The sequence below is a fragment of the Malania oleifera genome, chromosome 1 (assembly GCF_029873635.1).
Source record: "Malania oleifera isolate guangnan ecotype guangnan chromosome 1, ASM2987363v1, whole genome shotgun sequence".
NCBI classification, from domain to species: domain Eukaryota; kingdom Viridiplantae; phylum Streptophyta; class Magnoliopsida; order Santalales; family Ximeniaceae; genus Malania; species Malania oleifera.
This window is the reverse complement of record NC_080417.1, coordinates 60396300-60540478: the sequence shown is the minus strand read 5'-3', so window position 1 is coordinate 60540478 and position 144179 is coordinate 60396300. Positions and strand designations below refer to the sequence as shown.

General features: G+C 36.3%; 1 protein-coding gene across 13 annotated transcripts; it reads right to left on the bottom strand.

The window, feature by feature from the left end:
• Nucleotides 1-31731: 31731 nt before the first annotated feature.
• On the bottom strand, nt 31732-90347 carry LOC131167019 (uncharacterized). 13 transcript variants are annotated; one of them, XR_009139952.1, is made up of 10 exons: nt 90242-90347; nt 89557-89777; nt 89151-89259; nt 75916-76077; nt 53179-53225; nt 43526-43673; nt 33247-33282; nt 32671-32737; nt 32437-32602; nt 31732-32077 (listed from the first exon to the last, which is right to left on the bottom strand). XR_009139952.1 is itself a non-coding variant. In XM_058125773.1 (8 exons), the coding sequence occupies exons 1-8, from the start codon at nt 89746-89748 to the stop codon at nt 32548-32550; spliced, it is 816 nt and encodes a 271-aa protein (XP_057981756.1). In that variant the 5' UTR covers nt 89749-89904; the 3' UTR covers nt 32230-32547. The 13 variants fall into 13 exon arrangements, 1 of the variants encoding a protein (XP_057981756.1); XR_009139956.1 differs by having other exon boundaries at nt 89557-89773; nt 90242-90317; XR_009139955.1 differs by lacking the exon at nt 90242-90347 and adding an exon at nt 89960-90195.
• Nucleotides 90348-144179: the final 53832 nt, after the last annotated feature.

The window sequence follows — 144179 nt, the reverse complement described above, 5'->3', positions numbered from 1 at the left end:
TGCTAGAGACTAGCAAAACGTTAGTTCGGGGATGTGATTACGTGTCAAAGTTGCGTAATTAGGCATTTAAATTCATGCATTAAAGATTATAATTGTAATTAAAGGCCTAATTATGTTTAATATTTTAACATTGCGCTCAATTTATAATATTTGGCTTTTTATTCAATACTTTATGATTTGTGGTATATAATCATTGCAGGATAAATTTTGGACATTAATGTTGATATTAAAATGCATGTGGATCGTGCTTATGGGAATCCATGTGAAGCCATGTATGACCTGACCATGAGTGTACAAAGACTAGTGCGAAGAGTGAACAAAGTCGGCCCTTGTACAAGTTCAAAAGAGAGGTGAGCTAGGCCTAACCCATGGTGATGTGACCCACACATGCATACCACAAGCAAGAAGCCGTGTTGGGCGTTGGGCCATGGAATGGACTGTGGAGCTTCATGTTGAGGAGCTCGGCCTTGAATTCAAGCAAGAGCCAACCATGCTGTGAGACATGCACGTGGACTGCATTCACATACAAGAAGCCACAGGGCCGAGCTATGCAAAATAGAAGAGAAGTCGTGAACAAGGGCTGAGTTTCAGGTCACATGCACATAAGGTCCATGAAGAGGGGCGCGGGAGTCCCCTAGCAGCCAAAGTTCATATATGAAAAAGGGAGTTAGGTTACTTTAAGGGAGATAAGCTTTTGTAGCTTTTAGAGTCGGGTTTTAAAATAGTTTTTTATGAGTCTTTCTCTTCTTCCCTTGGAGGTTATGCGCAGCAGGAGATAGCAAGTGCTTCTCTATGTCTCACAGCTTGTTCATCTTCTCTCTCACACAGCCAACGCTCTCTCTCTCTCTCTCTCTCTCTCTCTCTCTCTCTCTCTCTCTCTCTCTCTCTCTCTCTCTCTCTCTCTCTCATTACTTTGCTTTATTTTATTTTTATTTTTATTTTTACTTCTTCTTTTGAAGTATTGTTAAAGTTTATTTTTTTTTTTTAGCAATAGCAAGTTTTAATTTGTTTTTTTTTTTTTGCTTGAATTAATTATTGTTACTTTAAGTTTGTTTGGGATTATTTAATTTAGCTTGTCTTCATCTTATTTAAATACCTTGTTTTAGGATTCAAACAACTTCTTTGGACATTCTATTAATAAAGGTCGCATTTTTATCTGGTATTTCTGCGAGAGTTTAATTTTTCTTGATCTCAACATTAAATCTAGTATTTTTATTTAGTTGAATTTTATTATTTTGCATAGTTGGTTTTTATTCAATTGAATGATTGCAGGGTTTATTTCTTTCGTTATCCAGGTATCGAGTTTGGCATTTATTTAGTTATTCCATGTGTGTTTAATTTTTAATTAGGGTTTAAGATTCATTGCAAAAATCCTAAAAATTCTAGAAACCGAATCTAAACCATGTTCAATAAAATTTTTACACAAATTTGGAATTAAACACATTCTATGTGGAGATGATCTGGCCCTTGTGCTAATTATTACACGACTGAACTCCTATATTTGGGATAGCCTTCGCTTTGCTCATTTTTAGAGTGAGTCAATGAACCTGGATGAAACTATCACTAATATGTACACTAGGTTCACCCATATAACAAACTCTCTAAATGCCTTAGGAAAAAACTACTCTACATATGAGATGATCCGGAAAATCCATAGAGGACTTCCACCAATTTGGGAACCTAAAGCCACAGCAATTACAGAAGGAAGAAATCTCAAGAATACCTCCCTAGATGAATTAATAGGATCGCTTCTCACCTATCAGAATAACAAACAAAATAAATCTATAGCCCTTAGAGCTAAAGAAAGCTCTAGTGAAGAAGAACATGATAATGAATTTGATGATGATGAAATAGTATTGCTCACTAGGAGACTCAGAAAATTCTTCAAGAAAAATAAGAAATTTTCTAGAAAGTTTAGAGGTTTAAAATCTGAAAAAGGAGAAACAAGCAAAAAGGAAACTAAGAATGAACCTCCTACATGTTACAATTGCAAAAAGGTTGGACATATTAAACTTGATTATCTACAGCTCAAAAAAAACAAAAAAGAAGAAGAAGAAGAAGAAGAAGAAGAAGAAGAAGAAGAAGAAAAAGAAAGCAATGAAAACTACTACATGGCATGACACAAGCTCAAGTGAATTGGAGAATGAATCAAGTAAACAAGAAGTAGCGAACATTTTCTTCATGGCAAAAAAATGTTGAGGTAAATTACTATTCTAGCTCATTGAAGAATCTAGTGATGAATCATGTAGTGACTCATGTGAAAGTATGTCATCATATAAAGAAATTCAGGTTGAGTTGTTTGCATTACATAATAGATTTATAAAAGTAACAAAAAGAAGCATAGCTTTAAAAGAACTAAATGAAGCACTCAAAAATCAACTAGAAACTTCAAAATCAGTTAAAAAAAAATGAATCACACATTGATGAACTCATGAAGAAAATACACAAGATGTCTCAAGATTTGGTAAGACTTCAAGTAAATGATGAAAGCGAGAAAGAATTAGAAATAAAATATCTTAAAAAGTAAGATTGAGGATAAAGATAAAATCATCTACAATTTTACAAAAGGAAGAGAGAACTTTGAAAAGATAATTGGAACCCAAAGAAAGTCATTAGAAAAAGAAGGAATTGGATATAATGGAATTGAAAACAAAAAGAAAAAGAATCTCTATATGGGATACTTTGTAAAGGAATCAAAGTATTATGCAAGCACATATTCCACAAAATATCTATGAACACACTACGTGCTTCTTGTGTAAAAAAAGGGGACATGTAAAATTTGATTGCCCATTTAAAAGAAAAAATGTTAAAGTCAAAAAGGTATGGAAAGTCAAAGAAAATAAATCTGAAATAAAAAAACCTAAAAAGGTTTGGGTACCTAAAATAACACATTGAACCCTTCTTTGGTTTGCTTTAGGACAACCTCATCAAAAGACAAATGGTACTTGGACAGCTAGTGTTCAAGGCACATGACCGGAGATAAATCTAAATTCACCACACTAATGGAAAAAAGATGGTGGATACGTCACGTTCAGTGATAATGCTAAAGGTAAAATCATTGGAATTGAAAAAATAGGTAAAGAACCTTCTTTGACCATTGATGATGTCTTGTTGGTGTATGGGTTGAAACATAATCTTTTAAGTATAAGCCAATTAAGTGATAAAGGATTTGGCATAATTTTCAAACAATACAAATGCGTTGTTGAAAATAAAGAAAAACATAATGTCCTATTCACTGCTAAAAGAATTGATAACGTGTATTGCATAAATTTTGAAGATCTAAAATCTCAAGACATCACATGTTTAGCAGCCATGAATGAAGGAAGTTGGCTACAACATAGAAGACTAGGACACGCTAGTATGGATTTACTATCAAAATTAGTTAAAAATAACTTAGTTAGATGACTACCAAGCACTAAGTTTGTAAAGGATAAAATATGTGATGCTTATCAACTAGGAAAGCAAACTAAGTCCAGTTTTATGAAGAAGAAACATATTTTCACTAGTAGGCCCTTAGAGCTTATCCACTTAGATTTATTTGGCCCTACTAGAACACAAAGTCTAGGAGGAAAGTAATATGCTTTTGTCATCATTCATGACTACTCCAGGTTTACCCGAGTACTCTTCTTAGCTTCAAAAGATGAAGCTTGCAATATGTTGATAAAACATAATTTTTGAACACCTTGAACTCAACAACAAAATGGAGTTATTGAAAGAAAGAATATATCTCTTCAAGAAATGGCTAGGACCATGTTAAATGAACACAAATTAGCTAAGTACTTTTGGGCTGAACCAGTTAATACCGCATGCAATGAATAAAGTTTCTATAAGATCAACCTTAAATAAAACTCCCTATAAACTATGGAAAGGAAGAAGGCCTAACATAGCTTACTTTCATGCATTTGGATGTAAGTTTTTTGTACTAAATGATAAAGATAAATTAGGGAAATTTGATGCAAAATCAGATGAAGGAATTTTTTTTTAGGGTATGTGTTGAATAGCAAAGCATTTAGAATCTATAATAAAAGAACACTCACAATTATAGAGTAAATTCATGTAACCTTTGATGAAGTAAATCCATTTACACAATCAATTGATATTGAAGAAGTTAAAACTGATGCTACACAAAAACTAGAAGACTTGGAAATCATAGAAGTGAAAGAAGAGAAAAATGAAGAAACTCCAAATAATGATTCTATTGAAAATTTTGAATTACCTAAAGAATGGAAATTAGTAAGAAATCATCCAATAGATCAAATCATAGGAGAACTATCACGAGGAGTATTAACTAGATCTTCATTGAAAAACCTATGTAATCATTATGCATTTCTATCCCAAGAAGAACATAAGAACATTAAAGAAGTGTTAAGTGATGATTCATGGATAATAGCAATGCAAGAAGAATTAAATCGATTTGAAAGAAATAGAGTATGGAAATTAGTTCCTAGACCCAATGATCATTCAATAATTGGAACAAGATGGGTATTTAGGAATAAAAAGGATGAAAATGGTATGGTAGTAAGAAATAAGGCGAGACTCATAGTTCAAGGATATAATCAAGAAGAAGGAATAGACTACGATGGGACTTTTGCCCCCGCAGCAAGAATGTAAGCCATAAGAATGTTATTAGCATATGTATCTCACAAAGAATTAAAACTTTATCAAAAGAGTGCATTTTTAAATGGATTTATAAATGAAGAAGTCTATGTAGCACAACCTCTTGATTTAGAGGATATAAATAACCCTGATCCTATTTTTACATTAACAAAAGCATTATATAGGTTAAAGCAAGCTCCTAGAGCTTGGTATGAGAGGATGAGTGACTTCCTACTAGAAAATGGTTTTTCAAGAGGAAAGGCAGACATCACTTTGTTCATTAAATCTAAGAATAAAGATATGCTTCTCATACAAATTTATGTTGGTAATATCATATTTGGTGCTACAAATGATAATTTATGTAAGGAATTTGAAAAATGTATGCAAAATGAGTTTGAAATGAGTATGATGGGATAGTTAAATTACTTCCTAGGACTACAAATCAAGCAAGCAAAAAATGAAACATTTATAAATCAATCAAAATATATAAGGGACATGCTTAAGAAGTTTGACATGGAAGGTAGCAAGCATATAAGAACACTAATGAGTACTTCCATAAGTCTTGATAAGGATGAAAAAGGAAAACCAGTTGACATGAAATACTATTGAGGTATTAAAGGTAGTTTGCTATACTTGATAGCTAGTAGACTAGATATAATATTTAGTGTATGCATGTGCGCCCTGTTGACTTTTTGAGTCCAATCCCTATTTTGATTATGACAAACCACAGTATCTCATCTATGTGCTAAGTGTACGAACATGTTTACTTTTCTAAGTATGGATGATACATGAGAAATGGAAGCCGAGAAACAAAGCAGCAGAGCATGAAGTTCTTTTGATTTTCTTTCAAGTTATATTGTAACTGTAATAATTTTTTTATGGTCTGTAATAACTACATCTCATGTATAATAGGGTTTAATGCTCAAGACCATAGATTTATCTCAAGGATCACCTTCAGTCAACTGAAGTTCGACTGACGCTGAATTTTTTGGGTTAGCTCAAATGACCATAGATCGACTATTAAGTCCCTAAAACATCACCAACAAAATCCCCTTAAACTCACAAGTTATATCTATGCAAACAGGGGTGAATTTTAATCAAAATCAAGACCTATCCTTAATTTTGAAAAGGCTTCGGCCGACCAAACTTAGGGCTCTAAAAATGCCTCGGTCGACCGAATAGGTAAGAGTCAACAAAGTTAACTAAGGCCCAGGCGATCGAACTTAAATTAAACTAACTGTCCCTGGTTGACCGAATGTTTAAAAGCTACTTTTCTACTGTCCCTGAGCGATCGAACGTTTAGTTCGGGGGACTGAATTATGAGGTTCGGCAAACTAAACTACTCACGGGGTGACTAAACCTCGATTGTTTGGAAAATCGCCTTGGCTTCAGCCAACCAGACTCACCCTCGAGCACCCGAACCCAAAATCTTACCTTTTCTCTATGTATCTGTTCGAGTGACCGACCCTAAGGACCGAGTGACCGAAACTCTCAAGTTGCCACATTTTTACTGTGGTAATTGGGATTAAAACTTATTTAAATATTTTTAAAATACCAAATAAGTCTCTAGTGACTATAATTTGCAGAGTAACAATAAATACTTATTCATTTGCTTTAATTAGCAACAAGATTAGAAAATAGATTAGAAAAAAATTCTCTCAAATTTTTACACTCCTATTTGCTCATAGTCCATAATATTTTCAAGCAAATATTGTTTATACTCTCTCAAACTCTTATTTGCAAAAACCATCTTTGATAAGAGAGTGTTTATTGCATTCTCTTCATTTGCATTATTGTTGCAACTTGAAGAATGAATATATTTGTGTGCTTCATACATTATCTTAGAGCTATTATACTCTCTCATTCATTATTGGTGCAATTATTTTTAGAGAGCTAGCTTGTGTTGATCCCAAATTATTTCATTGATAAATATTATCTTGAGATAACTTCTTTCAGCTTAAGCATCTTTGCATCTCTGTTGTAAGATTCAAAGGCTAGATTTTGTACTTAATGCAAAATATTTTTGAGAATCTAATCTTGACTATCTCCTGATATTATTGCTGAAAATATTTTGTAGAGATAAAGCTATTAGAATTATAGATCTTTGAAATACCATTGTTGTCTTACATCTATATGATTCAAAGATCAATCTTAACATCATCTCTTATATTAATTGATTGACCAAATCTCACTTGAGCATTAATTCCTTATCATACTTGAGTGCTTTGATCATACTGTGTTTATTACTAGTACATATTTGCTTAGTTAAGAAGCATTTGAATTGTACGCAAACTTTATATTCAATGTTGTATTCCAAGCGTGGCATGAGATGGGTATTCTCCGCCCCATAAGGAGAGCTTGTAAAGGTTAAGGTCATTCCTGGTAATTTGACCTGTGTTGTAAACGATGTCGCTCCACCCGGCAAGCGAGCATTAGTGGAATGCTCTTAGTTGTGAGCTTGAAGCGGGGACGTAGGCAGTATTGGCCGAACCCCAATAACATATCATGTCTACTTTAATTTCCAACACTTTATATTCCTGCACATGTATATTATATTTGATATATTGTGGATGCTACACATGATTTAATTTTCGCATATTATTTTTATCTGCTCAATTGGTATATGCTTAGAAAGACCTTAGGTTGTGTGTTACTGATATCTGGTTTAATCTAGGAAGAAGTTTTCAAATTCCAATTCACCCCCTTTTTGGGAATATACCAATTCCAACACGCCCATTTTCAATCAACCCCTAAGGAATCTCATTAGATAGATGTAAAAAGTGTCATGCTCCGAACCCGAAAATGGGACCCAAGGGCAAAAATGTAATCTAACATGTCCCTATATCCAACAAATCATCCAAAGATACAGTACAATGAATGAGGGTCCAACCCCTTGGGGTTCCCAGGCACCCTATACACCTCCATACACAACAGAATATACGCAGCGAAAAAAGGTCATTCTATACATACATGGTGCCATACCAAAGTCTATAAAAAAAGGAAATCCAGGTCCATAGAACAAAACACAACCTGGGTGTCAACCCAAAACCACAAAAGACAACCCGGCACAGTCCTAGTACTTACCCAAGAACCGTTCACAGTTCACCGACCACTATGCTCCTACACAAGGATGCTAGTTCCGGTTACTCGAAGGACCTGAAAAATATGTACATACAGTAGGGGTGAGACACCTATCAGTAAGGAAGAATACAGGTTATATCGGTGTGTGGCATATGAGCGTTATCATGACATACTAACATGCATAGTTCAATAGTCAAAAAAATCATAGTATTTTCACAAAACAAGCAATACAATCTGGTGTCGTCATACCCTTCGGCTTGAAGTCGGGCTGTCTAGTGGTATTTCACACTCTTCGATAAAAAATGGCAATCTGGTGATATTTCACACCCTTCGGTAAAAATCAAAAATCTGGTGATATTTCACACCCTTCGGCACGAAGCTGGACTATCTGCTGGTATCTCACAACCTTCGGAAAACGCTGGTGCCTCCAGTAACCTGGCATAGCATCAATGTTGAACCAGTGCAGATCTGGTGTTCGCACACCCTTCATCTCAAAAGCCGGCCGATCTAGTGGTATTGCACACTCTTCGGCAAAATCCAGATTTTCAAACCTATAACAATTCGAAACCCCATTCCTATTTTACCAAAAATACAACACATGCACGCTCATATAACCAAACAAAACCACACTCATTTGGTAATCTAAAATCATGATTTTCCAACTATAAACAGTTCAAACAAATCAAGGCACGGCTATCCCTATTACACAGTATAAATCATCATATACACACGATTTTCCAACAAAACCAGGGATACAGCCTGTCGCCCCCTTTTCCCAAAATTGTAATCATGAAAAACCCATAATTCCATTAGATCCCCCCAAATGAGTAACCAAAACGCACACAGGATCATGGACCATAGTTCCACCGAGTTCGATTTCGAAAATAACCGACTTAAAATGAATCCCCTTACCTATTCCTCAAATGGCAAAACCCAAACTCCAAAGCCCCTAAACATAGAACTGAGTTCAAAAACCTATAACATACAGTACAGAATGTACTCACGACTCCATTCTCAACAAAACTACTGGAACAAAAATGAAAACCAAGTCTTGCCTCGATTTTTCATCAAAACTCGAAAATGCTCGAACCAAAAATCTAATCCGTAGAACTTGTAGAGAATCCTTCCACGATCCTCATGGTAACCTCGAATTAACGATTCTCTTGATGAACGGCAAAGAAATCTAGAGAGATGGAGAGCAGGTTGAGTTTCTAGAGAGATAGAGAAAGAAAATGAGATTTCTTAGCTGAGAAGTAATGAAAATATCTATTTATAGTACCCTTGACTTAGCCGTTCTCGTTGACGAATTGTGTCCTCGTCGACGAGGCCTTATATTCTTCTCGTTGACAAGACCATGACCTCATCAACGAGCCTGGGTTTTTTGGATTTTTAAAACCCCTTGGCTTCTCCTCGTCGACGAGCCCCTAAAACTCATCATCAAGTATCCTTAAGACTTCGTCAACGAATCCAAAGTTTGTCGACGAGGCCTACTTAATTTACCTTCTTGCCCCTTATTTAATTAATTAAACCCACCTATCATTCGGGTTCTTATAAAAAGAATCTTAAGATATTTGATAGGCACTATTGACTTAGGTCTATGGTATCCTAAGGACACTTGTTTTGAGATGATTAGTTGTTCAGATGCAGATTATGTTGGATGTAAGATTGATAGAAAGAGCACTAGTCAAACTTGTCTTTTTCTAGGATGGTTTCTTGCCTGTTGGTTCTCCAAGAAACAAATTTTCGTAGCCTTATCTACTGTTGAAGTTGAAAATGTGGCAACAGGTAGTTTTTGTGCACAAACACTCCATAGAAAGCAACAGTTAAAAGACTTTAATTTAGAGTACTCTGCTATACCTATAAAGTGTGATAATACAAGCGCTATAAATATTTCCAAAAATCCAATATCTCATTCAAGAACCAAGCATATTGATATTAGACATCATTTCTTGAGAGATCATGTACAAAAAAAGGATAAAATTCTTGAATTTGCTAATATAAATTATCAACGGGTAGATATCTTTACTAAACCACTTTTAGATGATCAATTTATCTCTATTAGACGTGAATTAGGATTGTTACGTACTAGAGAAGTAGTTTAAAGAAGAAAATAGGAAGTATGAAGGTCAGGCGACTAACCATGTGAAGGTCAGGCGACTGACTCACTATTGCCTGACAAATTAAACTTCATTAGGCGCTTGACTCTTCAACTGTTAGGCGACTGACCAGCGGCGCGTTATGTACTTATATACGTAAAACCCTCATTTCTGAAACCCTCAACCGCCTGACTCAGCAACTTCACTCTTCCAAAAGTCCCTCTCCTTCACACACCAGCCTCTAACTTCTCAAAATCCTTCAATTCTCACTTGAATCACCTTCCCCTACTTCATCTCCATTAAAATTCCTAGGGTTTCCACCGAACCATCATGCCACATACAAAGACAACTAGAAACAAAGCTTTATCCTTCAAGCATGTTGATAATGATGAAGCTGAAAAATGGAAAACCTCTCCACATGTGAAGCAACTATATAGAAATCATATTCGTTCCACGGATACTATATTTGGTAAAGTTCTTGATACATCCTTCCTTGACATTGATTTTCCTAAAATATTCTTATGTTTAAAGAATTAGGATGGAAGAAGTTTATCATGTATCAAGCCACTGGATATTATCCAACTTTGATTAAAATACTTTATTCCAATTTGGTTAAAAGAGATTTAGGACTATCTACTGAGGTCATGGGGAGTTCGATTACACTCACCACAATCCTTAGCCACACTTCTCTATATTAAACAAGATGAATTTGAATGTCCTCCAACTAAGAAAACATGGAAAATGGCTCAAGACTTCACTCCAGAAGAATTTCTGCCATTGGTTATGAAAGAAGCACCTATTTATTTTGGAAATCCCCCGCTTTACAAACAACTAAACATACAAACTCTAGTCTTTCAAAACCTAATCATTTACAATATTTTACCACGAGTTGGATCACATGACCATGTTACATTTCTAGATTGTTTTGTCATGTGGTGTTTTCTCAAAGTGAAGAATTTGGATTTCTCAAGCCTCATTCTTAAGTGGATGATCACGAGGGAAGAAGCTCATCGTATTGTTCTTCCGTATGGTGGGATTTTGAACCTAATATTTGTGCAACTTCATATAATCACACCATCCTCCCCGTTTGTTAAAAGAACTCACTATGACATCTTTTCTGCTACTACCCTTAGATGATGGGATATGAAAGGCATGAACAAGAATGGTTTCCCAAAGGAGGTAGGTAACGCTACCAAGCTTCTGAACCCCAACCACCTGTTCAACAACCAGAGTAATAGTTTGCTCCTCAGGAAAAAGATAGTCCTTCATGGTTCCTTCCTTTTCATCGCCAATTCTCCACTTTCAGTAGTGACATGAGGTCTGGACTTAAATCTCTTCAAGAAAATGTTGCATCTCTACAGAAAACTATTCCTCACTTGATCAGAGACTTGGATGTATTGAACTGTAACGACCCTCAATTTCTTAACATAAAATATCACATAATAAATAAAATGGTCAACCCGAACCCGTGGGTAGTGGGGACACCTATCAAATACAGCGGAAAACCTAACAGCAGTAAACATAAAATCTCAAATATCCAATCATAAAACATAATACCAGAGCTTTCTATAACATCAAAATACTGTTATGATATACAACCTCCAAAAGTCAAAAAAACACTAGGATTAAATAACAAAAACTCCCGATCCTAGTTTAATGCTTACCCTTCTAGTAGGGAAGCTTCAATCACTCAATGGCGGCTCTAGCCCGCCAGTCTTACTGGATTTCCTGAAAGTCATTTAATGTTCGGGAGTGAGACACTTCTCAGTAAGGGAAAATAAACTAAATACAGCTGTGTGGCAACATAAATATTTAATGCATTTATACGTATACAGTACATTTCACAATTCTATAAACATCATCATATTGCACTGGGTAAACATATATTTTCACATATATTAATAAATCATAACATACATAAAATCATCTGTTATAACTGTAGTACTGAAAACAAACCCAGGATGAATAGCTAGCTGGTGTCATGTATTACCCCCCATGACAGGTTGTGCAGCCCGAAAGCGGAACCCGACAATGGCTGGCCGACCACTGCCGAATCAAATATGTCTGTAAGTACGATGAGCCCGCCACACCCTAGTCCAGACTGCCAAGTGGACGTCCACACTCTACTGAAAGACACATCGACTATCCATCTCCCATCCCCTCGTGTGATGGTTAGCACTAATCTGTCGTAGATATCTGATCTACACATATAACTACGGTACCGAGCCCCTGAACTGAACTAAACTAACATCCTGGTGGTGATAACATATAATACATGATCATACATAACATCATTACGGCCTCGTGCCAAAAAACATAGATACGGCCTCACGTCGAAATCATACATATGGCCTCGCGCCAAAATCACAGTAAATATGGCCTCGCGCCAATAATATAAATACAACCTCGTGCCGATAGCATAAAATATGGCCTCGTGCCGATAACATACATATGGCCTCACATCAAAACTGTTTCAGGTATATACATTCTGAAAATACATCGTTCATCATACAATCGTCAAAATCATCACAATATAACTCATCGTTTCATAACACCTGAAAACGTGTTTTACTCATAAAAACTTTCATATCTTATCTCATTTCACGTAAAATAATATTCATGCCACACATGCTCTGTTAAAAGTCGTACTAAAATCATGATTTTCTAGCATCTCATATGTACATATACATTTTACTCACAATAGCAGTATTTTCCAAACATACGTTTCATATATGATAAACAAATATAACATAGGCTTTTTCGAAAATAAATGTGCTCATAAATAATAATAACTTGCATGGAAAACATCTACTTTAGTTTATTCCCTTATCTAGCTACTGAGAAATTCCTTAGGACCCAAATCCTACGCCCTTAGCGCCCAAAATTCAACTCCTGAAATTTACATTTCCCCAGATTAATTAATCTATTTCTCCAAAATAATATTCATCTAGCCTTCCCTAGGCTCCATATACCTCAAATTAATATTTAAACTATTATTTAACATCCCTACTTAATTTTCCAAATTTTGCCCGCGGGTCCCAAAATTACACCCGCGGCGCTCACCTGGGCCCTAAATTTGAAAAATCCTACTTCAGTCCCAGATGCTTAATATTTTAACATTTCTAAATTAATACTAATTAATTAAAAATAAACCCCTTAATAATCGCCGCACCCCAAATTTGGGGTTTTGGCTCGACACCCCCACGAGAATTGCGTCCCACTAGACTTGTAGAGAATCATCCCTAGATTCTCGTAGTGGTGTCCGTTCGTCAATTGGGCTTATATTTTGAAAGAAATTAAAGAAAAAGAGGAAAATGGCTTACCATAGGGAATATGCTTACGCCACTCCTACCATCGACCCGCTTCGGTAGAAATGACGACAGCGGCGAATGGAGTCCAGTGGTATCTTTGGATTTTCGATTGGGCGAAAATCCGTCACGAAATCGAGAAGAGAGGGAGAGAGAACGTGAGGAGAGAGAGAGAGAGAGAGAGAGAGTGAGAGAGAGAGAGAGAGAGAGAGAGAGAGTTCAGTGCAAAGAAAAGAATAAAGAAAAGGAAAAGTAAAGACGAAGAAGAAGAAGAAGAAGAAAGGAAGAAGAAGAAGAAGAAAGTAAAATAAAATAAAATAAAAAATTCATTACATATTCAAATCAACCTTCAGGAAACATCCGTTTCCTAAAGGTTTCTCTTCAACTTTACCTATATAATTATATTATATTATTATTATTTTTTTCCTTTTTACTTTAATCCTTATATATATATATATACACACACACACACATATATCTTTAATATTATTTATTTAATCAATTCAATTTAATAATATTTAATTAATATTAATAATATATTTTATTAATAAAAATAGAAATAAATTTTAATTATTATTTTTTTCTTTTTTTTTCTTTTAAATCCGATTAATTAATTAATTAATATATATTTTTAATTTTTGAAATGAATCCACTAATATTTTATATCTCTTTTTGTGGTTTTTACATGAACAGCATCTGGCTAGTTCCTCACACACTATAGATCATATGGACATCAGTTCTGCACCTCATAGTGATGATGCATCTGATGAAGAATCTAAGGAAGATGATGAGAATACTGAAGATGATGCTGCAGCTTATGATGATGCAACTGATGATGATTAATATCAATTTTTGTTGCTTTTTGTATCTTAGTTCTCTATTCGTATTTGCTTTGAATTTCAGTTTTCTGCTTTTGTACTCTGGATTTTTTTTGACACTATGTACACCTCTAGATGAATATGAATATCTTTTGTGTGCTATTCTATGTCTCTACATGCCTTTGTTGTGTTGATGTCAAAAGGGGGAGAATGTTTGAGCAAAAATGAGAAGAAAATTTGATGAGATAAAATGCACTGAGTGAAAGCTTGAGCAATAAAAAATAGAAAAATTGATGAGATAAAATGCACTGAGAGAAATCTTAAGCAATGAAAAATATGAGATTTGATATTGCTAATAATGATATGATGATATGAACTATGATGTACTAATACTTGATTGATATATAGATCTTGAAAATTAATCTTACATGGAATCTAAATTTGAATCTGGAACTATTTGATCATATGAATGATTATTGTTTTCAAAACATTGTTAAAAGTGTGCCTATTGTAAGGGGGAGACCTATCAAGGTTCACTCTCTTTCGCTCCTTATTTGTCATCATAAAAAATGGGGAGATTGTGGCCTAACAAGGCTTACGAATCTTATTTTGATGATAACAAATCAAGGGAATTTAACATGTTTTGGTTAAAGTGATGATGTTTCAGGAATCAAGCATTAGAGTTCAAGATCAAGTGATCGCAAGAGTTATTGAAAGCTTACATTCCAAAGACAAGTAATCAAAAGAAAGCTCAAAAAATCAAAGAAAGACAAATCTTATGAAAGCTTAAAGACTATTGAAGCTCGAGATCAAGATGGACTCAAAGGAAGAGATACATAAAGACTTCACATTTAGAATGTTTAAGTCTTACGAAATTCTTATGTAAGTATCTCAATTAAAAGTCAATACGGATGCTTTGAAGCTCTTTAGGAATAATTATAGACTTAGAGACCCATTTTTAAAACCTTAGAAAATACATTTTTAAAATGTCAAATCAAAGATTCCAAGATTAAAAGCTAAAAGAATTTTCAAAAAAAAAATCTTAAAAACAATAAAATTGCATGCTCAGCGCCTAACTGAGTTTTATCAAGTGACTGACCTTTTATATGTTTTTAAGAAATTTAAATAGAACAATGACTGATGCCTCACAGATCCATATTAGGCGACTGGCAGGTTTCTAACGTTGATTCAGGCAACTAACTAAACACTCTTAGGCGCCTGACACAGCACTGACTTTTGAAATACATTGATTTTTTAAAGTGATAGGTGCCTGACACCTTTTTGACAAGTGACTGACATTTGTAAAATTTAAAATAAAGCAGCATGGGAAACTTTCTAAAAATTATTGCTTGGGCTCCAAACTTTGTATAAACTTGGGAAATACTCCAAGTAAACTTGGGCAACACGAAATTACTTTTAGAACTTATAAATACATGGAAAACCAAATGATTTTTACACAACTACATACAATTAGCAATCAAAGTCTATTCTCATAGTCTTCAAAAGCTCTCTTGCTTACACATCCTTGCTGAAGTTTCACTAAATTTCTCCCGATAAAACCACACGGTTCTTGTGTTCTTACTGAGATTTTTCAATCTAAGAGAAGAACCCGGTAATTAATTTCTTGAGCTTCAAATTCATTCTTTATTGATATTTAAATTGAAGTATATTAGTTGTGCTCTAACTTGTACTAATTAGCTCTATTTTGAGAATGTCTTTGTACACAAGAATTGTTCTTGTTCTTGTTATTTTTTTTTTTTATGGTTCAGGTTGTTGAATCGTTGTATCAAGCGTGGGGTATCGCTTGGAGAGGAGGGCTCTATCCTACTTGAAGGAGTATAAACGGTTTGCTCCACCTGGTTAAAGGAGTGGTTTAGTGCAATCCTTGGGTGGTGTACCTAAGGCGAGGACGTAGGAGGGTATAGCTGAACCTCATAAAAATATCGGTGTCACTCTCTTCCCTATTCTATTTAATTTTCTGTTTATATAAACTGCGTGGTTGTGTACTTAATTTTCTGAAAATTAATTTGTCTTTGGGAATTGCAAAAACCATAAGGGAATACGTTGATTGATCAATATTATTACGAAAACCGCAAAGGAGTACGTTGATTGATTAATGTCGAAGCTCATAAATAAATTGATTGGTTACATACTCAAATTCAAGATACTTATTTGGTATCAATATTTGAGTTTTGGAAGCTTGGTTGAATTTTCTATTTTATTTCATATTGAAGCTCACCTCATTAATTGGATTGATATTGAAAAGCTGGGTTTTGAATATTGAAGTTTTGATTATCATCATCATTCATCAAATACCAAATTTAGGATTGAGTGTTGGTTATTACAAATCAATTGTACTTGTAAAGTTGTTGTGTTATAGAGTGTAATTGCAAATTAACTCAAATTGAAAAAGGGGTTAATACTTAACTAAAAGAATTTGTAAAAGCAAAAATTTACAAATAAAATTTTTAAAAACCCAATTTCACCCCCCCCCCCTTCCTCTTGGGAGTACACCTTACTTTTCAATTGGTACCAGAGTAGGGTTGTAGTAAATCTTAAATTAGAAGCTACATAAAATCTATATGACACACCTAGGCATATCTGCCTTTGCCGAGGGTCAATCCTCAACTAGACCTCCTATCTTTTGTGGTATTAACTACACCTTTCGGAAACAAAGAATGAGAATTTACTTACAAACTATGGATTGAAAAGCATGGAAAGTTGTCATACAAGGTGACCTTATCCCCACTAAAATTGTGGATGGTAAAGAAATACCTAAAGAAGAAAAAGAGATGACCGATAATGACCATAATATGTTGTAAGTAAACTTAAGTGTTATGAATGCATTATATTGTGCTCTTGATGCAAATGAATCCAATAGGGTCATGACATGTAAATCAGCTAAAGAAATAGGGGATAAACTAGAGGTAACCTATGAAAGAAAGGTTGATGTTAGAGACAGTAGAATTAACATGCTCACAAGCGAGTATGAAGCCTTTAGGATGAACCCAGATAAAACGATCACTAATATGTACACTAGGTTCTCCCATATAATAAACTCCCTAATTGCCTTAGGGGAAAACTACTCTACATATGAGATGATCCGAAAAATCCATAGAGGACTTCCACCAATTTGGGAACCTAAAGCCACAGCAATTACGGAAGGTAGAAATCTCAAGAATAACTTCCTAGATGAATTAATAGGATCGCTTCTCACCTATGAGATGGCTATGAATGAAACGAATTCTGAAAATAATAAAAAAAATAAATCAATAGCCCTTAAAGCTAAAGAAAGCTCTTGTGAAAAAGAAGATGATAATGAATTTGATGATGATGAAATAGTATTGCACACCTAAGAAATTTGTTAGAAAGTTTAGAGGTTCAAAATCTGAAAAAGGAGAAACAAGCAAAAAGGAAACTAAGAATGAACCTCCTATATGTTACAATTGCAAAAAGGTTGGAGATATTAAACCTAATTATCCACAGCTCAAGAAAGACTAAAAAAAAAAAAAAAAGAATGCTATGAAAGCTACTACATGGGATGACACAAGCTCAAGTGAATCAGAGAACGAATCAAGTGAACAAGAAGTAGCAAACATCTGCTTCATAGCAAAAAATGCTAAGGTAAATTACTATTGTAACTCATCTGAAGAATCTAGTGATGAATCATGTAGTGACTCATGTGAAAGTATGTCATCATATAAATAAATTCAGGCTGAGTTGTTTGCATTACATAATTGGTTTATAAAAGTTACAAAAAGAAACATAGCTTTAAAAGAACTAAACGAAACACTCAAAAATCAACTATAAACTTCAAAATCAATTGAAAAATAAAATGAATCACACATTGAGGAACTCATGAAGAAAATACACAAGATGTCTCAAGATTTGGTAAGAGTTCAAGTAAATATCTAAGCTTTAATATGCTTCATTGCAAAATATAAATAAATGATTTATTTAAAATGTCTTCTATCTTTTAATATGTTTGAGCTTTACTATTTATTTTAAATTATGCACATTGTAAGGGGGAGCCTTTTTCAGGCTGAACTTTTTTTGCTCTTATGTGTTTGTCATCATCAAAAAGGGGAAGATTGTTGACTTTTTGAGTCCGATCCCTGTTTTGATACTAACAAAGCACTTGTATCTTATATGTGTATTTAGTGCTTGAGCAGGTTTATTATTCAACACACACATAAGGGGACTGAACATGGAAGCCAATGAAGGATTTAAAGCTCATACTCTTGGCATATTCCATGAGAAAATAAATAGCAAAAGAAGAAGAATATTTGTTTTAGTTGTAATTGCATTTATCATGCATGATGTGATTGAAAGCTCAAATGATCATAGACTAACCTTAGGGCACCTTAACTTTCATCAAAAACTTTTTTCATAAAATCATACAAAGGTTTCAGAATAGCTTTAGGGTCAAAATCAGGATAAAATTTGAGGTATTCATTGACCTCGGTCAACCAACAAGTTCATGTTATATAACCCTTAGTCGACAGACCATGCCTTACGCCAGAAGTCAAAGTTTGACAAAACTCAGTCGACTGACCATTTTTTCAATTAAGTTTCCATAGTCAACTGACCTTAGAACTTGGCCAGTTTGCATTCCTCAGTCTACTGACACTTTTAGAACAAAATGGCCCCAGTCGACCGACACTAATCACTCGGTTGATTGGCACTTAAGGCTAGCTGACCGAACATACGAAGGGTGGAAAAATGTCCGAGGTCAGCCGACCAGTGATTCCCTTAATCGACCGAACCCATTTGACTTTTTGAAAATACAGTTTAGGTCATCCGACCGATGAAGTCGTCAGTCGACCGACCCTCACAGGTTGCCCAATTTTTCAGCGCTAAAAACATGTTTAATTTTAATTAAACAAATTTAAAATGCCCTCCGTGTCCACAAACAGTCATATTTTAAGAAACTTTATATATACCCCTTTCATTAGAACAATTACTAAATAGACTAGCCCAAATACTTTCTCAAATAGTTTGTGCTTAAATTACTACTCTCTTTCCCTTTTCCTTGAAAAACCTGTTGAAAGGTAGCATTGTTTACTTCTAACTTTCTTCTTTAGCAAATTCAATGCTCTAGAAGATTGTTGAAGAATCATTCTAGTGGGCATATTTTATAGCATTTGAAGGCATTTACTCTCATTCATATTTTATTTTGAAAATCATTTTTTTGAGAGTAAGCATATAGTTTCTCCCACATATTTTTCTTGATAAATATTTTTAGGGAAACTTCATATAGCTTATGGATCTTTGCACATCTATCGCAAGATTCAAAAGCTCGTATAATATTTATTGCAAAAATATTTTAGAGCATAAATCCCAACTTCTCTAAACACTTTTCATTGCTAAATATTTGTTGGAGAAAATATTAGTGACACTTAGATCTTTGAAGTTCTTATTGCATATTTCACCTCACATCAAAATTATTTTTGCAAAAACCATTTGAAAGCAAACCCTAGGTTCTCTTATACTTCTTATTGAAATATATTTTCGGAGAAATATTTATTTGGGTTAAATCTTTGAAGTATTTTTATTATATACATCATTTTCAAAGATTGCAAAATTATATTGAGAAAAATATCATACTCTACTAACCTTAATCTCATATCATACGAGAGTGCATTGAGCTTCATATTGTATGTCTCTACTTTTGTAGAAGCACTATTTTATACAAAAAATTATTATCTTTGTATTCCATGCATGGCTTGAAGAGGAATACACCGTCTTGTAAGGTGTACCGGTTTGACTTTAGCCCGGCTAGGTGAGCTGAGGAAACGCCACCTCGTAAGGAGAATTGGTTGTGGTTCAGCCCCGTAATTGAGCTGAGGAGACTCTATCTCGTAAGGAGAAACTAGTTTGGCTCAACCTGGTGAATTGAGCTGAGGTAACTCCACCTCGTAAGGAGAACTGATTGTGGCTCAGCCCCATAATTGAGCTAAGGTGACTCCGCCTCATAAGGAGAACTGATTGTGGTTCAGCCCCATAATTAAGCTGAGGAGACTTGGCCTCGTAAGGAGTATTGTAAACGGTGTCGCTCCGCCCAGTTAAGTGAGCAATTAGTAGAATCCTTGGGTTGTTGACCTAAGGTAGGGACGTAGGCTGGTTTGGTTGAACCTTGATAAAAATATTGTGTCCATTTTCTCTTCCCTACACTCTTTACTTTCCGCACTTGTATGCTTATGCTTAAATTGTTTTGAATGATTTACTTGCTTTAAATATCTGCATACATTAATATTTGTGGGAACTGAGATAGCTTAGAAAGACACTAGGTTGTGCAATATTGTTTGTAGTCCAGAAATAGGACATAATTGAACTAGGAATATTTTAAATATCAAATTCGCCCCCCTTAGGAATACACCATTCACAACAATGGACTATGAATTGGATGGTGTACTTGGTTGGATCCCTAAAAACCGTTAACCTCAACATGATGATGTGAATGTGCATATGGAGGAGGAAAAGGAATATGCACGAAGAGACGATCCATCTCATGAGGAGCCACCTGCTCCTGCTGGTACAACTGCTGCTCCTTCTGATTATGCGTCCCTCCTAGGAACTTTCAATGATCTTCATCGACATATGGATTTTTGGTTCAACACAATACAACAGGATATCAACTCCAACTTTCGATCCTTCCACAAGAGACTTGAAAGGCTTGAAAATATAGGAAGTTTTTCCTCGTCTAAAGAGAAAGCACCTATGCAAGAAAGCTCAAGTGAAGAGGACGAAGACGATGATGAGGAGGATAAGATCTCATCCAGTGGAGGTCCTATTGATGAGGATTAGATAAGAGAGTGTTAATTTTTAGGATGAAAACTTATTGTATTTTGATTGTATTTATTTTTTTTATTGTTATTTTGTAAACAGCTTGTATGATTTCAGATGTTAATATATATGCTTGGTTTGCAACTACTGTGAGTTTTGTACTAGAAATGCTAAATTTTTTATGCATGCTGATTGCTAAATGTTGGTTGTGACATAATGCTGATGGTTATATCTTTGTGTCCTGCTACAGTCCTACTGATTGACTATGCGAAATTCTTGATTGAGGAAACTGAAATGACTTATTATATATATTTGGATTTTCAATGGGCTTATGTTGAGCAGAATGTAAAATTGAATTTAGAAAACACAAATGGCCCAAACTTGTCTACAAATTTTTGTTACACCTTTTTGATATTGTCAAAAGGGGGTGAATTTTTTTAGCAAAATGCAAAATTTATTATAAAATACCTTTTTGAATTCTAAGTAAAAAAGGGGAGGATTATGATTATTAATATGGTTATATTTGGGATAAGCAAAATACTTTTTGGAAGATAACCAAAATTGAGCTTAAAGGCATTAAATTAAAAATTCTAAAAATTAATTTCAATATACCTAACTATTGTAGACAGCCTACTTTTTACTGGGACATCACATCCTAACTATGGTTCATCCATTCCAAACATCGTGACACCCTAATCAAATTAGTCTAAATTTTGAAGGTTGGGGTTGTCCATCATTAATTGACCGTTCTTAAGTTCCTAAGTTGACAAGATTGCAATTGATTTACTTAGCCATGTTCATAAGTGTCCCAAACTAATTATTTCAAGATCATATCAAGAAAATTTAAGTGAGGTTAGGAGTTTTTAAAATCATTTGTGTTGTTAAAATTGGTTGATTAATTGAACATTTTTTGAAATTTTTAATTCTTGTTTATGCACCGGTTTGCGCCCCCCCCCCCCCCTTTTTTTATACATGAGTAAGGGGCCGACATGCATAATGAATGGAGGCATTTTATTAAGTGGGCACGTGCCCAAGTCTTGCAGTACAATGAAATACAGTAAGTATAGGAAGATGCTGAAAATACAAAGAAATACCAGAAAATACAAGGAAATGCTCAGATATAGGGAAATATTGTACAATACATACAGAGGAAATACAGGGAAATAAAAATCAAATCAAAATCTTTAATTACGCCTACTACAATATTCTGAAGCATCCTCGGGGGTCCTAGTTAACCAAATTGGAAAGAAGATGTGAGTGAATTAAAAAGAAAATCAAGAGAAATTGAACATGTGCATAGAAGATACTTCAATTAAAAGTCAGTTTGGAAACAAATTCTTAAGAAACATTGCAAAATTTTGAAATGTTCCCTCCTCAGACTTGGTGCCAAAATCTCCATTAATTGGAGAATCAACCCAATCACGAGAATTGGGGAATGGTTGTTGGGAGGAAAGCCAGCAATCGATTGCTACTAGGAAGGAAAGAAGAAAGAAAAATACTGACTTAACCTTGCCTAAGCTAACCTAGGACCAACCCTATAAATAGGGGGTCTTGCACAGAGCAGGAAACAAACAATTAAGCAAGGGACAGAAGGAGTGCATACTAAAAGCAAAGAGTACAGACAGAAGCCGAAGGAAAGAGGCTCTAGAAGAAGTTTGTAAAGTAACAGCAACCTTGCAAGGCTCTCAAGAGTTGAAGCCAACCCCTCAAGAGGCACACCCGCTGGTGCTTGACCACCCCATCTAAAGAAGGCACTCCATAGTGACTGCACTCAGAACTAAGAACCCATCCAAGAAGGAAACTCCAGAAGGACACCCTAGATAGACACTCTATATACTCAAAAGAAGGAAAAGAATACCGGAGGAGAGGAAAATGAGAGGTAAAACTAACCGGCTTTTCCTTCCCGAGTTATATTCTACAATGTATTAGACTGTGAATGAAATTGTTAATGCAAGAACTCAAACCCAAAGTTAGGTTCAAAATTGAACTTGAACTTGAACTAAACCCAAACCAGATCCCTTTGAACCCTACTGAATTGAACCCCAACCAGGTCCTGAACCAAACACCACTAAACCTAAACTTGAACCAAACCAGAAACTAAAGCCCACCTGTTTTAAACCCACGAAGCCCAATTCACTCCAAAGAACCCTGGCCCACATATTTTAAACTCCCAGAGCCCACCTATTTCAACCTCCTAAAGCCCAAACATCTTTAAACCCAGGCCCATCTACTTTTAAAAAGACCAAGCCCACACGTTTTAAAACCGAGCCTATTAAACCCTTTTTAAAACCGAGCCCATTAAACCTTTTTTAAAACCAAGCCCATTGAACCTTTTTTAAATTGAGCCCATTAAACCCTTTTAAAAACTGAGCCCATCAACCTTTTCTAAACACGAACCCATGAGTTGACTCGCACAAGTCAACCCAACAAGAACTCAACGGGTTAAGGTTCGGATGAGTCGACTTGTCCCTGAACCCTAACCCTCTATCCTATGAAACCCTAGACTCAAACCAGCACTCAATCTACATGCAACAAAGAAGGTAAAGCACACACACATTCACACACACAGCATCAATAGTTTTCATAAAGAGCAAAATAAAAAAGGCAAAAGATACTTAGCTTAAGTCAGACCCCTACTGGGCCTCATTGCGAGATTCGCCATCATTTAAATACCTTCGGGTGTTCTACAGATTCGCCATTGTCAAGGTGAACAAATTTGGGAAGTTACAGTATTCCAAAGAGCAAAGAGGTTTAAAGATCTAGATAGTAGAACTTTAGATTGCTCAAAGAGAGGGTTTATGAGAGAAAGGAAGGTGAGGAATCAGCAAAAGCTGAAGTTTCAAAAGATCCAAAGTGGAAAAAACTAAAGAAGATTTGAAACCCTAGGGTTTCAGATCGCTCAAGAGGAAGAGCACAAAGGGACCTTAGAGATAAGACCTGAACCCTAGGGTTTTAGGTTGCTCTAGGAAGAGACAAGGAGTGGAAGGGGGGAAGAAACCAGTCAGGGCTTAGGGGTTTTATGGATCCGGAAAAAAAAAAAAAAAGTAAAGTTAACTTGGCAATGAAGATGATATTTTGTCCAAGGTGACAATGATGTAGCCGTGTTTGTTTGTGTACGTTGGCAAATGTTGTGGGGATGAATATTATGTAAGTTGGCAACAATGTAGCCATGATGTAAGTTAGCCATGTTTGTTTAAGTTAGCCATATTTTGCACAAGTTGGCAATGATATATGTCGTCCCAAAGGCAACCCAAGAGAGGGAGTGAATTGGGATACTTAAAAATTTTAATTTTAATTTTAATTTTAATTTCAAGCAATTAATGCACACAAACAATCAGTGCAAATGCACAAAAATAAAGAGATAGAGAAAATAAAATACAAACTCTTTTCTAGTGGTTCAACTTCCTCATAACTTTGTCCACTCTCTCAAGGTCCAACCAGCCTTGAGGTTCCACTAGATCTAAAATCCTTTACAACCCCTTGCTTTCTCTAAAGGCAAGGATACCAATACAATATGATAAAATGAGTAGGAGAAGAATTCCTAAAAATGAAAGACTTAAAAGTGTGAGCACACAACAAGAAGAACTCTCAAGAAGGTGAGTGATCTTAAGACACACGAGAGTATATTAGGGCATAAAAGAGATTTTGCGAAAGGAGAGCAATTTACCCTTTGGTAAAGGTCTCCTTTTTATTTTTGGGGAAGGTCTCCTTTTTTTTTTTTGGGGGAATATATATATATATATATATATGAAAATATAAAATAAAATAAAAAGCTATCTATTTTATGCTCGTTATAGAAATTTTATAGTCAGGATAGTCAACCGCTTGCAAAGACCGTTGACCTAGCACTAGTTGTTAGGGCAAAAAATTGAGTCATTGAGGCCAAAAATAGGTGAACTAGTAGACCACATTTAGAGGTTGGTCAACCACCTCAAGCTATTGTCTAGTTTGATTGATTGCCCGTTGGGGGCCAATCAACTACCCCTAGTTGCTAGGCCTGGACCGATCTCTTTTTTCTCTCTTTTTCGTGGTTCAAACATTTTGTGCCAAGTCAATAAGATTATTTAGATATTGCATACAGTTATAGCTCAAAATATGCTCAAAATTATAATCAAATATAGAAAAGAAAAGGTCTTAAATATTCTTCGAACTTTTCTATATTCTGAGTCCTTAAAAATTCCTTTAAGCTTGAATTCACTTACACCCTATTTATTACACTTAAGCTCAAAGTAATTAGATGTTAAATAGTTTGTTATCATCAAAATCAGGCCATGAAACATTAGGGCTAACAATATGGTCATGTTTGTTTATGTTAGTCAGAAAGTTGGAAAATTTATAATGTACAACAAAATCGGGTGATGCAAATATAGTAGGGATGAATAAAATAGATAGGAGATAGCATTGCAAACATTTTAATTGCATAAAAATAAAAAAAATTAAAAAAATTAAAAAAATTAAAAAAAAAAAAAAAAGATACAAAGCTATCAAAACTGTTCTCCATAACCAAACACCAAACACCTTGTGCAAAGTTGTTCTTCGTAACCAAACACCAAAGTTGTTCTCTAAGTGAGATCGGGAAAAAAAATGCAAAACAACTCCCCAATGACTTGTTGTCCTCCAAAGTGGGATCAATAAAGAAAAAGAAACACATATGTTGTTCACATCATTACATATTCCATTACAAAGAATTGCTTTTCCAAATCACAAATTCCTCTTTTGTTGTCATGCCACCATGCTACTACCCCCCCAAACCATGTATTTGCCCTTCTACTCTCCAGCTGCTGCTCCTATCTCCCATTCCTTGGCCTTATGCTTACCCTTCTACCCTACTATTGCCGCCTCGCATTTCATATGTTTGCCCTTCTACCCTACTACTACTACTACCTCCCAATCCATGTGCTTGCCCTTTTACCCTCCTACTATTGTTGCCTCCCATGCCTTGGCCTTGTGCTCTCCCTCCTAAAAAAGCATCTTTCCCAACTGTTTGATTAGTGCCCTATGACACGAATTAGAATTGGTGTTAATTAAGTGAAATTAAATTAAATAAAAACTAATGAAAATTGGGGTGCTTCATACATACATTTGGCATCTACGAAACCATAAAACTCCTTATTAGGTTGTTTAAGTGGAAATCGTTGGCATTGGTTGAGTGGAGTGGGTTACTTGTCTCCTTCAACTAGTAGGATGTCCAATAGGTTTTTAAATTTGACCATGGAATCATTTGTTGGGGCATTCTTGTCCACATATGGATCACTTCATTTTATCACCTTTCCTACAATTTTGGTGGGGGTTAGATTTTCTTTATCTCATCAGCATCTCTCCTCATTAATTTCTACCTCCTCCCTTATTTGGACCTAACCCTCTTTGGTGGTGCACTAGTTCCTTCCCACTCTTTTGCCACATCTTAGAACCATTAATGGTATTGATAACATGTCCATATATCCTCAAACTTGTCTAAACTATGTAACATGCACTCACATAAGCTTTAGTTCTTTCATTACTATAGAAAAAAGTTAAGAAACAATATAAGCACATGGTATGCCAGTCAGGTTCCAGTTCCTATATAAGCAAGAATGAGATCCTAAGTCTGCCACATTTTGACTGGTAGAGCAAGAGACTTAAAACTTGGGACCACTAGATCATTGCGGGGTGCATAACAAGTTTTTTGCCTTAGTTTTGTTAACTTTCTTCTACACTTTCGGACATAATGGCCCAACTCACTTCTTCATGGCCTCCTTCTTTAGGTACAACTTCCGCATTAACTTGCACCTAATTTCCTTCATCATTGTCAAAATGCCCTTCTTCTATCCTTAATAATCAAGCTATTGAAACACTTGAATAGATTGATCAAAAGTATATCACGCTTTTGGCAATGTTGAGAAGTGAGATCTAGACCATTGTTGTGCTAGTTTATTGCATAACCACTTATGCACTACAAGGGAAACTTCTTTGATCATAGCTATCCTATTCTCAAATTCAACCATATAGATCACCCTTGCTGCATACCATAAACAATCCTTCAACAGCTTACCTCGATGCTCTTTCCTAAAGTTAGCATACATATGACACACATAGAACCTATGTTCAACTCCTGCAAACTGCTTCTCCAATATTAGCACAATCCTGTGCATTGGAAAAATCAAGTTAGTGCTGCAATGAAGCCAAATGAAACCAAGTGAGGAAAAATCAAAGTACGTACGCTACAATGAAGCAAAATGAAACCAAGTATAGAAAAATAAAAGAAAATGACTACTGTAATGAAGCCAAAGAAAAGCAAGTGGAGTAAAATCAAATAAAGAAGACAGCCTTTTGCCTATTTGACATTAAAGTCCAATAGTGGTTATTTTGCATGTCCAAATCCTCCATTAGAAGTGCTAGAAACCAACCCTGTCTATCCTTGCATTCAAGTTCAACAATTGTATAAGCAATAGGGAATATGCATTCATTAGCATTTATCCAAAGACAACCAATAAATGTCCTAACTGTCCTACCTGACTACCTTTCAGAAAACAACCATCTAAACCAAACACTCTCCTATAGCTGACCAAGAAACCCCTCTTGTAAACATCAAGAGAAATATACATTCTTTGAAATGCACAACTATCTAGCTTCATAATGACTATCTTCCAAAATTTTTCCTCAACAAATCTCTACAGTAGTCATTGAGCAATGAATATTGCTCTTCCTTGGTCCCTTCCAACATACTCATAGTTGTATTCATGGTCCTCTATGCCTTAGTTGCAATCACCTAAATGTTGTAGTTATGCCTCACTCTTTTTTGCAAACCTATCCTTGTCCAATTTAGGTCATCCCTACAATCCTTCAAGTATCTTTTTGCAATTTGTCTAATTGAGGCAAACTTTGTTTTTCTTTGGAGCAGGGTCTTATTCATTGTCTTTATTTTCACTATGGCATAATATCTTATGCATAATCCCCACAAGTTCCATGAATGCCTATCTTTGCAAATAGTTTTAACCCTTGTTGTTTCTTTTAAAGGTTATCAAGAACCTAGTATTGCAAGCATATTGCCTAATAGATTCCTCCAATTCATTGAATGATCTTAATAGCATCCCAACTCTGAATTAGAGTGCTTTTATGTCAACCTTCGTATTGAACTCACTCTACCTTCTAAAATGGTCACTTACTGAGTCAAAATCGAAGTCAGAATCGGATTTAGATGTAGCATAGAGGCCATCTAATCCTTCATAAATTGATTGATTCTGTCTTTGACTCACAGGCACTAATACTAGCACCTTCTTTATCCAAAAGTTTTTTTTTCAACTTAGAAATTGGGTCGACATGAACCTTAAATAGATCCTCATCATCAGTGACATCACAATCACTCTCATGGAAGCCACTTTTTTTTCTTCATTTTCAATATGTTCTCAACAAATTGTTCATCAACTTTCTCATCATATGCACTTTGCCCAACACATTCATATTTCATCATTCTTTACTCAATCAAAGTAATCAATTGTACTAGTAGTATAGATGTTTTCACCATCAACTACTAGTACTTACCACCATAATGAAATCACAAGGTAAAGTATTCATCATAATTGTCTTGCCAAAGTAAACAAACCTTCATGTTTGAAATTTGATTTGGTTTAGCGAAATAGTTATTCTTGGAATAAGACACAATATAGTTTAAAATTTGGGAATCAATGGAATCGTTATTCCCAATATATTTTTAATTATTTGATTCAAGATGTAATATAAAAAGAATAAACATCCCATGATGAAATTTAGAAATAGTTATTCTTTGTCTATTTCTTATTATACTCATAAAAAATTTCATATTATTATTTGTTTTATTAGAATATAAATAGTAATAATATAATTTCTTATATAATTAATTATAACTAATTTATTAGAATAAATCTATTCCTAAAAATAGGCATTTTGCAAACCATACGTAACCTTATGCTACATTGGGAGTGTGAATTTCATATCTTAAATTTGAATTTGGATAGATTTTAATATTATTTTATATTTTTGTCCTAAATTTAAGACATTTTCCAAACATAAAGTTAATTTTTGAACAATATCTTAGCGCCATTCATTAATCAAACACTACAATGTCTGCAGCAGTGTTTGAATAAATACAAAAAGCCAAATTATGGACTCCAATTATCACAAGTGATACCTTTCAACTAAAAATATTTTGCTGGGCAAAATCAAATCTTGCTACTAAATCACATTGTTGAAGTTCAAAGATTAATCTTAAAACCTAAACTAAAATCCCTATTGAAAAGTTGACTATTCAAGTTTAATGCTAAGTGTAACTATTTTGGATCTAATTTCAATGAGATATTATCTATTTTGACCTACCGATTCCACGGATTTGTCCTATAAAAGGCGCCTCACATAATTAAAACTCAAATCATCCTTGTAAGTTTAAGATCTTTCTAGTACACATATGATGTGAGACCACGACATACTCTCACCCTCATTAAAGTGATCTATGTGTAAAATCCACCCACATCATAGTTCACTCAGGATAGTTTTGATGTCAAATGTAACAATCTTAGGTTCAACTCTAAGAAGATATTATCCGTTTTGACCCACTAACCTCATGAATTTGTCTTATAAAAGGTGCATGACATAGTTAGAGCTCAAACAATCTTTATAAGCTCAAGATCTCCTTAATACACATCTAGTGTAAGACCATAACACAGAAAATTTTAAATTTAAAAAAGAAAAAGCTTTCCAACCAAGGAATCACTTGGTATCAATATTAAAAATTATGAAAACGAAAATTAGAAACTTAAAATAAAAATTAAAAACCAAAAATGTTCAATTAATATTTCTAAAAAGTAAAATAAATTAAAATTTAGATTGAATAAATACTCTTTTTTATCCATGAGTCAAATAACAATAAAAAAAATATTATTAAAATAATAAAAATACAAACTAGTGCAAATTTAAAAATTAGAATAAAACTAAAATTTATTAGAATTATTTATTTAATTACTATGAACAATTTTATCATACCTGACAATTCAAAAATAGTAAACATCTTTAAACAAATTCTATTTTTTTAATTTTCTCAAAATTTTATGATATTTTTATTTTAATTATATTTGTAATTTATATGATCATTTTTCTTTTAAATTTACTTAAAAATTACGTATAAAATACATGATTTAACTAAAAATTTACTTCTGAACGTTAAAATATTCTAAAAATAGTTTCCATTAAATTTTATTTTCAATTTTTTTTGGGAAACAGTTGAAAACCAACAATAAAAATGAAAACATTAAAAAAAAAATAGACTCATACTCTGTTACATCACTGTACAATAATAGAAATAGAAAACAAAAAATAAAAATAATACCAAAAAGATCTTTAAGTTGTTGCAAGGCCTAACTGAAAAAAATGAAATAAAATCATAGTTGCATTCTCATTTAAAAATAATAGTCCAAGCCCCGAAGTCATTTCACGAGGACCCCTAACTTATTATAGAAATCTAACTATAAATGTAATATATGATGTTTGTTAAAAATATAAATTATGAATGTGTCAAATGAAAAGATTTCAAATGCTTTGGCGATTATAGAAGAGACTCATCTTGGACGGCACTAAATAGTAAATACTATGGAATTCTTAATTCTTAATCTTGGAGTTAGAAATTATTAATATATATATATATATATATATATATATATACATATTTTCTGTTGGAGATGCATATTTTGAGTTACTAATCAATGCCCTGTAGTTAAAAATGACACAGGACTCGCAAGCTGTATTATGTTAATATAGCCTTCCAGCATTGTGCAAGCATTTTGATGCCAGTTTCCTATTCCAAGAAAAGCAAACAAAGAGATGCATGTTGAAATATTTTATAAGATAATCAATTTTATGAATTTTCAAAGTCTTGCATTTTTGTATTCTCTAAAACATTATGAGAAACATTTAATGTTAAGTACATCTGTCTCACATTGGAAAGAGTGGAAAAGAAAAAGTCATTAATAAATAATAAGGTGAAACTTAAAGAGTCTTAGTATGTACTCTAGTACATCCCAAGACTGTGTTTTTCACCGCCCCACGTGCACGCGTGGCATGAGTTGTGGGGCGTTAGTGGCACATTTAATTGGCGCATAAGCACTTAGCACCCTTGCATCGTTGCAAGATCGTGATCGTTGATCATGATCGGATGACTTAAAATTAATCTTATATTTTTTACAAGATCAAGTGATGCGATCTGAACTGTATAAATAATCTAACGGTTAGATTTTAATCTACCAAATGGCAGTTAATAAAACAGTTATTTAACTAATTGCTTAAATTTGAACAGATGTGACTCTTTATTTAAATAACCACCTTTGTAACTATTGGGAATAGACATCATTATATCTATTTAAAGACAAGTAACTCCAAAAATCCTACGAAAATATTAACCATTCTCTCTTCTATTCCTCTCATAAGGTTTTCACAAATTATATCTTTTCAATTCTAGGTTCTGTTATCTACAGAAACAGAATTTCAAAAATTTGTTCAGATTCTTCTAAGGGTGTTTATGGTCAATTTTTTGTTTGTATATAATGCAAACTAATAACAGATTATATTCTGGACTTCATTGTATCCTGAAAATGTATTTATTGACTTAATACACACCGATCTAGTGGGGGTAAATAACTTTTTAAGGAAAACGACATTGTAACGTGTCTTGAAGCATTTTCTGTTCTACAGCATTTTCTCTATTGGTTTTTACAATAGTTTTTCATGACTGTTCTTGGACAGAATACCAAACTACTATTCTTGCAAGTATAGTTCCCATGGCAAGTTTGAATAGTGAAAAGAGGCTATGCATTAGAAACAGCGGCATAGAAATGACTGAATACCGAACTAGTATTCTTGCGAGTATAATTCTCATAGCAAGTTTGAATAGCAAAAAGAGATCATACATCAGAAACAGCAGCATAGAAATGACTGAATACCGAACTAGTATTCTTGCAAGTATGGTTCCCATAGAAGTTTAAATAGCAAGAAGGAGATCAGGCAACAGAAACAGCAGCATAGAAATTTATGGAGAGCACAAAATAGTAAGGTGCAAAGGCTGGGTTATTTTTGCCTATAAATGGTCGTTCATGAAAGTCTAATAAGTCGCTGTTAACATGAATGATTCCCAATACCAAAATGTTAACAAAGAAGATTAAAAGCACACTAGTACAGAGAGTTAAATCAAATGTGTACCTAAACAAAAAGATGCCAACTTAAAAACACAAGACAGCATTTCATTGTACCCTGAATGGCAGTTGCATCAATCTCCAAACCTACTTGAATAATCAATAATTCTGTAGGTAACAAATTCTTTCCATGAATGCATTCCAGTAAGTAGTGTCTGATTCAAATCCAGTTGCATATTTTAATTTGAACAGGGAAGGACCTGACATATCAATTCTGGGTCAAAATATTCCTTTAAAGAAGCATGACAAGAATTACCAAGTAACAAATCCATATATTCCCATCACCTTTTTTTTCCTCTTGAGAAAATCAGTATACAAATACCCAATGTTCGGTATGCAGGAATAGAATGAATTGAGTCAAACAAAATGAAAAATTATATGATAAAAATATAACCAATTTCATTCTGTTTTTACATACCAAACAACTCATTAAGGTTGATGATACAAGAACCACCCCCCCCCCCCCCCCCAAGGAACAAAAAATGGGAAAAAAACAAATAACAACAAAGGAAAAATATAAATAAAAATAAAAAGATAAATAGTACTTAATCTTTTTTACCTTTAACTGAGCTGTATTTTTTCCATGCTATAATCATTTTAAAGCAAGTCCCAAAACTTCAAGCATTGAATCTTTTCACTTCATGTGACAACAAATTTGTTGTCACACCTTCTAATTATCTCTGTCATTATCAGTATCCTTCAGACGTACTCCTCTTACTTTTGCCCTGGCCAAACTAGAGAAGTTACTAAACTATACAAATAGCATGCAGCAAGTACCAGAGATGCTGATTACCTGCGGAATGCTGGTGCAACACGATTTGTTGCTTTGCTTGAGCATAGATCCCGGGCTGCTAGCTTGTCTGCAGAAGAAAAATTAAACCTACAAATGGATATCCACTTCCAAATAAAATCCCACATATATGGGATCGGCCAATCAGCTAAAAATTTTGCAGTGAAAAGTACAAGGAAGTGCTTGGTCCTAAGAAAAATACATTGGGTTTCACTGGGAACTTCCAGACAATACAGAAACTCACTAAAATATCAACCAGAGAACAAATGAGCATAACAAATCATTAGCAAATTTTTTTGTCGAAGTACTTAATTATATATATTTTTCTTCCAATTGTTAAAAGCAAAATAATTAAGAAAGCGGTGACAATTTATATTATTTGGTATGCAAGATTTGTAGCTGAATTATCTTTTCCATTTTTCAAAATATAAAATAATCCATGAGTATTGACTTTGAATCATGTTAGTAAGAGACAGATTTTGCCATGAATCATTAAGCTAACAGATCAGTCAAGGAAAAACTGCAAGCATTGCACAGTTCAAATTCAAAGCATGGAATCTTGGTTTAGGAGACTGTCACCTGAAATGGAGTGTGTGTACACCTGAGAAACAAAAACTGCAGAGGGAAGTAAGAATGAGGAAACATGAACCAAGAATTGTTTATTAAAAGTGTATAAATTCAAGATTTGTCTTTAAAAAATTCTGAAAGGCGCAAAAATGACATGATAACAAGCATTATGCATAAAACACATGATATATTGCCAGTAAATTACAAAGATTTCACTGAAAGCTCTGAATTATTTTCATCGGAATTGTACAAATATGGGATCAAGAAAACCTTTGTACGCCTCCATTACCTTTTGGGAGGCCTACACCCCATAGAAACTGTCCAGCTGAGACTGGCCCTTGGCCTGTAGGTCCTAACACAAGGTTAGAATTCAAAGTATTTATATCTAATTGTGATTTGTGGCTAGAGAACTAGCATGATCCATTTCCTCAAAAAACATTTGGGTGATTTTTTCGGAGGTATATGATTTAGTAGTATGCGCCAGGCCATCCTCAGCCCTACCATAAATCAAGCATTAATGAAGCACCAATGCAAGAACCTGTCAACTGGTCATCCCAAGGACCCCAACCTAACAGGTGTTTCCATGCATCTGTGTGTCAGCAAGTATCCCTTTTTTTTTCTTCACTTAATGTACTAATCTTTTCACACAAAACTAGTCCCAAGCCCGGGTAAAGGAGAAGAGTTACATTAGGTAGCTGGCAGCTAGCGTAAAACTTGTCAGATCATTATGATATGAATTCTTACCAATTATTCACTAGAGCGTCCTCTATGAGCAATGTGTTGCACTTATACCACCCAGGTGTAGCAAAAAGTGGGCGGTGGTGGGCTAGGTCATCGCCCCAAAGCGACACACTATGTCGACACCCAGGTATGGTGTCAAATTTGTGAGGGTTTCCACATCACTTTGAATGTGGACAGTTGAAGTTAGTTCAAAAGACTAAGACTAGATTAGCAACATGCAATATAGAAACACTTATGGGTAAAAGGATCAAAATTGTAGACACAATTATTAGAAAAAAAAAAAATCTAATCTACTTTCAAGAAACTATGTGGGTGGAAGAGAACGCTAAAGAAGTTGAAAGATCAAGATTTAAATTTTGGCACATTGAGAAATAAAAATATAAGAATGAAGTAGAAATTATTGAAAATAAAAACCTAAAAAATAAGGTTGTAAATGTCAAAAGGGTAGGGGATTAAAAATATAAAAAATTTAAAATCAAGATGGTCTTAGGTCAAGAAATAACAAATGTCATTAGTGCTTATGCTCCTCAAGTAGACTTAGTAAAAAAAATTTAAAAGACAATTTTAGAAAGATATGGATAGTATTATACAATAAATATCAGGGACTGAAAAAATATTCATAGGAGTAAATATGAATGGACACATTAGAAGGGATAATAAAGGTTATGAGAGGATATATGAAGGATACGGATATGTAAACAAAAATGAGCCTAGGGAGATGATCTTAGACTTTGCCATATCATATGATTTATTACAATAAGTATTTGCTTTAAGAAGAGAGCAAAACACTTAATAACCTTCAAAAGTGGACAAATAAAAGTCAATAGATGTTCCCTTAACTAAGAGGGTAGATTGTTTATTGTGCAAGGATTGTAAAATTATCCTAGTTGAAAGCTTAACCACACAATATAGAGTTTTAGTGTTAGATATATGTATTAAAAAATGGAAGAGAAAGAATAAAATAAACTAGTGTAAGAGAACTAGGTGGAGGAATCTAAAGAGAGAAAATATAATAAAATTTAAAGATAAATAATCAAAGATGATGATCGGACTATAAAGGATGGTGCAAACACAAACACTCCTTGGAGTAAGATAGCTAACTCTATTAAAAAAATAGCAAAAGAGATTTTAGGTGAATCAAGAGAAAGATTCTTGAATAGCAAAGACAATTGGTGGTGGGCAAAAGTTATAAAGACAAAAAGAATTTGGTTTAAAACATGGCAAAAATGTAGAAACATGGAAAACGTTGAAATGTATAAAAAAAAAAACGAGAAAAGATGCAAAAAAGGTTATTAGTGAAGTTAAACATAGATCATTTAATAATTTGTATGCTAGATTAGATACAAAAGAAGGAGAAAGAGACATATTTAAACTGCCTAGAGCTAGAGACAGAAAGAGTAAGGACTTAGGTAATGTAAACTATATAAAAAGCAAGGATGATATTATCTTGGTTAAGGAAGAAGATATAAAAGACAGATGGTTAAGTCACCTTAGCAAGCTATTTAATGAAAACCAAGTCGAAGACATAAACTTAGAATTGACAATTGAGAAAAGGACTAAAAATATAAGATTTATTCGCAAAATTTGAGTTAACAAAGTTAAGTTTGCACTAAAAAAATGAAAAATGGAAAAACTATAGGACTGGATAACATCCCAATTGAAGTTTGGAAAGGCTTAGGTGATAACGAAATTAAATGGTTAACTAATTTATTAAAACATTATTACAAAAACTAAGAATTATCAGACGAGTGAAAGAAAAACACTTTAATACCTATATGCAAAAATAAAGGAGATATTCAAAATTGTAATTATTATTATGGAATTAAACTTATGAATCATACAATGAAATTGTAGGAAAGGGTAGTTGAACAAAAATTAGGGTTAGAAACAAAGGTCACAAAAATTCAATTTGATTTTATGCCTAGGAGACATACTACAGAAGCTATATATCTTTTAAGAAGATTAATGGAAAAGTTTAGGGAAAAGAAGAAGGACTTGCATATGGTAATTATTGACTTGGAGAAATATATGATAGGGTACCTAAGGAAGTTCTATGGTGGATTCTAGAAAGAAAGGGTATATATAGTAGGTATACTGGAATCATTAAGGATATGTGTGATGGAGTAATGACTAGTGTTAAGACTATAGGTAAAGAGACTAGAGAATTTCTAATCATATTAGGTGTGCATCAAGGATCTGCTTTGAGCCCTTATCTTTTTGCTCTAGTGATGAATGAATTAACTAGAATTATACAAAATGAGGTTCCATGGTGTATGTTTTTTGTAGATAATATTGTCTTGATTGATGAAACTAAGGGTAGGGTAGAATCTAAGTTAGAATTATGGATAGAATCTTTAGAGTCTAGAGGCTTTAAGATAAGTAGAAATTTTCAAATATTTTGTGAATGGCTGAATGAATTGGCCTTGAGTTCTGTATATTATATAAGAGACTTTACAGGAATGCTATACATGGAAAGTAAATAAGGTCTAGCATGATTCTAGCCCTATACCAGTAAACTATAATCAGTCAAGCCCTATACATGTAAACTAAGTATATGCTAACTGTACAAAATAACAAATTGAAATATAAGGAAATAAATGTGGGCAGAAGTAAGGAAAGAAATCTTTTGCTCATGTGTTTGCTATTCTGTTGATAGCGCCCCTCAAATTGATATAGGTTGATCAACAAGCATCAATTTGCTACTTAGGAAGCAATATCGATGACGAGTGAGAGCCTTGGTGAAGATATACGCAATTTTCAATTCAGTGAAAATGTGAGGAAGAGTGATAGCACGAGCTTCAAATGCTTCACAAATAGAGTGACAATCGACTTCAATATGCTTCGTGCGCTCATGATAGACAGGATTGGCCATGATCTGGATAGCACTTGTATTATCGGCATGTAGAGGTGTGGGATCGATCTCAGAAAAATCTAACTCAGCAAGCAAGCCTCGAAGCCAAATAATTTCAGAACAAGCAAGAGACATCGCCTGGTATTCAGATTCCGTTGATGACTTAGAAACCTTATCTTGCTTCTTACTCTTCCAAGAGATCAATACATCACCTAAGAACACACACCAACCAATGATGGAGTGAAGTGTATCTGCACAACCAGCCCAATCAGCATCGCTATAAGCAGCAAGGCGAGTAGAATTGCCTGCAGGGAAGAATAAACCACGGGCATAAGTGCCCTGAACATAGCGTATGATCCCACGTCCAGCAGCCAAATGAAGACGACGAGGAATTTGAAGAAACTAGCTGACTTGCTGTACAGCAAAAGAAATGTCTGGTCTAGTAATGGTGAGATAGACAATACTACCCACCAACTTCAGGTATAAACTGGGATTAGCAAGTCACCCTCCTCTTTGCGAAGCTTGACATTTAATTCCACGGGAGTATCAACAAAAGTACCCTTCTGAACGCCAGTTGTGGCCGCCAAGTCACTAGCATACTTATGTTGATTGAGTGAAATACCTGAGGGACTACGATTCGCCTCAAGACCAAGAAAATATGTGAAAGATCCAAGATCTTTCATATGAAAGGAATCTGAGAGATGAGTCTTGAGCTGAGCAAGTAAAGCAGAATTGGAATCAGTAATCACAATATTATCAACATAAACCAAAAGAACAACAATACCCATGTCTGATTTCTGAAGAAACAATGAAGTGTCATACTTGCTCTTTTTGAATGAAAATTGTAATAAAGTGGTGCAGAATTTATCAAACCAGACCCTCGGAGCTTGTTTGAGACCATAAATAGAACAACGAAGCTTACACACATGTTAAGTCGGAGAGGGAAACAAGCTCGAGGGTGGCTTCATATAAATATACTCTTTAAGATCCTTGTGAAGAAAAGCATTCTTGACATCCATCTGATGTAGTGGCCACTCACTGGAAGCAGCAATAGCAAGAATCGTACAAATAGTAGTCATCTTAGCCATAAAAGCAAAGGTCTCTTCATAATTGACACCATATTCCTGATAACTCCCAAGTGCAACAAGGCGAGCTTTGTAACAATCCAGACTTCCATGAGATCAACCTTGACTGAGTAAACCCATTTACAACCCAGAGGAACAATGGTGGGAGGACAAGGCTCAATGTCCGAAGTGTGATTGGCCTCTAGAGCGGCAATTTCTTCCTGCATAGCTTGTCGCCAACAATCATGCTTGGCAACGTGTGAGTAGGAAGTGGGAATATCTAAATTGGACAATGCAGTAGTAAAAGCTGAAAAAAAGTTACCAGAACTTGAAGAGGGAAACCCATACCTGTCCGGGGGTACAAACACTCGAGAAGAGCGTCGTACCAAAGGCTCTGGAGGTGCTGCAACTGACTGAATCTGGAGCGTGGTAGGATCAGATATTGGATGAGCTACCGGAAGAGATTGTGGGCGGGGGCGCCGCGCCATGTATACACAATACCCAATTTAAAACGAGAACTGACTGGATGAGGATCCGAAAACTGCTCCTTAAAGGAGGGGAAAATCACAGTAGAAGAGGAGGGTACAGAGGACATAGGAAAGAAATGTTGATTTTCAAAGAAAATATCATTCCTAGAAATGCATGTACGATGTAATGTAGGATCATAGCAAATAAATCCTTTTTGACACACATTGTATCCCAAGAATGCACATCGAACAGATTGAGCTGATAATTTATGTCGCTCATGAGGAGGTAAATGAACAAAACATACACAACCTAAGGTACGTAGGTTATCGTAACTAGGTTGCTTAGCAAATAATGGAAATAGGGAGAACCCATGAGTAGGACTTGAGAAGGTAAACGATTAATCAAGTAAGTAGCAGTTTTTAGAGCCTTAACCCAGAACAAGGATGGAACAGAGGATTCCAACAAGAGAGTACGGACCACATCTAGGAGACAACGATTTTTTCGTTCGGCTACTCCATTCTGTTGGGGAGTAGCAGGACATGAAAGTTGATGAATAATGCCTTTAGAAGCCAAAATGCCTGAAACTTAGTAGACACATATTCACCGCAAGAATATGTGCATAATGTCTTAATAGAAGCAGAAAGTTGATTGTCAACATATGCTAAAAACTCAGTGAAAGTACGAAAAACCTCATATTTAGAGCGAAGAAAGTAAACCCAAGTAAATCTGCTAAGATCATCAATGAAAGTCGCATAGTATTTAAATTTTTCATCTGAACTAACTGGGGAAGGTCCCCAAACATCACTATGGATAAGCTCAAAACACTGAGAAGCTCTACTAGCATGCAAAGGGAAGGGAAGAGTTTTGCTTTTACCAAGTTTGCAAGAGGCACACTCAAGAGAAAAAAGAAGAATGTTCTTTATTATCAAGTAAACCAGAGTTCAATGCATAAGATAAGATCTGAGTATTGGGATGCCCTAAACAACGATGTCACACCATACTAAGATCTGAAACATTATTACAAGCAAAAGACTTAATAGAAGAAACTGGAGAATGTGCTGGAACAGCAAGCGTAGTGGAAACAAGTGCCCCACTATAGGTCCCTTCGCGATCGGCTCCCCCGTTACCTGGTCCTGCACAACACAACCATTACCAAAAAAATTAATAGCACAATTGTTATCAACTAACTGACCAACAAAAATAAGATTTGTGGAAAGCTGAGGAGCAAGAAACACATTAGTGAACTTAGAAGAGGCATCTCCGACAGCAGCTATTGGCAAATAACTGCCATTGGCAGTTTGAATAACAGATTGACCAGCATAGGGCCGAACATAACACAAGGTAGTGGGATTATTCATCATGTGATTAGAGGCACCCGAGTCCACATACCAGAGATTAGTAGAATTGTTACCTTGGAGCACCATTACTGATAATGCCGAAATTAGCATATGTTGCACCATTTCAGGTGTGCAGTAATTCGCTGGAGGAGGTGCAGAAACAGAGAAGTCACCTGGAGAAGAGCCAAAGGCCACAAAAGTCACTATGGGAGGTACACTAACAGAAGTCTGGAATGCCTAGGCCTGACGATTCTGCGGGCAGATATGACATTTTTGATAATGTGACCCTTCTTCTTACAATAAGAGCAGAATTTCTTAGAACAATTAGCAGCTATATGTCCACATTCTTTGCAGCAAAAACACTGCAAAGTACTCGAATGTGTAGGCGGTCCTCGTTGTTGAGCAGCACAAGCCACAGGGACAGACCCAGAACTACCATGAAATTGTGCTAGAGTAACTTGAGTTGTTCTTCACAAAGTAACTCACCAAAACAAACATCCATAGAAGGAACAGGAGAGCAATTTAGCAGAGACGAGCAAACAGATTCATACGCAGGATGGAGTTTCATAAGAAATTGATCACGACGAATAGTCTCGTGAAGACGTTGAATAATGGGAAAAGGACAGGCACCGTTATCTTTATGATATACTGTTTTAAATAAGTACGCGTGGATTGAGCGGTGCAATAAGGTCGCAAGTTGGGGACAATATGTGGCTCAACCGAGCCAAGAAGCCAAGACATAATCCGAATATCAAGCACAGCCCATGAAGGACAAGTTGTGGTCTCCTTAGATTTATCAGGATTGGGTGCACAATTTGTGCCATCAATATGACCCCAAAGATCTTTTCCCTTCAGGAAAAGTTCAAATTGAAAAGCTCATGTAGAATAATTGTTGCCGGTAAACATGGCACACACAGGTGCGGAGTCCATGCTAAATAATGGAGAAAATCGAGAAGCCCAAAAAAACAGACTATGCCGAAAGAAACAGACCACCAGAAAAACTAGAAGCCCAAAATAAATAACGCAGGTACAAAAAAAAACCAAGAACAACCTCCTTTGCACTAAAAAATTAAATCTTGAACCAAAAACTTGCTGTGCCGAGAAGATAAGAGCCAGAAACAGCAACGGAAAGTTGTTGCCTGCTTGCCGAGAGTGACAAACAGCAACAGAAACTAGAGAAATAAGTGGCAAACCAGAAACCTGTTGTGCCTGTTTGTCGAAAGTTACAAGCCTGTTTGCCAATAGTCACAAACAGCAACAGAAATTGGAAAAATAAGTGGCAAACCAAAAACCTGCTGTGCTTGCTTGCCGAAAGTCACAAACAGCAACAGAAAATTGTTGCCTGCTTGCTGAGAATCGCAAGGACATAAACTGGAGAAATAAATGGCACCCAGAAACCTGCTGTGCCGACAGCCACACAGCCATAGAAGTACCGAAAGAACAAAGAAAAATTCCAGAAGAGAAAACAAAACCACAACAGCCACGAAACCGAGAAGACAAAAAATCTAAGGAAAATAAAAAACCTAGCAGTCGGCTGGCTCTAATACGATGTCAAATATTTTGTGAATGGCAGAATGAATTGGCCTTGAGTTCTGTATATTATATAGGGACTTTACAAGAATGCTATACATGGAAAGTAAATAAGGACTAGCATGATTCTAGCCCTATACAAGTAAATTATAATCTATCAAGCTCTATACATGTAAACTGAATATATGCTAACTATACAAAATAATGAATTGAAATATAAGGAAATAAATGTGGGCTAAAGTAAGGAAAGAAATCTTGTGCTTTGCTGTTTGCTGTTCTGTTGATAGAAATAAGACAAAATATAGGAAATGTAATTTCAATAATAGTAGAAGGAATATTGGAGACAAAGTTAAACTTAATTATGAAGAAATCAATGGCACAAGTAAATTTCCATACCTTGGATCTATTATACAAGCTAATAGAGAAATTGAAGAAGATATAATACATAGAGTTAAAGAAGGTTGGGTAAAATGGAGAAGTGCTTCGAGTGTACTTTGTCATCATAGAATACCCTTAAAATTAAAAGGAAAGTTTTATAGGACGACTACAAGACCAGCTAAGCTATATGGATCAGAATGTTGAGTGACTAAGAAACAACATATCCAAAAAGTAAAGGTTGTCAAGATAAGAATTCTTAGATGGATGAGTGAATAATGCTAAAAGATAAATTAAGAAATGAACATATTCGCGGTAAGTTAGGCATAGCTCCTATAGAAGATAAGGAAGGAACGACTCAAATGGTTTAGACACTTGCAATGTAGACCACATAGTGTGTCAATGAGGAAGAGTGATTTAGTTATTGTGAGGGGCAATAGAGGGCGTACGGGTAGACCTAAAGTAACTTGGAATGAGATAGTGAGTAAAGATTTAATAGTCCTGAATTTTTCAAAGAAAATTGTCCATGATCGCATAAATTGGCGGAATACGATTCATGTAGCCAACTCCACCTAGTGGGACTTAAGACTTGGTTTGTTGTTGTTATATTTGAAAGGTATGCTACGAGATCCTAGGAAGTTGGGGTTCACTGATGATTGAAATGGTATAAAAAAAGTAAAGGGAACATGGTTTTAAATCGCGGTAGTGGGTAGGGTAACGTAACGGTAACAGCCGTGAATTTTTTTGAAGCACGCACAACCTTGTGCATATTAGCGTACTTGCATGTTTTAAACTTTTGGCCCTTCATAGAAAGAGTTTTAGTGTACTTTGAATCCTTTAGTTCAGGTAACTAAGTTATTTGGTAAGGGCAACAAGTTTACATTTGTTTTAAACCACCATTGATAGAAAAATTACATGTGTGTGCATATTTATTCTTCTCATTGTTCTTATCTGTAATAAATTCTTATGTGTGCTAAATTAATTAATAATACAAAATACATTATACACTCCATTAATCTATTAGACACATAAGACAGACGAATAATACAAATATAAAATAGCTAGAAAAGAAAGAAGACTAAAGTTGAAAAATATAGAACATAAATATCACATTACTAACATCATCAAAATAAAATATTTTTCTAACAAGTTAGTATTTTCAAATTGTTAATTAATACATCTCTTGCAAGTATTTAAAGAAATAGTAAATTTTGTATCTTTGTCATCCTCATTATAATCTTTTCCCCCTCTCACCACATGGTATATTGAGAATAATTTATGAAAGAGAAGGAAAAAGTGAGAAGATAAAGTAAAAAACTAAAATAATTTTTTTTGGTATAACAGTCCTATAGCGGTTACATAACGGTTGTAGTGGCCTTTATGTAACAGTCGCGGTCCATAACGGCCACTACAGCCGTGATTTTTCTTCCCACCAATTTCGCGGTGTATATCGGTATCGATAACCCAAAAAACTGTTACGTAACGACATTACATAACGGTCGTAGCCATTATTTAAAACCATGAAAGGAAACAACATGGCAAAATTGGTAGATATTGCAAACCTAATTGGCTTTAGTGATTTTTAAAAATCATGCTTGGCAAAATCAAGCAATCCTAAGCTAGATCCTATTGTCTAGAAGCAAAAAAGAGTTCATGGTACATATTACCCAAGTCACAGTGAGATTTTACGCCTCGGGCTTTTTTGCATTCATAATCAGATCTAAATCACATGCACCTTAAATAGAGGCCTTAATGTTCAAATAGAATGGCAATCCAATTACTACTTCGGAAAAATTTGTTCGATTTAAAAGACAACTTTCATCGGTGATGTTAACTGCACTAAGTTTACTACTAATCTAAAACGAGATAAAGTAGTCATTACCAACAAAACAAACATTCTATGCAAAACAAAAATACAACCATACCAGGAGAATTTTGTGAGCCAGAAATTGACAAGGTATCTGAGCTCATTAGATTTGTAGGAACATTTCCTTTGTCCAAGGAATTCATTTTTTGCAACCTCGGCCTCTTTGAGAACAACTCCGGTTGGCTATGGATGCTTTCCTTTTCCTCCTAACAATAGGAACTAGCTTAGCTCATAAAAATTTATTTTGCAAGTACCATGCAATGAGAAAGAAACTATAGAAAATCACTAAATCTAGAAAATATTAGCCATTAGATAGCTTGGCATAATTTGTTGGGCTTAACTACTAGAAGCCTACCTGCATTCAAGCTTAAGCTTTTATTTCATTTCTTTTAGCATTTGAAGGGTTTAGATGTATGCTACAAGTACAATTTTTTTAAGTATGATTTTTACACTCCCACATAATAGACAGTTGGTTTATCTTCAATTAATTTGAGTTCAATTATTCACTATTTGACAGTAAATATGGTGAATATTTTTTTCCTATAAATTATGTTTCAAGTTTCAAAAGCATGAAATGTTTTTTAGAGGTAATAAAATGGCATAAAAAGCTGTTTTAACAGCTTTTCAAAGCATACCATAATGGATGAAACAGATGTCAATCAGAACACTCAGGGATATTGTCCTGCAATAGTGGCAGAAGGCATCCATACTGCTGTGTATCTCTGTTACATGATGGTAAGGTTGATTTCTAAAACCAGGGGAACAACAACTGGGTTCATAATAGACCACCACACTCCATAAAGCCCTGATATTCTTTTTAGGAAGTAAGCTCCATGTATTAAATCAAAAGGGTACAAGTGCAAGATATAAATATGATACAAGATACAAGGGAATTTAACAGGCTGAACACTTCACACCTTCTGAAAGGTTGTATGGAACAAGTTATAGCACTCTTGTTTAACTAGTCAGCCAAAAGTATATTACAATTTCACAACATGAACAAATTCATAACCATCAAATGCAGAGTAAATGAGAAGTCATTCTTCACATCCAACTTGTACAAGGGCCAATCAAAATTAACAGCCAAAGAGATGAATAAACAAACAGAATTTAGTCAAGCAAAAAGATAGAAAGTCTCAAAATAATCAATACCATATGTTGGGTGCACCCCTTGGCCAACAATTGAGCCTTAAGTTGTTCAATAGAGCCGTTAGGAAGATATTTGATTGGGTAGAACCAACATACCTAACCAATTCTTTACCAAGTGGAAGGTCCACCAAGTCCCATGTCCCTCCAGTGGTAAAGGCATCCATTTCTACATCCATTGCATGCTTCCACCTAGGGTTAGCAAGTGCTACAACATGAGAGGAAGGGATAGAAACTTAGGAAATAGACAAGGCAAAAGAACTCATAGGACTAGGAAGGTGAAGAACTGAAACATAATAAGCAATATGATAAGCAACTAAGGACCGTTGAGCATATGTTTGAGTACCTTATTGGTGAGCAATGGGCAAATCCAATTCACATTTGGGTGGATCTCCAAAGCTAGAAGTTGAAACAGTGATGGCAAGAGGAGGTGCCTGTATGGTGGTAGTGATGTCTATGCTAGCTTTTCATTGTTCATAAACCTTCAATTGTTTCTCTAGATCAATAATTAATGGTTTGGAAGAGGAGCAAAAGATTTTTCGAGAGGTATAAGGATGGGAATAGCATCAACACAATAGGGGAGACCATAAATCGTTGATGGAATCAAAATAGATTAATCCAAGGAGGACCCAACACTAGAGAAATAGGGCATCTCCTCAAAAAGGTGACATCAGCACTAACACATTTCATACGAGTGTAGGGATCATAACATCTGTATCCTTTCTGAGTTTATTGAGTTCCCAACAAAGAAACACTTAACAGCATGAGGAGAGAACTTGTGCTAACTAGTATGTCGAACATGAACAAAACATGTACCCCAAAAACACGAGGCACAACAGAGAACATGAATGTTTCTAGGTACACAATGGAGAAGGAAATTTTTCCTCCTAGAACACTTGAGGGCATCCTGTTGAGCACAATACAAGCTTTAAAAAGAGCATTGGTCCAAAAGGTCTTAGGAATATGCATATGAACGAGTAGAGAACATGCTATGTCAAGTAAATGTCAATTTTTTCATTCAGCTACTCCATTCTGCTAAGGGGTATGTATACATGATATTTGATGAATAATCCCTTTGGCCAAGCAAAAAGATTGAAACTTATTTTGAACAAATCCAAGTGCACTACTAGATCAAAAAAATTGAATATCAAGGCCAAATTGAGTTTTTGTTTCCTAGTAGAATGGAGTGAATACACTAAAAAATTTATACCTATCTGTTAACAAATAGATCTAGGTCATATGCAAAAAAAAAATCATCCACGAAGGACACAAAATATTGATCCTAGTAAAATTATTGATTCTACATGGACCCTAAATATATGAATAAATAAGAGAAAACAATAATTTACTACGAGACTCAACTCTAGATGGAAAACATGTCCTAATATGCTTTCCCAACTATCACGTACAACATTCAAAATGAGAGACAGACTTGAACATAGGAAAACCTTGTTATAGTTTTTGACGAGATGGATGACCCAAACGAACGTGACACTAATCAAGAGAAACACCATGAGTAGAAATTGAGTAAGTTGTATGACAAGAATTGGACCCACCATGACCTTTATCCAAAAAGTACAAGCCATCCTTCTCAAACTTTCCACCAATCCTCTTCTACGTCCAAAGATCCTGAATAACACAATGAGAAGGAAAGAAGGTCACAAAACAGTTACAAGGCTTAGTTAATTGACCAACTGATAAAATGTTTGAGGGAAATTTAGGCACATACAACACAAATGAAAGAGGAATTGAAAGAATTGAGAGAAAATAGCCAACAAAAGGAATTGAGAGAAAAAAGCCAAAACCAGAAACCGAACCATCAACTAGAGTTACCTTCGTGCGTAAAGTAGTGGGGTTCAAGGACTAAAACAAATTAGGACTAACATATGGGAGGAGGCATTAGAATCTATAACCCAAAGTGAGGAGGATGAAGAGGATAGAAGCCTGATTGTATCTAAATGGGCCAAAATAGTACTAGATGTAAAATACTAAATTTGGAGTTGTTGAACCATGCAAAAAAAGATCGTTAAACTCCTCTCAAGACACAGTGAATGATGTGCTCAACTCCCTCGTAGAGTGGCTAGGTGTGTTTAAAGTGTTAATAGTAGAATCGCCCCTTGCAAGAGATTTGTTGGCCCAAGTTGGTCTCCCAAGGAGATCCCAACAATGATCAATGGAATGATTTTCTTTGCCACAATGTGTGCAAATGTGAGAACTGCCATGTCGAACTCCTCATCATGATACACAATTACTACCACGACCACAATCCAAACCTCATCCTCATTCTCCAAAACTTTCCTATTACGGTTAGAGGTATTATCCATGGTTGAATTACCATGGGAAGGAGCTTGAGAAGAAGTCAGACAGCACATACTAGCACAAACAGCACTTTCAGAAATTCAAAAACCAGAACTTACAACACTTCATACCCCCCCCCCCCCCCCTCCCCCACAAAAAAAACCCAGAACTTCAAGAGGCAGCTGACAACAGAACTGAACTTACAATATCCTAGGAAGAATTACTTAAACACCAAGAACAGAGCAGATTACAGCAAAGTACTACGAACATTTAATAATCAACCTGCAGCAGCTCTAGGCATTATGGCTGCTAGAAACTCGAAATGAATGCAAAAAAGGCGAGAAATAAGTATTTGAACACCAATCAAAACCAACCATCAATTGCTACAAGATGATAAGCAATCAATCACAAACACGCGGCATCAAAACGACATCATCAGCAAACCACAAACAGAGTGACAGAGGAGGAGGAGCAGCAGCAGCAGCGTACTGGAAACAGAGTATTTCTGGCTTCACATCAGCATCACCAGGAAAACACACAGCTTCCTGCCAAGGATGCTGCACAACCTAACCCAGAGGAAGGGTGTCCTTAAACAACTCTCAAACCAACCACAAAATCAGATTTGAGGACTGATTAGGGGAGGATAAGAAAAAAAAAAATGAAAAACAGAGTATGAAAACCAATTCAGATAAATCAGATTTGAAGGAGATGTTGTAAAGTTAGAGATGGAGGAGAGAAGAAGATAAGGAGAGAAGAGAAGAGGTGAAGAAATAATAATAATAATAAGTCTTAAGGACAAAATAACCCCATTAACTAAAATAACATATTCTCTTCTAATAGAAGCCTTACAAGCAAATGTAGTCCTTGCCACACCCACAGTTGCCCACAGTTGCCACTGATTTGGGTCCCATCATCACCACGAATCTAGCTGCTACTTGTTGGGAGAGAGAGGATAGAGAAGGAAAAAGGCAAATAGGGAGAAGGCAATCGAAGAGTGTGGTCTTTGTGCTAATTAGCGTCAACGCTCCCTCAAATGACATTAAGCAACCAATTTGTTGCTGACAGAATAAGACCCATTTGAAGGACATTTAGAGATACAACCAACCAATCTCTTAATTTGGAGTTTATGAAGTGAACAAGCCCTATTTAGAGCCCATTCACAGCAAATAAACGCCTCTTGAGACTACCCTCACTGCCACTTACCACTTATCAGTAATTTTAGTCTGGCCTATAGATAACCCTTGATGAGGTGTTTCCATGGCTCACATTCATTATAGAGAACCTGCTCTAGTACCAAATGTTATGAAACAAATATGCATCCAACACAAAGGCAAAAACCAATTGACAATGGAAGAATAGCCCATTGCTTCATATAATAGACTTGTATTTCTTTGCTCCCTCAATTTTATTTTCACATGGTACATTTGGGCTTATACACCATCCATTCCCTTTCTTCTCCTTTCTCCTCCACCCCCATCTTGAAACACAACTACAACAAAACCAAGCCTCAATTCCCACTAGGTGGGGTCGGCTATATGAATCCTTTTCTGCCAATTTATACGATCATGAACCATTTCTTTTGACAGATTCAGGGATATTAAATCCTTACTCACTATCTCCTCCCGAGTTATTTTAAGTCTACCCCTACCCCTTCTAATGCCCCCCACGGTAACTAACTCACTCTTCCTCACTAGTGCACTATGTGGCCTACGTTGCAAGTGTCCATACCATCTGAGTCGTCCCTCCCTTATCTTATCTCCTATAGAAGCTACACCTAACTTACCGCAAATATGTTCATTCCTTAATTTATCTTTCAATGTCATATCACTCATCCATCTAAGCATTCTCATCTCGGCAACTTACATTTTGGATATTATGTTTCTTCGTCGCCCAACATTCTGATCCATATAGCATAGCTGGTCTTATAGCTATCCTATAAAACTTTCCTTTTAATTTTAAGGGTATTCTACGTTCATGGGGCGCACTTGAAGCACCTCTCCATTTTACCCAACCTGCTTTAACTCTATGCATTACATCATCTTCAATTTCTCCTTCAGCTTGCATAATAGATCCAAGTGTATCAAAATCTACAAGTGTTATTTATTTCTTCATCATCAAGTTTAACTTTGTCTCTAATATTCCTCCTATCATTACTAAAATAACATTTCATATATTCCGTCTTATTTCTACTTATCCTAAAGCCTCTAGATTCCAAAACTTCTCTCCATAATTCTAACTCAGCCTCTACCCTGTCCTTAGTTTCATCAATTAATACAATATCGTTGGCAAATAACAAACACCATGGAACCTCATTTTGAACACCCTAAGTCAGTTGGTCCATCACTAAAGCAAAAAGATAAGGACTCAAAGCAGATCCTTGATGTACACCTATGGTGATTGGAAATTCTCTAGTTTCTCCATCTATAGTCCTTAGACTAGTCATTACTCCATCATTCATATCCTTAGTGACATCAGTATACCTACTACATACTCCCTTTTTTTCTAAAACACACTATAGAACTTCCTTAGGTATCCTATCATATGTTTTCTCAAGGTCAATGAATATCATATGCAAGTCCCTCTTCTTTTCCCTAAACTTTTCCATTAATCTTCTTAAAAGATACATAGCTTCTGTGGTAGATCTCCCAGGCATAAAACAAAATTGATTTTCTGAGACCTTCGTTTCTAACCTTAATCTTTGTTCAACCACCCTTTCCCATAGTTTCATCGTATGACTCATAAGTTTAATTCCACGATAGCTATTATAATTTTGTATATCTACTTTATTTTTGTATATAGGTATTAAAGTGTTTTTCTAACATTCATCTAACATTTTCTTAGTTTTTATAATTGCATTACATAAATTAGTTAACCATATAATTCCATTATCACCTAAGCATTTCCAAAATCAAATTGGGATGTTATCTGGTCCCATAGCTTTCTCATTTTTCATTTTTTTAGTGCAAACTTAACTTCGTTAACTCTAATTTTGAGAATAAATCTCATATTTTTAGTCTTTTCCTCATTTGACAATTCTAAGTTTAAGCCTTCTATTTGGTTTTCATTAAACAACTTACTAAAGTAACTTCGCCATCTTTCTTTAATCTCTTCGTCCTTAACCAAGACATTATCATCCTCACTTTTTATACATTTTACATTTCTTAAGTCCTTACTCTTCCTTTCTCTAGCTTTAGCAAGTCTAAATATATCACTTTCCCCTTCTTTGGTATCTAATCTATCATACAAACTATTAAATGATCTGTATTTAGCTTCACAACTGAATGTATAAAACAGAAAAACAAATAAATAAATAAATAAAATAGCCCTGTCTTCCAGCTCTTCCATGATAGCAGGTTATTAACAGTGTAGGATATTAGCCTTAGTGGCTACATGTTCTTAATTGTCATGTTTTGATGATAACAATCCATTAGTGGTTCTAGGAGATCTAATCTTTGCATATCAAGTACAAACACAAATGCAAAGATTAATTAAAATCTAAATAGGCTAAACATCATCAAAAAGGGGGAGATTGTTAGCCTTAGTGACTACATTGTTTAATGTATTTTGATGTTATTAACCTATTTGTGGTTCCTAGTGTATCCTATCTTTGCATATCATGTTTAGTACAGGTACAAGTGACAAATACATGAAGTGCTTGATCAAAGGCAAAGATCGGACCGAGTAGACGTCAAGTAGGAAAGATAAAAAGGACACGAACTCGAAAGAACTCAAGCACATCCATGGAAGTTTAATGTAGAATTATATGCAATGGGGAGTGTTTGAGGTAGTATTCATTGTAACTTTTGCGGTTTTGTTTCATGCATGATTTTTGAGCAAAAGTTAAGCAAAATGCACATGCATACTAGGGCAAAAGAGTATATAGGATTTCACTAAGTCACAAACTCAATACTCATGGTTTTCAAAGATAAACAAAGAGTTTGACAAGAATATCCTATACTCAAATATGTTTTCATAAGGGACAAGTTTTCAACATCTTAGTATTGCAAACTTTTAAATACTTGGTCCCAGTTTTGTCAAAACAAGTTTTATGTCCTAAAGCCCCAAGAAAGTCAAGTATATTTTTATAAAGGACATACTAGCATATAAGATATAAAAATGAGCATGTGTTTCCATAAAAAAGATATCCTATATTAAAAAGAAATTTCATAAGGACAAGTTTTAAATTATATTAGTGTTATAATCTTTTACAAACTTGGTTCTAATTGGGTTTAAAACCTCAGTTATGCACCTCTCAAATTTCTAGAACACCTTTCGGTATTTGGGGCATAACTTTTGGTAGAAAACTCCAAAAAGGGCGAGCTTGGAGTCTATGGAAAGTTAAGAAAAAAAGCCACAACTTTCATGTTGAAGACTGTCAGGAAAAAAAGTCGACGGTTTCAAAAAACCATCGACAGTTTGGGACGATGACAAAACACCAACGAGCAACAAACGGCTAGTTTTCAAAATAGTTTTTTAATAAACCCCCCAACGGCCATATAACAGCTAGTTCGCCCTTTTGCCTATAAATACAAGTCCATAGACTTGATTAAATATGATTTTGGAGATTTTACAAGTTCTTAGTGAAAAATATCTTTTTATACAAAACCTACGCACTTTGCATCTTAGTTCTTCATCACAATTGCTCAACTCTCTCTTGCTCTCTAAATTGTGTTTGATTCATTCCTTAAGAGACTAGTGTGAGATTTGTATTGTAAGTGATATTAGCTCAATCAAGGAGCATTTCTTTGTATTCAATCATCTTCTTGTAAAAGGTTCTTTGTGAACCGTTTGGTGAAGGTTCTTGGTGAACTGACTTGCAAGGCATCTTGGTGATCCTTGTGGCTCTTGGTGAGCACGGTAGGGATTTGTTCCCGATTTTAGGGATTTGTTCCCAAGTGTAAAGTTTCTCTGCCGATGAAGGAGTTTATAGTGGAATCCTCGAATTGGTCTCAAAGCGTTGATGTAGGCTTGGTACCGAACCACATAAAAATACCGGTGTTAAGCTTTCTCTACCCTACTCTTTAATTTGTGTCTTGTGCTTGATTTACATTTGATATATTGAGATATAATTGCTTGCAATCTTGCCAAGGGTTTTGTTTTGTAGATAAAATCAAAATATGCGAAAAGGGTCCATTCACCCCCCCCCCCACTCTATATACTCCCAGGCCGACAAGTGGTATCGAAGCATACCACCAACTTTCACAGGAGTTAAGATGGCAAACTGAAGCTAAAACTCTGAATTATCAACAGTGTTTAATCTTTCAAAGAGAGATGATCATATAAATGTGATTTGACATGAGATGTCCTCATATTGTATCCAAATTATCAATAGTGTCAAATCTTCTAGAGAGAAATGGTCATATGAATGTGGTCCAATTTAAAGATAGTCCAAGGGAGTGCACCAAGGTTGAGGGGGGGCGAGGTTTTTAGAGATTTCAAAAAAGGCTGGGATATTTTAAATTAATGAATAAAACAAAATGACAAGAGTGCGTGTGCATGTGTGAGACATGCACACTCATGTATTTATGCGTGTATAGACAGATCTCTCTGTATGTCGGGCCAAATGCTAGCAACTTAGATGTGGCTTTACACAATTAGGTTCTAGAAGTCCAAAAGCCATGTCCGATAGGAAGAACAAAAAACCCAAACTATACATTTGAACGTCGGAGTGAAATGGAAATTTCAATCTATTTTAGCATGGCTTTCAATTCTTTAATCCATTTAATTCCCAATCCATTCCATTCCGCGAACCAAGCAAAATGTTACGATAGACATCCAATTACTAAATGTGACACACAAGTGCAAACACTAAAAAAAAACAGAGGGGGGGGGGGGGGGGAAGACAGCATATGATGGGACATTTCTATGTTGTATTAGCACAAGTTTCTGCATGAATATCACCAGAGGCTCTTTAAACAAATCAGGTTGAAAAAGAGGCTCTTTAAATATAGCGGGTTGAAAAGTAAATTCACGCCAACATAAATGAGAAGACACAATATAGATGCCCAAAACTGACTCTTGCAGCAACCACATGTCTTCTCAAGAGAAAAGAGAAGGTAATGACATAGAGCTTCAGAGATATCTAACCAACCACGCCTTGTGTTCAAATTTTTTTCTTACAGGCTGTTCAATTTAAAAGCTAGGGTATTACCCACAATACGCCCAATTCAATGTAACAATATTAACATGAAAAAGAAAATAATATTATGGGCAATAACAGTTAACTTAATTTCTATGATACACACTGTTTGCAACAAGCAGGCTTACCTGTTTGACTGATATCATTTTAGTCAGTTGATACGAGCGCTCTTGCTCTGGAGGAATATAAAAAAAAAAACATGGAAATGCAGTTAATTTCAATATAAACCTATTCTGATTTGCCTTGGGGCAATTGATTGCAAAAAAACAGACACTAGGAAGTCAAAATGCATCATATAGGGTAAGCTTTGAAGCAATAAAAGCAAATCACGCAATCATACAAAAGAAAGATTACAGAGGTTAAGGGCCCATTTAGTTGTAGAAAACAGTTTCTGTTTTTAACTAGTTTTCCAAAATTTATAAAAATTTTAGCTTATTTTTTAGTTTCTCAAGATTCATATTAAAAAGGTTGGGGGGGGGGGGGGGGGAAGTTTATTTAAATGTGCAAAACAATTTTTCATTTTTTATTTCTAGATTTCAAAATAATTACAAAAAGAAAACTTTTTTGCAATTTTTCAAAAATTATATAAGGCTATATTTGAGATCATGAATTTTGAGGCTTGAATTTGGATTGTGTGGGTTTAGAAGGAGCTCTATACATAATTCATACAAATTAAACTCTAGGATCCAAATTTCATGCTCCCATATGCAAAGTAAGACATAAATTTTATAAAAATAAGGGCAAAAGCCACTCACCTCGCTTGAGGTTTGCCAAAAAGACAAAATCCTCCCCTAAGGTTTCAAAAATGCCATACACCTCCCCTGAGGCTTCAAAAATACCAAAAACCTCCCTTGAAGTTTGCCAAAATAATAGAAACATCCATCAAAAAACATATCTTTTGTAAATTACAAGGGAAGGTTTGTGTCTTTTCGACAAATCTCAAGGGAAGTCTTTGGAATTCTTGAAACCTTATGGGAGGTTTCTGAAATTTTGAAACCTCAAGGGGAGTTGGTGTCTTTTGCCATTAAAATAATAAAAAGATGTTTTCCAAGTTTTCTGTATAAATTTGGAGAATTGGAAAACACGGTGGAATTTTTGTAATTATTTGAAAAATTAGAAATGAAAAATAAAATTATTACCATAAGAAAATAGTACCAAAATTGTTTATTGTTGTTCATTTATTTCATACAAATATTGGAAGAATGAAAAATTTGCTAACTTTTTCATAATTTTTTGGGAAAATAAAATAGAAAATAAAAATTATTTCCCACAACTAAACAAACCCTAATGGTGGGGGGAGGGTTCTACACCCCATCCATCCTCAAACATCTGTAGTTAAAAATAATATTATATCTCTTAAAATGGTAACTTTTGAATCTTTCCACATCAATTTAGTGACACCCAACCTGTCATCATTCCTAGTCCCAAAAGCATTGTACTTGAACTTTCACCAACCTGACCTAACAACAAAATCTCTTTCTTTCTTTTCACCAAACTAACCACATGGCTTTCTTAGAAGTCTTGTTTTAATTCTCTTCAAAAGATATATTTTATTGTTTCCTTTCACTCCTAGTTGCATATGTTCTGAGATAAAGTAACACAAACACAAAAGATACCAAGATACATCAATTACTTGTTCTCTTATCAGCTATCAAGATAATCAGCTCTCATCGATCCTATAAACTTGTTCGAGGAAAGACACTGCATAGGAACAACTAACTTCCTTCTCTTATGGATATGAATTGTAAGTGTTGAAGTATTGTGTAAATTTGAGAGAAACTTAAAAAGTATTGAGAGACTGCTATTTATACTAAGCCTAAGGCTTCCAAGCGAAACCAACTCCTACTTGCACATAAACCCCTCTAAAAACAACTTACCTTCTAAACCACACCAAAAATAACTCCCATCACAAAAGTACCCCTGAAAATTACAAACTGACCCCACAAAGATAATTTGACCAAAATAAACCCAAAATTCATAAACACTCTAGTTTCATAAATAACAACACTTGACATAAAATAAATAAATAAATAAAGATTACAGAATTGCACCATTTCCCCTCTGTAGAGAGGACTCGCCTCCATGTGAGTTGTTTTGCTGCCCATCACATGTCAGTGCCAATCTTCTTGAATTCCTCCCTGCTAATAAACTAGCCCTAGTCTTAGATCAGGTCTGCCAGGCAATTTTACCAAGAAACTGAAATAAACTCCAGCCCTAGTCTTCACCTCTCACACATGTATGACAGCGTCAATTTTTTATGCCTTGCTAGAAGTGACTTTGGAGGAGTTCTTGCACTCAATAATTTGCATATCACCATGACTGTGTACAAGTCGGCCACACTAATGATTGGTGATATATCCAAGCCATAAGAGAGTTCAACTTCATAGGAATTTTCACCAAATTTGCACAACACTTTGCATGGTCCAATCTTTTGACTTTTCAACTTGTGGAAAGCACCTGCTGGAAATCTCTCTTTTCGAAGGAAAACCATCACCCAGTCACCAACCTGATACTCCTTTAAGTGCCTATGATGCTTAGCAGCTTTCATATAGAGTTGGTTCACACTTTCAAGCCTCCTCGAATTCTTGCTTGGAATTCCTTTAGATTTTCAGCATAAGCAATAGCATCATCACTGGACCTTGATTGGTTTAAAGACATCCACAAGGACAGCAACCTGATTTGGACTTCTACCAAACACCACCTGAAGAGGACTTTGACTCATAGATCAGTTAATGGCACCGTTATAAGAAAAAATTCAGCTTGTGGAAAGATCAAATCCTATTGCCAAATATTGTCCTTTTCAGGAAACCGCAATAAATTCCCCAAACTTCTGTTCACCACTTCAATTTGCCCATCTGTTTGAGGGGTATAGCACTGTCATGCCATAATTTTGCAGCCAATAATTTCCATAAGGTCTTCCGAAAGTGCCTGACGAACTTTGTCTCTCGATCAGATATGATAGTCTTTAGACCAATGTAATCTAACCACTTCTCAAAAGAAGAGAGTAGTCACATGGGTTGCATCCATTGTCTTCTTATGCAGTAAAGTGAGCCATCTTTGAGAACCGGTCCACAGCTACAATGATGGAGTCAACACCCTAGTTGTTCGTGGCAACCCAAGCACAAAATCCATGCTAACATCAATCCACGGGGCTGTAGGTATTGGCAAAGGAGTGTAAAGACCAGTATTCTGCTTCTGCCCCGTTGAAACTTGGCAAGTGCAACACCGATCAACATACTTATACACATCTCGACACAAGGCCAAAACAACCTTTCAGCCACTAAATTTGGCATCTTACTTCTGCCAAATTGACCTCCTAAATCTTCCCCATGCAATTTAGATATCAAGTACTCCCTGATAGAACCTTCACGAATGCATAGCTTAACACCCTTGAACAAATACTCATCTTTCACCACAAATTCAACACACGCATCATGATTCCTAGCTACAAATTTCTCAAGACGTTCTAAAAAATAAGGGTTTTGCTATAGTTCCTTGATCAGATCCAACCCAACCAACACCAGTAGAAATAGATTTTAGCAAATATGCCCTTATACCCAATGCATCTGCCACCTTATTTTGCAAACCAGCCTTATGCCTCAATATGAAAGCGTACTCTGTGAGAACACCACCCATTTAGCATGGCTCCAACTTAGCTTCTTTTGGGAATTGAGATATCTCAAGGTATTGCGGTTAAAAATCAGAATAAATTCCCTTTGAATAAGGTAATACTGCCAGAATTTCAATGCTCAAATAATAGCATAAAACTCCAGGTTATAAGTAGAGTTGTTTTGCTGAGCCTTGTTGAGTTTCTCGCTGAAGTAAGCCACTGGTCTTCCTCCCTGACCCAAGTTAGCCCCAATTCCAATCTTTGATGCATCACAATCAACTTGAAAGAGCTTATCAAAGTCTGGTAAGGCTAAAATCGGAACTTGGTTCATCATATTCTTTATCTCCTCAAAGCTCCCTTCAGCCTCCAAAGTCCAACTGATTTTCCCCCCTTTGAGACACTTAGTGATGAGAGCAACTATAGTGCTGAAATTCCTTATCAATCTCTGGAAAAATGTGGCCAAATCATGAAAACTTCTGATCTCCACAATTGTTCATGGAGTAGACCTGGTTATAGCTTCAATCTTCAATGGATCAATTTATATTCCCTTCGCCAAGACAATAAAACTCAGGAATTTCAATCTGTCTGCCATGAATCTGCACTTCTTTATATCAGCAAAAGGCTGATTTTGCTGCAAGGACCGTAAGATAGCTCTCAAATGATTAATGAGACTTTGCTTGTCCACATTGTACACTAAAATATCATCAAATTAAACAATGAACTTCTCAATAAAAGGTCTTAGCACCTGATTCATAAATCTCATGAAGGTACCAGGTGCATTGGACAACCCAAAGGGAATGACCAGCCACTCATTGAGTCCTTCCATGGTTTTAAAGGCTGTTTTCCACTCATATCCAGGCCTGATTCTGCATTTGGTGATAACCACTTTTCAAGACAATCTAGGAATTAACCTGAGATCCAGCAAGCATGTCAAGCATATCATCCTGTATTTAATGATGATTTATTGATAGCTCTGCTGTCCACACACAATCTCCAAGTTCCATCCTTCTCAGGAGTGAGTAGAGTTGGTACAGCACAAGGACTTAGGTTTTCTTGAATAAACCATTTCTAAGTTCCCTAACCTGCTTTTGAAGCTCTTCAAGCTCCATAGAGGACATTCAATAGAAAGGCAAATCAGGTAAGGTACCTAGTAAAAGATTAATTTGCTGTCGTATATCCCTCATGGGAGGAAGCTCGTCAAGTAACTCATTGCATCACATTTTTAAACTCATCAAGAAATCTCCTTAACATCATTTGGGAACTCCAACTGCAGCTTCCCTTCCTTCCGAAAAGGGACAAAAACCAGCCCACTTTCCTTGCTTTCTTTAGAAAAATATCTTTTATTTAAGAGTGCAACTGAACAACCATTTTCTAGCCTCTTTATGTCATCATCCTTCATTGGCTTCAGCACAAGCTTCTTCTTTTCATTGCCATCTTTCACAAAAAATAAATAAATAAATATTCTTCATACCATCATGGATGGTGCCTCTGTTATATTGCCAAGGCCGCCCAAGAAGAATATGACGTGCGTTCATCGAAGTCACATCACAATAAATATATTCCTCAAAAGAATCAATTGAGAAATTAACAAGGCATCTTGAAGAGATGATTACCACATTCCCTTTGTTGAACCATAGAATCCGGTATGGCCGTAAATGTCTTTAGTTTCAATCCTAACTTGTCTACCATCTCTTGAGAAACTAGATCCTCCTCATTGCTGCCACCATTACTTATCAAGTTGCAAAACTTTCCACCAGCTGTACATCTATTTTGAAAGATATTTTTACTAGCCAACTATCGTTGCTGGCCAGAGAGGAAAGTAATGACTTTTGAGACTAAAGCCTCGCCAAGGACATCACCCTCAATCCCTTCTTCTGCCACACATCCTTTTCAGCTTCTTGCTGCTGCTATTGGTTCTCAAGAATTGAAAATTTCTCTTACAATCAGCCTCTTGATTTTCAGCAAGTTAACTCTACCTTCAACCCTCCCTAGACACTCATTGAACTTGTGCCTAAGCTCTAAGCATCTGTAGCATTTTCACCACTGTTTTACCCTTGTTTACTTGGGCTGCTTTACCACTATTGTTGCTGGTTGGTTGGTTAACATGTGTAGGGGCTGCTGTACAACCACCTTTAGAGTTGCCACCCACCTAACTAGTTGATACACCACTGCAGCAATCATTTCAAAGCTTCTTAGCAATGTCCCAGGCAAGTTGTGACTCAACTTTTAGAGTGAGCTGATAGGCATCACTTGCTTATAAGGCCGTTGCAAGCTTACTTGGTCTTGTATGATCATTTGGAGACTATTCACAGAGACACAAACCGTTTGAACATCTGTTTCAGCAAGATCACACCTTAATGAAAGGCTATGAAACTCTTGTGTATACTCTTTAACCAACTTCTCATGCTGCCTCAAGTTTTGAACCCTTTGTTAGAAGGTTTGCTCATAATTCCAGGGTAGGAATTGAGCCTTCAGCTTCTTTTCCATCTTGTCCTATCTTTTGATTTTCCCCTTCCCCTTACAATCATGATCATTTTAGTAATGTTTCCACCAAATAGAAGCAGGTCTGTCCTCTAAGCTTTTCTCCCATGAGCTTCACTTTCTCCTCTTCCAGCACATCTTTCCATTCAAAATAACTCTCAATCTATCAACTAAGCCCAAGAATTCTTTAGCATCCATATCACCATCAAATTTTGAAGTGTTTACTTGTACACCATACTCTTTAGAATTTCATACAGCACGTACAATGCAATCTTCCCATTTTGGAGGCCTTTCATTTTTACATCGCTTGTCATCACTAGAGCAATTTCAGTCTTAGATGCCTCATTGATTTAATTTCTTGCTCCTCGAACAAAATCATATTCATTATTGCCATCAATTCAGCAGTCTCAAGCTTGTGTAACAAGATGAGTAAGTTGTCTAACTTGCTCCTGCAGCTCTCCAAACATCTTGACAGCCACATATCTACCTCTGCAACACCTATTTCCTCTTCAACCCCTTGCGGCCATAAACCCACAAGATAGAACTAGCTCAGATACTAATTTGACGCAAACCGGTGTAGGAATAGAAGAGAAATTGACAAATAAAGACTGAGATTTCATAATAATGATTTAGCAACCTTTCTAGATTCAAATAACTACTCAACCTCAAAATGATAAAGAGATTATTGCAGTTCATGGCAATTTCTAGGCACAACAGCGAGTTAATCCTCATATCAACTGCTGTTTTAGCACAGTTTCAGAACAGTAACAGTGGATTTTTGCAAGTCTCTCACGCCTTTAGCAACAATGGAGGGCTTGGTAGGCACCACAGGATCAAATCCTCAAAACCCAAGCCTCCAAATCTTCAAACCCTAACTGGTATAGAGCTGGTCTCTACAGAGAAATCTTCTCAAAGACAAGAACTTTAAAAAATCCTCCTGGAAAAGTGGCTAAAAGACTCCTATTTATACTAGGCCTAAGGCTTCCAAGATAAGCCAACCTCTATTTGTAAATGACCCCCTCCTCTAGAAACTACCTATCCTCTAAAGCCCCACCAAAAATAACTCCCATCACAAAAGTACCCCTGAATATCACAAAAATGACCCCCCTCCAAAAAAAATTCTAATTTGACCAAAATAAACCCCAAAATTCAAAAATTATAAAAATATCCCTAGCACCCATAAATAACAACATTTGACATATGCATAAAATTAAATAAATAGGACAAAATTACATCATCTTCCTTTTTGTAGCCCATTTCCTCAAACACCCATAGTTTGTAAACCACCAACTCTCCAAGCAAGAAGAAGTGTCCATGTTGAGCACCTGTTGGACACAGAAACAGCCCCTATACGTGTCAAGAAAGGGACAAGGGTGTCCAGTGATTTTTTAATTTTTAAAATCATCCAACACATGCCAAACACGGAAACTGGAAGTGTCCTACACTTTTGGGGACACGGTGTCAATATCAACATAATAAAATCTCAAAATAAAAAATTTTGGAAAGGATCAATTTGTGATAATATCAAGATTCAAAATTTAGGGATATCTTTCTAAAAGAGATAGGCTTCCTTAATATTCAAAATGATAAATTTAAAACTTGAAATTCTGAACTTATCAAAATAAAGAAAAGTTTTAGAAGTTACCACTTTCCAAGTTCAAAATTCAATTTTTTTTCTATGACTGCTTTCCTACCTCCTCTTGATGTATCGTTACCCTAGCCTAGCCATCATCAAACAAAGCAAAGAACTTATGTACGGTAACTTTCAAATGCAATCCTGAATTTTTTATTTCTTTTTTCTGCATCTGGTGTGTCTTGTCTATTGGATGCCTCAAGCCTGCAAAAGGAACTTTATAACCCTGCAACTCTGCAAAATAAACTCTACATAAAGCTACAACTCAGTTGAAATGTGGAAAAGAAAACTGAATATTCCACTAACTTATGAAAAAGATTACATTCCCTTTAAATAGATGATAATTCTCATCTAATTACTAGGAACATTTACAACCTACTGAAAATAGAATATCCTATTTCAAATGGAAAGCAGTAAAATAGGAAAAACTATCTACAGAAGCAAGTAACATGCTACCCAAATCCCCTAGGATCGTGGAACCAAAATTGGCTAACAAATCAACTGATTTGTTAGCTGTAAATCTCCTAAAGATCAGCCTCTAACAAAGGCTGACAGATATCTAATAATTCTACACTCCCCTTCAAGTTGGGCTGTAAATATTGATTAGGCTCGGCTTGGAACTCAGATCATCAAAATTCTTTCTTGGCAGAGCTTGGTAAGGATATCGGCTGTTTGGAGACATGTAGGCACATACAACATCTTGATTATTCCTTCCTCTATTCTTTCTTTTATGAAATGTCGATCAATCTCCACGTGTTTTGTTCTATCATGATGCACCAGGTTCTTTGCAATGCTGATGACTGACTGATTGTCACAGAACATCTTCATGGGTTCTTTCACCTGAAATATTTAATTCCTTTAGAAGCCTTCTCAGCCATACTCCTTCACAGATGTCGTGTGCCATTGCCCTGAATTCAGCTTCTACACTGCTTCTTGACACAACTAATTGCTTCTTACTTTGCCATGCAACTAGGTTTCCTCACACATATATGCAGTACCTAGAAGTTGACCTTCAACCATGTATTGATCCTGCCCAATCTACATCACTGAATACTTCAATATCTCTTCTTTGATTCTTCTCAAAAAATAATCCTTTACCTGGTGTTAGCTTTAGATATCGTAGGATTTTATAAATTGCCTCCATATGTACCTCATTGGGATTGTTCATGAATTGACTCACCACACTGACAGAGAAGCCAATATCAGGTTGGATGTGAGACAAATATATAAGTTTTCCAATTAGTCTTTGAAATCTGCCTTTATCCACTGGTGCAGTGTCTTCCTTGGCTCCAAGTTCAGTTGTTGAATCCATAGGAGTATCAGCTGGCTTGCACCCGAGCATCTCAGTCTCTTTCAAAAGATCTAGAACATATTTCCTTTGGGAGACAAAGATTCCCTTCCTTGACCATGCCACTTCCATGCCTAGGAAGTATTTGAGATTCCCAAGGTCCTTGATTTCGAATTCTTTAGCTAGAAGACTTTTGAGACTACTCATTTCCTCCTCATAATCTCCCGTTAGAATGATGTCGTCCTCATACAATGAGGATAGAATTTTTTCCTTCAGGAGAGCATTTAACAAATAGTGTATGATCTGATTGACATTAAGAATAGCCATACCTCCTGACTACCTTTGTGAATCTCTCGAACCAGGCTCTTGGGGATTGCTTGAGCCCATATAAAGATCATCTGAGTTTGCAGACTCTGTTGTGTGTAGCTTGTGTCTCGAATCCAGGAGGAATTTCCATGTAGACTTCTTCAACTAGGTCTCCATTGAGGAAGGCATTCTTGACATCTAGTTGGTGAAGAGGCCAGTCTAAATTTGCTGCTAAAGATAAGAGGACCTACACTGTATTTAGCTTGGCTACAGGGGCAAATGTCTCTTTGTAGTCGATTCCATATGATTGAGTGAATCCCTTTGCTACCAGCCGAGCTTTGAATCAGTTAACACTTCCATCTTCATTGTATTTCTCAGTGAATATCCATTTGCAACCTACTGGATGTTTTCCAGTTGGTAATTATGTGATCTCCCATGTTCCATTCTTTTCTAGTGCACTTCTTCTCAGATAGCAAACTTCCATTCAGGTGTACCAAGAAACTCTTATATGTTATTAGAAACCTGAATTTTGTTGAGGTTGGCAACAAAAGATCAAAAATTCGATGACAACTCCTGATATGACACAAAAGTTTATATTGGGTGTTTTGTGCATGATCTCACACCTTTTCTTACAACAATAGGACAATCACTATCATCATTAGTTAACTCATTATGGGAAGTCTCAGGATTAGAGTTACCTGGTGGATTTTCACTTGATCTCGAACTCTTGGATTTGCTCAAGGGATGCTTCTTGTTCTATCTACTTTTGGTTCCTTCTCCTCCATAAATAGGTAATCAACTCATCATTTTTTGTTGGTTGAATAGTGTACAGATGCTGATGTTTCACGGGACATTCTAAGAAGTGGAGTCAATAGCTGGAATAGATTTAGAAATTTGTGATAGGTGGGAAGGACCAAAATCAGAAGAAGGGTGAGATAACTCTTCAATATCTAAAAGCTGAAATTCCTGTGTAATCTCCCCCTGAATGTCAGATTTGGGGTAATATGATTGTTGCTCAAAAAAGGTGATGTCCATGGAGTGATAATATCTTTTAGTAGCTGGTGAATAGCATTTGTAACCCTTTTGGTTTGGAGTACTCGAGAAAAATGCACTTAAAGGCTTTAGGATCAAGTTTACCCTGGTGTTGACTATGAACATGAACAAAAGTTGAGCACCCGATTTTGAAGGGAATAGTGGAGATGAGTCGAGTATTGGGAAAGGATTGAAGTAGAGTTTGACAGGGAGTTTGGAATTTGAGAACACGAGGGCATCCTATTTATGAGGTAGGCTGTAGTGAGAATGGCTTCACCCCAAAAGTGTTTCGGTACATATGTAAAGAACATGAGGGGGCGGGCAACATCTAGTAGCTGCCGATTTTTTCTTTCGACAATTTCATTTTTCTGAGTGTCGACACAGGAACTTTGGTGTATTATACCTTGACTCAAGAGATTATCATCAAGAATGGATTTGAAATATTCTTTGCCATTATTAGTTTTCACAATTTGTATTTTTGCTTGGAATTGTGTTTAGATCATGGTGTTAAAATTTTGAAAAATTTGACCTGCCTCTAACTTTTCTTTCATGAGCAATATCTAGGCAAGTCTAGTGTGATCATCTATAAAAGATATAAACCAGCAAGATCCAATAACATTCTTGATCCTTGATGGCACCCACACATCACTATGAATCATTGAAAAGGGTTGGGATGCTTTGTTGGGTCGGTTGGGATAAGAGTTGCAAACATGTTTTGAAAATTGACACATCTCACACTAAAAATCATTTGGATTTTTATTATTGAATAATGAAGGAAAGAGTTTCTCGAGATACAAGAAATTTGGATGTCCTAACCTATAGTGCCACAACATAATTGCACTATCATTATTAGAACGAATGAAAGAAAAATAACTTTGACTTCTAGACACTAAACAATCGGATTTGTGAGTTGTTCCTTGAGGAGGTTCATTAACCTCTGAACACATCTTAGCACTGCCAATCGTGTTCCCCGAATCCAAGACCTGAAATTCACACATATTTGGGAAAAATTTAGTAACACAATTGAGAACCCGAGTGAGTTTACTAATAGATAGTAAATTGCAACCCAAATTTGGCACTAATAGAACTAAGTTGATTGTTAGGTTCTCTAAAATTTTAACAGAACCTATACCAGCCAGGCAGCCACCTTTGAGAGTGAACCATATGCTATCTTGACTGTTAAATTTTCATAACAAGGACTATAAGTAGAAAAAAAATTTCTATCTCCAGTCATATGGTCGGATGCTCTCGAGTCTATAATCCAGGGACCTAGCTTCTCCTTTTTAACATTAAGAGCACTTAAAAAATTAACTTTGTGTGCCAAAGAACCGGTACCAACCACAGTAGTAGGGGCTGCTGAAGATTGGCTGAACATTTTCTGTAAAAATTCTAGTTGCTCCTTGCTGCAGTTGCTCCTTGACCGGAGATAGTTATTCCCATTAAGTTTGTGTCCTATAATGGGCATGAGGCCGCTGTCTGAATTGTTGCTGTTGCCTAAGACCATGGCTTCCTGATTGGTGGTGACGTCTGAGACTGAAGAGGTAGACTCGCATCTCCCGGTGGCCATACTGTATTTGGTCATATGGGAAGATTAGGGTTCAAAGGATGCCCTGATACCAAGTTGAAATGTGGAAAAGAAAACTGAATATTCCACTAACTTATGAAAAAGATTACATTCCCTTTAAATAGATGATAATTCTCATCTAATTACTAGGGATATTTTCAACCTACTAAAAATAGAATATCCTATTTAAAATGGAAAGCAGTAAAATAGGAAAGACTATCTACAGAATCGAGTAACATGCTACCCAAATCCCCTAGGATCGTGGAACCAAAATTAGCTAACGAATCAACTGATTTTTTAGCTGTAAATCTCCTAAAGATCAGCCTCTAATAAAGGCTAACAGATATCTAAAAATTCTACACTCTACAAGCATGGTTTAATGTAAACCTCTCCTAGATTAAAGTACTTTCTTTTTGTGTTTTTTATGTTTTATATATATATATATGAAAAAAGAAGCATAGTACCACTTCTATGTATGCCCATCCTAGCTAGTAGCTAGCTATCCATCAATGTTGGCACTTTCTTTATGCATGCAACAAATGCTTTGCTTATTCTATATTATCATTAGGCATCTGTTTGTATAGTGGCTTAGCAATGAACAAGAGGATTTTAAACCTCCAAACTCCCCAAAACTTCAGTTTTTTTCTAGTGGGGCTGATAATGAACAAGAGGATTTAAAACCTCTTTGGTAGTATGTAAGTAGGCCAAAAACCTTGAATCCAAGGCTGGAGGTGGAGGGAATATACCTTTCATGAGCAATTATTGCAAGAATAATTTCAAAGGATCATATTCAAGAATAAAAGCTCATTTGTTAAAGCAGTCAAATGTTGGCATTCAAACTTGTCCTAAAGTAAATTTTGAGGCATCTAGACAAGATGAATAGATTAGTAAGCTAAATCAAGGAAGAAAAATTCATTGATGAAGTGTGTGAGTTTTTTATGTTCTAGTCAAGCCCAAACATCTACCTCAAAAAGTTCCGAAGCAAGTATTTCCAATAATTCACTTAAAATGGAAGGTTATTAGCAAAAACAAAAAAGAGAAAAGGTGCTGGCATTACAGCTATAGAGAAAGCCTTCATCCTTAAAATTTAGGAACAGTTGCATTCAGGGATTGCTAGGATTTTTTATTCTACTACCTTAACATTTCATCTGGCTAGGAATCCTTATTATGTAAGCTCCTAATCCTTTGCTGCCAACAATAATATCTCTGATAATTTGCTCCCTAGTTATAATTTATTAACAACTAGTATACTCAAAAGGAGAGGGCACCTATTGAGAAGTTGTTGGAACCAATCAACAAGACATGGAGAGAGAAAGGAGTAAGCCTTGTTTGTGATTGGTGGATTGATGCACAAAGGCAGCCGCTTATATATTCCATGTTTGTAATAGAGTCTAGGCCTATGTTTCTAAAGGCAGACAATTGCAAGGGAGAATACAAAAATAAGCTGTTTATCTCCAACTTGAGTGGGAATACTATTATGGAAGTGATGCCTCATAATGTGATGCACAAAGGCAGCTGCTTATAAATTTCATGGTTGTGATAGAGTCTAGGCCCAATAAGAGTTAAGTCATCTTCTTTCCCATTGTCTATGTCTTCATAATTTCCAAGCCCCTCATCAGCAAATAACACAGCCTCCAGTTCTGGCTCATCAAGAAAGAGGCTTGCCACCTCAAGAACCCTAGAACCATCCATTGAATCGAATGAATCCCAAACCTCCCCCCCCCCCCCCCCAACATCCCACATATTGGTCTCCTCCTCCTTGTATTGCGAACTTCTCCTTGACAAAAGCTAGAGACTAGTATGGACATACATTAAGTCCTCAGCACATTGTGACGTCATTTTATTCCACTTCATTGAATGCAAAAAGGAAGTAAGTACTTGTATTACTTTCACAGCATTATGAGGACAAAGGTTGTCCAAGTAACTTTACAGCTATAGATTCAAGCATAGGTGTAGAAGCTCCATGAACAACCCACCAAATCTTTAGACCCACAACTTCTCTACCATTTATCGATTCACTATCAACAAAATCATCCATAAAAAAAAAAAAGAGCAGCCTAGTGCACAAAGCTCCCGCGTATGCGGGGTCCAGGGAACGGGCGGACCACAATGGGTCTATAATACACAATCTTAAATTGAATTTTTGTAAGAGGCTGTTTCCACACCTCAAACCCGTGACCTCCAGGTCACACGGCGACAACCTTACTGTTGCACCTAAGCTCGCCTTCAACAAAATCATCCATACAACCTCAAAATTTGGCATACTCCACATTGACAGCCCTTAATTCTTTTGAGTTTGGGAAGAATCAATTTAAACAAGCCTTTCTCACCTTTGAAATCCTATTTCTTTGTGAGGAACACAATTAGGGACCTCACTTAACCATGAAGTGCTATAATACCTACAAAAAAATAAAACAAAACAATTGTCCATTGATAAGTTATGGAATAAATAATATGTTTATTGAAATGAATCCAAAATATTAATGAACTAGAAAGTTACCTAGGAGTTAGCAAGTGTACTAGGCAACGAAGAGGAGTGTAATTCTTAGTACATCGATGAATTAGAAATCGATACACCGCTTGAAAAAAAGTTAGCTTTTCATCATATCACTTTCCTTCATGCCAATTGTTGGCCTTACAAGGCTTAACATCCTATTTTTATGTTAACAAATAAGAGAAACTTAACATATTTGGTTGAGAAATGATATTTCAGAACTCACAAGGATCAAGCATGTAAACGCAAGGTCAAGGATCCATTGCAAGCTTATAGTTCAAAGAAGAATGATCATATGAAGCTTAAAGCATGGATTTCAAGATGAGATTTTAAAAGCTTGAAGAATATAAGAGAAAGCTTAAACGTATAACAAAGCTTGAAAAAAAGTAAGAGAGGCAAAAGAAAGCAAAGCAAACGAAAGATCAAAGAAAAGACAAGCATGAAGGCTCAAGCGCCAAGAATGTTCAAAGTCTTTGAAGTCTTTATATAAGTGCTTCATATTTTAAATATCTTTTGAAATATTGTTGAAGCTCTTTTAGGGTTGAATATGGACTTAGAGACCATATTTTTAAAACCCTGGAAAATGTGTTTGACAAAGTTATATTTAAATCTTTTAAGTAACAAAAGGGTTTAAAATGAAAAATGAAAGATTTTCAGAAAATGGACTGGTTAGCCGACTGACCAGAAAACACTAAGATTGGCCAGCCGACTGACAAGCCTAGCTGACTGACATTTTTGAACTGTGTCCAATCACTTATTTGGGTTAAATTCTAAACAGACAGAAAGGTGTCAGCCACTTGTCCAGCTGACTGACCCTATGAAATACACTACCCAATCGCCTGTCCAGCCAATTGACTCCACGGGAATTTGAATTTTTTAACCTTAACGGGTAAATTCTAAAGATCATTTTTTCAAATATGAACGTTATAAAAACTTGGTGGACACTCCAAGTAACTTGGGGAACAAGGAAACTGATCCTAAAAAGTCTATAAATACTACCTTAATCCCAAAAAATTGATAACCAAGCAATTGCACGGCAAACTTGCATTCAATCTCTCAATCTCTCTCAAAGTTCTCTATTGCTTATACTCTTCATGGGGGAAATCATCTGAATTGCTGCTGAAATATCAACTTACGTTTCTCATACTGAGTTTTCTCAATCACAAAAGAACCCTTGGTGATCTCTACACTTGAGCTTCAATTCTATTTCATATTGGTATTTAAATTCTTGAAGTATATATTGCTGAATTTGTACTAATCTACTCTATTTCGAGAGTGTTCTTGTACGCAATGTTTACTTCATATTTTTTGTAGTTCTTGGACGATACGAGGTGTTCGGATCGTTGGCTAAGCGTGGGGTATCGCTTAGAGAGGTGTTACTCTAGCCTAATTGAAGGAGTGACCGAGTGAGGGGATATCACTTGGAGAGACGGGCTCTAGCCTACTAAAGGAGTGTGTAAACGGTGTTGTTCCGCCCGGCAAAGGAACTGGTTTAGTGAATCTTTTGGTGGTTTGCCAAAGGCGAGGACGTAGGCTGGGGATAAATCGAACCTCGTAAAAACCGTAGTCTCACTCTCTCTTTCCCTTACTCTCTTTACTTTCAATATATATAAACTGCGTGGATGTTTTAATTTCTTAATCATATATACTACGTGGATTAGATATTAAATAAACTTAAGCTTCATTTGTTTTTGGGATTGAGGAAACCGAAAGGGAGTACGTTGGTTAATCCATACTTTGTGGAAACCGTAAGGGAGTACGTTGATTAGTGAAACACCCAAAGACTCTTTAACTAAAAGTTTATTTAACGTCTAAGCTTTTGGAAAGAGTATTAAATTTTATATTGCACTTCATTTTGAGAAAGCAAATTTATTATCATAGGGCTTGCATTAACCACAGGGCTTGAATCAAACTTTCATATATACAGGGCTGCGAACAAACAAAAGTTGAATCTTATATCTTAGTTGGATATTGTGGTTGATTGGAAAAATTAATTGGTTTGGTTGATTGATTGGTTACTTGATTGTTTAAATACTTGTGGTTGTGGATTGAATTTTATTTTAAGTATTTATTGTGTATTTGATAAATCAACAAGTAGTCAAGAATTCTTAAAAAGAATTAAAGGAAAATTTTTAAATCCAATTCACCCCCCCCCCTCTTGGGACTACACCTTAGTTTTCACCAATATATCGCTTTATTAATATTTTCTATCATGGTATCCCGCATCTCATAAACCAAGTGCAGAGTTGGAGTATCCATGTCACAATTCCTTAACATATCATAGATGTTCTTACTAAAAGAAAGTATGTAGTCAATCTTATCTCACCACAAATCATCCAAAACTTTCTCCATCACAAAAAATTGTGTTTTTCCCACATCGTCTGCTCAGTAGCGACTCTGATTTTTCACTAATCACCAGTCCTTGGAGCCCACGATTTGTCTCTTTAAATTTTTAAACATAACAACCACAGAAGCAAAGCACATCTGAACAATCGCAAGTGATGAGTCCCTAAAATGCACTATTTTAGGCTCTCATTTACCTTTATTTATCCCTATGTAAAGTTTGTTCATGTTTTAGGAAAAATAGGTCAAAACCACGAAGTTAGGCATTACAAGAAGCCAAGGGAATATTTGGGACACTCAAAGCTCAAATCAGATGTTTAGCCAAGTCCCTAGAGCATCGGTGCATTCAAGGAAGAAAGATCTTGTTCAACCATGTGGAGCAACTAGCTACCAATAGGGGTGACCAAGGCAATACATGCAGACTCCAAGGTTCAAGCCTGAAATAGAACAACTGCAAGGTTCGACCAAGTCGTCGACACAATGACTTTCTAGGGCGACTAGGTCCAGAGACTGAAACTGACTAAAGACAGAACTACCAAGAGTCTCGACCAAATGCTCGACCAAAGAGATCATTACGGGCGACAGAGTCGAGTTCCTGAGATTTCTTGAAGCTCGAGATACTGCAAGTCTCGACCATCGACTCGACCAACAAGACCCAATTGTGCGACTATGTCGAGAAGAGCTAAATTCAAATCCTTGAGATTTCCTGAAGCTCGAGATACTCAAGTCTCGACCATCGACTCGACCAACAAGACATGATTGTGCGACTATGTCGAGAAGAGCTGAATTCAAATCCCTACTTTCTCGGAAGCTTCGACCAGGGCGCAACCGAGAAAGAACATGGATGCGACCTAGTCGAAACTGACGATCTACGTCGTGAGATACTTGCAGAAGTTGCCATTTTTGAATTCCAAATCTTGTAAACCCTAACGGGTATATATAGTAGCTTCGACAATGAGCTTAGGGTTCCTCTTTGGCCTCTCTTAGGTTAGTGACAGACTTAAGATGTCATTGAGAGCCAAATTAAATTAGGGATAAAGTAGATTTTCAATACCTGTTCTGGTTTGTGCATGAAAGTATTTGGAGGCCTGTGACAACCGACGAAACTCTTGTACTTTTTGTGTATATTAAATGATCATTTGGCTGTATTTTCTGGCATTAGTGAAAGGCGCTCTCATTGCAAAGGAATGATCTTTTACTGCTTTCATCTTTATATGCTTTCCTTGCTGCTTTCTTTACCAACTTTGCCAGTTTTTATGCTTTGATTATGATGAAGTCTTAAAGATAGGATAGCACTATTATTGATTTAGTCAAATATAAGTAGAAGGCTACGGTTTCTCATAGAAGTTCTCGTGGTCGTTGTGACAGGGTATACTCCAGTTCTCGACCATGCTCCGAACGGTTGGTGCACCCTTGCTACCCTATGTCATCGAATGGCTCCTTTAACCATCTAGCCTGATACGGATAATTGACCGAACATAATTTACGTACACGACATCCTAAGTTTGACTTATGATTGAGCACTGCTTTGTAGGAGTAGAGTTAACTTAGATTTTATATGCTTTCATTAGGATTTTTAGAAAATCCTATCTTTACACTCTCTTTTTACACAAGGCTATAATAAACTAATTTGGAGGTGGTTTGATAACTGCACTTTAAGTCCCTGAGGATCGACACCTGACTTCCCCCACTTTCGACTAAACTTGGGATTAGTTGGGTTCTATAAATATTATTTTTGGTAGTTAAGGACCCAAGCCTTGGCTGGACCCAAGCCTTGGCGAGCCTACCAGCAAGCATCCTCAAATTCACATTGAAAATAACCAATCTCATGGAGTTTATTCATGATGAAATTCTCTATAAGTGTTGTATCACTAGCACCAATAGTTATCCACTAGCATTCTTCAAGCGCTATTTCATTTGCCTCTGCATGTTTTGCTGCACAAATGTTTTCAAGGCCAAATTGAGAGTGTGGACAACACATGGTGTCCAAAAATATGGGGATACATACTTTCAATTTGTAACCCACTGCCTTACACACAAGTGCAATGTCAGTTGTCTCTCGAACAACATTATGAGGCCCCACTTACATAGTAGTATTCCCAATCAAGTCAGAGATAAACCATTTATTTTTGTATTCTCCCTTATAATTGACAGCCTTTAGAAACATAGGCCAGACTCTATTACAACCATGAAATTTATAAGCGGCTGCCTTTGTGCATCAATCCACTGATCACAAACAATGCTTAGTCCTTTCTCTCTCCATGTCTCGCTAATTGGTTCTAACAACTTCTCAATATGTGCCCTCTCCTTTTGAGGTATACTAGTTCTTAATAAATTATAACTAGGGCGCAAATAACCAGGGATATTATTGTTGGCAGAAATGGAGTAGGAACTTACATAATAAGGATTCCTAGCCAAATGAAATGGTAAGGTAGCAGAATAAAAAATCCTAGCAATCCCTGAATGCAACTGTTCCCGAATTTGAAGGATGAAGGCTTTCTCTATAGCTGTAATGTCAGCACTTTTTCTCTTGTTTTTTTTTTTTTTTTTTTTTTTTTGGCAATACTTGCTCCGGAACTTTTGAGGTAGATGTTTGGCCTTGACTGGAAGATGGTAAACTCGCATGCTTCAGCAATGAATTTTTCTTCTTGAATTCAGCTTGTACCACTAATCCATTCATCTCGTCAAGCTGCTCAAAATTTACTTTAGGATAAGTTTGAATGTCAAAACTTGACTGCTTTAACAAATGGGCGTTTACTCTTGAATATGATCCTTTGAAATTATTCTTGCAATAATTGCACATGAAAGGTACATTCCCTCCACCTCCAGCCTTGGATTCAACATTTCCTACTAGTTACATATTGCCAAAGAGGGGTTTAAAATCCTCCTGTTCATTATTAGCCCCACTACTAAAAACTGAAGTTTTGGAAAGTTTTCTTTCATGACTACAATATTAGAGTTTAATCAGATTATTAAAGTTAATACAAGTTGATACTTGATGAGAATTAAGAATATTATTGGAAAGTGGAAACATATATAGCAGTGCATTAGTGCACTTAATCGAAGGGGAGCTTAGGCACAATTGTAAGGTTGTCACCGTGTGACTTGGAGGTCACAAGTTCGAGGCGTGAAAACAGCCTCTTACAAAAATGCAAGGTAAGGCTGCATACTAAAGACCCATCGTGGTCCGCCCCTTCCCCGGACCTGCATAAGCAGGAGCTTTGTGCACCAGGCTGCCCTTTTTTTTTTTTTATACTAGTGCACTTAATCGCCTAAAAAATGAGCGAAGGTTTTTCAAATACAGTATTTACACCCATGCCAACCTAGTAAAAAGACACAACATTGATGAATGGAAACATAATTTTCAAGAAAACATTATGAAATTAACATGCAGACAACCATTAATTTAAAAAAAAAAAAGTTTCTAGGTTCTTCAGAAAATCCACAGGGTGCCATAATTTTTTATTATTTAATTTGAAATTTTTCTTCAATTAATATTAAATATTATTCAAGAAAAGGATCGTTGCTAAGCCACAATCAAAACAGATTCCCAATAATAATATAGAATAAGCAAAGCATCGGTTGCACTGCAAAAGGGAAGTGCCCACATTAACGGATAGCAAGCTGCTTAGCTAAGATGGATATACATAGAAGTGGAACTATGCTTCTTTTTTTCTGGATAACAAAGATAATTATATATAAGAACACACAAAATAAACTAGGAGAGGTTTACATGGAACCATGATTGTGGAGTTGCAGCTTCTTGCAGAGTTACAGAGTTGCTTTTGCAGGCATGAGGCCTCCAATAGACAAGACATAGCGAATGCAGAAAAATAAATTAAAAAAATTCAGGATTGCACTTGTGAGCTACTGCATGTAGACACTTTGCTTTGTTTGATTACTGGGCTTTGTAACAATGCATCCAATGGAAATAGGTAGGAAATTATAGAAAAGATTTGAATTTTGAACTTGGAAGATGATAACTTCAAAAACATTTCCTTTATTTTAATAAGTTTAGAATTTCAAGTTTTAAATTTATTATTTTGAATATTACTTGATAAGGAAGCATGTCTCTTTTTAAAAGATCTCTCCTAGATTTTGAATCTTTGATATTGTCACAACCTGGTCCTTTCCAAATTTTTTTATTTTGAGATTTTATTATATTAATATTAACAGCCGTGCCCTCAAGTGAATTGGAAGTGTCCAACACATGTCAAATGATTTTAAAAATTAAAAATAATTGGCCACACCTCTCCCATGTCTGACACATGTCGAGGTCGCATCTGTGTCCAATACAGACACTTTCTCCTACTTGGAGTGTTGGTGTTTCACAGCTCTAAAGTTACTTGGACAACCTTCATGCTCATCATGTTGTTGAAGGAATTGGAGTACTTACTCCTTCATGCATTCAATAAAGAGGAAAAAAAAAATGAACGACACCATGATGTGCTGAGGACTTGGCGTATGTCCATACTAATCTCCGGCCTTTGTCAAGGAAAAGTCTGCATACAAAAACAGGGAGATGGAGATGTGGTATGTACCAGAGATTCATTCGATTCAGTGGATGTTGCTGGGGTTCTTGAGGTGGCAAACCTCTCTTGACACATCAGAGCTGGAGGCTATGTTAATTGCTAATGAGGGACTTGTAGATGATGAAGACATAAGACAATGTGAAAGAAGATGACTCAATTGTTATTGGGCCAAATTGAAGACAAGTTAATTTTTATTATTTCCATGACTTTTATGATTTAATGTTAGTTTTTAATTTGGATTATTTGTATGAACCTTCAATTTTTTAACATAGTTTATTATAAATTAGAATTTATGAACATTTTCTAGTTGCTGCAAATTAAATGATGTCTGAATGATTTTTTTCCCCTAAATGGGTCATGATTGGATAATTTTTTTTACTAACATAATTATATATTAAAAAATATAATATTTATCTCCCGTGTCCTTACCATGTTGTGTCCAATTTTTTTTAGACTTCACGTGTCGATGTGCCAGACACGTATCACTTAGACACCTGTGTCTATGTCCATGCTTCATAGACAATAGTTATAATCACATCCTAGTTTTAAAGAATGGCTACTTCAATTTTTTCCTTAATCAGTTTTAACTACACCTAGTGTGTCCTCCTTCCTAGTCCCTAAAATTTCAGCAGCCAGTCCTCACAACAAATTTTTTTGTTTCCCTTTGCCAAACTGGCCAACCTCTTTTTCGAAGTCTTGTCTTTGACTTCAAAAACAATCTTTTATTTTGCTATTTATGCTGCATCCAGAGTTGAAACAAGTAAAATTTCAATTCTAGCATCTTCTCACAATTGAAGCACATATAAAGATTGTAAAGGCCTCATACACACCACAACCTAACAGCCTAAACTTTAGCCTAAACTTTTAGGTAAAGTGGTTGGTATTCTAACATGGTATCGGAGCTGATTTACCTGGAGGTCCTGGGTTCTAGTCTTGCTGCCTGTGTTTATTATTTGTTCGTTAAGAATTATTGAAGTCCCTATAATGGGTGTTGTTTATCAATTTTTTATCTCTCCACATGCTGATGGGCTGCACATGTGAGCGAGTGCTAAGGCCTAATAAATGTTGTTGGCCCACAACCTAACAGCTTAAACTTTTAGATAAAGTGGTATTCTAACAAAGATCTTCAAGTAAGGACAGCTACAATTTCCTGTGAACTCAAATACCATAAGCAGCTTCAGGAAATTATGGGGAAATCGATTCACTCCTTGCTGCATATGTGCAAGGTTAAAAGTAACACAAATACACAAGTTATCAAGATACATTAATCATTTGTTTTCTCTTATACGTTATCAAAGTACATCCACTCTCATTACCACATTAACTTATACAATTAAAGCAATCTTGCGTGCAAGACCCTGCACAGGAATTACAAACTTCTTCCTCTGGAGGATTATGAATTATAAGTAACACTGCCAACAATTCAATGAGCAATATACAACCATAGAAACTGACTAAAAATACTACTATTTTAGAAGATAACAATGTTAAGTAATTATATTGATCTGAAATAAAAAGAAAAAAGAATCATTAATCGGATAAAAGAAGAGATGTGAAGAAAAATTAGCAAATGAAGAGAAACCTTGCTCTAGTAAATTTTTCATCCTTTTGAATTGCTTGAAGAGATTTAATGAAACATTTGCCACAGCTTCACTAGCAGCAGAGTCCACAAGTTTCACAAGTGAAATGGAAATCAGAGGCATTCCTTTTGATTTTTGAGCAACTAATTTTGCAAATGCGGCACCTGAAATAAAAGCATGAATAATTCATCAGAAAATGAATATGGCTTTAAAAATTGTACAACAGATATTACAAGAGAAGATATCCAGGTAAAAATATAATTATTTATCAATACCAAAACATTATGCAAAGGAGAAGTCTGAAGCTTGGAGGTAATCCTTGGAGTTGCCATATCCTAAATTGAATAATACACGCATTTCATAATAACAATCAATATGAACACGAGAAAATGAAGAAGCTTGAGGTCAAAAGCACCACCAATGTCACATCAACCATCAAAACCACTTCCAACAATCAGTGGCTGTTATTGCTACCACCAAAAACTACCAATAATACTGCCACCTCATCATGACCGATCTCTTCCACCATTGGTGCCAAAATCTCCAACATTTTCAAAATCAAGATCAACACATTTGTTATGACCTTTGATACCATCAAATCACCTTCGACACCATAACATCCTTAATTCCTATTCATTGCTGCCACTGTCAGCAACAACTCTACCTAGCACCACCGTGCTCAGCAGCCAGCTGGCCGGCCAACTCTTAATAGTATCACCACCTAAGAGTCATCACAATCACCCACAATTCCAGCCACACTACACATCCATTGCCTCCTTCTATTTATTGTTCAAGTACACCTTCACAATCATTATAACAATGACCATTTATTGCAACCAAAAACATCACCAAAGCCACCATCTATTGCACTATGCAGCATCACCAAAATAAAATCAACTCTTTTAGCACCCTGTAGAGCCCTTTATTCCCCCAACCAACAAAATGTCGCATAACAGCAATTCAAATTTCAAAATTAGACACTAGTTTAAATCTCATCACTTGAGAAGTGATCTCAGCTTGTCACATTTAAGAAATCTAAAACCTCCAAAATATAATTAAGGTCTGAAGTTCGGGAACAATGTGATGGAGAACCACCAATGGAGAACTTTAGATGTTTATATTGTAGCCGAGATTTTTATTTTAGTTTGCTTATTTTAGAAGTTCAGTTAATTTATATTCATTTTGTGTATTTTAAGTCCTTTGGGGCCATTTTGTAACTGTATGTTTTAGTTGGGGTTTATTTCATAAATATTTGTTTTACTTGTAATGTTGGGGTATAAAATATTTTGTTTAAGAAGCACTAGTTAGATATCAGATTTGAATCAAAATTCCCAGACTGTTCTCTCTCTCTCTCTCTCTCTCTCTCTCTCATACGGTTCTCTCCTTCCTCCTCCCTTCTCTGTTCTTTTCTGTCCAGTCTCTCTCTCTCTCTGTTATTATCTATTTCTCTGCCCTGGCTTTAATTTCTGTCTCAGCTCTGCTCTGTCCTGCACAGCAACCTCTCTTCTTCTCCCTTCTCTCTTCTTCTCCCCTCCTCTCTGTTTCTCTCTCTCAATTCTCTCAGTTTCTGATTTCTATTTGTCCTAAATCTATTTGGTATCAGAGCAAACCATGATCATATGCAGGCATTGTTCATTATCTCCCACTTTTCTGAAAATTACAGCTGTGCCCCAGAAATTCGAACACCCTTTTCCAAGCATCATTTCCAAACACCTCCCTGACCATAATTAACAGAACCCCCCGACAGGCCTTCCCCTGCAATTTCACCTTCATCCAATAAGGGGATTCGCCCCACGCACCACCTGAAGGTACTCCAGCTGAACCCCCTCTAAAATCCTACATCTGCCAGTGTTCTCTTCACACACCGCCACCATCAATCAACTCACCAGCCTTCCAGCTAGAATGCTTTCACTGGAAGAGCCTTGCCAGCGGCACACACACCCCACCCACTGGCAAAGCAAGTAAGAAAACTACCACTGCACTTTCCAGAATCGTGGGAAATTGAGTTAGCCACCATGTTTTGGAATTTTCGCGATATTTTGGCTTGGCTTTGAGATATTTTGATCTATCATATAGGATCGTGGACTGCCTATGCAAATGTTCAGATTTTGAAGGTTTTCCAGCATTCAGATTGAAGCCTAGCTGCAGCATTGTGAGATTTACTACGGCAAATCAGCTTTCCCTCGCGAGATTTTTGATGTTGGTATGAAGAAATCCAACTTCGAGTGCTTGACACATATTTTGAAGGATAAATTCAAGTTGCCAGCACCTTGTGCAACTTCTAGAACCTAAAATTTCAATCTGCAGCCTGATATTTCGATTCCAGCCACAATATATTGGTTTTTCATCGGGAGATTTTTGCCGTGTTTGAAAGAAGATTGGTCGATCGTGTCATGTCCCTGTTTTTGACATGTGACTGGCCGTGACCCCATCTAAAATCCAATGGAGTCACGAGGCCTAGGCAAGAGTTTGTTTTACAAAACCATCATTTGGAAAGAAGTTAAAAACCAATTAAGGGTTAATATTTGTTGAAAACATAAAATATGTATATTTTTCATAAAGCAACTACAAATGTTTTACATTCAGTGACAAGCTCTTTACATTGGGTTTACTTTACATACAACATTTTTCACACTTCCTAGTCTACATACATAACCACCAACCGAATACATGCTTAGTATCCCTATCGTCTTCCTGCCACCCTATAATATATGTCAAAAATGGCAGTCTCTTGGAGAACTTAACAAGTGGAGCTCTCCTTCAGTTCGAACCTGAAATTATTAAGGCATAGGGTGAGCAACCACAAGCTCATTAGACATTCTTAATTCCACTGTACTTAAATAAGGATTTCAATACTTAACACATTATTTCTTACATGCATGCATAATCATAAGATGTTTGAACACACTCTTTATCCAAAGCAATATGCATGAACATACTCTTTAATCAAAGCAATTTGTTCATCTAAAGTTAACATCGCAAACACTCAAATAGCATGCATTTACACTTTTTTTTCCAACAAGTGATATCAAAGCTTTGGTTACATTGGGCCTTACTTAAAGAAAGAGAGGGCAAGATAATATTAATTTGAGTAGCACGTGGGTGATTCTTTGACTTGCATGTGGTTAGATCATTTATAGATTAAGTTAAGTAGATTTAGGCATATGCATAAGCATAATGAATATGGCTTGTTGTGTAGCTTAGTTAATAACTATTCCATGGAGCGGAATGTTCCAAGAGAATCTGAGGGTTTAGAAGGAATTTGCACAGCCTTACGTAATAATAATCAAGCTATAGCTATAATGACTCAAAATAATCAGCCGGCACAGAAAACTAACCATGAAAGTCAACTGAATCAACAGCTAACGGTGGAGCAAGTGCTAGAGGAGACAATTGTTGAAAACCGAATGAGTATGTTGAAGGATTTTAAGAAATTAAACCCTTCTAGCTTTGCAGGGAACTTAGAACCTTTGGAGTAAAAGAATTGGCTGCGGAAGGTCTGGAAACTTTTTGATATACTTAGAATGCCATATGAGTATAGAGTCATAATTGGAAATTCTCTATTTGAAGGTGAGGCTGACCATTGGTGGGAATCTGTGCAACGGACAAGAGATGTTGAGGCTATGAGCTGGGCTGACTTAGAAACAATTTTCAATGAGAAATATTTTCAAAAGGCATTCCAAGAAGCCAAATTACAGGAATTTATGTAGTTGACTCAAAGGAACTTGTTTGTTAGCCAATATGAAAGCAAATTCCCAAAATTATCACGGTTTGGACCAAAACTTGTCAGCACTGAGAAATTAAGGCATGAAAGTTTGAAAGGGGACTGAGACCTACTTTTAGGTCTAAATTGGTCACCCTAAGGATTGAGAGTTCTATAGAAATACTAGAAAGAGCTGCCTTGGTAGAGCAAGACATTGAAGACGCTCAGAAAAATTATGGCTAGACGAAGTCTTCATTTAGCCAATTCAGATCAGCTGGAAAGAAGCCAAAAGTGTCTCCAACACCACAACAAAGTGCTCAAATCAGTGGCCCCTTCCGCAGGGTTATCAAGTGTTATGGGTGTCGATAGGAGGTGTATAAGGAGCGTGCGTCCCACCTCTCAATCTCCTGTGATACCACATTGACAACAACAGCCAGCAACTCAATTCTCTCATCCTCAACCTTATCAATCATATCCTTCCTCAAGTTCAAGTTTTCTTCGATCATCAGTGCAACCAACCCAGTCAAATGCTCTTACAAATCCATCTAAGGTTGAAGCTTCGTATAAGGGAAAGGGGAAGGAATTAGAGAATAAGATGCAAGGAAGAGTTTATGCCATTGCACCATCCCAACATAAGCATCATGGAAAGCAACCGCATGAGGAGGCAAGTAATGCTATGGTGGAAGGTATGATTCTTTTACACAACACTTGGGCAAGAGTTTTACTTGATTCTGGTTCTACCTGCTCCTACATTGCTGCATCCTTTACTAATATGTTGTGTTAAGAATTTGAACATTTGAGTAGTGTCCTGTGTGTTGCTTCACCTGTGAGGAAAACTATAAATGTGAATAAGATATGCCAAAATTGCATTTTACATATTGATGAACATAACTTCCTAGTACACTTATTAATCATGAATATTATGGATTATGATGTAATCCTAGGAATGGAGTGGTTGTCCATTCATCATGCACTTGTTGACTGTTTCCAAAAGAAAATAGTACTCAAAGATCCAAATAGAGTGATAGTTTCCTTCCATGGAGACCAAACTAAGAAGCTCTCATGTTTGATATCTGGGTTGCTTGTGAAAGGATGGAATTTTTGCAAATGTTTGGGGTTTGTAGCAACAATGAAAAAAAGTACACAAGTTAATGAAACCCAAACTTCCTTACCCATAGTTGAAGAATTTCCAAATATTCTTCCAGATGATTTACTAGGACTACCTCCAAAGCAAGAGATTGAGTTTATTATTGATTTGGTGCTAGGAACGGAACCTATATCAACTGCTGCATATAGAATGGCTCTGTTTGAATTAAGGGATGAGGTACAACTACAAGATCTCCTCGACAAGGGATTTATTTGACCTAGTGCATCACCATGGGGTGCACTTGTATTATTCACTAAGAAACATGATGGGTCCTTGAGGCTATGCATTGATTAGATTGTAACCTTTCTTTCTCAATCTAATATACCTTCTTGTATTATCAAAAACATATATATATATATATATATAGGAAGTTGAATCGGGTTACCATCAAGAATCGGTATCAACTTCCAAGAATTGAAGAACTATTTGATCAATTGGCAGGTTCCCAATATTTTTCGAAAATTGACTTGCGATCAAGCTATCATCAACTGGGAATTTGGAAATCAGACATCCCAAAGGTGGCATTCCATACAAGGTATGGTCATTATGAATTTCTTGTGTTACCATTTGGGGTTACCAATGCACCTATCATCTTCTGATGAATCAAGTTTTTCAACCATAACTGGATCAATTGATTATAGTTTTTATCGGTGGTATTTTGATATATTCAAAGACTCAAGAAGAGCATGAACAACACTTGCGATTGGCTTTACAAACATTTTGGGAGCATCACTTATTTGTTAAACGGGAGAAATGTGAGTTCTAGACAACTAGCGTGAAATTTTTGGGTTATGTCATAACCAAGGATGGGTTATCTGTTAATCCTTCTAAAGTTGGGGCTGCATTGACTTAAGAGACCCCTAAAAAAGTGGCCAAAATTCGTAGTTTCTTGAGTTTGGTAGGGTCATGTCATAACGAAGGATGGGTTATTTTTTTATCCTTCTAAAGTTGAGAATGTATTGAGTTGGGAAACCTCTAAAAATGTGGCTGCAATTCATAGTTTCTTGGGTTTGGCAAGGTATTATTGAAGGTTTGTGCAGAATTTTTCCAAAATAGCTATGCCATTGACTAAGTTGACAAGGAAAGGAAAGAAATTTGTGTGAAATGAAGAATGTGAAGGAGGGTATCAAGAATTAAAACATCAATTGACAACAGCCCCAATGCTAACTCTTCCAAATAATGAGGATCGCTATGTAGTCTACACAAATGCTTCCTTGAATGGACGGGGATGTGTGTTGATGCAAAAGGAAAAGGTGGTTGCATATGGATCATGACAATTAAAGCCACATGAGCACAATTATCCAACCCATAACTTGGAATTAGTTGTAGTTGTATTTGCATTAAAACTGAAGCATTCATACTTGTATGGAGACAAATTTGAAGCATATATAGACCATAGAAGCCTTAAATATCTTTCTACTGAGAAAGAATTGAACTTAAGGCAAAGGCAGTGGGTGGAGTATTTGGAAGATTATGAGTTTGAACTCCATTATCATCTAGGGAAGGCAAATGTTGTGGTAGATACACTAAGCAGGAAGTCCAGACATACATTGGCAAACTTGAAAATTCGAGGGTGGAAAATATTGGAGACAATAGATTCTTTTAACTTGCAGACAACCCTTAAAGGAGATAAAGTTTGTATATATAACTTACGAGCACAACCAACTTTATTGGATCAAATTATCAAAGGGCAAGAGCAAGGCCCTTAGCTTCAGAAAATATTGGGAGGTAGAGAAGAGGGTACACACTCTGAAGGGTGAACAAAATCTTCTAATGGAGGACTTCGTTATTTGGGTAGTGTTGACTCTATGAGTATAATCCCGCTTTGATAATAACAAATCATATAGTATTTTAGCTGTGCATTGAGATTGTGAACAGGATCATTACTTAGCATACACAGAAGGTAAGGATGTCATGGAAGCCATGAGGAACTTAAAGCGTATACAACCTGGCACACTCCATGAAATTGGAAAAGCAAAAGGATGAAGAAGCTTCAAGTTTTCAATTGTAATGGGTATTTAGTATTACTTGTATTTACATATCTCATATGATGTAGTTGGAAGCTCAAAAAGACCTTAGTTTGATCTTAGGACTCATGCATTTCGTGAAAAATCTATTTACATTAGTTCTAGGTTGGATGGACATTTTAGAGGCAAAATAATTCTGAACAATAGAGGCCTCGTCGACGAACCTCCTGGCCTCGGCCACTCGGCGACGAATGCTCTGCTCTCGTCGAGGAGAAAATACCGAGAGCTCAAAAATCTTAGACAGTCCACCCATCGACGAACCCATGTTCTCGTCGATGAACGAGTGTTGAGCACTCATCGACGAGTCTGTCAGGCAAATTGATGCTCCAGCACGCAACGGGCAGAATTTTCTTAACTAAAATATATCTTGATTGATCCAATGGTCAAGATGCACCCATCTGCCGACCATGCTTATATATTTTAACCTAAAACCCTAATTTTACACAGAAGAACAAGAAGAAGAAGAAAAAAAAGGAAAAGTACTTTAGCAACGTTTGAATTTCTTGCCTACACGCTATTGCATTCAGATTTTTGGGCATACATTACTCTCACGATCAAAGGGCATTCACTCATATTTTTGCAAGCAAAATCGTGTCTTTGAGGTTTGGTAAACAAAGTATCGTATCTTGATATTCAATCTTTATTCTCAAAGCATTTATCTTCTCACAAACTTATTGTTAAATATTCTTTAAGAGCAAGAACTAGAGTTTTTCATATATATATATACATTGCTTGAAGATTTTCTTTGAGAAAAGGGTTTGCTAAAGCTTTGAATCTTTGAAAGTTATCACGTCTATTCTTTATTCAAAGATTTCATCTCAGCTTTATTATTGCAAAACATATTTGATTTAAATCTTTGAAGCAAACTTGTTGTTCAAATATTTTTACAAAGATCAAATATTTGATTAGATCTTTGAAGCAAACTTGTCGTTCAAATATTTTTATAAAGATCATACATTTGATTAGATCTTTGGAGCATATTTTTCATACATATTTTTATACAACAATCATTCATCGTTTATTGCAAAAGATTTCATTGAACATATTACATACACTAAACTGAGCTTCAAGTTATATCATTCGAGTATGTATTAGGATTTTATTGTACTCATTAGCTTGTGAGAAACATCTGAGCTTTTCAGGAATCTTAATTTGTCTATTGTGTTAACAGTTCGAGTTGTAAACCGGGGTGAGGAGGAAGCTACGCCTTTTGTAAGCAGCGGACTGTAAAGGGAAGCTTCGTCCCAGTTAAAGGAGCGGATTAGTAGAATCCTTGAGTGGGTTGCTCAAGGTGAGGACCTAGGCCGGGGTAGGCCGAACCTCGTAAAAATCTGTGTTTGCATCTCTCTTCCCTCATCTCTTTTTAATTTCCGCTTGTGTTTAATTGTCAATTTTATATGTATGTATGTTGCTAAATATTATGTGCACTTGAGAATTAATTGGGTATCACGGAGCTTATTAAGATATTATTTTTTAATTAATTAGATAGCATAATAAATAGAAATCTAAGTATTGACCAACTTGTGATTATTTTGTTAAAAGTTAAATTAGGAATTAAGTGATAAAATAATCTTAAGTAATTTTTAAATACCCAATTCACCCTCCCCCCCTCTTGGGATTACACCTAAATTAATAGGTAGGCTTTGTGTTTCTTATGATTTGAAAAAGGGAGTCTTGTGGGAAGCACATTATTCTAGATACATTATCCATCCCGACAACACTAAGATGTATAGAAATCTGGAAAGGCAATTTTGGTAGATAGGTATGAAGGACATGAGAGAATTTGTGACAACATATCGAACTTGTCAACAAGTAAAAGCTGAACATCAAAAGCATGCGGGTTTATTACAGCCATTATCGATAGCACAATAGAAGTGGGATGAGGTAACAATGGGTTTTGTTTCAAGGTTGCCAAGGGCTACACTTGGTCACGATATTGTGTGGGTTATTGTGGATAGATTGACAATAATCACAATATCAACTCACTTTTTACCCATCAAGATTTCATATTCACTCAGAAGGCTAAGTCGTTTGTTTATAAAAGAAATTTTCTGGCTACATAGTATTTCGTTATCTATCATCTCATATAGAGATTCAAGATTTACCGCTCAATTTTGGCAAAGTTTCCAAAAGGCTATAGACGCACAATTAAAATTCAGCATTGCCTATCATCTTGAAATAGATGGCCAATCCGAAAGGGTATTTCAAATCTTAAAGGATATGTTAAGGACTTGCATTCTACACTTCAAAGGGAGTTGGAGTGAGCATCTTACCCCTAGTAGAATTTGCCTACAACAACAGCTTTCAATCAAGTATTAATACAGCACCTTATGAAGCTCCATGTGGGAGACCTTGTAGATCACCGATGTGTTGGGTAGAGATAGGGGAAAATCAAATGCTTGTTCCAGATTTAATTCAAGAAACTATGAAGAAGATTAAGCAAGTAAGAAATCATCTTGTCGCAGCCAAGCCGAAAAAAGAGTTATGTTGATAAAAGAAGAAGACCATTAGAATTTGAAGTTGGAGATTTCGTATTTCTGAGGGTATCACCTTGAAAAGGGATTTTTAGATTTGGGATGAAAGGGAAACTACAATCTCATTATGTTGGGTCATTTCAAATTGTCAAACAAGTTGCGAAAGCAGCACATAAATTGATGTTGCTGTCTGAATTAACTCATATTCATGATGTTTTCCATGTCTCCATGCTTCAAAAGTATGAACTAGATCGAGTTATGCTCTTGAATGGTCCAATATTCCATTGAGGGAGGATGTCAATCATGAAGAAAATCCTATCCAAATTCTTGAAAAGAAGGAAAAGGTCTTAAGGAAAAAGGTTGTTCCTTTGGTCAAGGTACTACAGCAAAACCACGGCATCAAAGAAGCCACCAAGGAATTAGAAATCAACATGGCTGAAAGATATCCCCATTTGATTGCAGCCTAAGGTCGGGTGGAATTTCGCAAATGAAATTTCTTAAGGGGAGAGAGTTGTGATAACCATACCCTTTAGGCCATGGCAAATTTAAACTACTTAGATAAATTGGCATGACCTTGTTTTGTTTTGCATTAAACGAGTTCATGCTAGCCATGTTATTCATTAATTGAGTTGTGTTAACTGATATTGGGAATTCCATTTGACTTATTAGTGGGAGGAAGGGCTTAGATGAAAGCAAATTATGAGGGATATGCTAAAACATAAATAACATAAGAATTGGGGCAAAGAGAGAGAGAGAGAGTAAAAAAAAAAAAAACAAGATGGGGCATGCTGAAACCAGGTGTGACTCCTGGCAGCACTACAAACCAGCAGCAGCCACCTGGTAGCTCTGAAAACCAGCAGCCACCTGGTAGTACTGAAAACCAGCAGCCAACGCACAGATGCAGCACTGTAGGACCCTTGTTGCCACCAGTTGCTGCAATCCTACCATGTTTCCAGCCTAGAAGGAGACACTTGACTAGCAGCTGGCAGCAAGTAGCTGCTGTCTTGACCTTTCCAACCCTGCAGAGCAGCCTCAACACAAAAAAAGAAAACCACAAACTTTTGCTGTAAACCCAAGTTCTAGAGAGAGACAGAGAGCGAGAGAGAGAGAGAGATAACTCTGCAAAAAAATCAAGTAAATTCAAAGAAAATCAGGAGAAAATACAGGAAATTCAAGGGAAACTTAAACTAAGTTTGAAGAAGTTGAAAATCAAGGTAGGTGTTCTTAATTTTCATTTATTCACCTAGGGATTTTGGGCATTCAAAGGAAATAAGGATAGAAACTTGCATAAAGTTGAATCCTAATAAGGAAGATTTAAGCTTGTTATCTCTAATTACTTGATGTGGCTGTGTAATGCATATATGTTTTCTTCAGTTATCATAGTTGCATATCCTGTTTAGTTGGGAAATTTTCATGTGATGGATATTCATCTTGTAAGGATGATGATTTTACTTGCTATGGCAAAGGTTGTGTACGCATATGTTGAATTGTTATTGTGATAAATAGATGGCACCATTTGTTGTTGTGGATGTGATATTGTGGAATTTGAGCAAATAGGGATTGTGTCTCCCTTGGGTGAAAGGCCCTGAACCTCCGGAGGATATTTCCATGTTAAGCGGTGGTTGGCCAAGCTGGAATTTGGCACTTGTTTGAGATAAACAGTGCACTTAGTTGGGACAGCGCTGCCATGTTGAAGAAAAAAATGGGAAAATGCATGCTATTTGGATGTTTTGTGATGGTAAATTTAGATGAACAGATTGCTTTAAATAAAGAGTGTGTTCATGCATATTGCTTTGAATAAAGAGTGTGTTCATACTCTATGATTATGCATTCATGTAAGAAATCATGTGTTCAGTATTGAAATCCTTATTTGAATAAGGGAAAATCAAGAATGTCTACTGAGCTTGTGGTTTCTAATTTCGGGTTCGAACTGAAGGAGAGGTCCACTTGTAAAGTTCTCCAAGAGACTGTCATTGTTGACGTGTATTACAGGTTGGCAGAAAGATAATAGGGATACTAAACAGTTATGCAGTCCTTACCTTGCTTTTCAACCTCAGTTTTCCATTTCTAACCCAATGAGTGAGGAACAATTGCTCTAATGTGTCGAAAAATCTTTAATCATGTATCCTATTGTTGAAAATCCCTTTGAGCTTATTCTTCACTATCCAGTAAATCTCTACCTCAATCCCTCACACAATCTCCCTTCATATCCTGTTTAACCAAATCTAGTGAAACATTGTCCATCATTCTAGAATATGGACCAAATGCATATTTTCTTGAGCTGCCAATAGTTTTGGATATTAAATTGATTTCTCGTATGGAGGACTTGTTATTTTATCAAAGAACATTTGATCCTTCTATAATCCTTTCAGTTGGAGGATCTTCTAGCTACTCTCCAATGGTGATTGACGATGCAATGCAAATCGTGCCTCCTCTTGATTTGCCTACATATTGGACTTTGTTTGCACACATGAAGCTAAAGCTACTATGCTATTCAAGAACTCAAGGTTGAGTTTTCTCTAACAAGGGGACTTCAATGGAGAACCACCAAATAAGTCTGTTTGTAATCAAGTTGACCCTTCAAATGGCTTGATGCACTATCTACCCTCAACCTTTTGAGCGAAATACAGAAAAAGGAAGGAAAATCCATGGACCAACCCCATTGTCTCCACCCAATTGGAACTATGAAATTGCCCCAAGGACGCCTTTGGCAGACACAGAAATTATTATATGTCAAATAAAATCAAAAGTATTGGTCTCAAAAGATGGAATGTCTATTGTTTTTCACCTGCAAACCAAATTGGATTGTTACAAGTAGAATAAACAGGGCGTACTTGAAATGCCACTTGAACCCAGAGCTGGCTAATTCTCTGCAAAATGCATTGAGGCACATGCAATTGACTATACATCTAAGGGCAAAGCACTGTTTCAGAGAACTTTAGATGTTTATATTGTAGCCAAGATTTTTATTTTAGTTGTGGAAATTTTGGATAATTTGAAGGGGAGCTTAGGCGCAACGGTATGGTTGTTGCCGTGTGACTTGGAGGTTACGAGTTCGAGGCGTGGAAACAGCCTCTTGCAAAAATGCAAGGTAGGGCTACTATAGACCCATTGTGGTCCGCCCCTTCACCAGACCCTGCATACGCAAGAGCTTTGTGCACCGGGCTACCCTTTTTAAAAAAATATTTTGGATAATTTAGAAATTAAATTAATTTAGGTCTATTTTGTATATTTTAAGTACTTCGGACTATTTAGTAATTATATGTTTAACTTGGGATTATTTTGTAAATATTTGTCTTTATCTCCATATCCTTGTCTTCCATTTAACCTCTCATAACCTTTATTTTTCTTTTCTTTCCCTGTATCAAAGTTTAAATCCAAATCTTACTATTTCTCTAGCTTTCCCCTACTCAATTTCTTGAAGGCAATATTATGTCAGTTTTTCTTCTAATCATTCTATTAATTATCTCTAAGCTTTTATTGGTAACCATCCATATGCTCTAAGTTGCTAATCTAACCAATCTCTTGAACTAGCTTCTCTACCGACTCACTTCTAGAATGATGCAAGAAACCTCGCATATTTGATACACTAATCGGGTGCCAACACAGCAGCCACTTCAAGGTAACAACCTAGCCCACCCTTGACCATTTTTAGCTACACCCAAGTTTTATAGGTGCAGCATTCACTCACTAGGGATAATATAGATTCATATCATGCAGAGTTGACAAGCTTTATGTTAGTTATCTGCTACCTAATGCAACCCTCCTAGGCTTCAGGGTAGCAGTGTGTGAAAAGAACTAAGGCATTGCATCACAAGCAGTTTAATATTGTTGATGCATATAGTTCCAAAAAAAAAAAAGGAAAAGAATTAAGACTATCACTCACCATCTGATTCCAAATGTCCCATAACAAGCTTCACATCTTCAGATTTTATGGACGCCACAACATAATCTAAAAACTCAGCCCATGAGCCCCCAATTCCAATGCTGTCTCTCTGCATAAGATTACAAAAATATGGAATGTATTTTCCAGTGGTCAAGATAAACAAAAACTTTAACACTACATCCTAGTTTTAATTCCAGAAACTTTATTTGAAAATATCTTGCACCAATATTTTACACTTGCCCTTGCATTAATTAGGTTTTTAATGCAACCAATAAACTAAATTTAAACGAGTTTTATTTCTTTAAAAAAACAAAGAAAACCTAAAACCTTCAATTTTGGGTTCATTTCATCATCTTTCCCCTACTTCACCAGCAACCAAACAGATATCACAAAATCAAAAGCTCACCATGTCCTCAAGCTGCTGAACTGATCGAACAGCCTCCCAAGCACTGGAGTGAAAATCAGTAACATGAATGCTGAGGCAAGAAGGATTCGAAGCATAGACATTGAACAAGAACGGGTGCAATGGCGCTGAACCAGTGGCTGCACACTCTACTTTGGCTTCGCCAAAGATGGGTTCGAAATCCTCAAACCCCATTGTTGTTACCTACTTCGTTCCAAATCTGCCTGCCAAAACCAGCAAAGTTAGAGTTAGACTATAGCCGCAGGGCAAGAAAGTTTCGGTTGCCCTCTGTCGGACTGCTGAGAGCAGTGTCAAAATGAACAAAACAAAACAAACCAAAACAAAATTTTGACTTGTACAAGTTTGCTGTTATTTTGTTTCCGAAAAGTGGAAATTGAAAACACACTCGTTTAAATCTTCATTCTTTTAAGCATTTTCTCAGCAAACAAACAGAGTATTCTTTCGCTATGTTCGTGAGCCAGGTGGGGCAGGCAGACAAGTTAGTGTCTATTGTACAGTGATGTTTACTATTCTGGGAGTCCCAGTTCGGTTTCTGCGGGTTCGGAAAACGAACGATGTTCCGTTTGGTTGCTGAGAAACTGCCGGAAAAATTCAGGAAAAGTAATGAACAAAAATTTACAGAATCATCTCTAACCCCATTTGGGCTTTAATAGATGAAAAACTTAACTAAAACGTCGTCAGTTTCTCAACTTGGTAGAGTTCAGGCAAACGCGGTGGATGCGGGGAATTGCCTAGGTTGCGACAATATTTAGAGAAAAACACTGACACTTAAGAGTTTTTTTACAGAAATATTATTTTTTTTATTTGAAAACTGTGTAATAGTTAGACCAAATATATACGGAAATAAGTTAATAAGCTTACCAACTTTCTAAAATTCTATTTCAAAATAATATTTAATTTTGACCAACTTGAAAGTGAATTTTGAAAAAATGGATGAGAAAGTCAATTTCTTGTTAAGTTTTCAATAATTTTCGCGTCAACTAGCACTTCATTCCTTTATTGCCACTATAAGTATACCAATTTTTAGAAAATTGATCAATTTTGAATAAATCAACTTTGTATTTTTCCTTTTATGTTTAATTTGCATCCACCCACTACCTTTTTCCTCCATGAACCCAAATCCTTCCTCCCCCTTCTCAAAAGCCAAGCTCCCCCATCCTCGCTTTCTCCTCCCCACTTCCCCTCCTCCTCTTGCCAATGAACCTTACAAGGTCTAAGTGTCAATGACCATTTCAACCAAAAAGAAAAGGAGTCTACGAGTATAAATCTAAACCAAACTTTCAAACGAGGTATCCTAATTTCTCCGTTTTCTCTTTTTGAATTCTGCGTAATTTTATGTTCAATCTACTAATCAAAGCAAACATTTGGAGCTTGAACATTGATTTTGTACTTGGGTTTCATTATTGTTATGGTATGTCATGAATTAGGGTTTTTGTATGCTGAGATATTTCATGCTTTAGGGTTTGTGTCTACTGTTATTTAATCATAATTTTTAATATTGTGATGTAAATTAAGATTATTTGAGGTTAAGAGTGAAGTTATTTATTTTAACATTTATTAAAAAAAACTATGAAAATAATTATTTCGAATCTTTTAAAATTAATTTTGTTGAAATTTTGGCAAAAACAAAATTGAAGTTAATTTTTGTTTTGTGAAAAAGTAATAATTACATTAGTTTAGTAAAATTTTTCATAACTTCATTTGAATTAATATTTAGTTACATTAATTTTTTTTTTTTGAATTATTAAACAATAGTTAGTTAGAAATAAAAATTAATTAATTACTTAAACAAAGTTGAAGTTAATTTTTGTTTTGTGAGAAACCCTTAAACAAAACTTTTATAGTTTATATATAGCTTTGTTTATTTCCTCTATAGAATGTTTCAATAGTTTTTTCAAAGTATTTGGTCAAGATTAATCCTTCCCTTATGCAATTATAATTGAATGATCTTTCAAAGTGTTTAATTGTTTGGGTATTGGGGAGTAAGCGAATTTGAACAAAATATCTCTGTTTTCAAATTTTGTCTTAATTCCTTCTTATGTAATTTGGAATGGTATAAGAAGATACAAGAATGGTAATCCTAAAATTATAGGATATAAAATTGTCTTAACTAAAATAAAACTTGTCTTAAAACATACTCGTTCATTACAAACTCTGGCCACTAGTATTTTATAATTTATCTATAGCTTTTGTTTATTTGCTTTATACAATGTTTGAGTAGTTTTTTCAAAGTATTTGGTCGGGATTAGTCCTTCCCTATAACAATTTAAGTCTATTCCTAAGTCTATTAAAGCAGTAAACTTGTTGGAAAAACTGGAGGCAATTCTAATTTCAACTTCACTATACCACTTTTAAATTATTATTTTGTCCATAGTATTTAAATATTCTTCATCTCCTTCTTCTTTTATTCTAGGCTCATTATTCTCATCCTCTCTATCTTCTTCTTCTTCTTCAGAGTCAGTGATTGAGATTTCCTTTTTCATTTTGTCCTTCTTGTATTTCTAAAGTTATTTGTTTAAGTCTTTTTATTTCTTATTTTATATAATTTATTTTATTTTTGTAAATCATGTATTGTTGTTTGTCTAGGTTGTTTATTCACAAATTTTCTCATTACTTCTTCTTTAAAACTAGGAATTTTAGAATTACTTGGTTCGTTTGTAGTATCTTGTTCTACCATTTGTCTAAGTTTATGAAAGTACTTGTTTTTTTTGTGGGTTCTTCAACTTGGTCTATCATTTATAGTATTGTACCATAGCCTTTTTTGTCTAGAGTGTTTTTTTTTTTTTTACATATACAGAACTCTTTTCCACAACATTCTCATCACTAGAACTTTCTTTACTAGCCATAAGGGCTATTGATTTCTTATTTTTATTATTGATCTCTGAATTTCTTTCATTCATTAACATCTCATATGTGAGTAGAGAACCTATTAATTTATCTAGGGGGTGTTTTTCAAGTTCCTTCCTTCCGTAATAGCAGTGGCCTTAGGTTCCCAAATTGGTGGCAGTCCTCTAAGGATTTTTCGGATCATTTCATAAGTTGAGTAATTTTTTCCTAAGGCATTGTGGGAGTTTATTGTATGAGTGAACCTAATGTAGATACTAGTGACGGTCTCATCCAGGTTCATCTTAAAAGCCCCATACTCGCTTGTGAGTATGTCGATTCTACTATCTCTAACATCTATAGTTCCTTCATAGGTTACTTCTAACTTGTCCCAAATTTATTTGGTTGACTTACATGTCATGACCCTATTAAACTCATTAACGTCTAAAGCACAATATAGTGCATTCATGGCACTAGAGTTAACTTACATCATTTTATAATCATTATCGGTCAAGTCTTTTTCTTCTTTAGGAACATCTTTACCATCTACTAATTTAGTAGGAATGTAGTCACCATGTGTGACAACCTTCCATGCTTTCCAATCCATGGTTTAAATATATATCCTCATCATTTGTTTCGAAAATGTATAATTTAAACCACAAAAGATAGACGGTCTAGTAGAGGATTGACCTTCAGCAAAAGGGAATACACCTAGGTGTGCTATTTAGACTTTTATATAACTTCTAATTAGAATTTTCTATAATTAGGCTTTGATACCAATTGAAAGTCAAGGTGTAGTCCCAAAAGGGAGGTAAATTGGGTTTATAAAAATCTTTTAAGTGTTTTTACAAATTTTCAACCTTTTGTAAACTTACAAGGATTGTTTGGAATTTAAATACTTAATCAAACCAATCACAATCAACACTTCAATATCAATCACAAACCAATCAACAAACAATCAACCAATTAAAACTTAACCAACTTGTGAAAGCTTGCAGCACTTTCTTATTTCAATGTTTGCCAAATTTCAATTTGTAGCCCTGTATGAATAATTTGTAAGCCCTTCTTTTAATCAAGATTTCTGCAAGCGGTTAATCAACGTACTCTCTTTAAGATTTCCGCAAAATATTAACCAACGTACTTTCTTAGATTAAAACGTCTTCTCAATCTCAGTTTTCAGCAATCCTGCACTTTGAAACACATTTTGTATATGCTGAAATTTAAATAGAATAGGGTAGAGAGAGTGAGACCGAGTTTTTTTATGAGGTTCAACTTATCCCCAGCCTACATCCTTACCTTAGGCAAGACCACCTAAGGATTCCACTAAACCATTCCTTTGCGGGCAAAACTAACCATTTACAACCCTCATTTAGGGTGCAGCCCTCTCTCCAAGCGATACCCCACGCTCGGTTACAACGATCCAATTACCTAAACCGTCAAAGAAACAAGAAATAAGAAACAATTTCTTTTGTACAAAGAATGCTCTCAGATAGAGCTGGTTGGTACAATTAAAAGCACTATATACTTCAATAACAAATATCAAAAGAAATAGAATTGAAGTTCAAGTACAAATTCACCGGATTACTTCTCTTGATAAGAATCAGCAATTCAGATGTTAGAACTCAGAGAAGATTGATTGGAGACTCAAAGAAACTCAGCAATTCAAAGTTTGAAGGATTAAGCAAGAGAGCTTTGAGAGAGCATGAGAGTTTTTAGCTTGAGAGTAGATTTTTTAATGCTTGGTGTGAGTTTGATTTGTGAAAACATGTATTTATAGGCTCAAAAAGGTTAATTTGTGTTGCCCAAGTTTACTTGGAGTGTTTCCCAAGTTTTTACAAATTTTGGGGCACAAGAAACTTATTTGAATTTTAAAACTTTTAAAAAATATAGTCATTAACAGTGTTCAGGCGCCTGAAGTCTCGGGGTCAGTCGCCTGAGGTTCCTTAAAACTATGTAATTTTCAACTGAAAAGAAGGTTAGGCGCCTGAGGTGACAAAGGTCAGTTGCCTGAGCCTACACTGCCTCTTCAGAAATTCATCAAGATAATCTTTAGGCGCGTAAGCTTATTCTTCAGTTGCCTGAACAGTTATGTTTTATGTTTTTCAGTTCAGTTTTCAATAACACCTGGCTCTCTTGCTTTGTTACTTATAAAAATATTTTTCAGGGTTTTAAAATAAGGTCTCTAAGTCCAAGACAAACCCTAACGAGCTTCAAATCATTTCCACATGATGTTCAGTATGAAGTAATTACATAATTCAACCTAAAGGCCTTAAAAACTCTAAGCTTTAAATCCTTCATATGAGTCTTTGCTTTGAATCCTCTTAGACGTTGAGCTTGAGTCAACTTTAGGTTTCCCCATGCTTTTTATTATTTTGGTTCCATTTGAGGTTCCTTTGGATCACTTGGAAGATTGAGTGCAAGGACCCAAATTCGGAAAATAAATAAAGAAAAGAGAAGGGAAATTAAAAAGGATAAAACAACAAAGCTCATTGACGAGGCTCCATTTCTCCTCGACGAAGTCTCTTCTGTGGCTCGGCGACAAAACGCATAGGCCCGTCGACGAGAAGATACTAAGGGATTTTTAGAGTTTATGAAATCTCAGGCTTGTCGACGAGGTCACTCTCTTGGTCACGAGCGACCTGCTTTGGCTCGTCGACGAGAACTCCAACTTGTCGACGAGGCTGGCTGGGTCAACCTTGTTTATAAATATCATTTAGTTGCTTAATAAGGAAGAAACTCAATATCTCTCTCTCTCTTTCTCTAGAACACGAACCAACCCTCTCTCTCTCTCTCTCTCTCTTTAGGATTTTGTGCTGTCTGTTGCTAGAATCAACAATCCGACATCACTTCGTGGATTAGGAGAAGAATCTCTACAATTATAGCGGATCATATTTTCGTTTTGAAGATTTTCGGGTTTTTCCTAAAAATCAAGGTAAGGATCTGATTTCGTTTTTAACTCGGTATATATGTAGTAGTCGAGATTATAGCGAAATATTGTTCTTCAGTTTTTAGGTTTCGTGGATCGGTCGTTGTTTAGGATCGATTTGCTCATGTTTTGGTTTCTGGGATTAAGGTAAGGGAATTTGGTTACATCAATATTTTTAGAAAACTGAACAACTAGAAAGATGGCTTATGCCTTTATGCACATTTTGACTGCTTATCTGCAAAATTTTACTGGGTATAAATGATGTTTCTTATGATTTTGCGATTTTACTGTTTTTGGAAAAAATAGGGGTTTTGGTGTATGAACTCCAAACTTTCCAAACCTACTTTAATTGTTTTAAAACCTAAAGTAGGAGCTGCTTGATACCCATGTTTGCGGTCCAAATGATATTTTTCAAAAATATATACTGTTTATAGTGGATTTTGACAAAACGAGCATGACATATGATATGAAATGGAACATACTGAACTATATACTGGTAAATGAATTGTGAAAATTGAATTTCCATCTTGTTATATGAAAATATGGAAAACAGGTTCCAGTTAATCACCGAACTTTATATGTAAAAAGGGTTGAACCGAGAGCATTTGTGCCGGTTAACACCATTGTTTGACAAAAGAAATAATGTATGAAAGATTGCTTGATTTCGATTGTGAAATTACTAGAATTGCATAGGTTGTTATGTTTTATTGTAAATTATATATATGATTGATTGGGACCACAACTTGTTACTAAAGGAGTTGAAAGATGCTTCGAAGGAGTTTAAAGATACTCCAGGTTATCTGAGGCTTTAAATAGCTTGCGATGCGGTTTTGTTGCTAACTGAGGTACAGTGCAACCACACATGTGAATCAGTGTGGGTATCGAGATAGTTGACTTGTAGGAATGTATGGGGCCACTGGTGAAATAATGGATCGAGTGGGACAGCCGGACTATATCTGTGATGCTTAACAATGCCTACACAAACAGGGCTCTGTCAGAGTTATCAGTGCACAACCCGTGCCACGGGGTAGTTAGGCTTATTACTGAAAGTTCCAAAGCTGGTCATTGTCCTAAATTCTTGTATACATGATTTAAAAACTAAAATGGGCAAAGTCACAGGGTTCAGTACCGTGTGGAGGGAATCGTACAGTGTATGGGTCTGTACCCTACCCTAACCTCGGGGACTTTCGCTTGTAATGATGTTGTATTATGTTTATATATCTCTTATAATACTCACTGTGAATGTGATATTGTGCAACTGTTTCTAATTGGAATAAACTCATGTAGTCATGTGCTGATATAATATCTTCCACCTTACTAAGAAGTGTCTCACCCCAATCTTACAACCTTTGTTTCAGGTCCTACAAGATGTTGGTCCTAATCTTTTAGAGGGACTTTGGCACATAGAGTCTTGTTAGTAGACGTAAGTTTTTGTATCGGTACTAGGTTGTTAGCCTGGTTGAATGTAAAGGGGATGTAATACAGTTTATGTTTTAAGCATGGATATTATGTGCTGAAGGATATAGATAGAACTCTACTATATGTCTAATAGAACCCCGTAAGAATGTTTATGTTTTCTGCTGTGCATGAATACATATATGTATGAGATACACACATTTGTCCCTGTTTAGGGAGGGTTGTTTGTGTATGTTTATTAGATACAGGTATCACCTATGTGTAGTAGCACTCTGGGTTCATTTAAAGGACCAGGGCGTTACAACATGGTATATGAGCCATAGCCAGCCGGAAGTGTGATGTGAATTGCACTACCTGGTTATGGCTATACTTAGAGCTTAGGTTACTAGGTTCTGTAGTTTAGAATATACAAGAGTATAGGAAGAGGATAAGACCTTGAGTTGTGCTTATTATACCTGGAGACATAAATACATTGACATACTTCTGTGTTCTTTTGGATCAATCAAAAGGTTCAGAAAACCACGACAATCTATTAATGGTTTTGTTTCCAAGTAGAGGGGGCAGAACTCGAGTAGGAATGAGAATGTTGAGTTATTAGAGTACGTCAGTACTAGGAGGTTCTTATGAGAAATGAGTTTTGTAGTCTCGTGTTAGTAGCTGGTAAGTAGGTTGTTAAGCTTCTAATCGATGTTTCTCAATTGCTTTTTAGGATGGAATCCAGGGATATTACTGCCAACATATGGGACAGTAGTAGTGAGGGTGACGGCCATGAGGTTGGCAGTGACTCTACTAGTGTGCTACGAGACTTCCCTTAGCAGCTGATGGCTAAGGTGGTTCAGACGAATAGGGGGTAGGATTATCTTGCACCTGAGTTGGGTTGTTCTATTGATCAATTTACCCAACTGAAGCCTCATGTTTTCATGAGAAGTGCTAACCCGATTCGAGCTAAGAATTGGATCGAGGAGATTAAGAAGATTCTAGACGTCCTGAACTGCATTGAGAAGCAGAAAGTGGCCTTCGCAACGTTCAAGTTGTCGGGCGAAGCGGAGAGATGGTGGAAGTCTATGAAGATGCTTGAGGAGCATTGATCCATTCTAGTGGCATTATCGTGGGCTCGTTTCAAAGAGTTATTCTTTGAATGATATTTTTAAACCACGGTTAGGAATGCAAAGATGGAAGAGTTTATGAGTTTGGAGCAGGGGCAACTGATAGTTCAGTAGTATGCTGCCAATTTTTAGGAGCTATCCTGTATTGCTCCATTAATGGTTCTGGATGAGGCAATGAAGACCTGTAAATTTCAGAGGAGCCTGAGGAAGGAGATTCGTAGGCAGATGCAGGACTTTGTTACTCTGGTTGACAAAGCCACCGTAGTGGAGGAGAGTCTGTAGGAGGATGTTGGGATTTAGATCTCAAAGAAGAGACCTGCGTCTTCCAGTTCTTATGGAGGGGCAAAGCAAGGCAATTGGAAGAAGAAGAACCATAGTGATGCTTCTTAGAGTACCACGTCCACTTCTGTTTGTTCTACGTGTGGGAAACCTCACGCAGGGTAGTGTTGGAGGGCTATGGGGGCTTGTTTACGATGTGGTAAGATGAGACATCAGGTGAGGTATGGGAAGCTCCACAACAGCCTTTTAGAGGTGGTGTGCAAGCGCTACAAAGTGGACAGAAAGAGGGTACTGCCCAGGCTAGGGTGTACTCCTTAACCCCAAGTGATGCAGAAAACGCTGGAGATGTGGTAATAGGTAATATTTACATGCTTTCCAATAAATTTGTTATATTATTTGACTTGGGAGCAACGCATTCCTTTATCTCCTGGGAATTTGTTAAACTATGTAGATTAGAGATGCAACAATTGGGTTATGAACTAGTAGTGGCTATGCCATTGGGGTCGGCAGTTGAATGTAGTAAAGTAGTCCATGATTTTCCAATAGTCATCCAAGGAAGGGTATTACCAGTTGGCCTTATATTATTTCACATGTACAACTTCGATATCATCCTAGGGATGGACTAGTTGTCTTCTAGTTATGCCACTATCGATTGTTACAAGAAAGAAGTGATGTTTAAACCTCCAAAGAAGTAGGAATTCGAGTTTATAGGGTCATGCGTGCGTTCTGCACCACGGATCCTTTTAGCTTTGCAGGCTGGTAGATTGCTCCGAGAGGGATGCCAAGGGTATCTGGCCTTTGTGAAAGACACGCCGGCAGAAGGATGTAAACTGGAGACAATTCCTGTAGTGCGCGAGTTCCCTGACGTGTTTCCAGAGGACTTGCCAGGATTACCTTCGGACCGTGAAGTGGAATTCATTATAGAGTTAGCTCCAAGTACGACGCCGATATTGAAAGCTCCGTATCATATGGCTCCAGCTAAACTGAGAGAGTTGAAAGAACAGCTTCAGGAGCTTCTAGATAAGGGGTACATTCGATCAAGTGTTTCTCCTTGGGGAGCACCTGTGCTATTTGTGGAGAAGAAGGACGGGTAATGAGGATGTGCATCGACTATAGAGAACATAACAAGGTAAAGATAAAGAACAAATACCCATTACCCAGGATCGATGATCTATTTGACCAGCTACAGGGCACGCAGATCTTCTCTAAGATCGATCTACAAAATGGATATCACCAGTTGAAGTTGAAGATGGAGGATGCTTTGAAAACAGCTTTTCGAACTCGATACGACCATTACGAATTTATGCTTATGCCATTTGGCTTGACTAATGCACCTACAGCATTTATGGATATGATGAACAGGGTCTTTCCCGAATACTTAGATCTGTTCGTATTGGTATTCATTGATGACATCCTAGTATATTCTAGGAGTGTTGCAAAGCATGAAGTTCATCTAAGATTGGTATTGCAAGTGCTCAAGGAGAAGAGGTTATACACTAAACTGAAGAAGTGTGAGTTCTAGCTAGAACAAATTGCATTTCTAGGGCACGTAGTGTCCAAAGAAGGAGTATCAACGGATCCAAGTAAGATAGAGGTAGTAGTGGACTAGGTGAGACCGAAGAATGTTCAGGAGGTCAGAAGTTTTCTAGGTCTTGCGGGTTACTACCGTTATTTCGTTAAAGGGTTCTTCAGCAGCCTCGGTGTCTCTCGGCGTCAAAGCATAAACCCTCGCTGATGCTATATTCCTCTACTAGCCTCCACGAGGCACCTGATAACCACCCCAAAGTAGTATGAGAGCTGGTGTGTGAATCAGCTGTCCCCAACATGACCGCGCCATATGACCAAATCTCCCACACCGATAGCAGACGTTCTCTCCCATCCTATATTCACATGGATGCCTCCGACCACATCTAGGGCAGATATGAATAATCTGCCCACCCTGAACACCGTCGTGCCCTATCATTTGCCTCTGGCCTCCTCCATATCGGTCTCCTTTCTATGGGCCTTGGCTGGAATCCATTTGAATGCTCAGAGGCGTGGGCCTCTTCCTTTGGCTCGGTACTCCCACATCTGTCTGCTCACTCTCCTCTGCTACCATAGCTCTATCAACTAGCTTAGAGAAATCTTGCATCTTTAGTATTGTGACTTAATTATATATGTCTCGCCTCAAGCCTTTCTTAAACATTATAGCTTTCTTAACTACATCTGGCACTATATATGGAGCAAATCGTGATAGCTCAATGAATTTCGCCACGTATTGCTGAACTGTCATCGATCCTTAGGACAGGTTCAGAAATTCCTGTAGTTTAGCCTCTCTGGCTATGGCAAGATAGAATCTGTCAAAGAACATGTCTCTGAATCGGGCCCAAGTCATCGACACTGAAATAGGTCTCTCCTCCTCTAGTAATGTCGTGGTCGTCCACCGTCTCTCGGCCTCTCCTGCCAACTTATACGTGGCATAAAGGACTCTCTGCTTGTCGGTGTAGTGCAACACTGTCTGTAATGACCCCGATAATTATTGGAATTAAATAATAAAATTAAAAAGGAAAAGAAAATTTCAAAAAGGGCTTAAAAGGTCTCGTCGACGAATGAAGGACTTCGTCGACAAGTATTCTACTAGAGATCGTCGACGTAGACACGTGTCTCATCGATGAGAAGTTACCGAGAGGGGGTTTGGTAGTTTGAAATTCGTCGACGAGGGTTTCATGTTTAGCGACGAACTTCCTTCATGGACTTGTCAATGAGATGACATGTCTCGTCGACGAATCCAAGTCTATAAGTAAGCCAAAAATCAGATTTTTTGCAGAAAAACGTGCAGGAACTCTCTCTCTCTAAAAAAACGGACCTTCTCCCCTTCTCACTTCAATTTCAACTCCATTTCTCACTCGTTCAACGATCCGAAGCCACCACAAAACTCCTAGGAAAGTTCTCTTCAAGTCTGTCGGAGTGGATCAATTGTGGGACTGACTTGAACTCCATCCCAAAATCAGGGGTATTTGCCTTTCCCATAGTTGCAGAAAATGTAGTAGTTAAAAAAAATACTGAAGTTTAGTTCAAAGAAATGTTGTTTTTAGGATATTGAACGTGGAACCCTCAGGTGCAAGACTTGACTTTGTAGGGGCTTTTTAGTAACCAGGTAAGGGAAATATGCTATGCTAGGAATTTTAGCAAGGTTATTAGAAAATTTTGCATATACATGTCAGTTTATCATCCAGTTTTTCCCGAATATGACTTTTTAATATTTGTGTGGCCTGAGTGGATATTTTCCTGATATAGAATTTATATAATTTTCCTAGAATATCATGATTTACAGTATATACAGATATACACAGATATTTACCAGACAAATACTTATCAGACAAGTATGATAGATATTTTTCAGACTAGTATGTTACAGTAATTACAGAATGCCATGTTTCCTAAAACCATAACACCCAGATTTTACAGGTTATACAGACAAATATTACAGTTAGACATACAGTTATAACAGTCAAATACTACAATTATGTTATTCAGATGTTACAGTTTTCTAGTTCAGATTTATAGTGTTATGGTTATTTTGGGAACATGATGAAAACAGTACGGTAATTATAGTAGTAGTATATATAAATAGTATTAGATCCCTGATGAAATATTTTAGACAAATTCAGTTGGTAGAGCACGATACCGTTGCTATTTTCAAATTAGAGTGCAACCACATATCTCAGATAGTATGTGGATTTCGTCAACCACGCCAGGAGAGTTTGTAGTCCCCCCTGATGAACTCTCTATGCTCGTTGATGAACCCCTGCAGAGTCTTCTTGAAAAATTATTTTCTCTCTCCCTTCTTTATTATTCAATTTCTATAATTGTTCGGGTTACTACATTGAGGATATCTCTCCACATCATGCTTCCCCTCATGAATAGGAATGTGCGGCCCGAAGGCTAGACCTAACCGTGGTTGGCCGACCCGGTTAGGTCAAATATCATATCATATATCCTCTGTCTGTAGTACAAATGGCTGGTCAATAGCCTTGATCCAGACTCAGGGGGCACAATAGCTCTACTACACATTTTAGTCTACTGTCATGCTACATGCACAATAACTCTACTATCCAGTCTCAAGGGGCAATATAACTCTAGGAATTTTAGCCAGGTTATCAGAAAATTTTGTACATATATATATGTCAATTTATCATCCAGTTTTTCCCGAATATGACTTTTTAATATTTGTGTGGGCTGAGTGGATATTTGCCTGATATAGAATTTATTTAATTTTCCCAGAATATCATGATTTATAGTACATACAGATATACACAAATATTTGCCAAACAAACACTTATCAGATAAGTATTATAGATATTTTTCAAACCAGTATGTTACAGTAATTACACAATGCCATGTTTCCTAAAATCATAACACTTAGATTTTACAGGTTATACAGATAGATATTACAGTCAGACATACAGTTATAACAGTCAGATACTACAGTTATTTTATTCAGATGTTACAGTTTTCTAGTTCAGATTTGTAGTGTTATGGTTATTTTGGGAACATGATGAAAGAGTATGGTAAATATAGTAGTAGTATATATAAATAGTATCAGATCCCTGATGAAATATTTCAGACAGATCGAGTTAGCAGAGCACGGTACCATTACTATTTTCATATCAGAGTGCAACCAAATATCTTAGATAGTATGTGGATTGCATCGACCGCGCTCGAAGAGTTTGCAGTCTCCCCTGAACTCAGGGTTGAGGGGCCCCAGTTTGATGAGGTAGTTTTTCAGTTCCGTGCTTAGGGAAGAACGCAGTTTGGCCAGACTGAGGATTGGTAGAGTACAGTTGACTTACCTAGTGGGCCAAAGTGAGGTTAGTCCAGCCTACGGGCCGCACAACCCTATCATGAGGGGTTAAATCATTGCATAGAGTTTTCCAGGGAAAAATCTCAGTTATGTATATTGTATACAGATTTACAAAATTTAATAAGTATAGTATGATCTTAGAAGTATGAAAAGTAGAAAACCCAGATGATGCAGTTATGTTTTAAATTATGATGAATGTAAATTATACTTTATACTAATTTTCTAGCTTATATCGTTTCAGATATTATTATAGTATTTATGCAACTCGGTCGCCACACACTAGTAATAGCATATTTCCACTTACTGAGTGTCGTCTCATCCCAATAATCTAACATTTTTCAAGTGAATCAGTTAGGTGAGCAGATCAGGCTCGCAAATAGAGTGATCTTTTATTTTACCCTGCCTATAGGGTAAGTGTATTTAGAGGTTTATGTTTTTGAGTAAATGGTACTTGTAAGAGGTGTAAATATGTAACTATGGTTTGGAAACAATGAATTCTGGTATTGTATATATATATATATGGATGTATGACTTTATGTTTTCCGCTGTGTAGGTGAGTCTTTTTATATATAGGGAGACCTCCGTGCTCATCTGAGGCATGGGATGTTATAGCAGGTCTAACAGGGATAACATGTTAATCTACATAGTATTATATATATATATATATAATAAAAAAAAAATGGGTGTAATTTTTAGGTCATTACAGTTTGGTATCAAAGCCTAGGTTGCTAGGTTCTGTAGATTCTAGAGTATAGTGCAAAACAATACCAGAATTTAGAAATGAAATCTTAGGATGAGTGAATTATTGTTGGAAAATTAGGATAAGAATTTAGGGTTCTGTCCTGCAGTTTAGAGGTAGAGTTTCGGGGTGGTTTCTGTGATTTTCATGGGGTGACGATTCCAAGAAAATCATAGTAAACTATCGATGATTTCTATTTCCATACATTAGGGCTCAACCTTAAATTAGTAATAAGAGGTTAGGGGTATTTTAGTTAGTATAGTATTGTAGGGTTCAGATACTCAAAAGAATTTGGTAATATTGCAGGATGGACCTCGGGGGTAGTAGCGCTCATGCTAATGGCGATGACAGAGCAGGGCCTTCTGGTGCAGGAGGCAAGGATTCAGATGTTGTGCTACGCAGTGTGGATCAGCAGGTCATGGATGAGATTGCCCAGAGCTCCAAGGAACAGGGAGGTCCATCTCCAGCTCAGGGGTGCACGATAGAAAAATTTACGAAGATAAACCCACCAGCATTTTAAAGAGCGATTATTCCTGCAGTTGCGAAGAATTGGGTGCAGGAGGTAGAGAAGATATTGGCGGTGCTTTACTGCACCGATGAGCAGAGGGTCATTTATGCTATGTATAAGCTGACAAGGGAGGTTGAAAGATGGTGGACAACCACTAGACTATTGGAGGAGTAGAGATCAATTCCAGTGTCGATGATCTGGGCCCGATTCAGGGATATATTCTTTGATAGATACTATCCTACCTTGGTTAGAGAGGCTAGAGTAAGAGAGTTTTTGAGTTTTTCCTAGGGATCGATGACAGCCCAACAAGACACGGCAAAATTTATCGAGTTATCGCGTTTCTGCCCTTATATTGTTTCACATGAAGTTAAGAAGGCTAGGATGTTCGAGAGAAATTTGAAGCGAGATATTTATAAGCAGGTGGCAGTACTGAGGATACAGGACTTCTCAGAGCTGGTTAACCGGGCTATAATAGCAGAGGAGAGTTTGTTGAGAGAGATTGAGATATAGAGTCAGAAGAAAAGAACCACACCCTCGAGCTTTCAGGCGGGGTCCAGCTGAGGCCCTTTATAGTGATCCCAAAAATAATAATAATAATAATAAATAAATAAATAAAATTTAAAATTAAATTAAATAATTAACTGAATTAAATAATTAATTAAATAATGATAATCATTAATTAAATTATATAACATAACATATTAATATATATATTAATATAATATATGATTTTTTTAAACGATCCTGAAGCTTCAGCTTTAGGATCCATTTGAAAATTATAGAGACTCACGCAAACCCCCCCTGAGATTCTGCTGTGTGCCACGCTCGCCTCCATCTCCGTCTCTCTCCTTCTCTTAATTTCTCGACAGATTTGTGGCGGATCGGGAAATGGAAGGTGTCATTGGATTCTTAGTTCCGCTACCTACATTTTTGCTGGAGCAGATTTGTCATGGAAGCGGCTTAGGCACCATTCTTGGGGTAAGACAAAATTTCCCTAATTTCTCAATTTCTCCTTAAATCTACTGTTAAATTGACGATCGGGCACCACCACGTGGTCCTAGTAACAATTGTCGTCATTTTGACGTAGGTAAACTTCTGATTAGAGTTTTCTAGGCCCCACTCCAAAGCGAGAGTGAGATTTGGAAAATTTGGCAAATTGATTATACTTGCGTGTATAACTATTAATTTGAAAATTATGGCCCCAGGAAATATTTAAATAGTATTTTATTTAGGGTTAATTTAATGGAACTAGGAATTTAATTTCAGGGTCCACGTGAGCGCCGCAGGCATTTTTTTGGGGTCCTTGTTGGCGTAGTGCAAGAAATCAGGTAAGGGAAAAATATATATTAAATCAAATTTTTTATGAATTTAATGAAAAATGAATTGTGTCATAAATACGTGTAAATTTTTTGGTATGGGTTTAAAATGCCAACCATTTAAATTATGTTTTTCCGAATTTAGGACTATCTATTAGATATGTATATGTGAAATTGAACTAGTGAAAGTGAAATATTTTTCAGAATAATTATGTAAGAAATTAAAAGTATTTTTCTTGTATATAAATGTTAAATGCGGGTTAGCTTATTTTCAGGCAATGTATGAATTTTACTACTAAATTGTGTGGCATGAGTAAATAGGAATGCTGTGTGGAAATATGTTATATGTATGAGATGCATGATATACAAGGAATGAACTAAGTACGAAAATGTTAAATGAAATATGTTGCTTGTGTGTGTTAATGCAACCATGTAAACAACTAAAATATGCTAGGTAAAACAGTTGAAATATGCTGGATATAACAGCTGAAAGATGCTGGATAAATGTATGACAGCTGAAAAATGCTGGGTAAAACGGCTGAAAGATGTTGGGTACGAAATGAAATGAAATGAAAAAGGAAACAAATGAAATGGAATGAAATATGAAATGTGAACAATGTAAAATGGGAAAGAGTTACGTAAAGTGAAATGAAATGAAAAGTAAAAGATGAGAACATGAACAGTTGAGAGATGCAGAATGATGGCAAACAAAATAATGTATTATGATATTAGCAGTATTTATGTTAGTAGAACATGTTACATTTAGGCGAGACCAACTCTTCGCCTGAGGGCTTGCTGAGAAAGGCGAGTGCCCTGGTTGTATCAGGTGTAGCAGTAGGTTGCATAACGTGTTCGGGCAGAGGGAAACTACTTTTATGGGTGGGTAGATTTCCCTATTCTTGGGAGCCTTCATCGGTAAATTTTTGTATGAACTGTGTGGGTACGAGATTAATTTACCACTTGAGGGCTTACTGAGTAAGGTAAGCGCCTTGGTATGCTTTAGCTATGACCTTAGGGTTACCTAAATATCAAAGCAGAGGGGTGCTACTTATATGGGCGGGTAATCACCCCTATCCTCGGGTAATCTCGTGGGTTAAATATTTGCATGTGATTAATTAGATTCAGGGAATGATTTTAGAAATTATGTCAACGATTTTCAAATGTTAAATATTATGTGTTGTATAAACTCATGTTGGCCACACATTGTTTTAATATATATTGTTTCTTCTCTTACTGAGATGTGTCTCACCCAAATATGAACTAACCTTTTTCAGGACCTCCATGAGATCGAGCTTAGAAAGCTCGAGCTGTTATAGCACCTTTGAGGAAAAGGGTATAATTTATTATGTTTAAGTCTTCTGAGTGATGGATGGTTGTGAAACATACTGATATTTAGGAATTATGTTTTAGAGATATGTATTCATGTAAATATAGGTGGATGTATGATGTATGTTAGAATGTAGATGAATGTAGAAAACCTTGGTGTTATATTTGTTGAAAGATTTTAGTTATGTTTTCCGCTGCACAAATGATATTAGAATGTGGATTATTAGATAAATGAATTGATTAGTAGCACTACGGGCCCACTTAGGGGGTTGGGGCATTACACCCTTGGAGAGGAGGTAGATCGGGTGGAGGTCAGAGGCAAATGGTAGAGCACAGTGGATTTTGGGGTGGACAGTCTTATACCACTTGCCCCAGATGTGAACGAATACATTCATATGAGTGCCGACTGGGGGAGAATGTTTGCTACTGTTGTGGGAGACTCGACCATATGGCTCGATCATACCAGATTCCACCGATTTATGCACTAGCTCCCAGACCGAACCAAGGTGGACATCAGGCGCATTGTGGAGGCTAGCAGAGGAACACGGCGCCGACGAGGGTATATGCATTGATGCCAGGAGACGCCGAGACTGTTGGAGACATTGTAACAGATACACTTACTATAACAACCCGAAGAATAATGGTATTTAAATAATAAAAAGAAATGGAAATGGAAACAGGATTAGAAGGTGGTAGCCGACTTCGTCGATGAACACAGAGGTTTTGTCGACGAGGGTTCTTCAAGATCTCGTCGATGAGAAGATACCGAGAAAGGATTTTTGGAAGTCTGAAATTTGTTGATGAGGGTTCAGGTTCGTCAACGAACATTCAACAGGACTCGTCGACGAGGTGACATTGCTCGTCGACGAATCCTGCAATATAAATAGTTCTAAACGTGATTTTTCAGCCTATTTGTGCGCAGGAATCTCTATCTCTCTCTCATCCTTCAATTCCCTACCCTTCTCGGGTCGATTTTCTGCCGGATTGACGATCTAAGGCCACCATGACGCTCTTAGGAAAGTTCTCTGCAAGTCTGCCAGAGCGGATCATCGGTGGGGCTGAGTTGGAAACCATCCAAAATCCAAAGTAAGGCTTTCTATTCAGTATTTGCCGATTTGACAGTTGTAGAAAGCATAGTACGTGTAGCAATACTGAACTTTAGTTCTGAGAAATGTCATTTTCAGGGTGTTGAACGGGGAACATTGCGGGTGCGGGGCTATTTGTTTTAGGGGTTTTTTAGGACTCAGGTAAGGGGATAAACTAAGCTAGTATTTTATGAAAAATATATATATTAATACAACATTTAACTTTAGGAAAATAAATATATTTATATATGTTTATATTTGGGAAACACTACTGAAAATAATGGTATGTTAAATATACGAAAAACTATTTCGTGTGGCATGAGTAGAAATTATTATGAAATACTGTTTTCTGGGAATATGATAAAGATATGGATTTTTATAATGGAAAATCAGCATACGGGACGAGATTTTTTATATGTTTGCCGGCGTACGGGCTGAACTATGTGTATGATTTTTCGGCATACGGGCTGAGCTATAGATATGTTTGGCGGCGTACAGGCCAAGCTATGGATATGTTTTCCGGCGTACGGGCTGAGCTATGTGTATAATTTGTCGGCGTACGGGCCGATGATTTTCACAATATACGTATATAAGCAAAATGACATGATGATATTGATTTGGCAATTAATAGTATGAAATATCCATGTATTACAGTTTCATTTTATGTTATTTGCTATCAGAACCTGATTGGCTTAGTTTAGGCTAGCACTTACACGGTACCGATGTTATGTGTTCATGATTTATCATGATATTTGTGTTAACTCCGCTGTACGGAGTGGTGTGAGATTGGTTGGTCGATGTGGTTTTAAGAAGTGTGAGCGCCCCTGGTGTATGGACTAGGTTTGGAAGACCTATCGGACTTACAAACTGTACTTTTGATTTCGCAGTGGTCAACCAACCATTGTCAGGTCCCGCCTTTGGGCCACACAACCCAGTCACGTGGGGGTAATACATGACAACAGTTATCTAACCTACCAGGAATGTTTTTGTATTATTATTATGTGAGATGAGTTATGCTATGAGAATACAGTATGTTCTATCATGTTGTGATTATACATGTTTTCCCCGAAATATATATACAATTTTACAGGTTATGTTCATGATTATATATATACCATAGAAATGCTCATGTTTCTACATACTAGTGTTAGTTTATTTCCCTTACTGAGAGGTGTCTCACCTCAAATTTCATAAACATTTCAGGAGCCCCTGATAGGAGAGCGGGTAAAGCTTTGCTAATTTAGTACGATCTGTCCTCTTTGAAGGGTAAGTTTTGGTACGGACGGTCGGATTTTTTGGAAATGTCCCTAGATCTTTATTTTGGGATGTATATACTTAAATACATTGGATGTAGTGACTCTGGTATTATGATGGATGATTTTGTATTTATGATATTATGATTGTATGTTACTTGCTGCTTAGGCTTCCTTTATGTGTTCTGATGTATCCCTGGTACCCACGGGTCCAGGTGGATTATGATATGCTAAATTTTGTGATATTGCTTTTATTATATATATAAAAAAAATATATGTGGAAACGAAGCAGGTCATCACACTTATTGCATTATCATGTAAAGTTATTGTTTTGTTTGACACATGTGCCACCCATTCCTTTATATCGGTGGGGTATGTCAGAGTAACTAGGGTAGAGGCACATTTATTAGATGTAGAGCTATCTATGGTCACGCCGACGGGATCTATGGTAAGATGTAGGAAGGTGCTTCAGAACTTTCCAGTAAGCATTTAGGAGAAAGTACTACCAGCTGATACCATGGTCCTAGATATGCAGAAGTTTGATGTAATATTGGGTATGGATTGGCTAGTTGCTAATCATGCCAGCATAAATTGCCATAAAAAAGAAGTGATTTTAAGACCCCGGGGTGAGCAAGAATACAAATTTGTGGGTTCATGTGTACGTGCCTCGCCACAGCTTGTGTCACTATTCAAGTGAGGTGTTACAGGGTGGTTGTTAGGGATACATTGCCTACATAAAATAATTTCCAAAAGAAGAACTAAAACAAGTTGATATATCGGTAGTTAGAGAATTTCCAGATGTTTTTCCTAAGGAGTTGCTTAGCTTACCACTAGACTGAGAAATTGAATTTACAGTGGTTCTACTGCCAGGGTCGGCATTGGTATCTAAAGCACCATACCATATGGCTCTAGTGGAATTAAAGGAATTGAAAGATCAGTTATAGGAGTTGCTGGATGAGGGGTTTATCAGGCCTAGTGTATCGCCCTAGGGAGCACCAATTTTATTTGTGAAGAAGAAAGATATGAGATTGTGTATAGATTATAGGGAGATAAATAAACTGACAGTCAAAAATAAATGTCTTCTTCTTAGGATTGACGATTTATTTGATCAGCTCCAGGCGACCCAGGTCTACTCCAAAATTGGCCTGCGGTCTAGTTATCATCAGGTAAAAGTTAAAGCGGAGGATATTTTGAAAACAACATTCCGAACCAGATATGGGCATTATGAATTTTTGGTGGTGCCGTTTGGGTTGACTAATGCATTAGTAGTATTTATGGATTTAATGAATAGGGTGTTCCATCAGTACTTGGACTAGTTTGTTATGGTTTTCATTGATGATATACTAGTTTACTCGAGAAGTTCTGAGGAGCACGAGTATCATCTAAGGCTGGTGTTGCAGACATTAAGAGAAAGGAAGTTGTACGCAAAGTTCAAGAAATGTGAATTCTTGTTAAGGCAGGTTACTTTCCTCGGGTATGTGATCTTCGAGGGCAGTATATCGGTTGATCTGAATAAGATAGAGGCAGTGATGAGTTGGGCAAGGCCAGGAAATTTCCATGAGGTCAAGAGTTTTCTGGGTTTGGCAGGCTACTACCAATGCTTCGTAAATGGTTTCTGTAGATTATCAAGTCCATTAACACAACGTACGAGGAAAAATGTTAAGTTTGATTGGATCAGTGATTGTGAGCAGAGTTTTCAGGAGTTAACGCGGTGATTGGTTTCAGCACCGGTACTGGCTATTCCATCGGGGGAGGATAAATTTGTGATATACAGTGATGCATCTTCGAAGGGTCTTGGATGTGTGTTAACGTAGCATGGAAGAGTCATTGCCTATGCATCTAGACAACTTAAAGAATATGAAAAGAACTATCCTGTGCATGACATATAATTAGCTGCAGTGGTTTATGCTTTAAAATACTAGAGACATTATCTATATGGTGAGAAATGCGAAATCTTCACGGTACACAAAAGCATAAAATATTTCTTTACCCAGAAAGAACTGAATATGAGGCAAAGAAAGTGGCTAAAACTCATTAAAGATTATGACTGCACTATTAGTTACCACCCAGGGAAAGCGAATGTGGTAGAAGATGCTCTGAGTAGGAAATCAGTGGGACCAGCATTGGCAGCTATGGAGGTTCAGCATCCGATCCTGATGGATTTGGAAAGACTTGGCGTAGATTTAGTAGAGGATGATCCTCAGGCATTTATTGCCAGCCTAGTTGTACAACCTACGTTATATGAAAAGATTAAGGTCGCTCTGGGTGATGACGCATAATTAGCAAAGGTAATAGCCAGAGTATGGGATGGTCAGGGAGAGGAGTTCAATATCTCTGATGATGGAGCTCTGAAGTTTTGCACCAGATTGTGTGTGCGTGCAGATGATGATATTAGGAGAACAATTTTAAAAAAGGCTCACAAATCACTATACACAGTTCATTGTGGTAGTACTAAAATGTATAAGGATCTACGGGAGTATTTCTGGTGGAGTGGAATGAAAAGGGAAATTTCTGAATTTGTACAACAGTGTTCAATGTGCCAGTAGGTCAAGGTTGAGCACCAGAGACCGGCAGGGCAGTTATTGCCACTATTTATCCCTAAGTGGAAGTGGGACCACATATCTATGGACTTTGTCATTAGGCTACCACCAGCACCGCATGGTAAGAATGCCATTTGGGTAATTATGGATCGGCTAATGAAGACAGCTCATTTTCTACCAATTAAAGTTAGCTACCCTGTGAACAGATTGGCAGAGATATACATTTAGGAGATTGTTCGACCCCACGGAGTGCCAGTGTCTATAGTCTCAGACCGTGACCCACGCTTTACATCACGGTTTTAGAAGAGCTTGCAGGAGGCTTTGGGGTCTCAGTTAGCATTCAGCACCGCTTTTCATCCTCAGACAGATGGTCAGACAGAGAATGATTCAGGTACTTGAGGATATGTTGCGAGCGTGCGTCTTGGACTTTGGGGGTTACTGGACCGAGTATTTGTCATTGGTTGAGTTTGCCTACAATAACAGCTATCAAGCTAGTATAGGCATGACACCTTATGAGACGTTTTATGGTAAGAGGTGTCGTTCTCCTTTATACTGGGATGAGCTAGGTGACAGGCAAGTTTTGGGGCCAAAAATAGTGCAGCAGATGTATAACAAAGTCCGATTTATTAGAGATAGAATTAGTGCAACACAGAGTCGCCAGAAAATCTACACAGATACTCGCCGCCAGGAACTGGAATTCAAAGTGGGTGATCATGTATTTTTGAAAATAGCACCACTGAAGGGATTCGTGAGATTTGGGAAGAAGGGTAAGTTGAGCCTTAGTTTTATTGGCCCATTTGAAATACTTGAGAAGATTAGGTCAGTTGCCTATCAGCTAACTTTACCACCAGCTTTGTACAGAATACATAATGTATTTCATATTTCTATGTTAAGGAAATACGTCCCAGATCCTTCCCATATCATCAGTTATGCAGACTTAGAACTTAGTGATGCTCTGGCTTATGAGGAAGCTCCAGTATAGATCTTAGATAGAAAAGAACAGAAGTTGTGCAGTAAGAAAATACCACTAGTAAAAGTTTTATAAAGGAATCACGTAGTGGAGGAAGCTTCTTGGGAACTAGAAGAGGAAATCAGACAGAAATACCCACATCTGTTAATTGGGGTATAGTAGTGATTTGTAAAGTAATGATAGTTTTATTTTGTTTAGTATAGGGTAATGAATGTATAGTGGGAGATAGTATTTTGGTTTTAGGAGAATTTTCTTTTTATAAATATAGTTGTAATCTTCCAGAACCTTAAATGTAACCACGGTATTCCTCCTCCATAAGTGAGGTTAAGTAATAAAATACGTAGCCTATGTTTCTTAATGGATGGTGTTCAATACAAACAATAAATTTCGAGGATGAAATTTTATAAGGAGGGGAGAATGTAATAACCCATATAATTATTGGAATTAAATAATAAAAGAAGAAGGAAAGGAAAATTTCAAAAAGGGCTTAAAGGGTCTCGTCGACGAATGTAGGACTTCGTCAACGAGTATTCTACTAGGGATCGTCGATGTAGGCACGTGTCTCGTTAACAAGAAGTTACCAAGAGGGGGTTTGGTAGCATAAAATTCGTCAACGAGGGGTTCATGTTTGGTGACGAACTTCCTTCATGGACTCGTTGACGAGATGACCTATCTCATCGACGAATCCGGGTCTATAAGTAAGCCAAAAATTGGATTTTTTGAAGAAAATTGCATAGGAACTCTCTCTCTCTCTCTCTCTCTCTTAAAAAACTGACCCTCTCCCCCTCTCTCTTCGATTTCGGCTCCATTTCTCACTGGTTCGACGATCCTAGGCCACCACGAAACTCCTAGGAAAGTTCTCTTCAAGTCTGCCGCAGTGGATCGTTGGTGGGGTTGGCTTGAACTCCGTCCCAAATTCAAGGTAAGAATTTTTATTTAGTATTTTCCTTTCCCATAGTTGTAGAAACGTAGTAGTTAAAGAAATACTGAAGTTTTGTTCAAAGAGATGCTGTTTTTAGGATATTGAACGTGGAACCCCGTGGGTGCAAGACTAGACTTTGTAGGGGCTTTTTAGTAATGAGGTAAGGAAAATATGCTATGCTAGGAATTTTAGCAAGGTTATCAGAAAATTTTGTATATATATATATATGTGTGTGTGTGTGTGTGTGTGTGTGTGTGTGTCAGTTTATCATACAGTTCCCGAATATGAGTTTTTAATATTTGTGTGGCTCGAGTGGATATTTGCCTGATATAGAATTTATATAATTTTCCTAGAATGTCATGGTTTACACTATGTACAAATATACAAAGATATTTACGAAACAAATATTTATCACACAAGTATTATAGATATTTTTCAGACCAGTATGTTAGAGTAATTACAAAATGCCATGTTTCCTAAAACCATAACACACATATTTTACAGGTTATAAAGACAGATATAACAGTTAGACATACAGTTATAATAGTTAGATACTACAATTATGTTATTCAAATGTTACAGTTTTCTAGTTCAGATTTATAGTGTTATGGTTATTTTGGAAACATGATGAAAAAAGTACGGTAATTATAGTAGTAGTATATTTAAATAGTATTAGATCCCTGATGAAATATTTTAGACAGATTCAGTTAGCAGAGCATGGTACCGTTGCTATTTTCAGATCAGAGTGCAACCACATGTCTCAGATAGTATGTGGATTTCGTCAACCACGCGAGGAGAGTTTGTAGTCTCCCCTGAACTCAGGGTTGAGGGGGCCCAGTTTGATGAGGTAGTTTTTCAGTTCCGTGCTTAGGGAAGAACGCAGTTTGGCCAGACTGCGGATTGGTAGAGTATAGTTGACTTACCTAGTGGGCCAACGTGAGGTTAGTCCAGCCTACGGGCCGCACAACGCTATCATGAGGGGTTAAATCATTGCATATAGTTTTCTAAGGAAAAATCTCAATTATGTATATTGTATACAAATTTACAAAATTTAATAAGTATAGTATGATATTAGAAGTATGAAAAGTAGAAAACCCAGATAATGTAGTTATGTTTTAAATTATGATAAATGTAAATTATACTTTATACTGATTTGCCAGCTTATACCATTTCAAATATTATTATAGTATTTATGCAACTCGGTCACCACACACAAGTAATAGCATATTTCCACTTACTGAGCCTCGTCTCATCCCAATAATCTAATATTTTTCAAGTGAATCAGTTAGGCGAGCAAATCAGGCGCAAATAGAGTGATCTTTTGTTTTGCCCTGCCTATAGGGTATGTGTATTCAAAGGTTTATGTTTTTGAGTAAATGGTACTAGTGAGAGATGTAAATATGTAACTATGGTTTGGAAACACTGAATTTTGATATTGTATATATATATATATATATATATATATATATATATATATATATATATGGATGTATGACTTTATGTTTTCCGCTGCATAGGTGTGTCTATTCATATAGAGGGATACCTCAGTGCTCATCTGAGGCATGATATGTTATAGTAGGTCTAACAAGGGTAACATGTTAATCTACAGAGTATTATATATATAAAAGAAAAGAAAAGAAAAATGGGGTAATTTTTGGGTCGTTACACCGTCAGTACTTTCTCTATTTCCTTCATCCAGTTCTTAGAAACTGTAGGATCAGGTGCTCCTGAAAATGCTGGAGGGTTCATCTTCGTGAACTTCTCTATCGTGCATACTTGAGCTGTAGATGGACCTCCCTGCTCCTTGGAGATTTGAGCAATCTTAGCCATGACCTACTGAGCTATGCTGCATAAGACAACATCTGAGTCCCAGCCTCCTGCACCAGAAGGCCCTGCTCCATCGTCGCCCCTAGCATGGGCGCTACTACCTCCTGGATCCATCCTGCAATAACATCAAATTATCCAGAAATCCAAGCCTTATAATATTATTCTATCTAAAACACTCCACACTTCCTACCACTAATTTAAGGTCTAGTCCTACCATATGGAAATAGAAATTGATGATAGTTTACTATAGGTTTTCTGAAATCTTCACCTCCGAAAAATCACAAAAACCACCCCAAAATTCTTCCTCCAGATCGCATAACAGGACCCTAAATTTCTCATCCTAATTCCCCAACATCAACTCACTAATATCCTATTTCACTCTTCTCAAAACTCCATTCTTATATTCTGGTATTGTTTTCTGCTATACTTTAAAGTCTACAGAACCTACCAAGCTAGGCTCTGATACCAAATTGTAACGACCTGAAATTCTATACCATTTTTTTTAATAAAATAAACTGCAAAATATAACATTATGATACTCTTGTATAATCTTCTATAACATCTCAGGCCCCATGCGAGCACTGAGGAAAACTTGATTATATTACACACCTATGCAACGAAAAAACATAAAACTTTTAATCCACATAAACTATACCAGAAACTAGTAACTCTTCCAAACCATACATACATATTACACATCACCTCAGTATCATCCACTCAAAAATTCAATCTCTTGATACACTTACCCTACAAACAGGGTAGGGTAGTCGCCTTCTCTATCTGCGAGCCTGATCCGCTCACCTAACTGGATCACCTGAAAATATATTAAATCACTGGGACAAGACAACGCTAAGTAAGAGGAAATATGCTATTACTAGTGTGTGGCAACTGAGCTTACATAAATATTATACTGATAAATATTTGAAACTAAGTTTAACTGATAAAACAATACATTGTACAACTCTTACCTATATGCTTTGAAATACAACGGTAGCATTAGAGTTTTCTATTTATTCATACTTCTAGTAATATAATATATCCGCTGCTGTTTTGTAAAACTATTTACATATATATCACTATAATAATAATACACTAGAAAACTGTACGTCGTGATTTAATCCCTCATGACAGGGTTATGCGCCCCATAGGTGGGACTTAACTCTGGTTGGCCTACTAGGTAAGTCAACTGTAACTCTACCAATCCTCAGCCTAGCCAATCTGCAACCTCTCCTAGGCACGGTATTGATATTTACCTCATCAAATCGGCCACCTCAACCCAGACTTCTAGGGAGCTTGCAATCCCTCCAGACACGGTTGACGGAAACCTTCCACACACTATGTAAGATGTGTGGTTACACTCCGATCTATATTAGCAATGGTACCGTGCTCTCATAACTGAATATTTGCTAAACTAATTCATCAGGTTATGATACTATATAGTACTGATATACATAATTATCTTGCTGTTTCATCATGATTCCAAAATAACCATAACACCAAAAGCTAATCTAGAAATGCTGTAATATCTGTATTGTATAAACTTTAATACCATAGTGTTATAGAAAATAACCATAACACCAGAAACTGATATGAAAATTCTATATTATCTGAGTTGTATAAACTGTAATATCATAGTGTTATGACTTTAGTATTTTGGAAATCAAGGTAATCTGCATATGCTGTAAAATTTTTGTCTGTATAAACACTTTATTTCATGCTCTTATAAAATCTAATAAAACATATCTCTGCATAATAATATAAATCATACCAATCTGAGAATTGTATCATTTTTGTATTGATCTGGTAAGGTCTCATAAACATATTTCTCCATAGATACTATAAATCATATTAATCTCAAAACTATATCATTTCCAAACTGATTTCATAAGGTCTCGTAAGCATATTTTTGTATAGATACTATAAATCATAATAATCTAGAAACTGTATAATTTCTATACTGATCTGTTAAAATTTCATGCCACACAACAAAACAAGTAAATACCTCATATTCTGAAAAACTGTATTTTCTGATACACTAATAATTTGTAAACTGAGTAATAATTTAGAAAACACCTAATTTCTATAAACATTATGAAGTTCCTAGCATAACATATTTCCCTTACCTAATTGACTGGGAGGCTTGCCTCCAACTCCACTCTTACACCCTCGGCGTACTATCCTTAAAATCCTGAAATAATACATATATTCCAATTCCTCAATAAACCACTGAATTGCACAGAAAATCAGCACATTCATATTTCCTGAATCTGCAAACTCGTAATTTCCTAAACTATTATTAATCTATAATTTACCTGGGATCCTGATAAGACCCCCACTGGGATTCTCAACCCATGCTTGCTAGGTCTAAAAACACCATAACCCTGAAAATATAACACCCTAATTTTACTCCACAAAACTCCAGTATATTCTCATATAATACAAAATCTGGACTCAAATATGCCTGCTAACACTAAAAATACCTAAATAATCTGCTTACCCTGATTTTGGGATGGTATCCAAGTTGACCCAATCAACAATCTGTTGCAGCAGACTTGTAGAGAAACTCCCAGGATCAACGTGGTGGCTTCAAATTGTCGAACCAGGGAGTAACAGGGCGAGAAATCTAGAGAGAAGGGAAGAGAAACCGAGTAGGGGAGAGAAAAAGCTGAGAGAAAATGAATTTTCTCGTTGAATCGTCGTTTTTTTTCTATTTATAGATGCTTAGCCACGTGGCCTTATCGACGAGCCACAACACCTCATCTATGAGTCCAAGATGAGGGTTCGTCGACAAACACCTAACCTTTGTCGATGAGTTTTAGGCCCTAAAATCAGCTCTCTCAGTAAGTTCTTGTCGATGAGACACGTGTCCACATCGACGAGCCCAAGAAGACTGTTTATCGACGACTGTTCGTCGACGAACTCTCTGTGCTCGTCGATGAGCCCCTGCAGAGTCTTCTTGAAAAATTCTTTTCTCTCTCCCTTCTTTATTATTCAATTTCTATAATTTTCTAGATTACTACACTGAGGATATCTCTCCATGTCATGCTTCCCCTCATGAATAGGAATGTGCAGCCTGAAGGCTAGAACTAACCGCGGTTGGCCGACCCGGTTAGGTCAAATATCATATCATATATCCCCTATCTGTAGTACGAATGGCTAGCCAATAGCCTTGATCCAGAGTCAGGGGGCACAATAACTCTACTATACAGTTTAGTCTACTGTCATGCTACACGCTCCATGAGTCCGTGTGGTTGCACTAACACCACTAGCAATAGTATTGTGCTCAATATCACTACCCATCATTAGGGTTTCCATATCCATTCATCAGCGTTATCAATACCACACACCAGCAATCATTATGCGGTATTGACATTTCATCGATCACATTTTTGTATTCCTATTTCGAAATTTCACATTTCAATTCTCCCAATTCAATATTCATATTGCAGAATTAACGTTGCAATATTCACATTTCTCATAACCATATTTCTCATATTCACATTTCTCATATTCATGTTTCTCATATTCCCATTTCTCGTATTCACATTTCTCATATTCATATTTCAATATATGTATTGTAGTATATATATTACAATACTTATGTTCTCATATTCTTAATTTCATATTCTAATACCAGTATTATCATTGCAATGTTCACATTTTCAGTATTCACAACTAATTTCATCATTACAATGGTATTTCATCAGTTCAATCCTCATTCATCTCATAAATACATATACACATCTCATTTCACGTAACTCGCATTTCTCAATAAAACATTTTCATATCTTAGAAGATATACATTTTTCAGTTCATTCCACTTTCATCATTTTTCCCCATTTTAAATCTCACAGTTTAATTCACATTTCATAATCTCATACTTCTAAGGGTAAATCATTTAACCCAGTTTTCAACATATCTCAATATAATTCTTATGCCACACAAATTTTATCTGATGTTTAATCATAAATAAATTTCAGGTAAATTATTGTAATTCCATTTCTTATATTTCTTAACCCATAATTTTTAGAAAAAACTGCAATAATTTATTCCCCTTACCTGGCTTACTGAGATTTCGTTAAAACACCCAATTTCTATGCCCTTCGGTGTTTGTAGCCCAAAAACCTGCAATTCACATTTTCCCCAAATTATTCATCACAACTCTGAGAATAATTTCCATTTAACTCTTCCTATATTTCATATACTCCAAATTAACTTAAAAACCCTGAAATACACTACTTACCCTGCTCTTGGGATGGTGCGTCGAAACTCCAAACTGAAAATTTGCTTCGTGTAGGTTGCAGAAAATCTTCCTAGGAACCTCATAGTGGTTCCTAATCGTCAATCCAGGCTAAAATGAGGCCAAAATCGAAGAAAGTAGGAGAGGGGTTCGTGGGTTTGCGTGAGAGAGAAAAAGAGAAGATATGTGTTGTTTAATAAAAAAACGCTCGCGAGACACCTTATTACGCCCAATGCAGAGAAAACTGTTGCTGGTTTTCTTTGACCCCTAAAAAATCGTTGCCGATGTTCTATTTTACCGGCCCAATTTTACTGTTTACCCATTACTGTTCCGTGGTTATTTCTTATACCCGTCGACGGTTTTCTATCCACAAAACCGTCGCCAATTTTCTATTAACCAGTTTCCTTTCAAAAATCGGCGCCAGTTTTCCATTCCCTCCATAAAAACATTGCCGATTTTCTACTCTTCCAGTTAAAAGCATCTTTTTCTCATTTATTTTTTTAATTTTATTTTCTCAGGTCTCTACAATCGAACTTAGTGATATGGTCGACCAAACCTCAAATATGGTTGACCGAAACTCTCAAGTTGCCATAATTTTTACCGTAATAAACCAAGGTTAATTTTAATTAACTTTCGTTAAACATTTTCCAAAATTCCTCCTATGTCCCCAATGGTAATATTTTTTGAGGATATCTATATATACCCATTCATTTGGAGAGATTAACAATTGATTAGAAATATATTTAGCAAAAATTCTCTCTGATTTTTCTTGAGCCTATATTGCATATACTTCATATTTCCAAACCAAAATTTTAATACTCTCTCAGTTTATCCTTACTAAATATTTTTCAAAAAAGAGAGTTATATTTTTTCTTGATCTCCTTCTTGCAAAATAATTGCAAGTTAAAGGGAGTTTGATTCTGACTTGTGTGAGGTTACATATATTGCTCTTGAAGCTTTTTACTCTCATTGTCTTGCATTGTTTGATAGTTTTCTTGGAGAGTAAAGCTAGGGTTTTTCTCAATATATTTGATTGATAAATATTATTTAAGAAGAACTCTTGTTAGCTTCCGATTCTTAGCATCTTCATTGCCAGATTCGAAAGCCTTCTTGCACTATTTGATAAATTATTTTTGAGCAAGCTTGATCCCTAAATCTCGATTGTGCTTATACTGAAAAATATTGTATTGAGATTTTCTCTTTGAGATTCATAGTTCCTTTGATATATACTGATTTTATTTGTCTTGAATTAAGGTAATCTCTCTCACGTATACACACATATATACGTTGTTATTGAGAGCTGATATAGTTTTTTAGAAAATCTCACTTAAGCATTAAATCCATATCATCTATGAGTGCATATTTATTTGGACTATGTTGTGGTACATAATCTGCTTGTGTAGCGCTTAAATTGTTCCAAAAATTTCATATTGATTGATTGTATTTCGGGCGTGCCTGAGGGGGTTTGATCTATCCCGTAAGGATCAGTAGGGCCTTCTCCACCCCCGCAAGGAGAGTTTGTAAAGGTTGAGGTCAGCCCTAGAAATTTGACCTGGTTGTAAAATAGTGCCTCTCCATCTATTAAGTGAGCAATAGTGATAATCCTTAGACTTGCGAGCTAAGGCGGGGACGTAGGCACTTTTGCCGAACCTCGATAACATATCCGGTGTTATTGTTACTTTACTCGCTTTTCTGTGCATGTTTGGTTGATTTAATTGTGTAATTTAAATTATAGCTGGATTTATTGGTTTACCTTATTATTTGCTCTAGATTGACCCTAGGATTGTGAAATACTGGTGCTGGATAATTGACCTAGGGGAGAAATTCTTTAAAATACCAATTCACCCCACTCTTGGGATTGTACCAAAGTCAATAGAGAGTCTTTTAATTTTACCTCTCGTCTTCCTCTCCTTTGGTCTTCTTCACCTGTCGATGAGTCTATAGGGGTTAGTCCATCGCATCTTTCCGAGGGTGGTCCTTAAACTTTGAAATGAGGCGCTACGGAGTGCTTTCTTTAGATGGGATGACCCGACACCGGTAGAAGATGTGATCGGTCAACCACTTGATCTCTCGGGAGAATGGAACGTAGCCTCACCACCCACTCACAAAGAGAGAGACAAACTTCACAATCTCAACAATAAAAGACCTCAATATATTCCAAATTTTCTTTTTCTTGTGCTTACAATGAGAAGACTATTTATAGACTTAGCTTGGGGCAAGCATGGGAAACAAGACATAGGGGAATAATTATGAGGGGAACAAAACATAGAGTGAACAATTATGAGGGGAATATGGTATGAGGTGAATGATAATTAAAGGGACAATGCATGGGGTGATCAATTATGAGGGGAATATAGCATGGGGTGAATGATAATGAGGGGAACAATGCATGGGGTGAATAATTATGAGGGGAACAAAGCATGGGGTGAATGATAATGAGGGAAACAATGTATGAGGTGAACAATTATGAGGGGAACAAAACATAGGGTGAATGATATTGGGGGAACAAAGCATAGGGTGAATGATAATGTGGGGAACAAAGCATGCTTGCATTTTACAAAATAAATAAATAAATAAATAAATAATAATAATAACAAGAACAAAAACAAATATAAGTTAAGTATGACCCAATTTGCGTGGGGCCCATGAAGATGTGTGGGGCCCACAAGCGATGTTGGGCCCATAAGCCGCTCAAGACCCATTAGGATATGTGGGGCCCACAAGCAACGTGGGCCCATTAACATGTTCGGGGCCAACAAGCAGCATTGGGGCCATTAAAATATATGGGGGCCCACAAGCCATGTGGGGCTTGCAAGCCGCGTGAGGGTTGTAGGAATCCGAGCTAGCATCAAAGAGCGAACGTGCACCAGATGTAGGAATCCGAGCTAGCATACCAGGAGATGATATGCATCGGATGTGGGAATCCGAACTAGCCTCAAAGGGGGTAACGTGCACTGGATGTAAGAATTCGAGCTAGCGTACCAAAGGGGGTAACGTGCCCCGGAGTAGGAATCTGAGCTAGTGTGCATCGGATGTGGGAATCCAAGTAGCCTCAAAGGGACTCAGTTTTGAAATAAACCAGGACTCAATCAGATCCTTCTACTCCCGGTTTACAAAGTCGTCTTTCTTATCACACAAGATCTCCTTGAAAAGGTCTGGTTAGAATCAAGGTATCTACAATTGCCCCTCTTTATAGGCCTTGTTGCTTTGAGGTAATAGTAGAAACTCTCCTTTGTTATCTGTAGCAACATGCCTATAAAGATAAAAGACACCTATTTTAGCTAGGCCACACAACTACCTAAGGCTTTTGGGTCAATCAGGTGTTATTTGCCTCTGTTGATAAAGGATGAGAAAGGAGTAATTAGGGCAATATGGGAATGTTGCACCTTTCCCTAGGAAGTTAGTACTTAGTGGATTCTTCAAGTTATGTTAGCGAAGGGGACACAAAGGATTGAAAATAACAACTCAGATGTAAGAATCTGAATCAAAGTACCATGGTAACTCGCATCGAGCGAAAGTACAATGCGGGTAACATGCACTAGATGTTGGAATCTAAGTTAGCATCACTGGAAGATTGCAGATGACTTGACTGGTCTAACAACTAACCATGTGTCGTCTTCTGAGTAAGGCCATGTGTCAACCAGCGAGTAAGGCCATGTGTCGACCAACGAAAGGGGAGATGGAAGGTGACCCAAATCCAAGACGTGACATGCTCATGTCCATTGTGGAGAAGCACAGATCGAATGGCTCACAAGAGGCCGTGCAGCACATGAAAGTGTGGAGGATGGCATGCCACATGTTAGTAGATGAGTGGTGGGTCAAATGTAACTCGGATCAGACACTTGGTGTTATCGTGTCCATTGCCTCGAGGGGGCAATCAGAGGGCTCCTAGAGAGCCATGTGAGGCTGAACGAATGTGGAGGCAGAGATGCCAGGTGTCGAGGATCGAGTGTGGAGAGAAGAACGAGGGGACTTCTAATACATTTTCATTGCGACTGTTGCCGGGGAGTAAAGATCTGACGGCAGAGGTGAGACACACTCGGATTATTGACATGGCTAGATCTTAGCTGTCCCATAAAAACATAGATCATGTGGTCGGCATCAAGGCATCCTTGAATTTCTGATGTGGCTTCATTTAGAGTGTATATAGAAGGTTCAAATCGGAGGGCTATGAAGGTAACCGCGTAGTCTTTTGATTGGACGAGCAAAAATGTGCCACGTGCTTGAATCCTATGGTCCCGAGGTAATTTTCCCTTTTTCTCATTTCTTCAACCCTTTCTTAAATACTCTTTCCCCTCTCTCTTCTCTCTTCTCTCTTCCTTTCTCTAAAGAAACCCTATCTACTCTCTTCAAGTGATCTGAAGCTCTGATCCTCCACTTCTTCTTTCCCTTCTCATTTCAAGCGATAGGGTTTCAAATCTTGTGTTCTTAGTGACTCTCCCTTCTCTCTCTAAAGCTCTTCTAAAAAAACCCTAAATTCCTTTAAACCCCCCTCTCTATCCTCTCTCTTTCTATGATGAACTCGAAAGCCCTAGCCCTCTCTCTCTCTCTCTCTCGATCTTCATATCCTCTCTTTCGTCCACCAAATCTTTCTCATTTTCTCACATACCTTTAGATCCCTATGGAAAGCTAATTCCTCAGTCTTTCAAGAAGGTCCAGAAGGTCAAATGATCTCAATGGGTGATTCGACTTGAGACCCAGGACAAGTTTGACCAAGGTTTGGCGATAGCGCTCCCCTCAAGCTTGCAAAAGATAAGTTACACCTTCCCCTTTTTTTTTTTTTTTTTCTATTTTTGCTATCATGAAGTTTGTGATTCGAATGCCGAATTGTGTGTTTAGATCCATGTTATTTGGTTAAAAAATGAAGATCCTTGTGTTTGCTTGTGTTTTGAGTACTGGAGCGTGTTGTTCAAGTCTCTCTGTGTGTGAATCGATTTCAGGCAAGTTCACTCACCCGAAACTGAGCAAGTTCAACTTTGGGTTGACCCAACTTGGTTAGACCATTGAGACCTATTTGCTGAATGGACGTGGTATTTGGAAATGGACCCACCTTGGGTCTTGACAGATGTTTGGGCTCGTGTCCATTTTGAAAAGGTTTTGGGCTTAGGTTTGTTTTCAAAACGGGTTGGACCTATTTTTTCTTTAAAAAAAAAAGGGCTTTATTGTCTTTTTAATACAAGTTTAGGGCTTTGGGTTCTTTTAAAGTTGGCCTCGGAAATAAATGCTCTTGGCTTATCTTCTTAAAGAAAAATGGTCATTTCTCGGGACTAGAAATTGTGATGGGAAAACTTCTTAGGAATGTTCCCATCTTTCAAAATCTATCCCAAGATATTTTTCTACATCCTCTTGAATGCAAACCTTGACTAATAGCTGGGGGGCTTCACAACTTATTGACCAAGTAGGTTATACCCGATTTTGATTATGATAAATAATCAGGTATTTAATGTCTATCAAGTTTGTGTGTAAGTTTATATTAGCAAGATCATTTGATGGCATATGAAGACTTGAAGAATAAAGACCTTGAAGATTCATTCATTGTAATGTATATTATGTTCATTTCAGGTCTGTAATAGTAATATAAGAAAGGTCTCTAATAATGAATGCATATCATGCATGTATGAATCAATAAGCTTAAAGACCTTAGAATGACCCTAGGTCATTGAACTTACACGTAAGATTGTCCCCAAAATCACATATAATATTAGGGGAATCAATTGAATTAAAACAAGACCTAAAGAGCTAAAAGAATAGGGTTTCGGGCAACTGAAGCTTGGTGTTCAAAACACCTCGGTCGATTGAACCGTTGAAAGGTCAAATAGTTGACTTGACTTCGGGCGACCGAACGAAAAAGGATTTCGCCGTCCTCGGTCAATCGAACTCATACGCTCACCTTTTCCACCAACTTGGCAGCTCGAATTGTCACTTTCAAAGCAGCCTCAGGCTACCGAATGCTTAAGTTCGGTGAACAGAACTTGATACTAGGTGACTGAATCGCGGACTTTTGGAAAATCGCCTCAGTTCAGCAAACCATTCTCATCGTAGGGCACCCGAACATGAAGAACACACTTTTTCTCATGTGTTTGTTTGGGCAATCGAAAAACAGGTCAAGCACCCGAAACTCTCAAGTTGCACAAATTTTTATCGTGGTTAAGAGGGGTTAAATAGGGTTAATTTTCCTAAACATTTTTAAAACAAATTTAATAATACCCTATGTATCCCCAACGGTTATAAAATTGGGCAAGTCTATATATAGGGGTTCATTTGCTTGAATTAGCACCTAATTAGCATGTTGATTAAGTAAAAAATCCTCAGAAATTTCCTAAACCCTATTTTTTCATACAAACCCTATACACTCATATACTACCATTCTTTTGAGAAATCAAGTCTTGTGAGTGTTTATTCATTGTTATAGTGTGCTAAAATCCCTCATTGGTTTACTACATATTTGAATTTTCAGATTGAGGGTTTAGCTAGGTTTCCACCAATTTTATTTAATAAACCTGTGCGTAGGAAAAACCTTATGGCTAAGTGAGTCTTTGCATTATTATTGCAAGACTCATTGAGCTTGTATTTTTATGTGTGCAAAAATATTTTCACAAGCCTATTTTTTAATATCTCTTTGTGCTTTGATATTGAGAAAATATTTTTGAGATATTTTGAATATTCTTGATACAAATCTTTGAAATCCTAAACTATGATTGACATTTTCATCTTTACATTGTTTCAAAGATTAGCTCGCTGATACACTCTTGTGTTTGAATTGAGATAGTCATTACTTTGAGTGTTAATTGCATATATACACCATTGAACTTATTGTTCTTACATTGTTAGTGTGCTTTGATTATTACTAGTGCTAATTTTCTTGATTAAGAACCATAATTTTGTACACATCTTGCATTGAAAATTGGTTGTATTCCAGGTGTGGCTTGAGGGAGCGTTAATCCAGCCCAGAAGGATTGATTGTAAAGGTTGAGGTCAGCCCTCTGCTAATTGACCTGGTTGTATTTAGGTGCCGCTCCACCCGTGAAGTGAGCCTTATTGTAATTCTTGTGCTTGTGAGCCAAGCCGGGGGACGTAGGTGGTTTGCCGAACCTCGATAACATATTTGGTGTCATCTCTCCTTACTGCTTTATTGTGCATGCCAAATTAGATTACTTGTGCCATTTAATTTCTACTGAATATACATTGATTTATTTTATCCACACTAGATTGACCTTAGGTTTGTGTAATACTGCTTCTAGTAAGTTGACCTAGGGGATTAATTTTTCAAATACCAATTCACCCCCCTCTTGGGATTATAGTAAAACTAACAATTGGTATCAGAGCCTAGCAGCTTAGACTTAAATGTTTTTCTGCAAAAGATCTAAATGGCTTACAACACTGTAACCCCTTTCCCTGAGGAACCCTCTTCCACACGACGTCTGATTTTTAGTGGTGTCAATTACATCTTTTAGAAATAAAGGATGTGTATTTATCTTCAGAATATTGACTGGAAAGTGTCAAGAGTTTTCTCTAGGGGAAGCTATGTTCCTATGAAAATTGAAGGTCAAACTAAAGATCCTAAGAAAGAAGATGAATATACTGATGAGGATAGTTTAAAAGCTACCGCCAAGCATAATCTTTATTATGGACTTGACGTTAGTGAATTTAATAGATTTATGACATGTTCTTTTGCTAAAGAAATATGGGATAAGTTAGAGGTCACCTATGAGGGTACTATAGATGTGAAGGATAGTAGGATTGATATGTTAACCAGTGAGTATGAAGCTTTTAGGATGAACACTGGTGAGTCCATACAGAGTATGTACACCAGTTTCACACATATCATTAATTCACTGCATACATTGGGTAAGACCTATCCTACATATGAGATGATTAGGAAAGTCCTTAGGGGTTTGCCTTCTGTTTGGGAAGCAAAGACTATGACCATATTTGAGGATAGAGACCTTAAGACTATGTCACTAGATGAACTAATAGGTTCACTTATCACCCATGAGTTAGCTCTTAATGAGAGACTAAATGAGTACAACAGAATGAAGAAAGTGACTGCCTTAAAAACGTCAACTAATACTTCTAGTGAGTGCAGTGAACCTGAATCTGGAGATGATATAACTATGCTTACTAGGAAGTTCAACAGGTTCTTCAGGAAGAACAGTAGGCCATACAGAAAATTTAGAAATTCAGTATCTGAGAAGGGAGAGTCTAGTAAAAGAAAAGAAAAATCGAATGCTCCCACGTGCTACCATTGCAACAGGGTTGGGCATATCAAACCTGATTGCTCGTCGTTGAAAAAGGAATCTAGGAAAAAGAAGAAAGCTATGAAAACAGCTATCTTATGGGATAGACAAACCAGCAGCGATTCAGATTCAGATTGCAGCGACTTTGAGATAGCCAACTTGTGCCTAATGGCACGGGATGATGAGGTATTGTCTTCTTGTTCATTATCTTCGTACTATTCTAGTGATGATTGTGATTCTGATAGCATGCCTACTTTTAAAGAATGAATATATTCGTGTATCTAAATTGTTGAATAAAATGACCAAGAAAAATGATGTTTTGAAAAAGAAATGTGAAAATTGGTCAAAACTATTTAAAATTGTAAAGAACTCTCTTGACTTGATTTTTAAAAAAAAGACTTGAAAATTGTCGAGTTTGAGAGAAAATTGGAGGATAGCTCCAAAATTGTTTTTAAATTCACTGAGGGCCAATGCAATTTTGAAAAACTACTTGGAGCCCAAAAAAACTCTCTTAGCAAAGAAGGTCTAGGATTTAATGGTGTTGAAAATGTTAGATGACCTAATCTTTATTTGGGACATTTTACTCGAGAATCAAAATCCCAAGTTCCACCTAAAGATCATCGGTGTTGAATGATATGTTTTAAATGCAAACAGATTGATCACATTCAATTTGATTGTCCACTTAGAAATAGACATATAAAAATTAAAAAAAGGTGTGTAGAGTCAAAGGTGATCCAGACACTAACCCCTGTGGACCCAACATAATTTGGGGACCAGCGTTAATTACTTAGATTTTCTTGTAGGTGTGCTTGAGATCATCCTCTTCCAAGGACAAGTGGTACCTGGATAGCGGGTGCTTACAGCATATGACTGGCGATAAGGCTAAGTTTGCATCCATCTCTCCCAAAGATGGAGGATACGTGACATTCAGAGACAATGCAAGGGGGTGAATCATCGGCGTAGGTAAGGAACCTTCTCTGGTTATTGATAATGTACTGCTTGTCAATGGTATGAAACATAATTTGTTAGTATTAGCCAACTATGTGATAAACGATATAAAGTATCTTTTGAAAATGATAAATGCATCGTTGAGAGTAAATCTGATAACAAGGTACTTTTTGCTACTGAACGTCATGAAAATGTGTATACAACTAGCTTTGATAATTTAGCTTCTCAACAAGTTACATGTTTTTATGCAATAAATGAAGCTAGATGGTTATGACATAGATGTTTAGGATATGCAAGCATGGAGTTGTTATCAAAACTTGTGAAAAAGGATTTGGTTAAAGGCTTACAAAAACACATTTTGTAAAAGATAAAATTCGTGATGCATGTCAAATGGGTAAGCAAAAAAAATCAAGCTTTAAGAAAAAGAAATTCTTATCTACCACTAGACCACTTGAAATGCTACACTTAGATCTATTTGGTCCTAATCAAGTTCAAAGTTTAGGTGGAAAATTCACTAAACTATGTAGAAGAATTCAGAATGAAAAAGGTTACAAAATCACACACATAAGAAGTGATAGGGGAACTAAATTCAAAAAAGATGGCATAGAAAACTATTGTGACTTAGAGGGCATTTCACATAATTTTTCTACACCTAGGACCCCACAACAAAATGGAGTTGTAGAAAGAAAGAATAGGTCCCTGTAAGAGATGGGTAGGACAACGTTAAATGAACACAAATTACCCAATATTTCTAGGCAGAAGCCGTGAATAATGCATGTTATGTCATGATTAGAGTATTAATCAAGCCTTCCCTTAATAAGACTCCATATGAATTGTGGAACAACCATAAACCTAATATCTCTTATTTTCATGTTTTTGGTTGTAAAGGCTTTGTACTTAGAGATAATGAACATCTAGGGAAATTTGACTCTAAATATGATGAAGGTATTTTCCTAAGTTACTCACTTAACAGTAAAGCATATAAAGTTTTTAATAAAAGAACATTAACTGTTATTGAATCTATTCATGTTATGTTTGATGAATCTAATTCATTTTCTAAAAGAGATGATGAAGATGATATTGATATAGGAAAAGGATTAGATAAGCTATCTATTGAAAATAATGTAGATATCAATTCAGAAGCAAATGATAAATCAATTGAAAATGATAAAGTTAAAAGTGAGGTTCAAGAACTACCTGAGGATTGGAAATTCATTAGGAACCATCCTTTAGATCACATTATAGGTGAACCTTCACGTGGTGTTGCCACCCGATCTTCCTTAAGTAGTTAGTCATTTTGCATTCTTATCTCAGGAAGAACCCAAAAATATTAAAGAAGCCATAGAGGATGAGTCTTGGGTAATGTCCATGCAGGAAGAGCTTAACCAATTTGAAAGAAGTAAAGTGTGGACCTTAGCTCCTAGATCTAATGATCATACTATTACTAGAGCTAAATGGGTATATAGAAATAAAAAGGATGAGAATGGGGTAGTAACTAGGAACAACTTCCTAGTTTTGAAAATCATAAGTATCCTGATCATGTATACCGGGTGTCCAAAGCCTTGTACGGATTGAAACAAGCTCCTAGAGCTTGGTATGAGAGGCTTAGTGGGTTTTTATTATAAAATGGTTTCACAAGGGGCAAAATTGACACTACACTTTTCATCAAATCTAAAAATGATGATATGCTCCTTGTTCAAATTTATGTTGATGATATTATTTTTGGAGCAATTAATGATGATTTGTGTAATGAGTTTGCTAAATGCATGCAAAGTGAATTTGTAATGAGCATGATGGGTGAACTTAGTTTCTTCTTAGAATTGCAAATCAAGCAAGCTAAACATGGAACCTTTATATGTGAATTTAAATATGTTAGGTACTTGCTCAAGAAAGTTAATATGAAAGATAGTAAAATTCTTAGTACTCATACGAGTTCTTCCACAAAACTTGATAAAATTGAGTAAGGCGTCCCTGTTGATGTGAAATTATATCGTGGCATGATTGGTAGCCTCCTATACCTTACTACTAGTTGTCCTGATATCATGTTCAATGTGTGTATGTGTGCTCGGTTTTAGGTTGCTCCTAAGGAGTTTCATCTATTAGCAGTCAAAAGAATTCTTAGGCACCTAGTTGGAACTATAGAATTAGGCTTATGGTACCCTAAGCATATGGCATTTGAGATTGTCAGTTAAACTGATGCTGACTTTGCCAGTAGTAAGGTTGATAGGAAGAGTACTAGCGGCACTTGTCACTATTTAGGATAGTCTTTGGATTCCTAGTTCTCCAAGAAACAAAACTCAGTTGCCTTATCCATAGCCGAAGCAGAATATATTGCGACTGGAAGTTGTTGCGCTTAAACGCTTTATATGAAGCAACAACTTATGGATTTTGGATTGCACTATGATATGGTTCCAATTAAATGTGATAATACTAGTGTAATTAATATATCTAAAAATCCTATCTCACATTCACGAACCAAACATATTGAGATAAGACACCATTTCATTCATGATCATGTGTAGAAAAAAGATGTGGCACTTGAGTTTGTGTGCACAAATGAGCAGTGGGCTGATATTTTCACCAAACCTCTTCAGAAAGATAGGTTTATACAGATTATACGTGACCTAGGTCTAATGCATAATAGAGATGCCTCCTAGAAATTTGATAGAATGCACAAACTTAGGGGGAGCTGCTTAAACATAGAAACATACGACTTTGAACTTTAATTCTATCATTGCTTTATACTTTATGAGTTTGTATGTGTTTTTTGGAATGCATGACTGTCATATTTCTTGCAGGTTGATAGCTATATTTATGTTTTCCGTCCAGATCATACTAAACTGCTTAAGTTAGTAGTTATGGATAAATTGTTAATTTAAAACTCAATTAGGTCATTTCTACACAGGTATTTTTGGGAAAATACTCTATTTTCAAACGGCATGTTGCCAAAATTTTCAAAAAATTTTCCCAATCATATCTTGCATATGAATGATTCATACGCAATGCCTTGCTTATGTGCCTTATATTTATAGTAGCCCTTTTTGCTGTTGCCAAAAGGGAAAGAAGAGGCAAAATGGGTAATTTTTGAAAAATGTTTGAACTTTAAATCCTTAAACTTCTCGTTATGCATATTGATAGGGGGAGCCTTTCAAGGCTGTACCCACTTTGGCATGATGTATTTATCATCATCAAAAAGGGGGAGAATGTTTACCTAGTAGGTCATACCCGGTTTTGATTATGACAAATAATCAGGTATTTAATGTCTATCAAGTTTGTGTGCAGGTTTATAGTAACAAGATAATTTGATGGTATATGAAGACTTAAAGAATAAAGACACCTGAAGATTCATCTCATTGTAATTTATATTATGTTCATTTCGGGTCTGTAATAGTAATATAGGAAATGTCTGTAATAATGAATTCATATCATGCATATAGGAATCAATAAGCTCAAAGACCTTAAAATGACCCTAGGTCCTTGCACTTACACTTAAGATTGTCCCCAAAATCACATATAATATCAGGGGAATCTATTGAATTAAAACAAGACTTAAATGGCTAAAAGAATAGAGTTTCAGGTGACCGAACCTTGGTGTTCAAAACACCTTGGTCGACCGAACCGTTGAAAGGTCAAATAGTTGACCTGACTTCGGGTGATCGAACCAAAAAGGACTTCACCATCCTCTGTCAACCGAACTCGTATGCTCACTTTTTGCACCAACTCAGCTGCCCAAACTATCACATTCAAAACTGCCTCAGGCTACAAAATGCTCAAGTTCGGTAAACCAAACTTCATACTGGGTGATCGAATCGCAGACTTTTGGAAAATCGCCTTGGTTCGGCAAACTGTTCTCTTCCTAGGGCACTTGAACATGAAGAATGCACTTTTTCTTATGTGTCTGTTTGGGCGACCGAACCACAGGTCAGGCGCCCAAAACTCTCGGGTTGCACAAATTTTTACCATGGTTAAAAGGGGTTAAATAGGGTTGATTTTCCTAAACATTTTTAAAACAAATTTAATAATACCCTATGTATCCCCAATGGTTATAAAATTGGGCAAGTCTATATATAGGGGTTCATTTGCTTGGATCAGCACCTAATTAGCATATTGATTAAGCAAAAAATCCTCTAAAATTTCCTAAGCCATATTTCTTCATACAAACCATATACACTCATATACTATGATTCTTTTGAGAAATAAATCCTTGTGAGTGTTTATTTATTGTTCTAGTGTGCTAAAAACCCTCATTGGTTTATTGCATATTTGATTTTCAGATTGAGGGTCTAGCTAGGTTTTTCGACCGATTTTATTTAATAAATTTGTGTGTGGGAAAAACCTTATAGCTAAGTGAGTCTTTGCATTATTATTACAAGACTCATTGAGCTTATATTTTTATGTGTGCAAAAATATTTTCACAAGCCTATTTTTTAATATCTCTTTGTGCTTTGATATTGAGAAAATATTTTTGAGATATTCTGATTATTCTTGGTACAAATCTTTCAAACCCTAAAATTTGATTGAGATTTTCATCTTTACATAGTTTCAAAGATTAGCTTGTCGATACACTCTTGTGCTTGAATTGAGATAGTCATTACTTTGAGTGTTGATTGCACATATACACCGTTGAGCTTTTTGTTCTTACATTATTGGTGCTCTTTGATTATTACTGGTGCAAATTTGTTTGATTGAGAAGCATAATATTTGTACATATCTTGCATTGAAAATTTGTTGTATTCCAGGTGTGGCCAGAGGGGGCGTTAATCTAGCCTGGAAGGATTGGTTGTAAAGGTTGAGGTTAGCCCTATACTAATTGACCTAGTTGTAATTAGGTGCCGCTCCACCCGTGAAGTGAGCCTTTGTGTAATCCTTGTGCTTGTGAGCCAAGGCGGGGGACATAGACGGTTTGCCGAACTTCGATAACATATCTGGTGTTATCTCTCCTTACTGCTTTATTGTGCATGCTAAATTAGATTACTTGTGCAGTTTAATTTTCACTGAATATACATTGATTTATTTTATTCGCACTAAATTGACCTTAGGTTTGTGTAATAATGCTTCTAGTTGGTTGAACAAGGGGATTAATTTTTAAAATACCAATTCACCCCTCTCTTGGGATTACAGTAAAGCTAACACAACTCCCACAACTCACCTTCACTCACAGTCTCTGGGGGCCTCTACGCGCATTTTTACCTCTTGTCATTCACACACTTTAAATCACACCCAACTGGGTAACAACCTTATTGTTGTTCTTTTTAACACACTTCTACTCACCTCCTTCTTTCTTTAGATATCACAGCCACCTTCACAGTAGTCACACCTTCAACACTATAGGCAACCTCCACGTACAACCATAGCCCATCTCCGGCCACCCTCTGTCACAGCAACCACGACTTAACCATTTCAAATTTCAATAAATTTTCTTAAAAACTCTCAATATTCTCATGGTAGGGTCTTCATTTTCTAAACAAGTTCCTGACATGAATGCGGCACCAGAGGTGCCATCCTTCCCCAATATCCGTGGCACATTCCAATTTTCACCCTAGCTGCAAAGTGATATGCTGAGGAATGAAATAGTATTATCCACAATGTCCGATTCAAGTGTAGCTACCCACGCACTCTCTCTCAGTGCTCAAGCAGTCGCCTCGATGTCTCACTTAACTTGCTGTTTGCATACCCAGAACCACATCGTGACCCTCCTCAAAAATGAAATTAACCTCTTGCGGCAAAAATACCGAGAAGAACAACAACAAAATGAAAGACTTAAAGCAAGAAAATAAAACTCTAAAATGGGAGGTCGAGGAGCTATGAAGAATGGTGGATACTTACTCCAGCGATCTCCAGCCTAGAATAGCTAGGCTGGAGAAAAGCCAGGAGGATTTCCAGTGGGGGCACAAATGGCTTAAAACTATGGTGCATGGAAAAGGCCAGGCTTCTCGCTTCTTAACTTGAAAGGGGAGGTGAAGAGGCATGAAAGGGATGAAAAGAGTTATACAGAAACACTATACAATGTGATAAATGTAAAAGAATGATGCTATGTATATTTGTATGTTACTATATGTCTATATGATATATACGAGGCATGCATGATGCATATGTAAGGATGTATATGTTTTCTTTTTTTTTTTCTTTCTTTTTTTCAGGTAGTGGTTAATAGGTAATATGGAATCACTGTGGGTGGAAAGTGGCTTGCATTGGCTGTGACAATGCGATCCATAGCGGGTACACTAACCCAAGTCAAAACTTTCTCAAAACGGCTTACTGCGAATGTAGGAATTCTAGTCGTAGCGAGTTCAATGACCTGAGCCAAAACTTCCTCCAAAATGGCTTGCTGCGGATGTAGAAATCCAAGTCATAGCGGGTTCACTAACCCGAGCCAAAACTTCCTCAAAATGGCTTACTGCGGATGTAGAAATCTGAATCATAGCGGGTACACTGGCCTGAGCCATAATTTCCTCAAAATGGCTTTCTGCAGATGTAAAAATTCGAGTCGTAGCAGGTACATCAACCCGAGCCACAATTTCCACAAAATAGCTTGTTACGGATGTACAAATCTGAGTCGTAGCGAGTACATCGACTCGAGCCAAAACTTCCTCAAAATGACTTGCTACAAATGTAAAAAATCTGGTTGTAGCGGGTACACCGACCTGAGCCAAAACTTCCACAAAATGGCTTGTTGCGGATGTAGAACTAGGAATAAGGCTAGACTAGTTGCCCAGGGGTATAACCAGCAGGAAGGGATTGACTTTAATTAACCATATGCTCCTATTGCTAGGTTAGAAGCCATTCATATGCTACTTGCTTTTGCCATTTTTAAAAATTTTAAATTGTTTCAAATGGATGTTAAAAATGTTTTTCTAAATGGCTTTATTAATGAAGAAGTATATGTAGAGCAATCACCTAATTTTGAAAATCATAAATATCCAGATCATGTTTACTGGTTGTCCAAGGCCTTGTATGGATTGAAACAAGCTCCTAGAGTTTGGTATGAGAGGCTTAGCGATTTTCTACTAGAAAATGGGTTTACCCGTGGCAAAATTGACACTACGCTTTTCATCAAATCCAAAAATGATGATATGCTCCTTGTTCAAATTTATGTGAATGATATCATTTTTGGAGCAACTAATGATGAGTTGTGTAATGAGTTTGCCAAATGCATGCAAAGTGAATTTGAAATGAGCATGATGGGTGAACTTAGTTTCTTCTTAGGGCTACAAGTTTACCAAGCTAAACATGGAACTTTCATATGCCAATCTAAATATATCAGGGACTTGCTAAAGAAATTTAACATGGAAGATTGTAAAATTCTTGGCACTCCCATGAACTCTTCCATTAAGCTTGATAAAGATGAGCAAGGAATCCCTGTTGACGTAAAATTGTATCGTGGCATGATTGGGAGTCTCCTATATCTCACTGCTAGTAGGCCTGACATTATGTTTAGTGTGTGTATGTGTGCTAGGTTTCAGACTCTCCCTAAGGAATGCCATCTAAAAGCTGTTAAACGAATCCTTAGGTATCTAGTTGGAACTATAGAGGTAAGCTTGTGGTACCCTAAGCATACTACTTTTGAGATTGTTAGTTATACTGATGCTGACTTTGCCGATAGTAAGGTTAATAGAAAAAGTACCAGTGACACTTGTCACTATTTAGGACAATCTGTTGTTTCTTGGTTCTCCAAGAAACAAAAGTCAGTTGTCTTATCCACAGCCAAAGCAAAATATATTGCGGCTGGAAGTTGTTGTGCCCAAACTCTTTATATGAAACAACAACTTATGGATTTTGGATTGCACTATGATACAATGCCGATTAAATGTGATAATACTAGTGCAATCAACATCTCAAAAAATCCTATCTTATATTCACGAACTAAACACATTGAGATTAGACATCACTTCCTTCGTGATCATGTGCAGAAAGGAGATGTTGCACTTGAGTTTGTATGCACCCATGAACAATGGGCGGACATATTCACTAAATCACTTCCCGAAGATAGGTTCACACAAATTAGATGTGAGTTAGGTTTAATGCACAGTAGAGAAGCTTCTTAGATGTTTCATAGTTTGCATAAATTTAAGGGGAGCTCTCAAGTGAAATTTACAGGTCTTAGCAACTAATATTATTGTTGATATGCCTTATTGCCTTAGACTTTGTAAATATTGATTATTGCTTGTGTGTATAACTCTTATATCTATAGCATGATAATATTGAGCTTTATGTTTTACTAGTTGATTATACTGAAACTGTTTGAGTAGTTGTGGATAAACTACTAGGATTTATAAACTCAAACATGATAGTGTTTATGCAGGATATGATTTTGGAAAGTTCCATTTTCAAACAGCATGCTGCCGAAATTTTTCTAAATCTTTCCAAAATTTATAATGTATAAATATTATACTTACCCATTGCCTAGAACTCTTTACTCTTATGGCCCTTTTTGCTGTTTCCAAAAGGGGGAGATGTAGGGGCAAAAATTGGGTTAACCTATTAAAAATGAATTATGGATTGAATTGAATTGAAAATATTATTTAGAACTTTGCATGATGCACATTGTTAGGAGGAGCCTCCTAAGGTTATACCCATTTTTTGCATGATGTATTTGTCATCATCAAAAAGGGGGAGAATGCTGACCTTATAGGTCGCACCTGGTTTTGATAATGACAAATACTTAGGTATTTGATGATTGTCAAGTGTTTGTAGAGGCTTAAATGAATATCCCAAGGAAGGACACTTGAAGCAGCTAGAATACCCTAAAGACCTTTTAAATTTGTAATTGTAAATTCAATATGTGTAATATGGGTCTATAACAGTAACTTAGGATGTGGTCTGAATTTACCTTACCTACACATCATGCATATAGGATATATGGTAAGCTCAATAAGACCATAGCAAGACTCTAGGTACCAACACTCACACATATCATATAACATATAGAAGTGTTAAACTTTGTGCCTTAAATTTGAACAAATATCAGGATTTTAAGAGAACTCAAGCAACCGAACCCCTGGAGTTCAAAAGTCCTCAGGCGCCCGAAATGTGGTCGATTGAACAGTTGACCAGGGCTCTTGGGCGACTGACCTATTATCTGCTATCTTCCACAAGCGCCCAAAACCCTTGAAAGGGACAGTCCACCAACTCGTGTGACCAACTGTTTTAGTTCAAAAAGGACCCCAGGCGACTGAACACATGGATTTGGGCCACCGAATATAGGACCGGACACCCGAAGTCACGAAGCAATGCTACTGACTTTGATTCGGGTCTCCGAACGATAAACCGGGCAAACGAGTGACCGAACCTAGGTTTAGCCACCCGAACCTCAGCCGGTTAAAATTAATTTAACCGCGGTAAAACTGGGTTAATTCGGGCAAATTGCATTTTAATCAATTGGGATTTTTTTAATTATTCCCATCATGTCCCAACCAGTTATATTTTTACCCCTAACTATAAATATGAGTTCATTTGCAAGATTAGCATAAGATTAGCAAAGTGATTAGCCAAAAAAATCCTCTCTCTTGAAAATTCATTCTTTGGCCAAACACTCTCAAATCTCTGTTCATTTGATATCTTCTGAGATTGTGTGAACATTTCTAGAGTGCTCAAGATTGCTATGGTTTGCTAGAAACTCCCATTTGAGTGATTGATTGCTATATTTCTCTTGGTGAGTTTTAGCTTAGGTTTATCCCACAAAATTTGCTCATTATAAATATTGTGTGGGGATAAACCAAGTAAGCTTAGGATATTTGCATCTTTGTTGCAAGTGTTCAATAGCTTGATTTTTGTTATGCAAAGATTTCTCAAACAAGCAAGCATTTTCAAACTAGTGTTGTGCATCTTTCATTGGGGAAAACTCTTTCGAACTAGTTTGATTATCTGATTCGTATACTTGGAATATTGATGTGCTATTGAAATACTTTGTTTTGATTCCAAGATATTGCTTGTGTTGAACACTCTTGTGCGCCATACTGAATATTGATGTGCTATTGAAATACTGAGCTTACACTATATCCATGTTATTGATGTGTATGTGAATGTGCGTATTTGGGTACATATCTACTTTACGTGAAAGCATAATCACTGTACCATCTATTTGAGTGAATACTGTTGTATTTCCAGGTGTGGCCTGAGGGGGCGGTAATCCAACCCGGTAAGGATTGGTTGTAAAGGTTGAGATCAACCCTGTGGTAATTGACCTGGTTTGTATAGGGGCTGCTCCACCCACTTAAGAGAGCAATTATAGTGGTAATCCTTGTGCTTGTTAGCCAAGGCGGGGATGTAGGCAATTCGCCAAACCTCGATAACATTTCTGCTTGTCACTTTTACTCTATGGCTTTCTAGTGCTTGTGTTGTCAATTAGACTGCTTTATTTAATTATTGGTACATATTACAACTGATTTACATTACCTGCACTAGATTGACCAAAGGGTTGTGAATATACTACTGTTAGGAGATTTACCTAGGGCATAAATTTTAAAAGTACCATTTCACCCCACCTCTTGGGATCACGGTAAAGCTATCAGGCATGATGTGGATGTAGAAATCTGAGCCGCAACGGGTTCACTAACCCTAGCCAAAACTTCCTTAAAATGGTTTACTATGGATGTAGAAATTCAAGTCATAGCGGGTACACTGACCCGGGCCACAATTTCCACATAATGGCTTGCTGCGGAAGTAGAAATCTAAGCAGTAGCGGGTACACTGACCCAAGCCATAATTTCCTCAAAATGGCTTGCGGCGGATGTAGAAATTCAAGCCCTAGTGGGTACACCGACCCAAGCCACAATTTCATCAAAATGGCTTGCTGCGGATGTAGAAATCTGTGCCGTAGCAGGTACATCGACTCGAGCCATAATTTCCTTAAAATAGCTTGCTGTGAATGTAGAAATCCGAGCTGTTGCAGCTGTCGCGACGTCCCGAGAGCGCGTGTGCCCCCGGGTGGCGAAATTAAAAATCAATTTTAATATTTTTAGGAAAAATGGGAATGTCGGAGTCGCTACTAACCTTTTAGTGTGGTTAGAACACGTGATTACTACCCCGTTAGGGGTAGAATAGGTCTACATTACTAGAGTTAGGTTCGGGAGTTCGGTTACGCGAGGGGAAGGTACAAGCACCCCCTACGCGCCCGTTCTTACGAACGGTACCTAATTAATTTGAAATTATCCCTAAGTTAATATAGTAAATCTTTAAATTACTCCTTTTTATAAATACATATGAAACATAAATAAATATAATATATACATACATATTCCCTCAGAGCTTAAGGTACGTGATGCCCGAAGGCTCATACCCCCGCAATAAAATCATAGGGATAATACATACGAAAATACTTAGTAAAGTAATACGAAAATATTAGAAATAATGGATATCTCAATACAAAATATAAACATAGGATATAGTTGAAAATTCCATAAATATGTGAAAATAATAGCCCTAATATATTATAATGATAATACATTATCTATAATAATAATACTATTATAATAATAACACATATATATCTCATAATATTAATAACACATAAATACCAATACGATATTATAATACCACTTTAATATATATATATATATATATATATATATATCAATCATAACACGTAAATATTAATACTATACCATAATAATACTACTAGAGTAATAATACATATATATGATAATAATATATCTTAACAAATACATGCAAAAACCCTAACTATAAATAATCAAAACTTTAACATAACACTAATAAAACCCTGATATTAACAATAAAGGAAACATGACAATAAATCAAATCCTAAAAGTTAAATATAAACAAACATGGAAACAAATAAGACGAAATTATGGCATTTAGACAAACCTAAAAATAAATATACAATGATATGGAAATAATCAAACCCTAAAAAAAAATTCAACGTGCAATAAAATGGAAATAAATCAAAAATCCTAAAAAATATGTACTAATAATTTGGAAACATAACAAATCCTAAAGTTAAAATGTGATAATAATATGGAAACACTCATAACCCTAAAGTTAATAATCAATCTATATAGAGGCAATTAAACCATAAAAATATTAATAACATGGAAACCAATCAAAACCCTAAATATCATTGGCAACATGTATAATAATAATAATAGCTTGGAAATAATTAGAGTCTTACAATTAATGTACAATAACAATGTGGAAACAAATTAAACCCTATAATACACATGCAATATATACAATAATGGAAACTATTACACAAGTAAAATTATAGGAAGCGATTTAAACCCTAGAATTAACAGATAAGACATACGACTATAATTATGGAAATAATTTAAACCTTAAATACACAATATACCCTAAAATAAATAAAAACTCTCAAGATACTATATAACAATAACATAGACACCCTAAATAATAAATGAGTATAATACAATGATTGAAAATACAATGATAACATAAACACTTTACACCAATATTCAAACAATAAATATGGACATGTAATAGGGTATTTAAAAAAATAATAATCCAACAATAATAATATTATTTAATATGTACAATAAATTTAGACATAAATAAAAACCCTTAAACATACCACATGCAAAAACACATAGACAATAAATACACAATAGACCTACAAAAATTAATACCATAAGACAATAACACACATATATTGAATGATAAAATATATACCTAATAAATAAGGAAAACACATAGACCATAATATCACATATCAGTACAAAATAATGAAAATATTAAATCAAGCCACTGCATATATATAGAATAATAACCCAGAACCATAGAACAATAGAATAATGATAAATCATATAAATCTAAATATATATATAATAACAATTAACATACCTCCTAATAATCACATAAAAAAATTTACCTTTATGAAGAAGGTGACCGGAGCAGGGCACGGCGACGGCGAACGGCGGCGGGGCAGAGAGTTTGTGGGTTGCCGTTGGGGTTCCGATGGTTTGCCGGAGCAGCTGGATGACGAGCTACTGGGTTGTTGCAGCGACGGACGCCGGTGATGATGACGGGGTACCCTGTGGTGCCGTGAAGAGAGAATCCAGAGCCCTAACTGGCGTGGCTAGCCTTGGCTTTTCTGTCCGAGGTTGGTTCTGTGACTAGCCGGAGATGTTTGCTGTGGCTTGTATGCTGTACGGAGGCGAGTGTGGTAGTGACGGAGTTTGTGTTGCCGAGGAGAGCTACTGGTGCTGGCAGAGACCTTCGGGAATGGTTCGTGGAGCATAGAAAGGTCGCGCCTGCTGAATGGTGTTCTCCAGCTACAGCTCCTCTGCCTCTCGGCCATGCGTACAACTGCAGCTGGAGTGATCGGATGCCGGGTGGAGCAGAGGATGGTCTCAGGTACTCGGCTGGTTCGCGGATGATGGCTGGGACAGAGGTTGGTTGAGGATGAAAGGTGGCTGGAGTTTGGGTGTGCTGTGAGGGAGGCTGGGATGGATGGAGGCTATGGTTGTGAGAGGGAGAGACGGGATGCAGCGAATGGAGAAGAGAACAGGGGTTCTTTAGAGAGGAAGAAGACAAACCAGAAGAAGAAGAAGTAGAAAAAGAAGAATCTTTTTTTTTTTGGCCTTTTGCTCGGCTGCGCCCCCCCTTTTTTGCTATGTGTTCCCCGCCCCTTTATAAAAAAAATTCTAGAAAACTCTAAAAAGACTTCTCTTTTTTGAATTTATTTTTCTTTTTCTTTTTTTTTATGCTTTTATTCTTATGTTAATAATGAAAATGGAAATAGTAATAATAATTATCATAATAATATAAGTATCAATAAGGTAATAATAATAATAATAATACTACTAATAATAATAAATAATTATGGTAAAAATAAAAATTAAGATACTATTGGTAAAATAATAATAATAATAATATTAATAAAAATAAAGTAATAATACTAATATTAAAAGTAATAAATAATAATAATGATAACATTACCAAAAATAATAAAAATAATAATAGCCAAAATAAGATACTAATAATAATAATAATAATAATAATAATAATAATAATAATAATAATAATAATAATAATAATAATAATAATAATAATAATAATAATAATAATAATAATATATCAAAAACAATAAAATAAATGAAAAATAAAAATAATTATAGTAAAGTAAAAATAAAATAAAGATAATAAAAGTACTAGTAATAATAATAAAAAATAATAATAATAATAATGATAATAAAAATATTAGCAAAATAATAGTAGAGTACTAATAATATAAGAAAATAATAATAATAAAATAATAATAATAATAATAATAATAATAATAATAATAATAATAATAATAATAATAATAATAATAATAATAAAAATAAAATAAAAGGGGACCCAGTGTTCTATTTGGTTAGGGCAAAAATAGGGTGTCTACAGCAGGTACACCAACCCAAGCCAAAATTTCCTCAAAATGGCTTGCTGTGGATGTAGAAATCTGAGCCACAACGGGTACACTGAGCTGAGCCAAAAATTCCTCAAAATGTATTTAGGTGTAGGTTTTTAGGTTTAGAAAACGGTTACTCTATTGGGTAGGTCCATTCCGGGGGATGGTCTTGAGGTCCCAAATAAATGCTCGGGTTGGTTTGTCTTTGGGTCAACTGCCCTTATTTCTTGAGACTAACAAAACAAGAATTTCTCAATCATTTATGCCAAATGATTACTCCAAAGCTTATTCAACCAGACAAGTACGAATGGTTCTTTGTGCTATGTGCATACATGTTGCTACTTATGATGCCTATATGCGGGGACAACCATGCATATTGATGTGACGTGCTTTGCATTTTCTTTTTATCTATACAATGCATGAAATGCATAATAATGCATGAATCCTTTTTCCTACCACCCCTATGATCGCAGCGACCCCACCTTTGTCCTGGGCCATGTCGCCGAATTTTGCAAAGGTGCTAGAACTAACTCTACTAAAGCTCACCACGGAATCTGTCCCTATTAGATGCCCCTGGCCATGGTCATTCGAAATCTGCCCCTGTTAGGTGCGCCCATAACTACTTCCAGTCACGTTTTTAAATACCATTTGAAATGGACTTTCCCGAAGCTTGCCATGAAATCTGCCATTGTTAGGTGCGCCCATAACTGCTTTCAGTCAAGTTTTTAAATACCATTTGAAATGGACTTTCTCGAAGCTTGCCATGAAATCTACCCTAGTATATTAGTGATTTTGAACCCTTTTGACTGTCCATCCTTTCTTTGGGGATGTTTGGAAAGCAAGCAAATTTTTGGTAATGAAATTGATTATGCATTTATGACATCAATTTGTTAAATCAAGAGATCAATTTGTGCAAAAATGGTTGTTTCACTATGTTCA

Bases quoted from the DNA above. Each gene is read 5' to 3' on its own strand.
- LOC131167019 (XM_058125773.1), bottom strand. From the start codon at position 89,748: ATGGGGTTTGAGGATTTCGAACCCATCTTTGGCGAAGCCAAAGTAGAG. The intron at 53,226-75,915 runs GTTTCTCTTCAT...ATATTCCTCCAG, and splicing joins GAAAAATTTACTAGAGCAAG to AGCAAGAGCGCTCGTATCAA. The intron at 32,603-32,670 runs GTAATCAGCATC...TAGTTTGGCCAG, and splicing joins GTTGCACCAGCATTCCGCAG to GGCAAAAGTAAGAGGAGTAC.